The 144,179-nt window shown below is 35.8% G+C and overlaps 2 protein-coding genes, 1 long non-coding RNA gene and 1 pseudogene across 5 annotated transcripts in view; 2 read left to right on the forward strand and 2 right to left on the reverse strand.

The window, feature by feature from the left end:
• The first annotated feature begins 11,564 nt into the window (after positions 1–11,564).
• Positions 11,565–104,181, forward strand: LRPPRC (leucine rich pentatricopeptide repeat containing). 2 transcript variants are annotated; one of them, XM_026683437.2, is made up of 37 exons: positions 11,565–11,746; positions 18,098–18,294; positions 19,996–20,118; positions 21,035–21,156; positions 21,238–21,296; positions 21,740–21,826; positions 22,803–22,929; positions 24,838–24,982; positions 25,258–25,412; positions 26,144–26,249; positions 26,342–26,449; positions 33,293–33,411; positions 35,317–35,410; positions 36,103–36,172; positions 40,525–40,552; positions 44,333–44,381; positions 45,440–45,546; positions 45,757–45,834; positions 46,821–46,931; positions 48,142–48,272; positions 50,747–50,832; positions 52,494–52,701; positions 65,515–65,639; positions 66,047–66,153; positions 74,439–74,507; positions 76,004–76,094; positions 78,933–79,075; positions 79,196–79,310; positions 83,012–83,132; positions 86,522–86,610; positions 91,267–91,471; positions 94,162–94,292; positions 95,801–95,916; positions 99,603–99,677; positions 100,224–100,308; positions 102,426–102,568; positions 104,014–104,181. In XM_026683437.2, exons 1-37 carry the CDS (start codon positions 11,607–11,609, stop codon positions 104,080–104,082), a joined length of 4,134 nt encoding a protein of 1,377 aa, XP_026539222.1. In that variant the 5' UTR covers positions 11,565–11,606; the 3' UTR covers positions 104,083–104,181. The 2 variants fall into 2 exon arrangements, with proteins under 2 accessions (XP_026539222.1, XP_026539240.1); XM_026683455.2 differs by having other exon boundaries at positions 19,996–20,112.
• LOC113420587 (cleavage and polyadenylation specificity factor subunit 5 pseudogene) lies at positions 29,772–30,437 on the reverse strand (annotated as a pseudogene).
• A 3,860-nt stretch (positions 104,182–108,041) lies between the features above and the next one.
• LOC148132769 (uncharacterized) lies at positions 108,042–109,191 on the forward strand. Its single transcript, XR_015749175.1, has 2 exons — positions 108,042–108,176; positions 108,768–109,191. It is a non-coding gene; the product is annotated as an uncharacterized LOC148132769 (long non-coding RNA).
• A 21,605-nt stretch (positions 109,192–130,796) lies between these two features.
• DYNC2LI1 (dynein cytoplasmic 2 light intermediate chain 1) overlaps positions 130,797–144,179 on the reverse strand; it is a 23,012-nt gene continuing 9,629 nt past the window's right edge. Inside the window, exons 7-14 of one of the 2 annotated variants that reach the window (XR_015749187.1) lie at positions 142,734–142,802; positions 142,231–142,308; positions 138,721–138,797; positions 138,205–138,275; positions 136,672–136,769; positions 135,396–135,488; positions 131,315–131,548; positions 130,797–131,084 (exon numbers count right to left, since the gene is read on the reverse strand). Coding sequence is in view for 1 of the 2 variants with exons in the window: in XM_087962914.1 (XP_087819040.1) it covers positions 131,486–131,548; positions 135,396–135,488; positions 136,672–136,769; positions 138,205–138,275; positions 138,721–138,797; positions 142,231–142,308; positions 142,734–142,802 (549 nt within the window). In the remaining variant the exon portion in view is untranslated. Of the gene's footprint in view, positions 131,549–135,395; positions 135,489–136,671; positions 136,770–138,204; positions 138,276–138,720; positions 138,798–142,230; positions 142,309–142,733; positions 142,803–144,179 lie in introns of both variants that reach the window. The other variant, XM_087962914.1, reaches the window with a different exon arrangement.

Below are 144,179 nucleotides of genomic sequence, written 5' to 3' on the forward strand. Positions count from 1 at the left end.
TAACAAAGAAATGGACCTTAGATGACATAGGGCTCTCAGAAATTCTGCCCATTAGTGTAGTATAGTTTAGGGCTATCAAATCTGGATTGAAAACAAAACTAAACTAAACATTAGAGGTTAACAAAGAAATACAAAAAAGTATAAGTCTTTGCTTCCACCTAGTGATCATTGTAGCACTAATTTGTAGGTGAAAGACTGCCGCAGCAAAGTTCTAAATAGGCTTAATATCACATAAAGCAGCAGCCAAACAATACAATGTACCACAGTATGGTTGCAAACTTCCTGAACAGATAGAGATAAAAAAGAAAGCAAGGCAGGAGGCAGAATCCTAATACAGGTAGCAAGCAGTCTTAGGTACCAAATGATAACTCGGTTGGAGTCCAGAACAGATTAACAGAAACACAATGCCATAAATAGAATAGAATAGAATTCTTTATTGGCCAAGTGTGATTGGACACACAGGGAATTTGTCTTGGTGCAAATGCTAATAATAGTCATAGGGTACAATAAGCAATCAAATCATATTAGGAAACAGTCAATATAATTCATAAGGATACAAGTGACAAAGTTACAGTCATACAGTCACAAGTGGGAGGGGATGAGTGATAAGGAGTGATGAGAAGATTAATAGTAATGCAGACTTTGTAAATAGTTGGACAGTGTTGAGGGAATTATTTGTTTAGCAGAGTGATGGCATTTGGGGAAAAACTGTCCTTATGTCTATTTGTTCTGGTGTGCAGTGCTCTATAGCGTCGTTTTGAGGGAAGGAGTTGAAACAGTTTATATCTGGGATGTGAGGGGTCTGTAAATATTTTCACAGCTCTCTTTTTGACTCGTGTAGTATACAGGTCCTCAATTGAAGGCAGGTTAGTAGTAATTGTTTTTTCTGCAGTCCTAATTATCCTCTGAAGTCTGTGTCTGTCCTGTTGCGTTGCAGAACCAAACCATAGAGTGCAGATGATAGACTCAACAATTCCTCTGTAGAACTGTATCAGCAGTTGGGCAGTTTGAGCTTTCTGAGTTGACGCAGAAAGAACATTCTTTGTTGTGCTTTTTTGATAACTATTTTATGTGATATGAAATGAGTAAGGTAACAGTGAAGAAAAAGGAATAAGAACTAAATATAATGTAATGTAAACTAATCAGAAAAGGTAAAAAGAAGGAAGGTTGCTATTTTGTCTTCCAAAATAAACCTGATACAGTACTCAATTTCTTCTGTTCTGATATTTTTCAAGATAAGCTACTCAGAAGAGATTTTGATTTTTTTAAAAATATCACAAATGGTTTCATGTTCCATTATAAAAACAAAGCACAAGGATGATGGGATGGTTTGCATGGAAAAAATGAATGGTGATCAACATATTTCCCAAATGATGATAAGGACCTGCTCTAGATATTTAAGTATTAATCTTCATGAAACAGTCTGGAATGGCTTGCTTATAATATGTAAGCAAGTTTTTATCAATGTTTCTAGTGTTAACATTAAATTACTTTGAAATTACCGTATATACTCGAGTATAAGCCGAGTTTTTCAGCACATTTTTTGTGCTGAAAAAAAACCCCTCGGCTTATACTCGAGTGAGATTCCCCTCTGAAAAAAAAATGGTGTGGAGCTCCGGAGCTGGGCAGCCGCTTCACTGCTTCCGTGTTTCCTTTGCAACTTTTAAGCATGGGGGTAATCGGAAGCAGAAAAGTTCTTGCATGAGGATATATTTTTTCTTTTTTTAACTGTTTTTAGGGGGGGGAAAGACCCACCGTCATGTGAGAATGCTCAGACACGAAATCTATCCGCCCGAAAATAAGTGTGTGTGTGGGGCTGGGAATTTTAACAGAGGGAAGATGTAGGGAGAAGGCAAAAGCGACGGAAGATCCTTCAGGGGAAACTGGGGGGGAGACTCAACCTTGGTCCAGATGAGCCCCCTTCCCCGCCCCTAAGGAAGCAGAGGCAGCCAGCAAGGGCAGGCAAGCCCCACTTCTAGGCTCCCGGGCTCAGAAAACAACGTGAGCCGAGGTGGCTTCGGCTCCGCTCGGCTTTGTTTCCTCAGCCCCAGCTGCTTTCAGTCCGCTCGGGAGGAGGGGAGGAGGTGGTGGCGGCGGCTCGCGTTGTTTTCTGAGTTCTAGGCTCTAGGCTCGCGGGCTCAGAAAACAACGCAAGCTGCCACCACCACCTCCTTCTCCTCCTCCCGAGCAGACTGAAAGCAGCTGGGGCTCAGGAAACGAAGCCAAGCGGAGCCGATGCCACCTCGGCTCGCATTGTTTTCTGAGCCCGCGAGCCTAGAGCTCAGAAAACAATGCGAGCCGCCGCCACCACCTCCTCCCCTCCTCCCGAGCGGACTGAAAGCAGCTGGGGCTGAGGAAACGAAGCCGAGCGGAGCCGAAGCCACCTCGGCTCGCGTTGTTTTCTGAGCCCGGGAGCCTAGAGCCAGGGCGCTTTCATTGCACGGCGGAGCTTCTTGTCTCAGGAAACACCGGGCGTTGTTGCTGCCCCCTGAGGGGAGGGCAATTCTGGGCTGCGCGATTGGGGGACCGTGGCTTTGGGTGGGTGGGTGGGTGGGTGGGAGCGAGGACGTTGACTTTAAGCGCTGCCGACCAAGTGTTTCACAAATACCAGTGGGACCTCCGTCCACCACCACCCCTCCCTCTTTTGCCTCCTTCCTTCTGATCAATCAGGTTTTCCCAGTATTTGCTCACAGCTGCGTTTTCTCTTCTGAGGTGCTAGGCGTTGAACACGGGGATTTCTGATTCCCCTTACACGCGCGTGGATATGCCGTGGGGCGTTTTCTTCCAAACGCCCCACGGGCAGAGAACACTGACTTTCATGATAGTGAGATCATTTCCCAAATTAATTGATTCACTAACCCAAAGAAGAAGATGTTGATGACAGTGGGAGGCAGGAGTCACTCTCTCCTTGCAAGAAAAAAGCAAGAGCCATTCTTATGATCTCTCTCTCTCTCTCTCTCCCCCACAATACAGTCAAGCCCTTTCCAGCACGTGCGATCCTCCCCCGCCGCTTTGCACCTTGCAAATGCAAAAACCCCGGGATTTTGCATTTGCAAAGGTGCAAAGCGGTGGCGGCGGATCAGCGCGTGCTGGAAAGGGCTTGACTGTATTACGGAGAGAGAGAGAGAGAGAGAGATCATAAGAACGGCTCTTGCTTTTTTCTTGCAAGGGAGAGAGTGACTCCTGCCTCCCACTGTCAACAACATCTTCTTTTGGGTTAGTGAATCAATTAAATCTTTCATGATAGTGATATCGTTTCCCAAATTTCCCTTAAATCAGGGAAGAAATCAGAAATCAGGACTGAGAATAAGCCTGTTCCTATGATGCCATTTTTGTTCACTGCAGTGTGAAAAGTGTGAAAAAACACACTTCTTTTTCTTCATCTTCTTGTTCCCTATTTACTGGTCTCTTTCAAAGATGAAATTGTGAACATCAAACTTATTCTCAACTGTCCTAGTGAAAGTTTTTATTGGTATCTATTTTTATTTTTGAAATTTACCAGTAGCTGCTGCATTTCCCACCCTAGGCTTATACTCGAGTCAATAAGTTTTCCCAGTTTTTTGTGGTAAAATTAGGTGCCTCGGCTTATATTCAGGTCGACTTATACTCGAGTATATACGGTACATTTGAATGTATGCAATCCCATTATCTTTTTAATTGTATCAAAGACTGAAATAGATCCTATGAAGTAGTATTAATAATATCTTTATTTGACAATCAGACTTGGGTTCAATACACGGGTAGGGAAACTTGGCTCTTCTATCACATATGGACTTCAACTCCCAGAATTCCTGAGTGAGCCATAAAAGGTTCCCCATCCCTGGCCTATGTCCTACATTTGTATATTAAACAGTCCCATTCAAGTCAAAAATTGATTTCCCCCACAACTGAAAAACCAGTAGGCCAGGGATTTCCCTACCCCTGGTTCAGTAGATACAGTATATGATAAGCTTTTCCCAGCCTGATGCTCTTCAAACTGCATTGAATTCCTACAGTCAGTAGGAATTATGATTTATAGTCTATGTTAGTTACAAGCAGATTTCAAGTCAGCTTTTTGTGCTGGTACAAGCCAGTTTTATAGTCACACAGTTGTAACAAAGCTCAACAAATAGAATGTTAACAACCAATGCAGATGAGTTATCAGAGGATTAAGTAGTTCATAAATATTTATTAAGTATCCACAAGCATTTTGATGCACCATCCCCCCCAAAATAGCATCCATGACTCTTAAAACTAATCTTTAGAGATTGTTCAAGTTTTCTTGGCCGACAAAGATTGGCAAAATTGTGGCATTTTCATCAAGATCTTGTAATATTTCAGCAACGTATGAAAACTTGCATGAAAGCATGTATATTTTCTTGAGATTTTGTGAGACTGAAGATCTCGGAATGAAATTATTGAATCTCAAGGACTGGTAATCTTACAGAGTGGCTAGGATATGAAAAAAATATTAACTACTGGCAGTTGAGTCCTCACTTCAATTTGAGTGTTTGCTTCAATTTGGCCCAAGAGGGTATTATGGAAGGAAAAATAAGACTTTCATGGTGTATTTGTCCCATGGTTACATCAGATAATATCACTAGGTAATACTAACTAAATTATTGAATTGTTATAGAGCACTGCTATTATATTTATAGTTACAAATATTTGGACTTTCCCTTTTTCATCCCCACTTTTGTAAATCTTTATTAAGAATTCCAGAAAACTTACACTCTAGCTTTGGATTGTTATGATTGGTTTGTTATGTGATTGGATTATTCTCATAAACTATCGCTTAAGTGAAGAGACTAAATTAGTGGACCAGCAAAGTGCTGTGGGTATAATTTACCTGAACTTCAATAATGCCAATAATTTGATAAAGTAGACCATAACCTACTACTTGGGATGTGCAGGGGGTTGGTCTTGAAAATCTCCAAGGTATTTTTCAACTCCGTTATTCTGCATTCTGTAAAGTGGAACTAATCAACTAGAAGGAACCAACCTAGAACTAAGGAGATATCAGACTTGAAATTCTAGACCTAGAAAACCTAGAACTACGCCGCCTTCGGTCCGATCTAAGTATAGTATATAAAATCATACATTGCAATGTCCTACCTGTCAATGAATACTTCAGCTATCGTAACAATACAAGAACACACAATAGATACAAACTCAAGGTAAACTGCACCAAACTTGATTGCAGGAAATACGACTTCAGCAACAGAGTGGTCAATGTCTGGAATATTCTACGTGACTCTGTGATTTCTTCCCCAAACCCCAAAAACTTTAACCTTAGACTGCCTACTATTGACCTCACCCCTTTCCTAAGAGGTCTGTAGGGGGCGTGCATAAGCGCACCAACGTGCCTACCATTCCTGTCCTATTGTTTCTTTTTATTTTTCTTATATATATCCATTTCATGTATTCATAATTATGTTTATACTTATACCTGTTATCTAATAATTGTTTGACAAATCAAATCAAATCAATCAATCAATCAATAAATAAATAACCAACCTAGAACTAAGGAGACATTTCTGACAGTTAGAAGAATTAATCAGTGAAACAACTTGCCTTCAGAAGTTGTGGATGATTCAATATGGAGGTTTTAAAGAAGAAATTGGACAACCAATATTGGAAGTTGGATTGTAGCACAATTAAAACCTTCTATCAGACACAATGCTGATGATGACAATATCAGACATGCTATAATTACCTTTTTATGACATTTAAAAATGTTTGTGCGAGAAAGAACAGTATATATACATACATATACATTTGCCTTTTTATATGAAAACATTTTATTTATCTAAAACTGAACATTTCTACTGTCCCCAAATTATTGAAGATAAATGGCACACATTTTATTTGCAGTGTCCACTCCTCCTTTTGTTTTATTGTAAAATGTAATTATGAAGGCTTTTTCTTCAGAATCAGGATTGATATGTCAGGACATAAACTAGACGTAATAATTTTTGTTCCTTTTGGATATACAATAGTGTCTTTACTGAATCCAAAAAGCTTGAGCATTCCCCTCTATCTTTGGTTGCACTGAATATGGGTGGCATCTATATTTTGCTTTTCTTAGGGTACCTCCATAAGACAATTTCTTCTTTAGTTCCTCAATTAAGCCTGTCATTGAAAATAAATTTGCAAATTAAACATTTTAGTATCCACAGTATTCCATACAATTAGATTTGGTACTACCTACTGATGAAATTGACAAACTTCCTTGAAACTCTGTGGGTATTTTATGTAATGTTGTAGGGGTTTTTCCCTATAGAATAGTTCTTTTGGTAGTCGAGTATAAATTGAATGAATACTTCAGATAACAGAAGCAACTTGATCTTCCTTATTTCTGATCATGTCAAACTACAAACAACCCATTAGACATTTAAATCTTTTAATACCCATCACAAGACTGAATTTGTCTACTCTGTCTCTATTTGTCCTCCACAGAATTTACCAATTGATATTTAACAACAATCTCAAGAATATCAGGACTAAATAAACATTTCCAGCAATACATGTAACCATTGGCAAATATCTTAAAAGCTGTTCTTTTTTAAAAGATGGATTACTTTATTAGTTCATAATTTTGTCTTTCCTAGAAAATATTTATTTATGTATTTATTTGATTTGTCAATCGCTAACAAGATACAGGCATAAGAATAAACATAGTTTTGAATACATGAGACAGATACTTATAAGAATAATAAAAAGAAACAACAGGACAGGGACATTAGGCATGTTGGTGCGTTTATGCATGCCCCTTACAGGCCTCTTAGGAAGGGGGTGAGGTAAATAGTAGACAGTCTAAGGTTAAAGTTTTTGGGGTTTGGGGAAGAAGCCACAGAGTCAGGTAGAGTATTCCAAACATTGACCATTCTGTTGCTGAAGTTGTATTTTCTGCAGTCAAGTTTGGTGCGGTTAACCTTGAGTTTGTATCTATTGTATGCTTTTGTATTGTTATGATTGAAGCTGACGTATTCATTTGCAGGTAGGACATTGCAATATACTATATTTAGATCAGAACGGAGGCGGTGAAGTTCTAGTTTTCTAGGTCTAGAGTTTCAAGTCTGGTGGCATAAGGTATTCTGCAATGAGTAGAGGAGCGGAGAACTCTTCTTGTGAAATATTTCTGGACTTTTTCAATTGTGTTTATATCAGATACATGATATGGGTTCCAGACTGATGAGTTGTATTCAAGTATAGGTCTAGCAAATGTTTTGTATGCTCTAGTTAGTAGGTTGATATTACCAGAGAAGAAGCTACGTAGGATTAGATTAACAACTCCTAATGCCTTTTTGGTTATGTAGTTACAGTGGGCTCTAGCACTTAGATCATTAGAGATGAGTACTCCAAGGTCCTTGACAGAGTTTGGATCCTCAACAAGGTCTTGACTATTTAGCTTGTATTTTATTTTCTGATTTTTTTTGTCAATATGTAAGACAGAGCATTTATTTGTCGAGATTTGAAGTTGCCATTTGATTGACCATTCTGATACATAGTCAAGGTCTTTTTGGAGGGTATTGTCTGTGGTGTTGAATAGCTTTACATCATCAGCTAAGAGAACGCAGTTGCTCTTAATATGATCACAGAGGTCATTTATGTAGAGTATGAAGAGTTGGTCCTAAAACACTGCCTTGGGGGACACCACCATTGATAGGTACAGAATTTGATAGGACGCTCCCAATTTTGACCATTTGTTGTCTGTTTGACAGGAATGCTTCTATCCAGTTATGTAGGTGTCCAAAGATACCATAAGATTTTGGTTTTAGTAGTTGTTTGTAATTAGCATTTGCTATTATTTCCTCTTCTTCAGTTTCATGACCTTTTTGTTCTCATTCTCATCACATTCTTGTAAATGATCTTCAGAATCAGTATCAATTTCATCTGGAGGCAGGAATATTAAATATGTTTGCCACCTTGGTTTAGAGAGGGGGGGAAGGTGAGAAGTTTATTAAAAATGCAAAAAAATTCTTTATTAAATTTGATTTTTATGCTACTTTTATTATTTCAATATCTGAGGGAGATTGACAGTTAAGAAATATGAAACATACATACATAAATTTTAATAAATAACGTAAGTTTGAGACCATACTCGAGTCCTAATGCCACAGTGGTTAGAATGCGGTACAGGTAGTCCTTGAGTTAATGACCACAATTAACCCCAAAATTTATGTTGCTAAGTGAAAAATTTATTAAGTTGAGTTTTACCCATTTTACGGTTTTGCCACATTTGTTAAGTGAATCACTGCAGCTGTTAAATTAGTAACACTATTGTTAAGTGAATCTGGCTTTCCCATTGATTTTGCTTGCCAGAAGGTCACAAAAGGTGATCACATATGACTCCCTGGAGTCAAGTATGGTCTCAAACTATTTGAACCAGTTCTCAAGCACCCAATTACATGACCAGAGGGATGCTGCAAAGGTCATAAGTATGAAAAATGGTTGTGTCACTTTTTTTCAGTACCTTTGTAACTTCAGTCACTAAATAAACTGTTGTTGAGGACTACCCGTATTGCAAGCTAACTTTGTCCAGTCTGGAGTTGAATCCTGGCGGGGCTTGAAGTTCACTCAGCCTTCCAGCCTTTCAAGGTTGGTAAAATGAGAAGCTAGATTTTGGGGGGCAATGCTAACATTATAAATAGCTCAGAGCAGAGGTTGCCAACCTCTTGGACCTCAGGGATCACCAAACTTATAATTTTAAATCCCGCGGACCAGAGACCCTGGGAAAATCCCCCAAAAAAGTCTGCAGGAAAATTCCCCACCCTGTTTTCCTACTGATCGATTGTTCTTTACCATCTCCAGCTCCATTCACAGGGAGGGAGAGAGAGACTTTTGGCTTCATGCAAGGAAAGCAGCAGAAGCAGCAGAAGTCTTTCTCTCCCCCAAACTCTGCCAGAAATGAGTCTTTGCCGGCGCACCCTCTTGGAGCAGGATGCTTTGCAGGGTCCCAAAGACTCATTTCTGGTGGGCGGCACAGCCTTGTGTTCCCGTGCAGCCTGGATTAATTGCTTTGAGGGGTGCTTTGGGGGTGACATTTCTCTGCGGACCACCAAAATTTTCTCAAAGACTACCAGTGGTCCCCAGCCCACTGGTTGGTGACCACTGGCTCAGAGTGTGCTGTAAAAGCACAATGGAACAGTATATAAGTCTAAGTACTATTTCTACTGGTATTGCTACAAAATACTCCTTCCTCTTCCTATTTTTCCACAACAATCCTGTGAGGTGAAATGGGCTGAGAGTGTGACTGGTCAAAAGTCACTCAGTTGGCTTTGGTGTCCTAAGGCTGAACTAGAACTCAATGTTTCCTGATTCTAGGCCAGCACCTTAACACCAAACAGGCAAATATAATACAACCAGATGAAATATGGCCAAAGATCAGTAACACCTTTTCTGCCTCTGAGGAAACTTAATCCTGAAAACTTTTATTGTTGTTAAGGTCACCTTATAGAAATAAGGAACCCCCGGGGTGGGGGAGGGGAGAAAGCCCTACTCCTAGCAGGCAAACTAAGGCTGGTCCTGACAGATTGGTTGCACACACTGAAGCAGGTTTTAGTGCACCAGAGTTTATACCACATTGTACATTAAGATCATTTGGCAGATTTGGAGCTGATTCATCAAATGGAGCAGCTTGCCTACAGACTTTGTGGGTGCTTCATCACTGGAGTTTTTTAAGAAGAGGCTGGACCTGTCTGAAATGGTATAGGACAGTGATGTCAAACTCAATTTGAGGTGCTCATCAGGGTTGTGTTTGACCTCAGGGGTGGGCGTGGCTGAGATGGGCATGGCCAGCTCAACATCATTCATGTCGGGGGCACCTGTGTTGGCCCAGGCAGGCAGGCTGGTGGGGGGGATCCAGCAGAGGAAGGTGAGACCAGGGAGTGTGCTAGAGACTTGCCAGAGGAGGTGGCCAAGTGCTAAGGCAGGACTTCCCTTCCTTCCTTCCTTTTCTTCTTTTTCCTTCCCTCTTCCTTCTCCTTTCTTCTTCCTTCCCCTCTTTTTCCTTCCTTGCTCTCTTCCCTTCTTTTTCTTTCTTTCCTCTTCTCCTTTCCTGATGCTCAAAGGGGAAACATTTCTCCTTTTGTTTTGTTTTGAGTTTGTTTTGCTAGCCGTCTCCCAAGCTCCATGTTCGTTGGTGGAGGCACTGCGGGCTGGTCCTTCGCCATTTCCATGGCTGCCCCATGGGCCAGAATCAAGCCTTGGGTTTCACACCCCTGGTATAGGATCTCCTGCTTGAGCCAGGGGGCTGGACTAGAAGGCCTCCAAAGTCCCTTCCTACTTTGCTATTCTGTTCCATGGGAAGGTCCCTTCCAGCTCTGTTCTAAGAGTCTATTCAGAATTAAAGCATGGACAGATACAAAACAAAGCCTTCTCAATGCCATGTATTTCCCGGTAACTTTCTCAAGCAAGAGGGAGCCAACGGTGGCAATAATTGCCGGAGACGTAATTTGAACAAACTCCGAAAGCACTGGGATAGAAAAAAAAGGGAGGTTTATTACCAAACTTGATTGCAGGAAATACAACTTCAGCAACAGAGTGGTCAATGTCTGGAATACTCTACCTGACTCTGTGGTTTCTTCCCCAAACCCCAAACACTTTAACCTTAGACTGTCTAATATTGACCTCACCCCTTTCCTAAGAGGTCTGTAGGGGGCGTGCATAAGCGCACCAATGAGCCTACCGTCCCTATCCTATTGTTTCTTTTATTTTTCCTTATTCGTATCCATTTCATGTATTTATAACCATTTTTATACTTATACCTGTTATCTAATAATTGTTTGAATAAATAAACAAACAAACAAACAAACAAACAAACAAACAAACTGTCGATTGAACTCCCCCTCCGCTAGGGAAGGTTCACTGCGGTTCGGATTTAAACCGCAGCGCGCCTGTATCCCTTAATCCAAACGGGTGAGCCTAGCCTTCCAGTCACCGCCAAGAAACTCGCTGGTTACTTTCTTCCCGCGCTCTAGGAAGTTTTTTTTATATATATATAAATGAGAGCGGGCGTGATTACAGCGCATGCGCAAGTAAGGCAGGTTCACGTGTTTTCCCCGGCAAGAAGCGAAAGTAAGGGAAAGGCCAACCGATAGCTTTCCCGGAGTTGAAGGACTCTTGGAGTCATCGCTTAATCTCGAACACCTCGTTGAATCGGTCCGTCTCCGGGCCGCGCGGTTTTTATTGTTTAAGACAAGTCGGTGCGGTGCCTTTTGAAAACGTAACTCTACCAAGAGCAATAATAAATAACTTGCCGACTGAAACTTCGCGTTCCATTTGGAATGGGCCAAGCCGCTCTTCGTCCTTGCCCTTGAGCTACGTCGGTCCGTTTTGGACTGTTCCATTTTTTTAAAGGGATTTCATAAAACTGTTGGGGTTGAAATGGAAAGGCGAATACGTTTTTAAAACAATCCCGACTCTTCGGGATAAATCACATAATTTCTCCAATATCTGGGTTTGCGGTAGTGTATTCCTCCTTTCGAGCATACCGGATCTTGGCAAAAGCGTCTCCCAAGACACCCCGCCCTCCAGCCTTTCTCGGTGAATGCAACCTCCTGCCGATCACGTGCTCCCCCTTCGGCCGCTGGGTTCTTTCGCTGCACCAGCGTGCGTGAGAAACTATGGCGGGGTTGCTCAGGTCAGCCGTGTGGCTTCGTTCGCGGCTCTTGCTCTGGCGAGGGGGATGCGCCCTTCCGGGACCCGTCCCGTCGCCGTTGCCCTCGGCTGCCCTCCGACGCTTTAACAGCAACCCCAGCAGAGCGTGAGTATCCCCCGAGGAAAGCACGCAGCTTCTCAGCAAACCAGGGGGAGGTCGTGGACGTGCTTGGGGTGGGTGGGTGGGTGGTGGGTTCGTATCCCTTTAATGCTTTATAACGACCGCCCGAATATTTGCAGCCCCAGGCTTGTTTTAGGTTCCTCAACACGAGTGGATTATGGGTCTTGTAATCCAGCCCAGTCGATAGCGGGATGGTAGGCTAAATCAGGCATGCCAATCTGAATTCCGGGTCAGAATTGTTAGCTGGAGGACCAGACCGAAGGCCCATCAAATCCGGTGTCCTGTTTTTTATTAGTTCCCCACTGGGTTACCAGTGGGAAGCTGCAGGGTAAAACACGCCGCAAAGAGCTGTTTTTCAGAGGCAAATTGCCTCTGGGAATGAAAGAGGGGGTGGGTGGGGTATAGGTGGTACTCGAGTTACGACCGCAACCGAGCCAAAAATTTATGTTGCTAAGTGAGACATTGAGGTTTTGCCCCAGTTTACAACTTTTCTTGGCACAGTTATTAAGTGAATCGCTGCAGTTGATAAATTAGTAATCAGGTTGTTAAGTGAATCTGGCTTCCCCATTGACTTTGCTTGTCAAAGGGTCACAAAAGGAGCACTCACATGATCCTGGGACCAGAAAAGGTCACAAATATGAACCAGTTGCCAAGCATCTGAATTTTGATCACATGATCATGGGTATGCTGCAAAGGTGGTAACTGAAAACTGGTCAGAAGTCACATTTTTTTTCAGGGCTGTTGTAACTTTGAATGGGCACTAAATAAATTGTAAGTCAAGGACTGCCTGTACTTGGCTCTTGTTCTTTTTCCTTTAACCAATCTCTGCTTAACCTGGTAGTTGTTGCTACAGATTGAGTCTGTGATTTTCCACCTGTAATGATGTGTTATTCTGAAAAAAAATATCTTTTATTTGGCTTCAATATTTAACGGTTCGAGCATAACTACCATGCTTGGATTCTAATACTACGGAAAAGAAGATGCATTTGCATAACCTACTCCATGAACCACGATTTACTGAATTAATCCAACTATCTCTTTATGCAACAGTCTAAATTAGTGTTTCTGCACCTCAGCAACAATTTGGATTAAACTCAACATTTCTAAAGCTGTTGAGGGTGAGAAATACTGCTCCAAACAATAAATCAATTATTTAGTTAGATTGACACAGCTAGTTACATTTTACTTTAGTGTGGTTGAGGGAATCTGGCTGGAGAATTTTCCCCTCTATCTGTGCTTTCCGTATCTTGCTTAAATTTATAACTAACATTTTGTTCTTTGCTTTTTCTCCATAAAGTTATTTTTTAAAATATTGCAGCCATTACAGGGTTGCTCTGTTCAGCATATTGTTCTGCTTGCCATTTCCTAGAGCTAACTTTACAATATCCTTTCTGAATTACAGAGGCCACGGAACAATACAGGTAGTCCTTGACTTAACAGTGGATTTAGTGACCATTCAAAGTTAGAACAGCGCTGAAAGAGTGACTTCTGACCATTTTTCTCGGTTACAACCTTTGCAGAAATCCCATGTCACATGATCAAAATTCAGATGCTTGGCAACTGGTTAATACTTATGACCATTGCAGTGTCCTGGGGTCATGTGATCACCTTTTGCAACTTCCTGACAAGCAAAGACAATGGGGAAGCCAGATTTACTGAACAACCATGCATAAGCATACAATCGTGCCCACCGTCCCTGTCCTATTGTCCCCATTTATTTGTACCTATTTCCTGTATTCATACATTTATTCTTATATCTAATATCTTGTAAGCGATTGACAAATCAAAATAAATAAAAAACCATCTTACTAACTTATCAATTGCAGTGATTCGCTTAACAAGTGTGGCAAAGAAATGTCATAAAATGGGGCAAAACTCAACAGATGTCTCACTTAACATAAATTTTAGGCTCAGTTGTGGTTGTAAGCTTACTGATGGTAATTGGGACTGCTCTGTTGGTAAGTGACATGTTCATAAGACAGATCACCTGCTGGCTTCCCCATTGCCTTTGTTAAAAGCTGGCAGTGAAGGTTGCAATAACAATTGTATGACCATGGGAGCCTGCAGCACCATAATTGTGAGCTGGTTGCTGAGTGTTGAAATCACGGAACTGCAGGGATGTGATGGCCACAGCTATAAGGGCCAGTTGTAAGTACCCTACATATACCCTTCATTCAGATGAAAAAACTGATGTTAAACAAGCAAGGACTACCTGCACACTATTTAAAATATTTCAACTTGAGTCATCTTTCAGTCACTGAGCCTTTGAGTGCTGCCATGATATTACACTGGTAGTCAGTATTTACTATCAAGATGGAGTGTTTTGTGGGAGCATTTAACTATGCATTCCTCTGTCTATAATTCAGTGGTAGAAAACTGAATTATGTAATTGTTGACTATGATACCTATGAAGGTGTAATCCAACATCATTTTGAAAATCACTAATCCATCTTGGAATAGACCTTGCCACATTTACCACCTGATTTATAACATTCATGTAGTTCCATTTACTTAAATGTGGCTGTTCTTCCTAGCCTTTTGTTAGTATTATGTACCTGTTAGCTGGCTGGGTTTACTATGCAGAGAGGAAACTCTTTGCAGTTCCAGGTATACATTGTGCTTTATGGCATCATATCCTTTTTGACATATAGAGCAAATTCTCTCCAGTATACCTTTCTTATTATTTCTGTAGAGATCATCTGCAGAAATAATTTCATTGGTTATATACCACTCCATTAGACTTCCTCAGTGTCTGTATTTTCTGTGTTTTCTTCTGATGTTAGGTACTCTACTGTTTTGTCTTGGAAGGGCCTGGCATTTATATATAAGGCCCTATGCACAGTCTTACACCTGGAGTTTCTTTGGCATGCACCTTTACCTTTGTGACCTTATGGCTTACTTGATTAACTACATTTATTTCCTATACCACTGCTGCCCCCCTTGGAATGATTATTAAGATGTATGTAATCATCCTCTAGGAATTATTTTTCCCTAAACTTTCATCTTGTTGGCTTTTCTCAGGAATCAAAAGTTGTTTACATTTTTAAAAATATTACTTGCCATCATTCTAGTGTCCTCTTAGTTTAGGCATTGTATACTCTTTTTGTACAGATCTGTCTTGTCCTAAAAGGTACTTTGAAAGTTCTAAATTCCTGAAAGGTACGCTAATACTCTAAATTCTTCTTCCTGGTATTATCACCTCATCCATCCAAGGACTGAGACTGCTCTCATATCCAGTTCTGTGCTTGGAACAGGTAAAGCCACTGAGGCCATGCAAGCAGGCATGTTACCATGTGGTTGACATGCCTCTCATGCATCTAACCTGGTGTATCTGATAGTCAACCACACACATCCAGTTCCTAACAGTCCTTGTGCCCAGAGGGTTATATTTAATGCGAAGTCACCAAGCTGACTTTTGTGGCTAAGGCAGCGCTTGAACTCACAGTCTCCTGTTCTCTAGCCTGGTGTCTTAACCATTAGTCCTGCTCTTTATTAGCCTATTCTATCATTATTGTTCAACGTATTTGTGTTGATAAAGATACTTTGACTCCTCAAGTTCATTGGACTGTGACAGGGTACAGGTAGCCCTCAACTTGTAACCATTTGTTTAATGATGGTTTGAAGTTACAGCAGCACTGAAAAAAGTGACTTATGACCATTTTTCACTCTTACGACCATTGCAGCATCCCTGTGGTCACATGACCAAAATTCGGATTCTTGGCAACATAAACTGTTTTTATGATGGCTGCAATGTCCTGGGGTTAATGTGATCACCTTTTGTGACCTTCTGACAAGCGAAGTCAATGAGGAAGTCAGATTCATTTAACAACCATGTTACTAACTTAACCTGCAGCGATGTACATAATGGTGGCAAGAAAGGTCATAAAGTGGGGCAGATTCCACTTAACAACTGTCTTGCTTAACAACATACATTTTGGGTTTAATTGTGGTTGAGGACTAACTCTCACATCAATCAGTTCAGTAGGTAAGAGCTAGAATCTGGTACTTCTGAGTCTGAGTTTAGTTATTACATAGGATAAATTACTAATGAAGTATAAGTATCTCTTAATTTTTTTCAGAATTGATCTGAACTACCTTTCATCATTTTAAGCTTTGCACTATAGCTTTTGTGATCACTAACTATAGATATGCTAATCGGGACTTAGTGGAGTACAGAATTGGTGGTTTCTGCCATCAATCTTACAAAATATATATACACTTATGTTGTTCAGAACTGAATTGTTGGCTTTTGGTATTCTCTGAAATGATCGTTTTCTTGCAGATGATTCATAGGTGAGGTAGCAACAATTTACAGGAGAATGAAGTTGCCTGGGTTTTTTGTTCTGTTTAATAGTTTGCCTTGTTGGTTGGAGCATGATCTTTTTTCCTTGGTAATTTATTGATTATGATATTGTTTCTTTTCTGATTGGTTTTCTGATACTGTTTATTTGGTGTTGGGTGTTGGTTCAGTACAGAGATGGGATCTGACCGGTATAACTACCGGTTCTGTCGCTCTGCGTCGCGCGAGTGCAATTTACGACCTGCTGAGTTGCCCAGACAACTGAGCAGCGCTGCGTGCAAGTGCACAGCAGTTGGAAAAGCCCTTTTTTCCTGCTTTTTCAACCGTAGCGGTATCGCGCAAAGCAGCTGCGGTTGAAAACACAGGAAATAAGAGCCCAGGCCAGCGGGTGGGCCAAAACAGCAGCAAACATAGAACCGGTTCTATGTTTGCTGCTCTTCAGAGCAACCGGTTCTACAGAAATGGACAGAACCGATAGAATCCCACCCCTGGTTCAGTATGCTCTGGATTGTTGGCTGTTCTTTTGATTATATCTTTGATTATATCTTCTAAATTGCATGTAGAAGGGCTTTATCTCTATGTGTTTATCAGGGAAGTAGGTAAAACAGGAGGAAAGAATGGTTTCTGCAAAGGGCCAGAAGGAGGTGGGCATTTCATGTGTATCGCTGTGGATGAAAAAGTGATTCCAACTCTTGGAAATCTGTCAGGGCTTGTTTCAGTGACTGAGCTGCTTGAGCTGAATTTTACATATCCTTCCCTTCTCTCCATTCCAGCAGAAGAAAAATTGCAAACTACTTTCCAGAAAGCAACTAATGGTCCCTTCAGGCCTCCAGACTGTCTCTTGATCCCAAGATATATAATTAATTATTAGATTTTTTCCCCAGTCATACATGTTATGATTTTATTCTATAAATTTCAAATTAATTGAACATACAGTATTGTCAAGTGCATATACCAGAACCACTGAAGGATAGATCCATATAGATACTGTTGATCATCTGTATTACATGACTATCTGCCTTGCCTTGGAAAACAGCAGATATAGACCTAACAGTTTGACCTCAGACATTTCCTTCCCTAAACAGACCCTAAGCTGGAATGTCTCTTTACTGCCTCTAAAGCCGGTGTGTGTGTTTGTGTGCGTGTGCTTGAGGGGGGTGGGCAAAGCCAATGGTTCTACCACAAGGGTTGAGGCATGTATTTTTATGATAATCCTGGACTTACAACCACAATTGGAACTAGAATTTCCATTGTAAGTCGTTGCAGATTTAAGTTGAGTTGGACCTGATTTTATGACAATTTTTACTGTGGTCGTTAAGTATATCACACAACTGTTAAGTAAATCCAGTTCCCCCAGTGAGATTTTGCCAGAAATCAGCAAAAATGGTTGATGGTTAAATTGTGATTACGTAACTGCAGGATATTTCAACAGTTGCCAACCCCTCCACCCCTCATTTTCATCCTCCGCGGACTTCTGAAGCACTCGCCCGGAAATGTTGCTGCAGGAGGCCATGAAGGGCAAAAATGAGGTGCAGGGGGGGCCATATGGCCATTTTCGCCATCAGGGTGCTGCAGGAGGCATCCATTCTCCTCCATCCTGAGCAGTTGGTTCCAATCATTGGAGCAGTGTGTGTGAATATGAATCAAGACATGTACAGGACCCCATTCTCTACCAGTCTAAGCCTTCCTAAGTCCAAGTGAACTATGTTGTGTGAATCTAGTGAGGCTACCACTTTTGGTTAAGAAAAAGTGGAATTTATTGCAAAGATTTGTTGGTTTTAAAGTCTGGTTAGGGATGAAAGGTGGAAGAATATAGTAGCATATACTGGCATGACACCCTTGATTACATTAATTGGTGAAACTGCCTTAATCTGTGCATAATGTGGAAATATTGTTATGCTGATAATGCCCATTGATTTCATAACTAGCACTGATGTTAACTTTGGGTTCTTTTCTTCTGTTAACATTTTAGATACAAAATTAGTAGCTTGTAATAAAATACTGTGGCACATCATAGATTTTGTTTTGATTTGCAGATTCCTAATGTACCCAACAAGACTCTTTACAATTGCAGTCCAAGAAAACAGAGATGTTCAAGAGCCGTTTCCTATTCAACAAAAGCAGATACAATTTTTCGATTGGGCCTTTAATAAAATGGACACTTCTATCAGGAAAAATGGGTGCATTACTAAATCCCTGTTAGAAGATATATTTCATGACGCCTGCAAAACAGGTAAAGAATTGTCTTCTTAATGTGTGATGACCCAGAGTATACCAGAAATATAACAAAAACCAAAACGTAACTAAAAGTCCTTTAATGCCTTCAACTTGGCTTCACTGTTTAATTGTTCCCAGTAGAGGAGTAAATTATTTTCAAAATAACATTTCAAAGGAAAGAAACAGTTCACATTCAAAGAGCCGATAATGAAGCAAAAACCAAAAACAAACCGAATTGAATAAAGTTCCTCGACAGACCAGGATAGATAATTGCCAACTTCAGGAAGATAACCAGGGACAGTACGTTGGAAGAATGCCAACCAAGATAAATCTTCTTTAGGAATAAAACACTAATTTGTCTCCAGCGTCTGTTAGCATGCAGGTCCAAACTCTTATGCAGATCTTACACCTGCAACCCATGAAGATGATCATGGCCCTCTCCTCCCGAGTAGACCACATTTTATCCTGATCCTCTCCTCCCTGCGTGCCCTAGGATGGATAGGGGATGGGCCTGGGTCCTTCTCTGACTGCTCAGAGTCAGTCTCCACCAGGGGCATGACATAATGTTAGTTCTTATTGAACATCACCAATATAAATGTTATATTAATATATTAATTATTGGCATTGTTTTTTAATAAATGCAACATTTTCATTTTTCTGGACTCTTGCTTTAGAGGGCCTACAATAAGAATTTTCATTCTGTATGTTTGAGCTGTAGATGTGATGTATAAAAATGTTACAAGTGTGATTTTATAGAAGTTAGAAACCCCTTCTGCATATGTCCTCTGCTAAGAGGCTAAAATATCAAAATAAGGAAAACCATTATTGTTTTAGTTATCTAGATATTTTCAACAGAAAATTCAGTTTCCCCTTCCCCCCTTCAACCTGCAAGTCCATACAGTGGTTTTTTTTATAGCTATAAATTACTTTGAATTTCAGAGTCCATTGTATAGTGTTCATACTATACATTTAGGTATTTAAGATCTTATTTAAAATCTTCATTTCCCCTTAAGATGTCGTTTTAAGATTTGGGAAAATGGGCTTTCCTCTGGTCTTGTATGTTTTTACTTTGCAGTGCATTCCTTTTTTCTTCAATAATTGTAATTTTTATTCCCTGCTTTTCCTAATATTCTTTGTTTAGTGTTTTCTTTTTCTTCATGGAACCATTTTGTAAATCAGCTCACTCCATTTTGTGATGGCATCCACATAAGCTCCTCATGATTCCAAAAAATTTGAAGAAGTCTAAATGAAGGTCTTTAATAATAGCTAGATGCATAATACGATATACATAAAAGTGTAGAAAACAATTAAACAAGTAGTCTTCAAGTTATGACCGGTCACTTAGTGACTGTTCAAAGTTATAATTGACCCTTAAAAGAGGGCTTAGGTCTTTGATTTGAAATTTCAACGATTGGGCCTCGATTGGGTTTGCTTAACAATTGCTGTAGAAATTGTTATAAAATCAGGTTGGTCATGTGACCGACCTGTTTTACAACCATCACAACGTAATCGTAATGGGCAGACTCCATTATAATTGTGTGCCAAGGACTACCTGTTCATGTATATCTTTAATTCAGTGTATCTAGTCAAATACTAATGCTTCCTGTCTTTAATGTTGTATCTGTATATTTTCCTTATTCCATAAAGTTTGATTTGTTTTTCATTATTACAAAGAAGACTAGTTGTTGCATTTCTAAATTATTTTGTTCTAATTTAGGATTTCCAAATGGTAATCAGGCCTTGCTGCTGTTAAGAAGCTGTGGCTCACTGTTGCCTGAGCTACCTCCACATGAAAGAACAGCACTTGCTCATACCATGTGGACAAAGCTGAAAGGTGCTGGTATGTTATTTAAGTAAAATAAACCATATAGATTAGCATGCATTTTTAAAATATATGGTTTGATAATATTCTATGTATTATCATTCTTTAATACTGGTTGCTATAACATTTTCCGGTAGTTTCCACATTTGGAGAGCTATGCTGACATCTAGGGGATTGATAGTAAAAGCAAACTGTATTTTATCTTTCTATTTTATTATTTTATCTTTTATCTTTTTAGCTTTGTGGAAACTAAGTTAATTGATCTTGTATTTTGCTTGTCAGATTATTAGATGGAATTCTGTGCAGTTTTCCACCTGGGTTTCTTAACTGAACTACCTGGTAGTAATTCTTAAAGATTTTGAATAACAACTTATGGTGTGCAGCATGAGTTTGGATACTTTAAACTTAGCTCCAATTTGGTGCTACAGAATGGAAAATATGTGCTTGTTCATCTTTTTTCTTCTGCTTCTCCCCTGTCTAAATGACTTAAATTCCCTATGTTACTTTGGTGCTAACAATAAATCATTGTTACTCCAAACTTAAAAAGTGAGAATTGAAAGAAATCAAATGTCCAGAACTAACATGCCCTTTCCCAACTTAATGGAGAAATCTTAGCTGGGATCTGCTACCAACCAGTTAGTTTCTATCATTCATGATAAGTAGTAAACATCAAGGGTTGTATATATTTTTGTGTAATGGTGGAAACCTTTAATTAAGGCATCTTCCATCTACTCTTCCTTTAGAGGTTCTCATTGCATAGGAAAATCGTACCAAAAATGTCCAATTTTAAACTGAAGCTTGGGTGAGCAGCAAGGACTGCCAAAATCTGATGTGTCTTGATTTTTAGTCTATTTTCTGTGCATTACTGTTGTGTCAAACAATTGTATAAACTTTTTATTATACTGATTTTTTTTTTTTACAATTTTTCATTTAGGTGTTGTATTTGATGTAAGCCATTATAACGCTTTGCTAAAAGTTTATCTCCAGAATGAACATGATTTTTCTCCGGAAGTGTTCCTAGCAAAAATGGAAGAGGCAAATGTCCAGCCCAATCGAGTAGGTATTTTATAGATATTTTCATAAATTTACTGTATCATTTGATAAATAGCAATTCTCATATTTAATTCTGTTTTACAGGTCACATATCAGCGACTGATTGCTGCCTATTGCAACAAGGGAGATATTGATGGTTCCAGGTAACAACATAAACTAATAGCTTGAGATAAATTTTGTGGGACAATCTTATATGTGTTTATGTTGAAGTATCTCCCAGTATTACTTATTCCAAATCTTGGGGAATTTTCAAAGAACTCTTTCACAATAGGCCATATTCTAATATATGAGTAGGAAGCCAGCAATCCAACGATGTCTCTCAAAGAATGCCTTAATTTTGCCTATTTCAATTAAAATACCTCCTTTAAGTTAAAATGGTGATTCTTAGGCAGAACGGTAGATACATGAGTTCCTTTTTGCTAATAAAATTTTAGATTATTGTTCCATAAATTCTTTTAACTAAAGCAAATGTCGGTGTAATTCCTCTGCCTGTGTGTGTCTGTCTGTCTGTTTATTATCTATCTCTCTACATACATTTTTCCTATTTTTCAAGGGAAAATTTATCTGATTTTGTTTTCATTTGCAGCAAAATTCTTAATATTATGAAAAGCAAAGACCTCCCAATAACAGAGTTGATTTTCAGCGCCCTTGTCACTGGTCATGCAAAAACTGGGTAATTAATGTTTCTTATTCTCCTTAAATCATTGTCTAAGCTTAATCTTAATTAGCCAATCATAATTTAAATAGTTTGAATGGTTACAATAGAGTATGTTTCATAATGAACTTCCTTGTCTTATTCAGAGACCTCTGCTCATTCTGATATGAATGAGGATTTCCTGAATTGAAGCAGCTCTGCAAATTAATATGAAGCAATATCTTTTTGTATGAGTGTCTGCTAGGATCTGTGAGCTTGCTTGATCTTTGTTCCAAGAAACATCCTAAGAGCCTACACACATGAAATTACATTAAATGCATCTTTTAAAATGGGTTTGGAATTGAAAATAGCTATTGTAGGCAAATTTGAGAAGGAGGGTTTTAATCCCTTTTCTACCATAATGCTGATTTTGAATCAACAGTATTACTACAATATACATAAAGGTGCAATGTCATTTGCATGTCATTAAAAAAATAATATGGCTAGATAAGATTTAAAAACTCTAAACCACATATAAGCCATGTGAAGGGATAATTGACATCTTACATATTAAGAGCTTTTTTCTCCTCATGCTGCCAATAGAGTGGGCTGTTGGAAATGATTTTTCTGATACAGTAGTATTTTTTCAGAGAGCTCTTGAATATTTATTACTGGATCAGTCCAAATCTCAAATTGCTGAAAATATCCACATCTCATATGCACTGATACTTTTTTTGCTGTGACTCTCAATTATTATTTTTTTAGTAGTTTGCTCTCATCTTTTAACATAGTTCTTGAGCACTTTATTTAAAAAATGTAGAATTTTAAAACTTGATGCTTTTTTTCTAATACATGCCACAGCTATTCTTTAATTTTGCATTCATTTCTTTTCACACAACCATTTAATTAAATGTAAATAAATGTTAGATTCTGGACTTCTGGTTTCATTCAAGGACAAATGTCAATCATGAAATTTATGTAATTCTATATGGTATTTTTCTCCATAATATTTCAGAGATATGGACAGTGCAGTCAACATCCTTTCTGTCATGAAAGACACTAAAATTGAACCTGGGTCGGAGACCTATTTGGCGCTATTGAATGCATATGCTGAGAAAGGCAACATAAACCAAATTGAAGAGGTAATGCCCTTTGTTTGTAAAACTACAACTTATATCTAGACTTACGGCACTTTTCAAAAAAAAAAAATCTGACCTTTTTAAATACAGTTCTTCCATACCTGACTATATATTTATCCAGAAAAGAAGATGATCCTGAATTTCAGATGGTATTAAAAAATGAAGATTATACAGGGAATACTGTATGAATACACACATAAAAATAATCCTATATAAAGCCCAACTCCATATCATGTCACTTTAGGATTACCAGAGCCACCTAAAACTAATTCTGTGTATCTTTTTTATCCAAGAAGTTTATGCAGTTGATACTCTTTGCGTATATAAATAAATAAATATTAAGGCAATGCTGCAAATAAGAGGTAGATCTGTTTGGTTAGACCTCGGATAAGAATAGAATGTTCCAAACTAAAATTAATTGTCTATGAAAGTATCCCTTTTTTAAAGGAATATTGATTACGTATGCCTAAACTATTTCCCTTCACATATACAGAGTAGTAGGGAATCATGGGGCTGACAGAAAGAAATAGTATAATAACGTGTTGTGGCCCCGATTCCCGAGCCTATGCTGTCAGAGGAAGAAGACCTGGAAGATGAGGAGGAGGAACTGGGAATGCCTTCCTCCCCAGGACCTTCCTCTCTGGCAATGCCTTCCTCCCTGATAATGCCTCAGGTTTCATCAGACAACCGAGAGGAACAGCCTGAGATTAATCAGGAGGAAGGCATATCGGAGCAGCCCCTGACAGGGAGTAAAGAGGAAGAGTGTTGGCTTGATCCTAAGCAGCGTCGTAGGGAGAAACGTGAGCAGCAGCGTAGGAGGCGTGGGAGGATCAGAGAGTGAGCTGAGTCATTGAGCCACACCCCACGGGATAAAAGTGGGTGTGTTTTCGGCTGGAACTTTGTACAGGACAAAGTTTAATCTTACTTCAGATTTTCTTCATGAATGATTTTTGTGGACTGCCTTGTAATTTTCTGTGAGTAGATTTTTATTTGTTATCAGTTCGGACTTGGCAGGCAGAGGGTGTTGGAATGCCAAGGATATTATCAGTTCCAAAGAATTAACTCTGTGAAGTCCGAGCCAGCTTGCCTGCCTGTGTTTGTGTGAGTTTGTATTCTTTCATCTTTTGGGAAAGAAGAAAAGTGAGACAGAACAATAACGCATAAAGAAAAAAAAGACTACGGAAAGCTCAATAGGAAGCTGTGCTGGCTTAGCATGTATGAAGACTTACTCTATTTTGCAGTTATTATGAAGTTCCATTGTTTTCCAGTCCATGCACATTTGCAAGTGTATCTACAATGAGATAGAAGCCATCATCAAACTTAAAATGCTTCATTAATCTTAAGACACAATTTTTTTAGTAAAAAATTTAGTAAATTTTTTTTTAGTAAAACAATGCCATGTGTTTGAATTCTGCAGTGACAATTTTATGGTAAGGCCTCAAGAAATATTGTCTTAAGGCTTGCTTACATAATTAGCCAATGCAGTATATCAGTTATTGAATCAGTATTTGCTAGGCATGTTATAAACCTGAGAGTTTTTCTATAGATATTGCTCTATGGAAAAGAATGTGTTCTTTTATTTGACTGACACATAATAAGATACCTCTATTGTTGAAAGTAGTACTGGGAAAATTAGCAGCTATTGAAGATAGCTGAATTGAGTTAAATGTTCCTGATTAAATGTTCATGAAATTACATCCTTTAATAGCCAGATCATAAGCCAATAAAATGGTATTTTGCTGCAAAAGAAGCCTACTTTCTTCTATGGTTTTAATTAGAGCTACATTTTTCAAAAGTCTATAATTCATAGCTAGATTCATTTTTGTCTTACCCACAAAACTAAAGAAAAGAACAGCAGTTGTGATATTTACAATAAACACTAACATGACATTTTTCCGTTTGCTGATCTAGGAATTGAAAAATATTGAAAAGACTGAAATTTACCTTTCTGAAAGAGATTTTATGGATATCATTTTTACTCTTGCTAAGGCAGGATATCCTCAGTATGTACAAAATATTCTGGAGAAGATAAAGTTTAGTAAAGAAAGCATACCAGGTAATGTTTTTCTACAAGTATTTCAAGATATAGATTGTTAATTTTGTTCTGTTAATGACAAGTGGGGAATGTAAGGTAAATGAGATTTATTAATGTATCCTATTTATGTAGCAGCCATAGAACCAAAATTGTAGGTAGAGTATATTTCTTGAATACATACTTAAATACACATCAAAGTACCCTTTTACTGAGATTATCAGAAAATGCATGTTTATAAATTCCTGTCAAAATCTTACAACTTACATCTTTCCCTCTTGTTTTTATTCCAAACATAGATGTAAAGAACCTTTGCCTGAGATTAATAACATTTAATTTAGAAGATACAGCTTTTGAAGTTCTGCATTCAGTTTTTGGGGCATTAGGGCTGACCTGTGAAAAACACAATACTCAGTGCAACTTTTTCTTACAACATTGTATAAACATGGAAACGGTATGTGAAGGCTCACAGTGGACAAAACAAGATTAAAAGTGCATTCCTGCTTACATTCAAAATTTCTCAAGCTGATTTTTGTGGGTTGGTTTTAAAAGATGTGTGGAAATTAATAAGTTGGATTCTATGTTGGTTAGGGTCAGGAATAAGCAAGAATTAACTTCCTCAATCCCTCCTTCCCCTGCCAGCCACTAGACCTCTATAAAAATCTTTGGGACCCTTCTAAGTGGAATGGGTTGTGCTATAGAAAGCTGACCAATATCCAATCCTCTTTCATAAATTCATATTTTTAAGTGGCTCTCAGGGATTTATGTAGTGTGAAATTGGCAGAAAGCTTTGCATATTTCTAGCTATTTCTGCTGGCAGATTTTTAAATCTAGCTTATTTAATTTTTTAAACATATTCTGATCTGTTAGGGTTTCCTTATGCACTTATCATCTTCCTCTACAACTAATTCCATAGATTACCAATATAGTTCTTCCCATATTCCAATTTAGAAAGAGGATCCCATTCTCTTAGTCTTTATTTTCTGTATTCTGGACTGCAATCCAAGGAATTCTTCCTTGGTCTTTCACTGCTTGGCTGATAGATGTTAAGCGTAGCATGGGTTTCCCAGTCAAAGTTTAAAAAAATATATGTTTTTCAATATTTGTGCTTTATTGTCATTGTGATTTTTGAATGATTTATTGAATAGTGGTAAGCTTAAAATTCTTAAATCTTATTTCTTGCAGCCTTTGGCCAAGTTGAAATATTTCTGCGATAATCTAAAAGCAAGCAACTTACACCCTTCATCTCTATTGTCAAGTTTATTCTTTGCATTGGAAGCAAAGAAAACTGGTATTTCTTTTTGCCACTTAGCATTGCTGAACATTTTTGTACATATGTTGTTACCATGCACATTAACTTTTCTCTTTCTGGATCTTTTTAAGATTTAGCTATTGGTATAATGAAGATAATAAAAGAAGAAGGCTTATGTCTTAAACCTCACTATTTTTGGCCGTTGCTGGCTCAGCACCAGGAAAATAAAAACACTGAAGGTTAGCACTTCTAATCAGATATTGGTTATCATTAATACTAACACAATCCTATAGCAAGAAACATGTTTGAACACCAGAACAACTCAGCAACATGCACAACTCTATCAAAACATTATTGTCTTTTGATGTAGTAGTGTACTTTATATCAAAACAATTGCATTGAAAGGTTATTATTTCATTCTTACTTTATTTTGTCACTGTTAATAATGTCACATTTGTAACTTTACAAAGAGCAATTATTATTTTAATTTGGTTGTAGCCAAGGTTCAATTTGTCACAATATTCTTGACTGTCTTTTAATATTCTGAACTTGAAAGACAATACTGAAATCTAGAGAAGCTTTTAAAATCAGGTTACTTTGTGCAAATTCTTCCTCTAAATATAAAATAAATAAACCTTTTAGATGAGGTTTTCATGTTTCTTTGCAGTGATAAGTTAAATGTGAACTTAGTTACAATAATAAAAGCATAAAACCTTCATTGTTGAACGAATTCTCATGATCTGACAGCATATTGATTGAAGGACTAAAATGTTCAGTTTTTGGATTCTTAAGTAAGCTTAAGCATTTAGCACACTTTCCCTTGTTAGAGATGGGGGTGTCTATAAGATATGAGTAAAAATTGAACAAATATTAAATTGTAAAGGACAATATCTAATTCTTTGGTTTGCATTACTGGTAATTCAGAAAGAATGGACTGATAAAAAGATGCTTTTAAGAGAAGTACTTTCCCCTTGGGAAAATTAAAAACTTCCTTTTTCATCTTATTTCACAGTATAATGTGTTTTAGAATGAGATGCAGAGTTGTTAGTGTGACATAGATGACAAACAAAATGCAGAAACAACAAAAAAAGAGCTTTTAGCAGGCAGTTCATATTCAATTTTATTTTAAAATATACAGTCATATTCCAACTTAGACTAAATGCTGAAACAAGTATTCCCTAATTGTTTCTGGCAATAAAAGTGTGCTGATCTTTTTTAGAAAATCTTTATAAAACAATGTTCTCTTGTTAACTCTTTACATTCCTGAAAATGTTTAAGTCTGTTGGGGAGAATATCCTAATACAACCTTTGAATTCAAAATGGTTGGCAGTGTATTGCATCTCTTCCAACTATCCCCAAACTATACATACCACAATAAGTTCAGGTTTAGCTGTTTTATTTAATCCTATTTCTTACCAGTTTGACTTACCTCTATCCCAAAACTAATGATGTCTAGCTATATGTAGTTATATTTATCTAGTAAAAAAGCTTCTTGCTGATAAGAATGAAACAGTAAGTGTTGATTTCATAATTTTTGCAATGAGAAGGTGAATAAGCAAGCAGTTGTGAAGTTTGGAATCGTGTTTATAGAAATCCTTCAGCCTCAGAGGCAGCCACTTAATATTGTGAATAAAAATGGCATGACTTTTAGTTGCAAAAAAATAAAAGGTTTTTCTTTATCATAAACGTTGTATAGATTAAAATGTAGAAAAACTTTATGTATATTGTTAAAAATTATGAGGTGCTTCTTCAGCTAATGACTCGTTGGCTATTTTATCAATGTAATTCTAAATGTTGCATTCAGAATTCAATTCACTGTCAGTCTTTCTTGAAACACGGTGTGGCATCTTTTTTCTAGTGGTATAAACTTGAACTAAGGAATTATATGAACTCTTGCCACAAAATAAGAATTGCTCTATGATGACAACATGTTAGATCCCATTATTTCAATAGTAGAGAGAGAGTGTATGTGTTTGTATACACATATAGCTCAGAGTTGAACTGTTGGATTCTCTTCTTGGATGTGTAGACTTAAGATGCACATATTTTCAGAAGTAATTTGTCATTCATTGAAGAAGCTATCCTGTCAACAGGTGGGAAAGCTACTTCTAATTTTAAAAAACGCTTTTGAAAATTACTATTTTTTAATTGGAGTAGGACACTATTTAGCTATCTAATTTGAAGGCTATTCGTTGGATAATTTAAAGAACTAATGTATTCTCATCTGTGCCTTGAAAGAGTTATTAAAATATGTTCAATCCTTAAAGCCATCAGTCTGAAACTTTGCAAGGTTAAGGATCCCTAGAGAACATTGATCCCTGTTTTTGTCATCCTAAAATGAAGCAACTGCAGACTTCTAATGCTTTTCCATTATACCTTATAATCAGCTTTTTTTTTAATCAGGTTGGCTTCAAATGAAATCTCTGTCCCTGCAGACTATTTTGTTATTTGCAGAAAGTTATATGTAAAAGAAAGCAGTAAAAACAGAAATGTTTGTTCTCAAACTAAGACTTTGTGCTCAAACTAGGACTAAATTATATAAACCAGCATATTTTTTATTGTACCTTTGGAATGAAAATTTAAAAGATTATATTTATAAACCTCCCCTTAAATTTTGCCTATAAAGAAATTATGCATTGGGTAAAGAAGTATGATAGTCACCTTGTGAAGTTATTTTTTTTTCTTTGTGTAAAAAAACCTAAGCAATATAATTGAGCTTGGTTCATGGTAATTTTCAGGATATATCTTTGCAGTTTTGAGCATTTAGTCTATTGTAGATAGTTCTGGAGTTATGTGTAAAGATCTTCCATGAAATGGGAATTAGAAATTTGATTCCTCCAGATGTAGTAACATAAAGAAACATAGGGAAAGTGCAAACTTTGGTGGATTAAGTAACTGATGATTAAAAGATAATAAATATATCTGTCAATTTAGTGCTTGGTTATCTTGCTTTTGATTGAAAAATGAACATTTATCAAACTTGGAAACATCAGCATGTAGGTATCTTCTGAGACACTGAATGGGGGATAAGGCAATATATAAAATTTAAAAAAACAGGTTAATTCTGTTTTCATCATACAGAATTGTAATGGAATTTGTGAATGACTTTCAGAAAGAGTTGAAGAGATGGTGCATTTGAAACAATAATAAGAAATGAAAACTTTCAAAAAATGCATCCATATTTATTTTTAGTAGAGTAAAATGTGTTTTCTGTCAGTTAATCAGTGGACTAATCCAATATTTTAAACTGTGAAGTCCCATGTAAATAAAGATTAAAGATAAAGAGTTGAGAGAACTTTTTTCTTTTCACAAGACATCTTATTCAATATAATTTATTAGTCCATTTTTGTTTGAAGTTATTTTTTTAATTAGTTGACAGTCACAACATAGATGATTAAAATATAATTACATCTCTTATTCTATTATCTAAAACCAAATGTCACTTTCCTATTCAAAAAGTAGAAAGTTGGGGAGGGGGAAAAATGAAAAGAGAGAGATAAAAAAAAATCCTTATGTTTTCTACATTTTAAAGCTCTTTCACACAAATATGGCTCAGGAAATTCAGATGTAAATAAAAATGAACCAGCTCAAAAATTGGGGAAGACTGGAAATGATAGGATTACATATAGCCTGGCACATTATCAGAAAGTTCAAATAAAAATCAACTACTAGCTTGAATTTTTTTGCAGACCACAAACAAGGCTTTTGTTTTTTTGAAGCGGAACCAAAAAATGCTTCTTGATCTCTCTTTGGTGATACGAGGGTTCAAAATGTGGCCACCACCAGTATCACCATGCGTGATACGAGGGTTCAAAATGTGGCCACCACCAGTTACCAACGCAATCATCAATGATCCAGACCCAAAATTTTTATCATTAAATTTTTAAGATCTTCTACCTCATCTGGATTGAATTTACCACCTGTCAATTTGAAGAAGGTTCTGCCCAGTTACAACAGCAGCATACGGGGCAGCCTATGTTTGTGCAAAATGAGGACCCCTCATTGGTTTGCCTTATTCCAATCTTGTCAGATTCTTCCCTCATATATTGGAATTGGGTGCTTGCAGAAATATCCTCATAACAGGATTCCTTCGTGCCAAAGGGATAATTGTCAATGAGTACAGGTTAATAGTCCATTCTAGGTGAGGGGCTTGGTTTGCTGAATGTTTCTGTTTCTGAACTGGTGGACCCCATAGGGCCAGCTGATCATGGGTAGCATGATGGACATTCAATATAATTTTAGTGATGAAATGAACCAATCCTGTGTTTAAGAATTAATATCCTATATCAAACTGTTTCTCTCCCCCCCCTTGCATTATTTGTGAAACAAATTAGGAACTCTTTTTTTTTTAATAAGTTGGAGATGATTTATAATTGGAAAGTGGATTATAGTAGGAATATAGAGAAACAATGTTGTGTAATGAGTAAGAAACCAGATTAAAAGCTAGAAGATGCTGGGTTATAGTTCTGCCTTAGGTATAAAGCTAACACAGTAACTTTTGGGTCTCTCTTAACTCTAGCAAAAAGGCATTGGCAAGCAAGTTCTAAAAATCTTGCCAAGAAAAGTGCAGGAACTAATCCAGGCAGTTGCCAAAAGTCAACATTGACTTAATGGTATTAACAAAGGAAAGGAACATTATTAATAATATTGATTAAAGTATTAAAACTAAATAACATTTTAGTATTGCTTAGCACCCAAAGCAAAATACAGTGACAACAATGTCCATTATGTTGCTGCGTATTCAGACAACTTAAAGTAATTAGGTTCTGGGTTTAGATGTGACAGAACATCTACCAGGTTTCCCCTAAATAGGACTCAGCCAAAAAATAAACCCTAGCATGATTTTTCCGGATGCTTGTAATATAAGCCATAACCCCCCCAAAATAAGCCCCAGTTAAGATTGTCAGCCAGATGGATGCATTTCAGTACTGTACCAGAAAGTAAAACCTAACTGGAAAATAAGCCCTAATTCATCGTTTGAAGCAAAAATTAATATAAGACCCAGAAACATGATATGAAGTTCCTTCATGGTCACTGAATACCCTACTTTATGTTTTTCATAAACAGGCTAGTGATAATTTGAATCTTTGCTTTATGATATACTGAACATAATTGATCATTGTGATTGCTTAAAAGTAAATGCACTGCTGTCGTATGTTTAATATTTTTAATTGTGGAAGAAGCAATAATGAATGAAAATTCAGTTAATGGTATTTTTCCATGTCTTATAAACTTACATTTTAGGTGTTATGAGAGCTATTGACAATTACTTTGTAATTAATTATTTCCAAATAAACTTCCAGTTCTGCTGAAATCAAATCACTTTTCTATTTTAAGGCAAACTTCAATGAATGGTATGGCTTTAACTTACTGCGACTTGTTTACATGTACTTTTAAGTGCTCAGCAGAAATTCACATTTAATTATTTGCACTATGGTGCACTACATAAAATATTCATGGAAGTGACAGTTTTCTACAGGTTTCAGACAAGGACTTCAGGAAAGAATTTTTTTTAAAATAACGGATGAGGAAACGTGGACTAATAATGTTTATGCTACTAATTTATATTTATTTACTTATAACCCACCTTTATTTTTACAAATAACTCAAGGTGGCAAACATATCCAATGCACCATTCTCTTCCTATTTTCCCCATAAGAACCTTGTGAAGTGAATTGGGCTGAGAGGGAGTGAATGGCCCAAAATCACTCAGCTGGCTTTCATAACTCACAGTCACAGTCTTCCACTTTCTAAACCTGGTTCCTTAACCACTAGACCAAATAAAAATGCTACTTCCAGTGTGGTTTTTGACATGAGTCTCAAATTAACTCAATATAATGTAATAAAATTCTGTGTATGTGCATTTCAAGAAGACCTGATTTTTGAACACTTTGTGGTAACCTTTTATATAGCAATGTTATTTTATTTTTATTTTATGCCTTTGAGTCAATGTTGATTCCTGGTGACTGCCTGGGCTAGTCCCTACAGTTTTCTTTCTTCCACTCAGCTGGGTTTCTGCCTAAGGCGGTACTAGAACTCACAGTCTCCTAGTTTCTAGCCGGATGCTTTAATCACTATTGTACACCAAACTGGCATTCATTTTAAAATGTACTTGATGTAATGATAAGAATGTAAAATGCGGTTATGTTAATTAGAACATCTAAAGATAGAGAAAGAAGCAGTAGAAAGGAAAGGAATAGTAGTAGAAAGGAAAGAGGAATATCAAAGTATATTAAAATGTCCAATCCTGCTCAGAAATTTAAATTAATGAATTTGGTAGTACTTAGTGAATTTCTTGGTAGAATTAGTGATGAATACAGCAGTGTTATTATTTACTGTGGAAATGCTGTGGAAGAGTCTTTCAAAAGAAAATCTTCCAAAAAGACTAAATTCATAGTGGTGAGAGAATTAAGTATCCCAGCATCTTTAGAACATAGACTTTGCTTATCATGATTCTTCCTGGAAATTCCCGATTCTTAGTGATTGTATCCATGCAGTTTTCTCAGCAGTGTAATAGAAGTGGTTTATCATTGCCTTACAGGATTTTTTTTAAAAAAACTTCTACTACCAAAGCTGACCTGTAGAGCTTCTGTGATCAGCCAAGGTTAGCTAGAGGCTGCGATCTTTAGCATGCTATCAGAAATAAAACCCTTTTCCAACTGTTCAAACTTCTAATTGTCTTCTACTTTTTGTGTGTGAAATCAGACAATCTGCATATAGAAAAAATTCACATCTTAGGATCTGATAATCTATGTTTGAAGAGAATCAAGCAGAATACAGTAAAAGAGAGTACAGAATACAGTAAAACAAAGGCCGATGTAGTCTCTGCTTTCTATGTAATTTTGCCAGCATAAAATAATTAAACTTAAAAAGCAGGGGTGTCAAACTGGCTGGCCATGGGCTGGATGTGTCCTGCACAGACCACATCCACCTCAGGTCTGCAAATGGGAAAACATTGTGAAATGTCACGTGATGGCAATGTGACGCGGCAAGTTTGACACTGTTATAAAGCCTTACGTAATCTTTATTTCATAGACCGAGCCATTAGCAAGCTATTTAACACCTGTGGTCTTTTTCTTCAGGCGTAATTAATGTCCTCAAAGCTATGGATGAATTGGAGGTAAAGCCAAATATTGACACATATTTATTATATGTTTTTACAAATTTGGATAACCCTGACCCTTTTCGCCAGAGGATTCTGGTAAGTTTATCGTTTGTTTTAGCACTTTAGTATTTAATAACACTCATTATTATAGGGTTGTATAGGATTGAGCTTCAGGACTTTGATTCATGATTTGGAAATACCAAGTAGTAGGGCGATATATATTTGATATATCAGATAATGTAATTTTGTTAATTTTAAGATAAAAACCAACAGAATCAGATGATGTATACTTGCTCTATAGTACAGCATGCTAGGATTGGAGAACAGAGTAGAATTGTTTTGATCTATACAAATTTTGTCTTATTGGCCAGATGCATTGGGCTAGCAGTCTGAATATCTGAGGATGCATTTAGGTTGTAAGAGCAGGAAAACAGTGTTAATGGTTTATTTGCCCCATTGAACAAGGTTCTCTTCCTAAACTCAGTTTCTTCCTAACCCTTTTCTCCTGAGACTTTTCATTGTTCCCATTGAAATTACACACACTGGAGAGGTTTAGGATTTCATGTCCTTCATATGGTCACCAGCCTGTCCCAGCTGGTGTCTTGTTCCACACATATGACAGAGTGCATACTAGGTTTGTCTTTCTTTTTTCTTGAAACCAGTGATCTCAAGACAGAAAAGCTTTGCATGGTTGTTCTCATATATAGATCACTCTTTTAGCTATCTCACATGAGGGGGAAGTGCAACTCTCTAAAGAGATGGAAAACTAAAGTGCTTGGTATAACCAACATTTTCCTGAATCTGTCCATGATACTATTGAAGCGTGAATAGTATTGAAATTACACTTAATGGCATGATGAGATACTAGATAATATTTCATAATCATGTATAAATTGAACATAGCAGGAAAGCAAATTGTTTAAATTTCTTACTAAATTCCTTGCAAAGTGAGTTCTCTCTATCATAAAATGATAGGCTATAAACAAAGCATATATTTTAGTCTAGGACAGGGGTGTCAAACTCAATTTCATTGAGGGCTGCATCAGGGTTGTGTTTGACCTCGGGGCTGGGCGTGGCCAGCTTGCTGTCACTTGTCAAGGCTCTGTTTTCAGTCACGATGGCCTCCTGCAGCCTTCTGTCAGCAAAAACGGAACTCAGAGAGGCCACACACGGCTTCCCCTAGCTCCATTTTTGCTGGCAGAGGACTGCAGGAGGGCAGCATAGTCAAAACCAGAGCCCAGGCAAGCTGCATGCAGCCTGCCAGAGCTCTCTTTTCGCTGGCAGAGGGCTGCAGGAGGCTGTCGTGTCTGAAAACAGAGCCCGGGAGGGCCATGCGCAGCCCTCCTGAGCTCCATTTTTGCTGGCAGAGGCACCACGGGCAGGTCCTTTGCTGTTTCCAGGGTGGCCCTTACAGGCCAGATCTAAGCACACTGGGGCCTGATCTGGCCTACAGGCCTTGGGTATGACACCCCTGGTCTAGGTCTAGGACATCCTTCACACTTCCTTCTGAAAAAGCTTATCTTAGTTAGATCTCCTTTTCTACCAAACGTAATATTGCACGCAGCACATTAAAAACATTCAGAGATATAAAGTTAATTTTATAAAGGACTTTGGCTCTTTTGTACAGCAATCAAAACATTTCTCACTATTGTTAATGTGAAAAGCTTGAGAGTTTGCACTGTATTTACAAATCTAATAAATTGAAACAGATACTGTCTTTTAAAATGATTGCTTTGCAAGTCTACTGTGCACATTCTGTCTTTTTAGTCTTTAAATTACAATTTAAAATTATGCTTTGCATAAATAATTTTTTTGAGACCTTTAATAACATCTGTAAGATAAGCCATTGCACACACTGAATTACAGAAGACGGCTTTGGTCAAGGCTGGAAGGCTGTTGGCCAAACCCACACCAGATCTAAAATATGAAGTATTTTAGAGAGCTTGACTATCATGATATACCAGGCTGTATTACCATTACTGTATTACCATCTTTCCATAGGAAAAAGGCTGTCCTTTGGAAACCAGTAAATTCTTAGCAGCAGAAATCAGGCATGAAGCTTCTAATGGAAGACTGAATAAAGTTTATGAGTTATGTAAGTGCTCTTGTTTTATATATTATCTGAGTAGCCTGTTTGGAAAAGTAGTTTGAGGTAATTTTAAGAATGATAAATGTTAATAATTAATATAAAATACTTGTTATTTACGATTATTTGAATTTGTATTTTAAGATGCCTCTGTTTATGATTAGAAGCAAGTATAATAGGTAAATTAGTCTTTTGTTTCATTTTAAAAACCCCATATCCCTTTGATAGAAGAAAGAGATGATACATTACCTACTCTTCTTAAAATATTCTTTAAAATGTTGCAGAAATGAACACTGTGAGGAGTTTTTATAGATATACCTTAATGGTCTATTTGAATCTCACTGTGCTATAAAATTAATGTAAGTTTTAACAATGTTCTTCAAAACTATACTTAAATGAAGTTATATCTAATTTGACTGGAAAATCTGAATTTATAGAACAGATTCCTTTTTTTATTTAGGAATAAAGTTTATTTAAACTTAGTCATGAATGAGGACTGATTACGATACAGGAAGAAAGACAGGATTAATATGACTTTACAGTGAAATATAAAGCAATAGCTCTATCAAGTATGTGTATATAACATTAAATATTTTGTTTTCCTTTATAGCATATTGGGTTTTAAAATAACAATTGTTGAATCAGTGCTGTTTAGAGAAGTACAAATCAATGCATACTGAATAATTTAGTTTAACTTGCAGTATCTCCCCCAAACATCTGGACAACGGATAGGAGTCATATCAGGAACAGTCTAATACTTGGATTTAGAAGGTGAGACTTATGAAATCTTATACTTTGGATATCTTTGGTCCCAAATTCCAACTTTGTTTTTCTGTTATTTAAGGCAATTTTTTAAAAAAGCTCTTTGTAGCTAATAATATCCCACTGTTCTGGCAGGATCTTTTAGGACTCTTTTTATAGCTGGGCTTCAGTGTTGCTGAAGTTTAATATCCTGTTCTATAAGTGGAAAAGTGAAGGTTTTCATTTGGACCTCCATACAGTAAATTGAAAACAGAGTTTATTTAGTCTTTCATTTTTTTAGATCAGGGGTCTTCAAACTTGACAGCTTTAAGACTTGTGGACTTCAACTCCCAGAATTCCTCCTCCAATCATGTTAGCTCAGGAATTCTGGGAGTTGAAGTTCACAAGTCTTAAACTTGCCAAGTTTGAAGACCCTTGTTTTAGATTTATATTCCAGCTTTCCTAGGAGATCATGACACCTTCCAAATATTCCCCTATAATGAGCATCTTTGTGTGGGAGGCTGAACTAAATTATCAAATCCCAAATTTCATAATGAGCTTCTATAGCTGAAACTGCTCTGATAATACATATTGACAAGTAAAACTATTTATATTAAATATTCACAAAATATTTATATACATATTATGCTTCAAATATACTATCACAATAATTCTAGTCACAATTATAGTAGGTTAATCAGTATTATGTCTGTATTCCAGAGCACACAGTATAAGCTTTACCTAATGCCATTTATGCCTAAACTCAGATTTGAACTTAAAAACTTTCTAATCATAGTTAATTGTATTAGAGATTGGAGTATTCAGATCTCATATAATACATACATATAATGATTTTTGTTCAGAACTTTAGTTTTACTGTCTTTTTCTTTTAAATACTAAAAATCTTATATTGATATTAACCCTCACTAAACAATGCATAGGATAGAAATGTTCATGTGGATAAATGCATTTTGTCAGTGGTTGTAATTTTTCTGTTGATCATATATGATACTTGGTGCTATCTACATTTTTTTATTTCTCTTTGGTTGTGCTGCCTTGGTTGCTTAAAGTTTTAGTGAACAAAAGTATTTTTTTCATGCTTATACCCTGCCACAATTTTATACAGTCTTGGTGGCTCACAACATAAAACTACAATGAAAAGAAATCAGACAAGAATGATGGTAATTCAGATTTGTGGCAGTGGAGACAAAAGAAAAATTATTGTTCAACAAAGAAAAATCAACAAGTGACAAAAATGGAGACTAAGTTTTGCTTATGGGAGAGATGTTACAGTTTTGTTATACAGTACTTTTTGCCCTGACTGAAAACTGTGTAGACATAATAGATAGGAAAAAAAAGGAAGGAAATCAGAATTACACTATAGGGACAGAAAACAAAAAAAATAATCAGCATTAAAGTGGAGAGAGCAAGCAAATAAGAAATGGGTGGCAATTGCATGCAAATTGTAGGGAGATGGAGAAAACTAAAATTATTGTATTTGAAAGAAAGATAAAGTGACAAGGAAAACAGTGACAAGTATAGGTGAGACAAAACAGATTGTATTACTTCAATGTGTGTATCACTAAACAAATAATTCCTCCTAGCTCCTGGCAAGGTGTTTCAAAAATCTGAATCACTTTGAAGTAAAAGTGATTAGGATTATATTGTCATTTATCCAGGGAGAAAGGCAACGTAATAAAAATTATTAGGATAGATGAAATCTGTGAAGTATTTTTATGGTATTAAATTGATATGGCAGGATAAGTTCCTTGCCAGTTCAGAGTAGAAATTACCTTGGGAAAATAATCCAGAGTTAGAAGACACATATATTTTATCTCTGGATCAGTGACTGGTTTATTTAAACTAGTTTACTAGAAATGCTGAAAGTGTATGCTGCTTGTGTCATGGAACACAGAAACCATACTATGAACAGTTTTCCATAAGATCCTCATATAGACAGTTCTTGAGTTACAACTATTTGTTTAATATGATCAGGAATTATGATGATCTCATTATAGGTGCGGTACAGCCTGTGAAGCCCTTCTGGCTGTTGCAAAACATTACCACTACCTCTTTGTTATGTGATTGCAATCTAAGTACTTGGCATTTATGATTGGTTGCCAAGTGATCCACAATCATGTAATTATCATTTGCATTCTTCTCTGCCAGCTTCCCCAGAAAGCTGTTGGTGGTAAGCCAGCATGGAAGTTTGCAGGCTGCTGCTGCCGCCGAAAGGACTTCCTCTTGGTTGAAAGAACGGCCAGCTGAGGGGAGCCAAATTTTAAAATCCTGAAGTTTTAGGTTCTGTTCCTGCTCCCTGCTGAGGGAGTTCTCTTCTGTGCACAGAGGGAAGCTGTACTCCTTCAGCAGTCCCAAAGGTGCTTTTTTAAGAGGCAACTGGACTTTCTTACTTTTCTTTGAAGACTTTTGCTTCTCATCCAAGAGGCTTCTTGAATGAGAAGTGAAACGACTTCAAAGAAAAACAACAAAGTTCAGTTACCTCTTGAAAAAGCACCTTTGGGACAACCATGACTTTGATGACTGAGAATCTCCATAGACATTTACTCCCTCAGCAGGATTCAGACAGGTTCCTGCATCTTACCAAAGGAGTTCCCTTCAGTGCACGGAAGGGAGCTACAATCCTTTCACATAGGCAGCTCTTTCAACTAGCTCTCAGAAATGAGAGGGAGCTAAAAAATAAAGCAGAAAATGGAGAGACAGCATGATATGCTAAGGCACCCAGAATGCTTCAAGTGGATGGGGGAAGGCCCTGGGAGGATTGGCACAGGCCATGCACTGGTGTCTCTTTGCTCTGAGGCTAAAAATCCTGCTTGGATTTCAGCAGGGAGGATTTTCAGCTCTGGAGTGGAGAGACATTGCACAGGTCACGTGCATTTCCCCAGGTCAAGAAGGTAAAAATCCTGCTTGGATTTTGGCAAGGTGTATTTTAAGCTCCTGAGTGGGGAAAATCCTGGGAGGGCTTTTCCCCACTCCCCTGAGACCAGAATGGGATAGCTCGCTACAGCCAACTGGCCATGGCCATCTTGCCACAGTCAATTAACCGCAACCAACTCGCCACAAGACAATTCAACAATTCAACAATTCAGTTTATTTAAAACATTTTACTTTTGTCATTCATATTTCATTTTTTCCCTTCTTTGGTATCCTTTCTTTAATGATTCTATTCCACCATTTCTTTGATATTAGTATAACCCTTGTCCTGAATTGAGTTGGCCATGGCGAGCTGGCAGTGGCAAGTTGGTGGCAGCGAGTTGTCCTAGATCCCCCTGAGGTACCCTGCGCTCCTTTCCTGTCTGCTTAATGACCCATGGGATCACTTACGAACCATAAACTACAATGCCGGGATTGCAGTCATTAAGACAAGCATTAATGTGGCAAATACCCGGACTAGTCCCGCAGTTTTCTTGGCAAGGTTTCAGATATGGTTCAGTCTCTGAACAAAAGTGATTTACACAAAGCTGGCTTTGTGCCCAAGACATTACAATTTCTAGGGTAAAGCAGATAAATCCATTGTAAACTTTTAGAAAGCATATCTGAGAAAGAAGAGTATAGATATATTTTACATTATATATTCTAATCCAGCAGTCATCAAATACAAGACTTCTGTTGGAAGACATAGAGGTTCTGTTCATGGATTAAAATAAGCTATATCCCTTTGTGGCATTGCTCAGTATCCTGCAGGCATTCCTGGATATAACTGTATGCATATTTATTTGTCTGACGGCCAGGACCATATTATCAGGGACTTAGATCACAGAGGAGACAACGTGTGCAATTAATTGTACATGAAATGCTTCAGAGATAGGTTTTATTTATTTTAATGATATTATGGGATGAGGCTTGCTCACATGGTGAAGGTTCCAGTTATATAACTTTGAATAGGATTACTATCTTAACTCATTTTAAAAAGCAATCATTGTTCTACAAGAAAATTCCATACTGTATAATAGTTGGTGATACAAAAATAAATAGTGGTGATTAGGCTAGTTGTTTAAAACTGTGAGGTTTGTGGTTTCAAGTCAATTTCATGATGGAATAATATATTAAATACAGACAGTGTAGGTGGTACAGGTAAAAGATTACACAGATGGCATGTATTTTGAAATGCAATGAGAGCATAGATTTGAACATTATCACAAAAACTCCAGTGGTAGTTATTGTCTGTAGATATAGTAAAATCATTTTGTGAAGATAGGCTTATGCTAAAATATATATGTCAATTATTTCTCAAGTTGCTTCACTTAAGCAAATCTGAACTCATGGTGTGACCTGTTCAGTTGTATTGAGCATTCAAAAGAAATAATAGGTAGTTGGTTTGTTTTTTGGATTTTCAATTTATTATCTTCTGCTGCCCTCTGCAGGTGTACTGATGTTGATCTTTGGAAAAAGGTAAGTAAAGACAGCTAAGCTGCAATGGGGAGATATTTTGGGTGCACAGTATTAGAACAATACAATAAATAGAAATATCTCCTATTTCAGATGTAAGTCTAATATTTTACTACACCTACGTGAAGCATGTTAAACTGTCATGATTTATCTAAAGTTAAATATTTTTAACTCCTTTTGATCTCTGTGGGGAAAATTAAGCATGTAATTAATACTTTCTCTTTGTATTTGTTCTTTCAAATGCTTGACTTTGCTTTATAATCTATTCCTCACGTTGTGAATGTGCATTCATATTGTGAAGGTGGCATTTATTATTGCATTTATTAAGTAGGCACTAATTTTATTGTTCATGGTAGGGGATAACGTTTTCTTTTAGGGGCAGCAGTTTTGTCTTTATAAGAGACATCCCAAGTACCAGTTGGAATTATTTGATGGTATAAAAACCCAGCAAGTTTTGGAAAATTTCTTTATCAAGGATTCTACAAAACCAAACTATATAAATATAAAAATGCCTATGCCATTAATATTTTTCCAAAGACCAAAACCATTGTTAAAGTTAAAGCAACTACGTAAGTGTGCTAACACCTTCTCTTTGAAAAAATTTAGCTGTAAACATAGCTGACCTTTTTTTTAATCAACATTCTGTAGCTTCATTTTTAATAATTAGGAAATAAAAATGTTAGAAATAAAAAAATTTGAAAAGCCTTTTCAATACAGGTAGTTCTTGGTTAATGTCAGCATTTGGGGCTGGAATTACCATCACTAAGCAACACAATCATAAAGAACAGGGGTGTCAAACTCAAGGCCCAGGGACCAGATTCGGCCCACAGGGTACTTAGATCTGGCCCCCGGGGCCTCTCTGGAAATAGCAGAGGACCAGCCTGCATTGCTTCTGCCAGCAAATATGGAGCTTGGGAGCCCGTTTTCTCTGGCAGAGCATTCAGGCCACCATAGATGCCCCCCAATACAAGTGGCATTATGGCCATGCCCACTCTGGCCACACAACCCTGCCCGCTGAGTTCAAACAAAACCCTGATGCGGCCCTCAATGAAATCAAGTTTGACACCCCTGATAAAGAACAATGCCATGTAATCTTACTGCTTAGTGATGGAAATTCTGGCACTCCCAGTTGCCATCATTAAGTGAAACATGCCTCTTCATTAAATGCAATATCACATGGATGCCATTTCTGACCTCTTGCCGGCTTCCCCATTGACTTTGATAGGAAGCTGGCAAATGACAATCATAACCGTTAGGACACTGCTAAGGCTGGAAGTTTGAGGACAAGTTGCAAATACCATTCACTATCATGGTAAATATCACTGTATGGGTGGTTATGGTGTGGATTTATTTTGTTTTGTATAAGACTTTGAAACAAAATAAAAAATGATAAATGAACATAAACCAGTTATTTTTAAAAAAAACATGGATTTAATGAGTTATGCCTTCCCCTTTCTATTTAAAATGCACATATTTTGCTTTTTCAAAACATTATCCTTGCTCAGAGGTGGTATTCAGCAGGTTCTGACCAGTTCTGGAGAACCGTTAGTGGAAATTTTTAATAGTTCGGAGAACTGGCAAATACCACCTCTAACTGGCCCCGCCCCCATCTATTCTCTGCCTCCCGAGTCCCAGCTGATTGGCTGGGTTTTCTTTTGTTGCCTTGCACAGGAGAATGGAGCTGGAAAGCAGGTTAGTGGGGTGAGGAGGAAATGGGATTTTGCAATAACCTTCACCCAGGAGTGGAGAGGGAATGGAGATTTTACAGTATCCTTCCCCTGCCATGCCCATCAAGCCACGCCCACAGAACTGGTAGTAAAAAATTTTGAATCCTACCACTGTCCTTGCTGTAGCTCCATCTTACCTGACATATTTGTTTTAATATTTTAGTAACAAGGATAATGAAATATTCATTATAAAATATATTTCTTTTACTGTAGATTCAAACAACATTTTGTGTTTTTAGTATTACCTAAACTCATTGAGGTTTTTACTTGAATAAAATTGTTCGATGTTATTAGACGGCATCCTTGATAAAGACATTTTTCAAACGTTGCTGCTTTGTCTGCAGTAAAATAATTCTAATTGATACTTCCAATGCTTCCTCCTTTTTATTTTTTCCAAAACACTGAAATATTGGTTAAAAAATATGCAAAGGAACTCAGGTCTCCGCCCATCAGTTTTGTCTGCCTTTAAAACCTGAAAGGATTTATCTACCATTAAAACCTGAAAGAATTTGAACCAAATTTGTTATGATGGGATAAATTGGCAAAAGAGATAGCATATCTGAAACTGGACTGGGGCTGTAGAGAAACAATTTCATGAAAAAAATAACCTTGGTGCATCCCAGTGGGAAAGGAAGTTGGGCAGCTATTTAAAATGTTGGCATCTGTTCTATTCTAAGCTCCCTCTCTTCTCCCTCTGTGATGCCTTGAACTTTCCAATTTACCCCATAAACACACACACAGATAAACATGAGGAGGAAATGATACATCACATGCACAAACAGTGCGGATTAAGGCTCACTAGTGCCCTAAGCACTGAGAAATCTTGGTGCCCCCCTCCTTTGTACATACTGTACAAACGAAGCCATATTTTCAAATTTGTGGTGTTCCCTTTGGGCCTGGTGCCCTAAGCATGTGTTTTGTCTGCTTAATGGTTAATACACCATTGCGCCTAAACTCACATTTCACTAAACAGAAGAAAATGCTTATGCTTTCTATGGCCAGTGTTGGTGAAGGGGCTAGAAGGAATTGTAGAAGCTATGCTTCCCCTGACTTTGTTTGGCTTATAGTGCCTACTTTTGTTCTTTTTATCTGTTGTAAAAAGTGTGACACCTTGTAACAAATAGACATTTGGCCAGTCATAATGCCCTCCCATTCTTTTTACATTGGTAGGTGCCCCTAAAAAAGTAAGGGACTGGGAGAAACGGTTACTTGGAAAAGGTTAAAAAGCTCCGTATACAAAAGGACTGGTACTATTATTATTTGTCTGTGTCTGTCAGTGTAATTGTTCTTGTTAATTATGTACAAAGAGATGAGTAGTGAGAAGAAAGCTTTCTCATTTATTAGATTTATGCAGAAAAGCTAAAATAATCCCAATATTTTAACCACTGAACAGTATATAAGTAGTCAAAAAAGGCAAATAAAATATCTCGAAATATCTTTTTTGATCAGAGTTGCCAAAAAATGTGCATTAAAATGGATTTTAATGGAGGTGGAAAATCTTGTTCCCTTGATACTAATTGTGGGGAAGGGTAATCAAGTTTAAGAAAAATCAAGTTAAACAGCTGACCAAATAGCCGTTACCTAGATCCTTTGGTTTCTATCAGCCATCAGATTTTAAGTAATAGTTCTTATGTTTCTCCCCCTCCAAATCTATTTAAAGTAAACTATGCTATTCCTAAATTAAATACTTGACTGAAATAGAGTCTGTTATGCACAGTGCAATTTTGTATTAAAATTAATTAATAAATAATGATAGCAAACTACATAGATCTCCAATTTTAAACTTCTAAACAATAGTGTCTGATTGCTTCAAGAATGGTAAAATGCATGAACTAAATCATGGAGATCATATTTTTGAACTTCAGTATATCTTTGTGCAATGTTTTTTTTTTAAATACTAAAAGCTTTTGTTTTTTAAAAAAAATAAATTGCTATGATGTGGCACAAAATAATGCTAGTAGAGAGCTTCTTTGTTATTTGTTGAATTCAATTTCAGTTATTATTTGCCCTTGCTTGCTTTTCTTGGCTGAAATGTACGATTATTCTGTCTTACCAGATAACAGAACTGTTGTATATGGAAGAAGAGAAGGGTGAACAAGAAACTGGTAGAGTTTCAATTTCTATGATTGTAACTTATCCACAAATCCGTTCTTCTGGGTAATGATAGGTTTGAGGGATTACAACCGTAAACATTGATTATTTCTTTTTGAAAGTGAAATTTGAAAATATGTTGGGTAAAAACTTTACCCAGATGATCACAGTATATTTTGTGGAATCCATGAGATTTTATTAGTGTTTTTCCTTTTTAATGAAAAATGTACTTGAGATGCTTATATAGAAAGTAAAATGAACAGATTACAGGATAATGTAATCAAGCATTTACAGATGGAAGTAAGATTCTTTTTTAGAAGGGTATTAATACAAGTATTTTAAAAAGCTATTAATTTAATAGTTTTTTGTAATGTTTTAATAACAAAAGTTACATTGTGACAAAAATATATTTAATAATAAGAAAATACAGTATACATCACTATGTAGTTCTTTATTGGAACCTCATTTATTCTTCCTGATGCTTCAGTGTTAAAATTAATACTGTTTACCTATACAGCATCTTTTGTTAAACTTAAATTTCATTGGCTAATAAGCAGCTCCCCACAGGATTATTGGAGCTGGTGATTAAATATCATTTAATATTCTTTATTATGTTTACATTCATTCACTAGCTTCAGAAAAATCCTGGAAATAATAAGAAATACATGAGGATGTGCCTATGAAGCTTTAAAAAGCTCTATTCCTTTTTGAATAAATGACAAAATATTTATGGCAACTATTTTGGGGTGGTGGGCAGGAAAGTGGGGGAGAGGCCTTGGGCAGTGCTGCTTTTGTCACACAGCCATGGAAAAATAGATTGAAGAAAGATTTTGTTCTGAAAAGCTGTCATTTGGTTTGAAAATAATTAATATTCCTTTCACTCACCAGTTAGATATGTGCTCCCAAACCACATAATCTCTATGCCTCAGTGATCATTGTTGCCATTTCAGAGCCTCTCATCAGGGTGACATCTCACACCAAAATGATTTCTTATAAATTAATCTTGATAACATGACAGTGTCAGTAATTTTAGTGGAATGCTTTCTCTTGTCTTCCCACCCCCACCCTGCAGAAAATATTGGCCGTTTTCTTTATTCCTTGATTGACAACATGACTGACTCAGAGATACAGGACAAGGAGGAGCAGTTGAGACAATACTTCCATCAGCTGCATAAGATGGTACTATTTCATTTTTTGCTACATAATGCCCATCCTTCCTGACATGTATCTATTAGATTTGAAATTGCAGCTTTTAAGTACAGCCACACCACTTCACAATGGCATGCAAGTGTTGGAGATTTAAATTATGTCTGAAATTTGTGTAACAATTTTTTCCCAGTTTGGTTGTGCTTTTAAAACTCACATGATTTTCTCCACCTCTTCCTACAGAATGTAACGATTCTTCCTACCTATTACAAAGGTATTCGCAAACTGCTGAGTGAAAACAACGTTCCTAATTTAATTAAGGTCTGTAATGGCAAATATTATTTTATATATAATTATATAAAACATACATATATACAAACATATTCATTCCAAGTGTGTAGTTAACTTAAAAATCAATATGCTTGATGTATAAAAATAGTTTTATTTAATCCTTTTCTGAAATGAAGCATATTTTAGGCAGAATGCTAAAGTTTTAAGAGACAAATAAGACAGGGCAACTCTTAAACATGGATAGCAATCTTACAGCAAAACAAACCACACATTATTTGAGTTTTTTTTAATGTATCATAAACATAGTGATGCTTATATTCAAATATATATCAAACCATTAATTATATCTTATGGTGTGATTTTATTGGCTTCTGATGAGCAACTATTGTGTATGTACACAACTATTAAGTATTTAAGCAGCATTAAATTATTTTGATACATAACAAGAATACATGGTTTCCAAGTTTTATTGCACACAAAAAATCCATTTTTTAAAAAAATGAGTTTTGATCCTAGCAATAGTAAAAATATGCATTAGTTGAGGACTTTCTACTTGGTGTTTCTGACTTTTCCATCAATTGATTTGATGTTGCTATGTTGCTGTGACTTAGTTTCCTCTTAAGGATAGAGCTATTTACAGTTAAGAATTTCAGGTCATGTTGATATCATGCTGATGCAGAAGATAATGGAATGTACAAATTAGTCTGTCCTCACTTGCATTGGAATCGCACAGAGAACAAAGAAGAATGGGGGACCTGCTCCCAATGGGAGAAGCCTATTTAAGACCAATATAAATCCTAGAGCAGTACATGACTGATACAACTCAGTGTCATTGCTCACAACTGAGATAACAGAAATACATTTTTCAAAAGTGTAACATTGGGGTTTCCTTTGTACCTTACACATAACCCCTGAAAATATAAAAGTATTCCAGTATATTCAATAATACACATTGTTGCTGGGATATGTTTCATTGTAAAGCATCATTTGAATATCTTTCTATTCTTTTACCTTAGTCCTTGATTAGTTCACATGATGTGGAGGAGAAGCTTCAACAACTTAAAGCTGAAAACAAACCCATTGGAGATATTCTAAAGAACTATATATTGACTCTGTGTTCAGAAAAGGTAATTTTCAGCAATTTGTTTATTGTATGATAAGTAAATTAAATACTTTGAACTATGTATAGTACCATCAGTTTAAGTGACACTTTACAGAGTAACCTAACTAAAATCCAAATCCTAGCCACAGGAGACTTCATATAGGTGGGGAGAGGGGGAGAGACTTAGGGAGAGATTATAAAAGTCATTAGAACTCAAAATGAACGAATACAATTATGTGTTTGTTTCTTGTCAAACTGCAAATGCATGTAGGTGATTAAGGAAAACTAGTGTTTTCTGGATTTCAGTTTTGTTCCTTGCAAATCTAAAGTATTTAAAAAAATTAGTGAAAAAAACCCCTCAATACTGATTTTTACTTACCTTGTGAATGACATGTTTTGAGATTGTGGAAGTCTGTTAATGGTAATCTGCAAAATGAATGATAGTAACAGCTGTGAAAGGTTTATCATACATGCCAAGTGTCCTTTCAAGCCACGGCTCTGGTCTCTTACAACTAGATTGTCAAGCAACTGATACATGGGTAATAATTTGCAAGTCAAATATTAAAAGGTGGTTAATGTGGGGACTGAAATTCCATTTTTTTTCCTTGAAGAAAAGCTTTCTGAGATACAGTGGCTCTTGTCTTCATTAGCAGGCATCCAACTGTAATTCATATTTTTGTATAGAACTTCATTTTGCTCCGAGTTCTTATACATGGGCCCTGAGCTTTGTTTTACACGGCACTGTTGCAGTGTCTGATTTCATAGTGAATTAAACTATATTTTAATTTTAAAAATATATTAATATATCAGAATTTTAAATTTATATCATGTTATGCCAGAAAATTGGATTATGAATAGCTTTGTCTTCTTTTTAATTAACCAATTTAATATGTTCTCTGCTCATTGATATATTTAAGTGATTGCGATATATTAGCTGTAGATATAAAATGTGAAAATGCTTTGTCATGAAGTTCAATGTGATATAATTATGATATGCATACTTCAGAAATCAGTGAAAACAAATATTGCAACATAGAATAAAAGTTTATAATGGACATATTTAAACTATTTACTAATTTATAAAAGATTCATTTGCACATAAATGTAAAACATATGAATTCCTAAGAAGCAGTGCAAAGTGTAAGCATATGTAAATAAATGTAATCCCCTCGTAGAATATAAATGTCATGTTGATTTTCTTTTTCTACATATCTTTTGTTTAATGTTCCTTCTAGAATATGCAGAGAGCTCTTGAAGTAAAAGCCAAATATGAATTCGACATGAATGTTGTGGGCTATGGAGCCTTAATACGCCTTTGCTGTCAAAATGATAATGTAGAGGAAGCAATGAACCTGAAAGAAGAATTGTAAGTACACTGGCACTGAAAGATGTCACAGAGATTTATGCTGATATACAGACCTTATTGAATTAAGTAGGTTGAATATTATCACCCCCCATACATTTTTAATTAGCTTATCCCGCACAAAATATTTTCTGCTGAAATTCAAAATTGATTGTGTAAGCTGTCATGATTACACAATCGCTTTTGTGCCAGCACTTTTGTTAGTGTTTTACGCTCCTATTACTCTGTATTGTATTTTAATCTATTTCTGATGAAGTCTTAGAATCTATCTTGGTATCTAGTTTTAGATTCTGATACATCTACAGTATATATTACTGCAATTCTTGTAAGTGGTATTATTTTAGTAATTATCTTCAGTTATTACACTTTTTGTTTTTCAAAAGGCAAAAACTTGATTGTGAAAATTAGCTCCCAGCTAAAACTTGTAATAACTGAATTGTAAAGAAGCTAAGTGCTTTTCAGCACTTCATTTTCTCTTTAATTTTTTTGAAAATTGTACTCTTGAGATACTGTTTTAAATTAAAACAACTATAATAAACTAAAATAGTTTAAGATTTTCCCCTGGTTATTTTAGCATTAAAAGATTGTGATTCAGCATATGCAACTTTATTAACAACTCAAAGCTGTTATACATCTGAACTTGCTAAAGTAATTTATTTATTTTAAGGTATTTGTTTCTATTCTTGAACCAAAAAAATGCTTTTTGGTGGATTACATATATTCAGTAAAAAAATTCCATATCCACAAACATATTAACTAAAAGTAATTGACCTCAAAAGTACAAGGATTAGGGAAGGGTGAAGAAAAAAAAAGTTGACCTTCAATGGCTAAATAGTAGTCCTTCTGTTATATGCAGTTATAACTATTCATAAAAGGGGTAAGAAAGACTGGTGGAATTGTTTGTTGTCTTCCTCTATTGCTGTCTAGTAAACTTTCTCTTGCTGGCTGACTGCTGAAGAGGAGCCACATGGAATATTTTTGTATCAAATGTTTGTCACTATTTTTATATCAGTATCTCAAGAGAATGCAAAGCCTCATACACATATAAATATTTCTTGTAATGTTTCTTACACTGTGACACATTCATCAAATATATTTGAAACATATCTCTTTAATCATCATGGTAAACAGTGCGTTCTGCAGTTTAGATGATCTATAAAGTGCATTTGCTCAGTCCGTTACCTTTTGCAGAATCTGTGAACAAACGACTTACAGAGTCAGACATTTCATATATACTAATCTATAGAAACCACAGTCACAAACAGTATCAGCCCTTGTATGACATTTCCTGATTTGGCAGTGGTTGTGACTGATTGGAAATTGGGTTTACTGTAAAATCTATATGCCTGAGAAACAATCCTTTGTTAGTAGGATATTATAATAGAGGTAAGTAAAATTCATTAGAGGAAATCCTTGGCTTACGTCCAATTCCTTCAGTGACTATTCAGACTTAACAGTAGTGGTGAAACAAATTGATATTCAACCGATCTTGAAGTTCCAGCTGTTGCTCATAATGTGATCGCTATCTCGGTGGGTGCTTGAGTTGAAATTATGACATTGCAGGAAGCCATGGTCATGTGATCACAATTTGTAAGCTTCCCCTTCCAGTTTCCCCACAAACCAAGAGAATGGAAAGCCAGCAGGGAAGGTTGCAACTCACTTCAGTAAGTCTTTCCCAGCTTTCCAATGCTCATTCACTCTTTAACGCTCTGCATTCCAGTCTTCCTCTGCTCTCATGGTGCTGAAGCACCCCACTTCCTCAGCCTCCCCCAACTAGCATGTAGCCTGCACCAGGCTCCCAATGTTACCCATAATGACTTTTTACCTGGGACTCACACACCTTCCTGCTTAATGACCCATATCTCTTGGGACTACAACACCTAGCACAGCTGGGATGGTCATCACTAAGCAACGCAACCACATGACACCATGTTTTACAACCACATCACTCAGCAGTGACAATCCCAATGACATGTCATTAAATTCAGCATAAGCTTAGTTGTACTTGGGTTCTAATGCAATTATAAATATAATGGACATTTGATGTCAAAGGGATCTTAGTTCATGTTAGTCTTGATATATCGCCCATTAGCAGTGTTGCTTGATAATATACCTCAGGTTTGCCTTCTCTTTTTGTACATATTTTTACATAAGTTTTGCAATATTCAATATTTTATTTCTTTAAAACAGATTAAAAACAAAGGCACTGCCCTTTAGTCCTTTCAATAATTTGTTTCTTTTTACATTCACCTCTCAAGCTCTCCATTAATGCAGCTGGATTTAATTTGATGTTTTCAAACAAATGTGCTTCTGTCAAAATCTTAATGTTTCAGCAATAATATCATTTTATCAAGTTACTGCGACTAGTTTCATTCCATGTACTATTTCTAGGTGAACATGCATCAGCTTGTGCATTGAAATTATTGTATACAAATATGACATAAAAATTTAATTATTTCTTTATATATATATATTAGTTGCCGTAAAGATTCGTCTGATGTTCTTGAATTAAACACTTACATAGAATTGATTAAGACTTTGGTGAAACGTGAAAGACTGGATGGTAAGCAATGCATGCTTCTTTTCAATGTACATTACTGTTATATAATACAGATATCTTTCCACCAGAATAAAAATATTAATGGTATATCATACTCTACAAAGTGCTTGAACATTTTACATCCAAATTTGCATGTGAATTCAACCAGAGATACTTGGACGATGTAGGCCATTAGTTTTAATGGACTGGCAAGCTTGTCATTTACATTAACACAGCTCAGTGCTTTTTGCATTTCTGCAGCTAGTTTTTATTAGCGCTGCTGTTAGGATTGAGTTTGAAGATCATGACTTATGGCACAAATTGTATATGTGCCTTGACTAATGGCCTTGTTTTTCTTTAAGAAGGTGTGAAGCCTGAGTGTAAAGCCTGTAAACATAACCTCTTTGAAAAGTGTCTCAGCATTCTTGGAGAAAAAATGATTTTTAAAGAAATATAGGATTAGGTCTTAAAATTGTGTGTTACAGGACTTGTAAACTGTAAAATTATTGGCATAGTTAATTAGAAGAAAATATTCTGACAGTGACCAGTGAATTTGAATATGAGATTCTGTTAGATGATTTGTATTAAATTTCTTTATTTAAAAGGGTAAAGGATGTGTGTGTGTATATATAATATACACATTTATGGTATTCAGCTTTGTTCGGGTATTTTCCCACGTTATTATAGTTGTGCTTTTAAAGTTGTAGCAACGTTTCGGCAGAATCTCATCTGCCATCATCAGGCTTCTGTATTGTGTTCATCAGAAGCCTGATGATGGCAGATGAGATTCTGCCGAAACATTGCTACAACTTTAAAAGCACAGCTATAATGACGTGGGAAAATACCCGAACAAAGCTGAATACCATACATGTAAGTACCCGTGAAAACTTAAGAAAACAAATATACACATTGTGTATATTTGTATGTGTTTTAGAGTGATTATTTTCATAAAAGGAGTTGATATTTAGATCAGATACCTATACAATTAAAAGGTGCTATTATGTCAAGCTTTCAAAAGCCCGTAACATGCTGCAGGAAATATTTCAGCAGATGCTTTTATGTAAAGTAGTCAAAACATTTTGTGTGTGCAGTAATTAAGAACATTACAAAAATGGTCTTATTCCATATATGAAAATGTTTGTTTCTGCCTTTCTAATGAAGATTAATGAACCTAATGTTTTAACATTCAGTCTCTTAGAAAGCTTTCATTGGCTCTCCTTGGCTAATTAGTATCGACACAGCAAACAGGCCCTATCGGTATCAGACCATTAGTCTGGCTCTATATACAGTGTAAATACATCTTTATTATTTGGCCTCGTGACAAGCCATCTGCTGAAGAAACAATGGTGTGATTTAGCAGATGTTAGCACCAAACGATAAAAGCATCCATTTACTAGGATCCTGTTGCTATAGGGCAGACTCTACGGGGTTATGTGGTGCAGAGTGGGCTCACAGTTCCCACCTGTAATTTGTCGTCAAAGTTGCAGCAAAATGATAAAACCATGCTTTGTGGATTCATAATTGTAGTCTCGTTTGGAAATGCAAGTAGTAATTAACTTGAAATTGGCATTATACACCAGAATTTACATTCCTGCTGGTTTTTGAAAGGCTGTTTTAATAGCAGTTTGTTTTTTTCTGTATATAAAATTACCTAAGGCTTTTTTTTTTGCTGTGGTTTATTGTAGATGCTATTAACATTTTAAAGGAGATGAAAGAGAAGAATGTCTTTATTAAAGATTCAGCTGTCACACAGTGTTTCCGTATCCTTAATAATGTAGCCATCAAAGGTGAAGTTGAAAAGGTGACTCAGCTACATGAGGCTATGGTATGCCTGGTGTTACCACAGTCTTCTGTAAAATTGTGTTCTCCCCTCGTTACTGTTCACTTGCAGAGGTAAGTTGGTTGACACCTGCAGTTAACTAAAGAAGCAAAGATACTTACTTTCATGTTTCCATTTTACACATAATCTTTACATGCTTTCTTTATAGTGCAATTCGAGAAGCCTATACTTAGGGAAACTCATTAAATCCATAATTAACTGCTGTTTCTGTGTTTCCCTGAAAGTAAGACCTAACTTGATTTTTATGTGTGGCCAATATAAGTCCTACCCCAAAAATAAGTCCAAGTTAAGACCCCACCCATTCCATTGCACCTGGTTGCATGAGGTGGGCGAAGCGCATGGGTAAAAATCAAGCTAGGGTGGGGATGAATGGTGTAAGTGGGTGTGGGGCATGTGAGGCAGCTCCACCCCTCCATCCCCACTCTAGCTTGATTTTTATCCATGTGCTTTGCCCCCACCTTGTGCAACCAGGTGCAACAGAATGGATGGCAGCGTCCACACAGGCTCCTGCTAGGTAGGGCTGTCGATGACACCGTCATGAGGTGAAAGAATGGAAGACATCCCCTGAAAATAAGTCCTAATGCCTCTTTTGGTGGGAAAAAAAAATAAGACTGTCTTATTTTCAGGGAAACACTGGGTATTGCTGTAACTGTTGTTATAGCAATAGCACTTAGACTTATATATTGCTTTATAGTGTTTTACAGCCCTCTCAGAGCGATTTTTGGGTCCTCATTTTACCCACCTCGGAAGAATGGAAGGCTGAGTCAACCTTGAGCCTGGTGGGATTCGATCTGCCAAATTGCAGTAGGAGTAGCTTGCAGTACTGAACTCTAACCACTGCGCCATCGAGGCTCATATGTCATCATGACCATCATGCTTTTTTTGTTTGCAGTATTTCTTCCATTTTTTTAACCTAATAATACCAAAGAAACAAAAGATGTCTCAGATCACTGCATTCTCTAAGAATTATTGATATTCCCACCACCCTATGTCCAAAAGCGAGTAAAATTGGGCTTGAGTTGAGTTTACTTCCTGATGACTAACATAGATATATCCATTTAGTTTCCTTGGCTTCACTGTAAAACCAGTGAAACTGTAGAAACTGTAAATTTCTTGCCTTCTTCAAGGCTGCTTTTTTCAGCTTCCCAGAATGGTCTATAGCAGTGAACCTTTGTGACTTGGTGGTCCAACTAGGCTACAGGAGGGGAATTGGGATGTGCAAGTGGCAGGCCAGCACACACACAAAGCTCAGCTTGCTTGAGTACCAGGCCAACACATGAGTGCCCACTGGCCAGCCACATGCTCAAGGGCTGCATGCGTATACCAGCCCACCGCTTGTGTGGTCCAATTCCAAATAAGCCATGACCCGGTAGTGGCTTATTTGAGGACCCCTGGTGTATAGCATGCAACAGAACTGGCCATCTTATTCCTATTTTAAGTAAACAGTTTTTTCTTGGATCTGTTAATAGGATTAGACTAAGGGTAGGACTATAAACCACTCATAGGGGTATTTTAAAAAGTGAAGTAAAGTTTCCTTTTGAATCACTGCACAAGGTGGTGTGACCTGACAGCTTTTTGAACGTAGAGTGCCAATAGTCTGCTTTCCCCTATTAACTAATCAAGCATAAAATGCACTTTAAATACAATGTTCTCCTATCTTCATTTAGCAAACAGATATGCAGAAATCCTTCAGAGTTATTGTTTGGGACAATTATTGGAAGCTGTTCCTATTTGGACATTCCCTCTCTATTCCTTCTCAGAACAGATTTACAGTTTTTGGTCTACCAATAGCTTTCAACAGACACCTTCTCCTGAGCTCATAGATATGTTCTGCTTTCATCAATTCAAACAATGGAATCTATTCCATAAATTCTGGAAAGTTACATTGAAATGGTGGGGCATGTAATGGATCATTTTTTTCTCTTTCAAGAGCAGTGTATCGTAATTTCATTTTAATGTGTGCCATTGTATAAACAGGAAAATGACAATAAAAGTTATTCAGTTCAATTCAATCTAGCATCTTATTGAGAAGATGCTCAATAGGGGAAAAAATCCCCTATGACCAAGCCTTTTGTAAGCCTAAATACAAGTGACACTGACAGTTTGGTCTGATCATAGAGAGGATATAGCTTGGAAATATTCTAGACAGATTTTTTTTTTGTCACCATACAGGGATGCAACCATCACTCTCTTTCATGTCCTGGAGCATAATGATTGCTTTCTATTAGCTTTCTCTCCAATCTCAAAGACTGACATCAACATCTGTTCAGTTATTCTTCGTGCAATGTCAGGATGGTTGATAAACAGCTGCAAAGCAGCTCTGGTGGAATATTCCATTTTTAATTCTTAACAACAAACATTTACTGATTTAAGAGCTTGGCATCATCAGCAAAGTCAGTGCATGACCCTATCGTGGGAGACAATATGGAAGTCTGAGAATCATACTTCGGATTCATTTTTATCTAAAACTTCATCTCTTTGTGTAATTCCCATTTTTATATGGTGCCATTGCACTAGAAACAATATTGGTCAAGCTCTAATAGTTATTTTGTCATTCCTTCAATCTATACAGCTATCCATCATCTCACATGTGTGACTTTGGGCAGCTGGCAGACTTAAAAACAAATAATTAAAATCATAAAATGTAATTCACAGGAGAGTGCAGTCCATACGTTATGAACAGTTAATCATTCAAATACAAGATATTAGTTTGTAAACAATTTTTGTTTTCCATTCCTAGTTGCTAATACATTCCTCCTTTTCTTGACTCACTGGTCAAGAGTATTTTATGATATGTTGAATGCACTTGTATTCTGTTTCTCTTCTCATGTCAACTTTGAGCTTGTTGTTTTAATGTTATTTGTTAGAATTACGTCCTGCCTTTCGTCAAAGCTCAGAGCATCTTGCCTGGGTTCCCTTTTCATTCTCTCCCCTCAACAGCAACCCTGTGAAATGGTTGGGGGTGAGAGACTTAGATATTAAATTCTTTTAAACTAGGAGCTCCATTCTTCAAAACTGTGGTTTTGATTGTCATACCATTGGGAGTATTAAGATGGTTCAGAACCCTAAGCAGTTTTGAATGTTCCAGACATAGGAAATGGTAATAATATTATTGCTATTTCAGGTTGACTGTAATTTGTACAGTCTTTGCTAAATTCATATGTAACTATTTGTTTGTTCTGAATATTTTTTCATATGCAGGTAGGATAGAGAATAAGTGAGATGATAATTATTACTGTTAGATTTTACATATACATATTCAAAAATCATTCACAAGCTTTTCCCAAGCTTTTGAATGTGATAGCTGTGTTTTCATGATGTGTACTGAGGAGTCGATGGAGAGATGATATGGTTTGGATTTCTGTAAATGGAGCTTTTGCATAGTGGGAGGGTGGGATAATGTTCTGAAAAAAATATCATTTTAAAATGCTCACAGGTTATCTTAATTCTTATATATAAAAGTCTAATCATGAAAAAGTCTAATTTTCATATAACTAATAAACAACAAGTAGAAATTATGACTGTACGTTTTGTCTGAAGAATTTTTTCTTCCTGGGTCAGGATGCCAGTAAATGGGACAGCTTCTTAATGGTTCAGGCTACTCTGTGGTAGTGTGTATAATTGTCAGCTTTAAAAGCTAGACCAGATACGAAACTCTACTTTATCATATAGCTATATTAACAGAATCTTGAAAGTCTGAAAGTGCAATTGTTCTGCCGTCTCATTTACAGCCTGAAAAACTAGGGTCAATCCCTTGTGAGCCTCTTGCCCTACCCATTTTACAGTTCCAGCTATGCTGTTTGTTACCTGATCATTTCTAAGGCAGCATCATACCCCACCTCCCCTCCCATAGCATTGCAATAATTTTGTTTATCACAGAGACATAGCGAAAAATTTAAAATGTAAATGAATATGCATTATTCAAGCTTAACACAAGCTTATTAGATCACCTTCTGACCAGATTTTTTTAAAGTCCTACTTTCTGTTCCTATATTTTTTGGAATAAGATTGATGATATCACAACAGGTTTGTGGCAGTGCTGAGAAAGCTCCCTTTTAGCAAAAGTGGGGTGAATGGGTTTGGAGCCAGGAATAATATTTTTATTCAATCAGGATGTCTGACATTCTCAGCATTATTTTGCCATTTAAATATACTTCTAAATTGTCATTTCCCCAGTAAAATTCTTAAATGGCAAATAAAAAGTATATATATATATATTTATATAAAATGTTGAAGAGCTGTCTTCATATAGTGGACTGAGAGGCAGTACAACTGCAAATATATGAAACCCTTTATAATGGTTGAGCAAATAATCAGATGTCCAAACTCATTAGATCTCAAACATAAGGAAGGACTTCTCGATATGTTCATGGCCAGTTTCATCCTGCTGAAGATATTGTGGTGAGGGCTTCCATTGAAAATATTAGTGCACGGGAAGGCTACTTCATGTACTGCAGCATGGCTTACCTCAATTTTGAAATGACTATAATTTTGTAAGATCTTGCAGAAATTTCATGTATTGATTTTTTTCCTTATATAATATTTCATAAGCTTTTGGCCTTGTAATTTTTTTAAATAATCTTTTACAAATGATAGATAACATTTTAATTTTATTTGGCATTCTTGACATTGTGAAATTTCTTGCTGCTCCTTCCCCCTTTGACTGGATGTATTTGTAGTATTTTTTCTGAGCTCTTACAAGAATTGTTATGAAAGCTGAGAAGCCAATAAGGTTTCTTGACATGATGACGCTACTTAGGGAACATACAGGTAGTCTACCTATGACCACTCATTCAGTGACTGTTGTGAAGTTATAGGAGCACTGAATGAAGGGACTTACAACCCATGCCCCAAATTACTTCCTTTGCAGTGCCCCCACAGTAATGTGATCAGAATTTGGTCGCCGTCACATGAATGACCACTTCAATTCCCCCATATGTCTCTCTGTCTTTTTGACCTTCTGCCGTTGTGTGTTCTGCCACCCGAGAGGATCTACCACCTTGGCTATTTTATACTCGCCCTCCCCCCCTTTTCTTTTTTCTTTTTGCAGTACAAATCCAATCCCAGCTCTGTCCAGGAACTCTTTGCAAAGGGTTGCTTTGATGTGCTGCAGTTTAGGGCTCTGCTTTAGTCATCCCTGTGTCCCCCCCCCCCCATGCAAAGTCGGACCCAGCACAGCCAAAGAGCACAACACAAAGGGGTGCTTTGGTACACTGCTGCTGGACTGTAAAAAGTAGCCCCTAGCCATAGTGCAACACAAAGCCCAGTCCTGCCCCACCAGCTAGGCTGGGTGTGTGCCTCATCAGTATTGCCAGCAAGAAGATGGCAAAGATGGACTGGGGCGCCAGAAACCAGAACGGCAGGGTTCTCAGAATACAGGGTGCTCAATGAGTTAGGGTGGCTGCTACTTCCTGGAGAATGGCAAGAAGCCTGGAGCCACAGGCAGGGTACAAGGCCTTCAAAAGGATAGAGAGGGAGAAAGGGGAAATAGGCAGATAGGAGAAGTTGGAGGCACCTTACCTTACCGAGAGAAGATTGGTAGGGACCATTCTGGAATGTCTAGGATTGGCTAACAGCTGGTAAAATTTGCTTAATGATGGCAAATGGGGCTTAATGATTGCTGGAATTGGGGTTGCTAAGTGATGCAGTCACATGACATTTCACTTTACAGCTATATTTTTTAGCCACCAAAAGTTTTATCCCGGTTGTGGTTGTAACTCAAAGACTACATGTAAAGCCAATCTGAAAGTAAAATTCTATTTCCCGGATCCATCATGAGAGTGATCCCAACCAGTCAGTGATATTTTGAATAAGATGTCATTGTGATGCTAAATAGCCAGTCAGATCTGGCTACATGACAGTAACACTGAAGGCAAATGAAACCAATTGAGAGAGAAGGCAGTATAAATGCATCAATGAACTGCTACGTAGACATTGACGAAATGGTATGGGTATATGTATTTCAGTAGAGAAAATAATCTTGAAATGACATTTCTAATTTCAGTTCAGCTTTTCTTATGGAACATTTTCTATGACGGAGACTACAGCTGTCTCCCAGTCATAGTTAAATTCTTTTGGCCACTCCAGTAAGTTATGGAATAATTTATCCTATGGTTCTTGGACAATGCTTGTAACAATTTCTTTTTTAAACAGATTTGAACTGAGAGTAAGAAATTGATCAATAATCCTGGCCTAAACTTTCTCGTCTTATTTTTAAAGTAATTCCTCTACCCTTGCAAACTGCCGATTTTCCTAACGCTATGGAGAAATCTATACATACACCACCCTTATTAGCTTATGTTCTGTTTATTTCAAACATCTACATTATTTATGGATTGTTTTCTTCTCACCAACACAATTTTTAAAAAGTGAAGGAAAGGTTTGTCTCTCTTACTCCATTATTGCAATTAAGAATTTTACATCCTTAGTGCCAAAGGACAAAAGTGGTTCATTTGTCCTAGGAGAACAGAACAGTGATAAGATGATTTTTTGTCAAGGATCATTGGGTCGTAATTAAGTTACATTCATTGCTATTACTTTTTGAAGGCTGATTGGTAAATGACAGACTTCATGCATTTAGTACGGACAGTGTTCACTGGGTTTTTTTCCCCCCTCCCTCTGTCAGAAAATCCTGTTGAGCCTGATAATGTAAATGTGGCATTTTATTCTGAACAAAAGAGTAGGGAAATGAGCTATCTTGTCTAATCATTCAGTTGTTTAACACTGACTTCCAGTTTAGACTCAATTGGCTGGAAAGCACTTGACATGTGAAGTTAGTGCTGTTCGGAATTCATGTTTGAGTAAATTTTAAAGTAAGTGACAGCTAAATTGTACCTAGGGAAATTACAAAGCCTTCAACACAGTTAATTTTTTGGGGAGGATTAGTTGTAATTGCAACATGAGTCTCCTTGAAGATTCCTCCTTAAAGCTGATGAACGAGGGGGAGGGGGACATTTAGCTCTTTTAAGAGCCCTGTTCTCTTTACAGAATATTTTTTTTAAGCTGATTGTACCTTTTGAATTGATTTCCTTCCATGCTAACTTCTGCTTTAGATTTACAGAGGGGTTTGTTGTTCTGTTTTTTCCCCAAAAACTCCTTCCTCCCCCCTTTTCCCTTCCTTTCTAGTGATTTCTGGTTTGAGAGCATTCCAATTAGTAAAACCCTTAAGTAAATTGCCACTTCACTAATATGCTATGCAGAACATTAAAACACTTTATTCCAATTAAAATCAATATTTAGCTTTTTACTTTACTTTTTTTTTTAATCAAGCAAGCTCCTTGGTTTATATAGGTTTTTATATGCTGACTAAAAAGCTGAAAGAGTGACATTTTTAGAATTAATATTTGTTATAAATTAAAACTAGAAGAGGTTAAAAAAAAGAATTATGCATTTAGCTGTAATTCACAAATAGATAGTTTCTAATTTGTATAGATAATTTTTAATGTTGCTATTTTTGAAAATGTTTACAATTAATGAAATGAATTTATTTCATAATTACATTATTTCCTGTTAAGATTCAGTCAGGTGAATTGCAAAATAACATTTGTTTAATCACAAATTAATTCAATTTTCAATTAAATGTATGAATGAGAAATTAATTCCTAATCAAACAGACTATCTAGACTGCATGTTTATCTAGCGCGTGAAAGTGGGGGGGGGGGGGGGGGGGGGTGGGGGGGGGGGGGGGGTAAATGGCCCCGGGCGGTGAAAGCCGGGGGGGGGGTTTCGGGGGGGGGGGGGGGGGGGGGGGGGGGGGGGGGGGGGGCAGAAGCCCTATATCATATTGTAGAAAAGAGCGCTCAAAACAATTATGACACTGTACTGCTGGGACTGAAATATATAAACTGGCAGGTATGCAAGTAACAATGAAACAGCTTTGTTTGAAAAAATGTAGCAGTGTATCTGAATAGCAAAATGTTCCAACTTTTGTATAACCAATATTACGAACAGTTGTAAGATTATGCTCGTGGAACAAAATGTTCAAGTAATTTGATCTGTATTAAAATTTCACCATTGGAAAATACAATTATCTATGGTGCTAGGAAAAGCCATGCTAGATCAGATCTACAATTGTCTAATCTGGCATTCTCTTTTGAGAAAGGTTAGCCTCATATAAGTGGAGATCCCATACTTAAGAAGAACAATAAAAGTTCAGTAACATCCTCCCATTTAAGTTACCTAGCAGTTAGTATAAAAAAAGTTGTCAAACCTAGTAATGGCTCAAGAAATAAAATTTAGTGAAGATTACAGAAAAATAGAAACTAATAACGAATGACCTATTGCAACAAGGGAATTTGTGAAGCCATAAAATAGGCTAAAAGAGGGGAAGTACCTGGACCAGATGGATTTCCAGCTTCTTTCAGGAATAATTTGTACAATTTTATTTTTATTTTTTGGCAAAAATGAACTCAATTTTATAGAGTGGAAAGATATGAGGCAGCTGGATCAAAACAGACTAATATAGTGTTACAGTAGTCCTCACTTAACAGCCATAATTGAGATCAGAATCTCAGTTACTGAGGCAGTTAAGTGAGACATCATATGACTGCTTTGTTCAACAACTGCAATCGTTACCCTTTCAAGTCGTTAAGCAGTCTTGCAAATCAAGTCCCTGGTAAGGAGCGTGAGGTGGTTCAATTTTTACTAAAGAGTCAGTTGAGAGATAATAGAAATATATTGAACATTTTGGAATACCTAGAACAGCATAAGGAAAAAACAAGATTCGCTGATCTTTCTAAATGAAGAAAAGGTCTCTGCCAATTTGAACTAGACTTTCTTGTTTAAAATTTTGGAAGATATGGACTTTGATGAGAATTTTATTTAATGGACAAAATCAACTTACACTTCACAGAAGGCAGATAAATGTAAACTGAGAATTGACATACATTTGTGAAATACAGATGAGGACACTCCTTAATGCCGTTGTTATTCATATTAGCTCTGGAAATATTGAATAGAACCGTAAGACAAGGCAAAAAAATTGCTAGAGTAAGGATTAAAAAAGAAAAGTATAAATTATGGGCAATAATTGGTGAAAATCTAGAAAGTTCTTTGGAAGAAATAGAAAAAATAATTTAAAAATTAAAAGATTTTAGTGTGCTATCTGGATATAAAATTAATGAGAAATTGAAGATGTTAATAAAACATGGAAGAGCAAAAACTATGTAAATGATTTTAAGACTGAGAGAAAAGTGAAATATTTGGGTGACTGATATGAATTCGTATTTTCAGAACAATTAAGATATGAAATGAAGTTATGGATGTGCTAAGATTGGAGAAAAGTACAATTGACATTGTTAGGTAGAATTTTTATGATTAAAATAGTGCTGGGGTTTGTTTTTTTAAACAGTAGCTATTTTTATAAATAAAATGTACCATGTTAACAATGGCAGAAAGATGTGTGTTATGTGTGGCAGGAGTTAAATATAAGAGAGTAATTGTAGCTCAGGATTGAACAGTGGGGCCCTTGGTGGTCTCTGACCCTGGTTGTTTTCTTGCAGACATTTCATTGATCTCTCAGAACAAACCCCACTTCCTTTTCGCACTGATGAGGGTACCTAGTTGGGTAATGGAATGTCTCGAAACAACCAAGCTGGGAGAGCACCAAGGATTCTAAAGATTAAATAAAAAAAAATTCAAGATTTTGCAACCTGCAGCTTGGTTTGGTTGAATAAGTGAATGCTGCTAAGAAATAAGAGAATCTTAGAACTAGAAGTGCATGACCTATAGTACATTTAAAGTTAAAGTTAATATAGGTTTTAAAAATAATTATATTAAAAGTGCCAAATTGAGCATATGGAATAGATATAAACCCAAATTGTACCTAAAATATATGTGTGGATCTCAGCACAAGAAGAATTTTAAAGAAAATAAACAGCAGGCTAAGAGAAATGATTAACATATAAAGAGCTGTACATGAGTCTGGAGAACATAAGGTGAAATCAAGAGAATTTGACTGCAGAGGGATTTAGTTTTCAGTAGTTTTCATATGCAGAATTAAAAGAAATATTTTAAATAGATAACAGGATATTTGGAATTGAACAGCACAAGATATAATTTGAAATTGAACTATATAAAATCATGAACATATAATTGCTAAAATGTATAGACTGGTGAAATTTGAAATGGAAAAAGAACAAATGAAAGTTATGATAAAGTAGGCTAAGAACATAATATATTGCTTGAACAATGGGAAAACAATGGTTGAAAGGATTGAAATTTATAGTATGCTATTATTTAAAAGAGGGATTTTATAAAATGATAAACCAGAAAAATTGTCTAGAATGTATAAAGGTACTTCAAATTTAAACATGGCAAAATATGAAGGGTCATTTTATCATGCCCGGTGAATTTGCAAAAAATCCAGAAAATTTTTGGTTCAAATACAATGATACAAAGAGTTTTAAAGATGAATATTCAATTGAAACCATAACTTTTCTTGTTTGGAGTATTGGATAGACAATTAGAAAAGAGTTATGGTAGATCATGTTTCTATATAACTATTGCACAATTATTATATGCACAAAAATGGAAAGACTGTGAAATACTCACAATGGAGGAATAGATTGTAAAGATGACAATTAGCAGATGTGTCAAAATTGACTTGCATAATTAGAAAAGGACAATAACTACATTTATCAGTCATTATTGATGAACTTGTGATTTATGCATTTGATCTTTAGAACGGAAAGAAGGAAATTATGTTGTAATTTTGGAAAAAGGGCAAAATATATTTATAATCACTTAAGAATATCAGAAGCCTTTTTTCTTTTCTTTGTTTCCTTATGCTCTTTTCACTTGTTACTTTTTGTTTACCTCCCTTTTTCTATCAAAATTTGTATTTTTTTTCTTTTGAAAATTTCTTTGATAAAAATTATATATAAAAAAGAAGCTCAGAAGGGTGTTAATTTGACAAGTCTGTTTTTGAAATGTGTTCTTCAAAAAGGCAGTTGCATAACAGTAGAGCACGACTTTGGTTGAGGGTGGGTTCTTATAGTTCCATTTAATTTTTGCAATGGCTTATTAAAAATCCTGGCTTGGGCTCAGAGTGACTCAGTGAATATACCTCATTGTGAATAACTGATTGCTGCTGCTATTTTTTAAAAGAACTAAATTACCAGTTTCCTCACACTGAGAAGTTTCTGATGTTGCATCAGGTTCTGTAAGGGTATTTTCTCTGCAGCTCTTGCTTAGGAAAATCTGGACATTGGTGGGTAAGAAAGTTTCTTAGCATGCATAGCACTTTAATTCCAGAGCTTTCTGCTGTAGGTGTGATTAATTTTGTAAATGTGGTTGGAGAACTCTAATTTGGCAATCTTGAAACTAAATATTAAGATGTCATTCTAGTACCCTCCAGATGTTGAGTCAAGATGACAGTTTAGAAATGTAACCTTTATAAGTGCGTACATTCCCTTTACTCTTAAGTATTACTTTTAACCCTTTTAACTTTCACTCATTTCTTAGTTTACAAACACAGGCTAGATTTTTCAGAACTCTATATTTGAATACCGTGTACACTAGTAATGTCTCTTAGTTGGCATTCCAATTACTCATTTATTGATAGCTTTGATATAAACAATGAATTTAATACTGCGGGAAAGCAGCTGAGATGAATACTGTTGCTCTTTCCAGAGTCACTGTCAGAAACAGAAATAAATAGAGAAAACTTGAACATACAAAATTGTACCCTAAAGAAAATTGTGAGGGAAGAGTTTCCAAGCTTTTCTATGTGTGTTAACTGAACTTTTATCCAGAGCAGAAGAAAACACTGGTTATATTAAGCTTTATATCCATGTGTGGTAGCTACCATAGCATTTCTTTTGTCTGACAGTAATCTAGTTTGTATCATCCTCTTGCAGTTTTCAAATTAACCTGTAATTTAGTCTTCACCCCAAATGACAATAATTCAAATGACTCTGTGGGGTGCCAGAAGATGTTCTGTAAACAGGGCTCAGTAAAAGGGGATAAGGTAAAGATCCAACAAGCCAGGCTATTTACGATTTCATCTGGGATGCAGTAATATCATTATGTGCCTACATTTGTAATTATTAATTAAATTTGCATCAATCTTTACAAAATTTTATTAACCTTTTAAAAACAATAATTCATGAGAAAGTTTAAATGAATAATTTTCTTTCAAAAATTTTGTTTTTGAAGTTATGTAACAGTCTTGTTTCATAAATATGCTGAATTTTCAATTGTTCTCAACATTTTCTTTATAATTATCTAATACAACAAATATCAGTAATTAACTGCTAGAAGTTAGTTTTGAAGATGTCTCTAACATATATTAATTTTCACTAAAATTTTTGAATTAAAATGGCAAATATATAACCACACTACCACTATCATATACTTGTTAACTAATGCAATACTAAATTAGACCAATGATGTTTTTGTTCTGGGCACATATATATTATTTGGATTTATAGTTAATAACTAGGAAAAGAAAGAAATAAAGGAAAATACGTTTGTATATGTCAGCTCATTATATTATGCTGCTTAGTTAAAATTCATATTCATAGTTACCAACTAAATGTTAATATTTTGTATGGTAGAACTACCAAATTATATTTCTTTAATGTATTAATTGGTTAAAGTGCCTGAGTTATCTTTTAAATTTATAATTTGTAAATGAATGAATCAAATTTAGGTTGTAATTAGTTAACTAAAGTATATGAATGACCAGAACTATAAAATAGGTGGATTAACAGGAGATAAAATGAGAAAAAAAGAATTTTTTTTAGTATGTTTGCATTTTTAAAAGAACTATTACTCTATGAATTACATTGTGATATTCAAATTACTGTTTTAAGGTGTGTTGTTTTTTTCTTCCTGCTAAAATCTTTTGCTGGATTTTCTTTAAGGGATGACTTATTAACAGCCGTGGAAGTGTTATTTGATTGCTATAGGAAGTACGGTGGGCTGCCTAGGCTTCATGAAATCTTATGTGGATTAATAGAGAAGGGAGACACTGAAACAGTGAAGAAAGGTTAGTCACTTCTATTAAGCATTTCTGCTTTCCCCTGTTGTTTCAGAGTGCAGTTTTTTTATCAAATAAACTGTTGGAAAAGTTTGTTCAAATGAGGAGGCTCAAATAATATTCTATAATAATACGACACATTGTATTTTTAAATAAGTTCTCATAGCTGCTCTAATATCTACATGTTACATAGCTTTTCTTTGTTATAAAATAATTGATACATGTAATTTTTAATTGGTTGGGGGCCATTTAGCCATAGCTTAATTTTGTGATTTTCTAGCAGTGATTGTTTTATTTCACCAATATCTGTACATCGACATTGAATAAAAAATTACAAGTGACCATATAACTTACTCTATCTTTTTAATGTTCCTTGTTAACGTTAGCCTAATGAGTCTTTTAAATAAATCTTACAGTTTTCGACTTTCTCACTGAAGAGAAAAAACAGATGGGAATGATGTTTGATCTCTTCTTTGCCTTTCTGGTAACTGGCAAATACAAAGAAGCCAAAAAGATCATTGAGGTGAGAGCATATCTAAAGTACCCTAATCTCTTACAGCTATTTAGTGTTAATTGGAATATATTTAAACTTTTTAGCCATTAATTAGTGTTGTTGTAATTAACAGTAAATAGAGCTCAAATCTAATCACATATGAGTGGTAGGAAGCCAAGGGAGACCTTGGGCAGCTTTTTAAAATATGTATAATTATGTTTAGAAATGAAATAATCTCCTGTATATTCAAATTGTTTTTTTAATTTGTCGAATTCCCTATTAAATATCCACATAATATTTGCATATAAATCTTACATTGTGAAACAAATTAAACCCGCATTCCTGGGTGTAAAGTTGCTAATCCTCTTTTCTAACAAATTCTTTGTTCTTTAAAGCACTGGAATTTAATTTGCTGCAGACTATACTTAGATTTATTTGTAATGCTTGTCTAAGAGTTAATCAGCCAAACAGCAGTGTCTGCTGTAGCCTGATCTTTCATTTAGCACTTCTTTTTCTCCTACTATAGTAAGCAGCTTATAGAGAGTGGAAGGTGTGAGGGAATGAATTTGGTTTGCTGTCTCTGCACTTGGGAAAAGTAGGCTAAACAAGGCAGAAACATTTCCCACTTCCCTCATGTCTTCACTCACAACTTTATCCAGAAGCATCCAAGCCGATATGGCAGATCCCTTTGATAATTGAGCCAATCCTGGCATTTTCAAGGACATTCCAGTGTCCAGAGGCAGCCTCATCCCACCTGGGCCCTTAGCTTAAAAAAAGCAAATACTGAGCATGAGAAAAGAACATGATAAGCAGAGGCAATTGTTCAACTTTGGCAACTTTAAGCCTTGTGGACTTCAACTCCCAGAATTCCCTAGCCAGCATGCTCTAGTTTTAAAGTTGCCGAGGTTGAACACCCCTGAGCAAAGACATACAGGCAAAGGTGACATCTGGATACTGGCTGCTATGACAGGCAGGTAAAAGGACTATCATTCTACTTCCAGGACCACAAGCTATAATGAAGAGCATGTCCCTTTTCTGCTTGGAACTTTTCTCCAACCATGGTAGCAACCAAAAAAGGAGCAATCACACTGAAACAGCACCTCATCCCAATTAGCACACAAACTTTTGGGGAAAATAGTTTTATGCTACTTTATAGACTTTGAGGCTTTTATTTGAATTGAATATTTAAAAGACTGAGAATATAAGAGTCTGAATATGAAAGACATTTAGGTGTCGACAACCTATTGCAAGTTTTAGAAGGATGGAGGTGACCCAGAGCAATATCCTGTTGGGGAACGTATATATTGAAGTAAAGCATTGGGTACAGTTTTGCTGTGCTGTAATAATATATCCAGTTCTTATAGAACAAACAACCCTCACAATAGCTGACATGATCTACGTAAGACTAGTATATTTATCTAGTTTTGATTGAAATTTTGCTTATTGAAATGGGCCAGATCAATTGCATTTCTCCTTGCCTCCAACTCAATATTCATTTATTACTTGCACATTAGCGAGAACAAAGGTGAGACATTAATCTTTGGAAAATGTGAAATTAATTTTGTTTCAAATAGGTGGAAAAACCTCCAAGGAATGTTTTTAATTATAATGTGGTTTGTAAATAATTGCACAGAAAGAACACATGAATTTATCTAAATTAATTTTAATTTTACTCAGCTACACTATCTGATTGACAAGTTTAGTTTTGAATTGTCAAAAAAGTTATAAATTAAAGGATTGATGAAAATTTAATCTACATTTTAAGATAGGTAAGGGGATTATTTCCCTCCTTTCAATTTATGATAGGGACAAAATGAAAGATTATTTTTCCTGGGTTTTCAATTTTCCCCCAAAATGTACTTCTCTAACCTTGATGGTTATACAGTATATTATCTTGATTAACAGTTGCTAAGAAGCAGCGATGAAAACATACTTACTCATATCCTATTTGACTTGGAAGCTTTCTGAATGAATCTGACTGACCACAATGTCATACTGAGTCCTAGAATTGAGAGACCTATTGCTTCTCAGAGAAGACCGTTTCTTCCTGCTGTTTGATAAATGATTATTGGTACCATTACCACTCAAGATGCCTTGCTCTTCATATGTCTAAATCTGATATATATATCTGTTTTGTGGCCTGTACAAGAAGTGCATGCCCTTAGTGTATTTATGCTTTTCCCCCTTCCTTCTAATATACATTGTAGTGTTTTATTTATTTTCTTTCAATTTTATTCCATCTTCTGGGCATAATTCATTTACTTTATATACGCACACAGCATCTTCTCAAGCTTAGCTTATTTATGCTAACTAGAATGCATTCAGGTAGTCATCACTTAATGACTGCTGGTTATGAAAGTGCTGAACAAGGAGACATATGATCAGTCCTTATAGCTGTGATCATGACAGGGTTCTGCAGTCATGTGATCATGAATTGGGGTCTTGGCTACCAGGTCACAATTATGAGGGTTGCAGCATCCTGCAGTCACACTTGCAATCTACACTGCTGGCTTCTGAAAGCAATGTCAGTGGGGAAACTGGCAGAAGTTGCAGATGGTGATCCCATAATGTTGAATGTAACAACTGAGCAGAATTTACTTAACTGCGAATTGCCATTATATGGTGAAGTCACGTGATGATGTGCTTTACAGCCACATTGCTTAGCAATAGAGTTACTAGTCCCAGTTATCATCCTTAAGCACAGTCTACCTGTATTTTAAGTAAACCTTACTGTTTACTTAAAAAGTTCTGCATTGGCATTATTTAAGAATTAAATTAAAAAGTGCCAATCAGCATCTTGGCTGGATGTGAGAAAGGAGGACATAAACCTGTTGCTTTCTCACTTGAGTTCAGCTATTAGTGGTAGTTCACTATGAATTATTGTTTTCATTCTATAAATAACATGGTTATTTTTTGTTTCAATTATTGTATACCAAACTAGCTAATTCCAGATTTTTGGAATAAACATTCATCACATATTTCTCAGTTTGATCACCAACATCACAACCCCCAGGTGTTATGAATGTTACACAAATGATTTAATGGAGTGTTGTCTTTGTTGTTTCTTAGATTGTCTGGTAGTTACATTTCAAAATGTTGATTTTAAAAAAAGTTATAAAAATGCTGACTTCAGATTTTGTGTTTCTATTTTAATTTGAACTAGATACCTCCATGCCAATCTGTGAATTGTCATGGAAACACAAAAAATGTCCAGATACCACCACCCCACACACCCAATGTTGATAAGTAGAAAAGGTAGAATAGATCAATAACTGTTATTAAGTCTGCAGGGTTGTGTGGCAGATGCTTGTATGCTTGAATTCTACAGCCTCGGAACACTTCAGTTTCTTGTAGTTCAATTCCCTGCTTAGACAGGAAACACTACCCACTTCAAACAAATGGTTATGTTCTTTAATGTTAGATGTTAACTTGGATTCTAGTAACATATTTTCTTACAGGAGAGAGAAGATCTTTGTTAGAAGAAGTGATTGGTTGATAAACCTGAATCTAGACAGTATGTGTGTTGTTGAAGATTTCTTGATTTAGTATCATAAAATGGATTTAATAATAGATCTACATTAGAAATATTAATTTAAATGGAACTTTTAAGTCTCTTGAAGCACCACAGGACACGTGCCAGAGAAGTGTGCTGAAGAACAGTGGGGCATTGAGAATCTATCTGCCACAAAGACTATTTAAGGAATTGGAAAAATGAGATTAGAAAGACTCAAGTTTTAGAGCAAGAGATTTGAGACCAGGCCAACCTGATAGAGAAGGCCAGATTTACCTTTGCTCTGAGCAGCGAGCTAGACAGATGTAGTCTTAAGTGCATACATGTTAAACTGACATTATTGAGTATATTCATGTGCTTTAGAGCAGTGGTCCCCAACCTTTTTATGCCGCGGCCCGGTACCAGCATCAGCTGGGCGCCGCCATCTTGTTTGATGAAAAAGTGCTTCCGGTGAGCTTTCTACCGGAAAAGCTCACCGAAGCACTTTTCATCAAAACAAGATGGCGGCGCCCAGCAAACCAGCGACCCGGTGGGATTTGTTCCACGGACGGTGCCGGTCCGCGGACCGGTGTTGGGACCCCTGCGTTTAAGTTACATAATAACTTTTTATAAAGCTCATGGCATTATTTATGCAAGCATATCAAAATATTTATTGATTCATGTTTTTCATCCCATTCTCTTATACGTTTTGGGGAGTTCTTAAGGATTTGATCAAAAATATAAAAGACTTCTTGAGATCTATTTCTCACTTATTTATTACGATACACATGGCTTACTTTCAGTATTCCTTTGCAAGATTATTTATTGCCAGATAAACCAATTCTGGCTTACTTTTTACTGATAACCAGGAAGAAGGAAGTCTAGGCTTGGGATTTAAAGTGCATTGCAGAGGGAACTTTTTCCACATACTATGACTTAATTTCTTTTTTAAACTATTTATTGTCTTTAAAGTTGTACGCTACCCAACCTCTAAATACACAAATAGATGTTACTTTATTTGTAAAATAAAGAAGTTCAAAAGAAATTTCACTTCTAACATTATTGACGTGGATGGATAAATATATGCAAATGGCAGCATGGTTGTACAGGGAGAAGTAGAAATATATTTTTCGTATATCTGCATATACAAGTTGTCCTTGACTTACGACCACAGCTGAGCCCAAAATTTCAGCTGTTAAGCAAGACATTTGTTAAATGAGTTTTGCCCCATTTTACAACCTTTCTTTTCTTCAGTTGTTAACTGAATCACTGCAATCGGTAAGTTAGTAACAAAGCTGTTCAATGAATCTGGTTCCCCATTGACAAGGTTATAAAAGGTGATCACATTACCCTGGGACATTGGAACTGTCAGAAGTATGAACCAGTTGCCAAGCATTTGAATTTTGATCACATGACCATGGGAATGGTGCAACAATCATAAATGTGAAATAAGGTCATAAGTCACTTTTTTCAGTGCCTTTGTAACTTTGAACAGTCACTAAACAAACTGTTGAAAGTTGAGGACTACCTGTATATTAAACCATGAAGACATTAAAATGACATGTAGTTAAAGCTTTGTTCAGGGTAAGGGTTTGGTAATCATTTATCAATCATGAGGAAATACTTCTGTATTTTGATCCTTGCAAGGGCTGAACTTCAGCAAAGAATGAATTATCTGGTTCATGCAGTTGAGGATCTAAAATAACAGAGTTTTATGGCACTTTAAAAAGTCATAAATCTATTTACATAATTTAATCAAGCCCATTTTGTCAGATACATAGACTGTTACCACTCTCTCCAAAAATATAACTAAACCTTCAGATCTTTTGACCTCCTTCCCTGGAAGAGTCCTCAGAATCATATTGGTTTGCCAACACATTTTTTTTTATAACAGGATGATCAGAAGGTGCTTCTGTTAGCACAGGGATTTCTGTTTACTTGGAAAAAGAAGGCTTCAGTTCCATTCCTCTCAAGTTATACAGTGTTGTTACTTTTTTCTATAATGGGCAGGCATATAAATACAATGAATAAATAAATAAATAAAATAATGAAATGCCAGTGAATATGTTGCTCTTTCAATAAAATAATTAAAATGCTGATTTTTATCTCAGTTTCTCTTAATATACAAAATATACAACAACAATAAAGCAGATGCTCCCTTAATTATAAAAGCATCTATAGGTAGGTTGGGAGAGAGAGATTAACTCAATAGCAGAGATGTAAATGTGACATAATAGAGAAAAATATACTTTTGACTCATTAGAAAGTAAATATGTGTGAAAATTGCAATAAATGATTAAAAAGTGAAACTACAGGTCAGAAGGGAAAGCTATAAAATTATATTTAGCTTTATAATTTCTATTGCGGTGATTAACAACTTTAAAAACACAAAATTTATTAAAATGCAATACATAATTATAACCCATAATAAAGTATAGATAAATGTTATAATTGAAATGTTAAACTCCTTTTTGAAAATGCAGCAGAATGGTTAGAGATAAACTGCCAATATAGACTACTGTAGCAGTTCAAGAGATTTAGTTAATCTGACCTAGATGTTCTTTTAATAATTGAGAACACAGTATATGTAAAAACACTTCTCCATTTCAAAATGAAATGCAAGAACATCCATAGTATAATTCAGTGATCCTTGCAGTGATTGCTGCAAAATAATTTCTTAAGAGAAAAGGATTTGCTACATACACTTTTTCAGATTTTAAAGCTGTTTAGATAATTGGCATTTGGAACATAAGTAATATTGAAAGTTGGAGGTGAAAGGTGAATCTGATTTTTGCCATGTCACAAAGGGGATTATCTGCAATTTCAAATGAAATACTTCTGTACAATGTCAATGGGCATAATGTGTAAAATGTTAATTTTACAGTTGTTGCTTGGTTATTTTGTCTTGTATATTCTCATCAAATTGATTCAGAATGAAATATAAGTGATAATTGAATGAGCTCTTTTTCTTGTACCTACTTGCAAATATAAAGTGAACTGTAAAATAATATGCAAAGATATTTTATTGATCCTATTTGTCTCATAATCATACTTTATTCTCTTTTGAATATGTATGTGAGAAGGAAATTAAATGCTCCGATCTTTCCAAAATTTTACTACTTATTCTCCTGGGTAGTATCATTAGTGTATGATATGTAACATCCAATAGGTAAAAAAATTGAAGTGTGAGTAGCCAAACTTATAAAACAATGACAGTTACTATGGCATTGTTTTATAAGTTTGGCTACTCACACTTCAATTTTTTAACCTATTGGATGTTACATATCATACACTAATGATACTACCCAGGAGAATAGGAATTTAGCAGTAATATAGATGGGTTTACAGAATAAACTGAAGCAGAATATTTATGCAGAATATTCCTCATGCTTACTGGAAAAGTAATAACATGGACTACTGGCTAGTAGAGTAGTAAAAGAAATATGTTTTTGAAAAATATATATTCTGTTATAGTAAGAATAGAATGGGTCAACACTCACTTTATAATTGTCTTGCTTAGCAACAGAATTTTTGGGCTGAATTGTGGTCATAGGTTGAGGACTACTTGTATAGGCAAAGTGGGCTGAAACATTTTTTTAAGCCTTGGGAAGCAAGATAATAGTTGGAAATGGCTCAGGCAGACACCTCTCTGATTCACTGAATATAAGAAGGGGATTTGGGTCTAGGGAGTATATAATAAATCAGGGATATAAATAAATAAAATAAAAATATTGTATTTTGATAATGAAACTCAGGCATCCAGAATTCTCCAATACAACTCCACACTTTTTTTTCTGCACAAATGCCTTCCTGACAGTCACTTCACAATAATCACTCACAATGAAAAGATATATAACGTTTAGTAACCATTTTAAGACCTTTCATGCCACAGTTGTTAAGTGAATCATTGCAATTGTAAGTAACGCAGTTGTTAAGTGAATCTGGTTTTCCCATTGACTTTGCTTCTGAGAAGGTTGTAAAAGCTGATCATATGGGACACTGCAACCATCATAAATATGAGTCATTTGCCAAGTGTCTGAAATTTGATCCTGTGACCATGGGGATGCTGCAATGGTCATAAGTGTGAAAAATGGCTATAAATCACTCCTTTAAGTGCTGTAACTTTGAATGATCACTAAACAAACTGTTGTAAGAGGACTACCTGTACTTCGATCAAGGATATTTTCCTTACTCTCTATAGAGTGGGGGGTGAGCCCTTACACATTTTTTCTCTAGCGTTTGCTCTTCAGGATGTACATTGTTTTCTTCTTTCTGTATTTTCAAAGTTGTATGCTGCTCAGAGTCTTTGACTACCTTTTAAATTTGACAAATAAGTTTAAAATGCCAAATATTTTGTTATAGTTTTGTGCATGGAAAACAATTTCAAATTGAGCTATTTGTGTTCTAACAAATTACCTTATTTTAAGTGAATCTTACCCATAAATAGGTATATACAAAATTGAAGCCTTTAACAGCAATTAAAGTAGGCAGCATTAGCAGACTAATCTATGACATAAACAAAAATATCTGTTTATTCTTCAGGACAGAATGTCTCAAGGAATAAGCACTTGAAAGTATAGTATTTATATATATATTCTATCTTGGAATGTTAATTTAAAAGCACAATTCTATTGGTACCATAAACTAATTATAAAAAATAAATTTTGTTTTTGCTATTTTAGGAAAAGTAAGAATTTTTCACTATAAAGCCCAGTGGGGGCTCAATTGCCTTTCAGGAAGCCAAATTATAAATTCAGGTTAATAATTTGTTTTGAAGAAATTATCCTTAGAAAACAAATACTTATTTTGAATTCTTTTTTTACAGACACCCGGCTTAAGAGCAAAACCAGAAAGATTGGAATGGTTTGCAAACAGATGTATTACAAATAATAATGTATGTATACTATTAATTTTGATTTGTGTATATTATTGATTCAGTAGAATTCTATCACATTACTATCAAATCATTCATATCCAAGGACAAATAGATTACTTTCTGCAGTGATCATTGAATAGTATTTAATCCAGTTTCCAGATGGCAGCATTGTAATCACTCTCCTCTCTTTCTATTTTTGCAAAATCTTGATAGTTCATACTGTTAATGACCTATTACTACCCGTGCTGCAAAACCCCAGTCAAAGAGGAGCACACTATCTCCCTTTATCCTTTTGGAAAGTTTACATGATTATTGTCATGCCCTTGGTGGAGACTGACTCTGAGGGAGAGGAGGTTGGAAGAGGCTGGGGAAGGGTAGAGGCCGGCTGAGCAGTCAGAGGAGGACCCAGGCCCATCCCCTCTCCATCCTAGGGCACGCAGGGAGGAGAGGGCCTTGATCCTCTTCATGGGCTGCGGCTGTGACAATTGAATAAGAGGTCAAACATGCATACGGGCAAATGCTGGAAACAAAGCGTGGAAATAGCTCTAGTTTATGGTTCCTCTCTGACTTTGGCATCCTTCCCAGTGTGTGTTATCTGTGGACGTTCTCAGCCCTTATCTTGCCTGGTTTGTGTTGCTTTTTTCCTTCTTGTAACTGTTTGTGTGGGAGTTTTTTGTCTTCCATCAAGAATATTTGGAGCTTGGAAGCAAAGTGAAGGAATAAAAGGGGCTTCACTTGTTTTCTGTGACTGTGTTTATTTTGCATCCCACCCTGGGTTATCACAATTAGGTTTTTGGGAAGCAAGATGCTTCTCCTTTCTTCTTTCAAATTCTTTGCCTCTGTTTGTGATAGGTGTCATATGATGCCTCTTATATCTTTCAAAAAAGCCCATCGAAGTGCTTTTTTCTTACTTGTAATGTCTGATACCTCACAATGTGTAGTAGTGAGGAAAAAATGGGCACTACAGGCTGTTTGAACTATAGCACCAGTAAGATTAAGAACTGAAGTAAACTGTCAGGACTCCGACATGTCTTATGCTATACATATTTTTTAAAAGTGCTATCAACCACTCTCCAACAAAGCAAATAGCTTTCCAGATAAACCTACATATGTATTTAGACATTAAAGCAGCTGCTGGGATGTTAAACCAAAAGGCAAATGAAAGTGGTTTCATACTAAAAGAGAATATTTGATGGACAAATGTATGAATATTATTAATGCAAATATATGAATATTGCTGTGTTAGATTTATGTAATGTTGTTTGAAATATCTGTGCATGTTTTGAATATTTTTATAGTTCTTTTTGTTAATCTAAGAATTCATAGATTATGAAAATTATTACTAAATCATTGGTCCGTGTTTTGAAAACATGTGATTCGTTCAATGTTATTTTCCTATTAATCAGGCCTTCACACCTTTGTCAACATAGATTGTATGGAAAGTTGTATAATTTCCCAATGTAAACAGAAAAAAATGAATATTACAATATACATGTTCTGTTTTTATTTTAAAGGGTGAGGGCCTGGAAGCCATGGTAACACTGACTCAAAACCTCTTTGATTGTGATAGAGATAAGATGTATTATTCTCTGTTGTTATTATGCCGTAAGTAAAATGACCAGTTTTATTTTATGTTTCATAGGCTAGACTTATCTATCATAAGAATATAATTACTAAGCATCTTCCCAAAGGCTAATGCAACTGTAACATGAAAGAATAGATATGTATCCTTACAAGCCTTACAATTAAAAATAAAATGTAGAAACCACCAAGGAGGTTAGATGCACAGAACTTCCATATACCAAACAAGAGTAAATATTATTATCATCCAGTATTGCCTGTTCTGAAAGGTTACAAATCTCCAGAATAGGCATTTCCTACCAGTTCTTAACTGGAAAAGACCAAAGGTCATCCTGAGGCCTTCAGTATGTAAAACTTATGAGATAGGCCTCTCTTCCGTATTGCTCAAATAAAAATAGGATTCTGTGTCTAGTTTAGCTTCATCACAAGGAAAAGGACCAAAACAGGTATCTTGCTTATCTTCCCTCCTTACACATTGTTTTAAAAGAGATTTAGAAAACTTAAGAAAGCTGAGATCTGAACTACTGTCCTCTAGATATTATCTAAATGGGCTGGTAAATGGGCATGGTGGTGAATTCTGTTTAGCCACAAGCATAAAGGTCTGCATTTATTCTTGTTCACATTTGTAACCATTTCCCTGCAACTGAAGGCCTTTATTGGGCCCTCAGTTTCCTCCCCACCTCCCACTCCCCCTTTACGGGTTCTGTGCAGCTTCTGATTTAAAGATATTGGCATAACCCTATTTTTCCTTCATTTTGACCAGTGCTCATATATTCTATTTAAAGAAAAATTAGGTGGCATTTTTGCATTCATTTCAGCAACTTGTCCATGGGTGAAATATTCAGTGTGTTTGGGCTACATTCCAATTTACCAGTTGGTTTCTTTCTTTCAGTTCTAAAGTATTAACTTGAATAAGGAAACATTCTACAGTTGGCTTACTTTGGTTGAATGATAATTGAAGGTTTTTGTAAACCACCTATTTTCTTCTGCATAGGTGGCATTTATCTCTTGAGGAGTTTCTTTAAAGAAAGTTGCCATTTCCCATCATTCTGTAGTACTAAACCATGTTTCAGAAATTCAAGAAGTGTCTGTGTAATTTCTCCCTTTACTTTGAACTGTCTTGTTTTGCTGTCTGCAAAAGAATTTGAAAAAATGTTCCTCTTTGCTATGTACATAATTGCTTTCAATAGAAGATAGCCAAGTACACTTGCATTCTTCCAATCCTTTCATAATCTTACCATTACATAGGCAACTTGTTAAGCTTTAGAGGAAAATGCTATAAAATTGAGAGCCTCATAGCACAGGGTGATTGCACATTCAATTCGGGGAGATTTAAATTTGGCAGGCATGTTAAATAGCTGAAATTATTATTTGGAAAAAAAATCAGAAGTTCATATGTATTTGTACTGTCAAACAGCTTTACAGCTTTTATGTATATATGTTTTAAAGAATGTGTCTGTTACTGTTCAAAGTTGGACCAATATAGCCTCACATTGCTAATTCTATCAAAACTAGGGGTGATTTTTTTTGAGTAGCCTGCATTTTGGATCACAAAATTGACTGGGGAACTCAGAAATTGACTAGAGGCCATGGTGTCTGCTAATTGGCTCCCAGCCTAAGTCACAGAAAAAATGGCCCAGAAAAGATTTATAATTTATTTTTTAAAAACAATTTTCCAAAGTAAATTATGGAATAGCGAAGGATGGAAAAAGTTTGAACCTTTGGGTGTCTGCTGTTGTACTGATCCAGATTGATACCTTTATGCATTACTTTAATGTCAGATGGGAAAAGCTTCTTAGTAGAACTTAAATATGAATGCTGAAAGGTTTCCTTTCATTGCCTGGTCTCTCTTCTGTTTGCATAGACCAGTTATCCTTGTAAACCCACACAAAATGGAAGGAAGCATTATGAAGCTATGTTTAGAATGCAAAGGACTATCTGCTTTTTTTGCTGAAGCAGATTAACCCACTTCTTCCTCCACAGCTCTGCTTTAGATGGTTTACTATTGGCTTACTATTCAGCAGAAAATAAGCAAAAAAGGGGTCAGAATTTCAATTTAAATAAAGAAACATAGCATTGGGCTTCAAAGCATATTTTGTCCCCAGTTAGAGATTATTCTCTCCTTCCCAATAGGCATTTCCTCCATTATACTGATAATATGCCTATGAGGGAGAAATATAAGAAAGTAAATTTTATGAAAAATTTCTCCAGTCAGGAAAAATAAAAGGCACAACCAATTCCTTTATTCAAATTAAAAGAACAGCTTTTTTCTTATAAGATAAAATAGTGTGTTCCTTAGTGCTTTATATTTGGTAATTAATTATAATCCTTCATCATAGAAATGAAAGAAAATAGACCCAAGAGCATCCTTGTCTGCAAACTGTATCTAGGATTTATGCTGGTATTTTAAGAAGGGTATTTTATATACTTAGTGTTGTATGAATAAAAATATGAGCAAAAGAACCACATTTCTTTTGTGATCCTAGGGGAGCAGCACATCCCTTTGCCAGAATGAGTACATAAAAGTACAAACAAACTTGTAAATTATGACACTTTGTCAAACTTTGCTTAAGCACTTACGCAACCTCAACAACAGCTATTTTATTTCCAAAATGAATATAGAGTTGAAACAAGTTATTGAAATAAAATCTTCCTTCTCTTGGTAAACAGTGGTGTTCCCATGATTGTTTCATAAAATGTGAAGCAGAAAGAACAAAGTACTTTTTATTTTAGCTTATTAGTTTTAGTGGAGGTTTTTGCTAAAATATTTGAAATTTGAAATCTTTGTTTTTTGTGGTAACATGTTAAAATACATTTATCAACGGTGCATAGGTGTCATTGTTTTCTCTTTTCTTCTTTCAGAGAAAAATAATGATTTGGAAAAGGCTGAATCTGTTTGGACTAAAATGCAGGAAGAAAACATTGTTCCTCGTTCAAGAACTTTGCATTTGCTAGGACATATTTTTAAAGCTAATAATCAGAAAATTCCATTTACTGTACCTGAGGTAAATTAGATTCAGCGTTTTTATAATGAAATACCTACATTAGAATAATTCTTTTTAATTAGATAATAAGTTTCATAAATTATGTATTTAGAAAAATAAAGACATTTGTTTCTTTTTAAGAATTGGTATGAAAGCGATGATGATTCTGCAGCAATTGGCTTGTCATCACTTCCTCAGCAATCATATCAAGTTAATGAAAAAATAAGTGAATTTTGCAGAAATGATAAACACAGAGGTAAATCAGTTTTGGCTTCTTAAATCTTTGTTGAATATATTATTAACTTTTTCTGTACAGTTTTTTTCTATGAACACACAATATAACTGCAACTGAAAACTTTAGTGCCAGGATATTTACATATATATGTTACCTGAATCTACTGTACCACAGTTTAATAAGACTTGGTTACTGTTCTAATTTTGTTTGTTTTGATATCTGACAAGATACAGTATCTTGTTATACTGGAATGATAATATATTAAGATGGGGTAAATGCCACCCCAGAACAAGAGCACAGCAGGATAGAAATACTCTAAAATAGAGATTGTGAGGCTATAGCTTCTCTTGCTATATCTGCCTTTTCTGGAGCCTGTTTCCTTTAGACAAAACAGTTAATTCATTGCCCCCAAGCATAAGGAATTTGGAGTTTACTGGCCATGGTGGCTCTTTTCTGGGCAGAAACTACACAAAATAGCCTAGAATTTTGAGCTAGATGAATGCCACCGGAGGGCAGTTATGGCTGAAGAACTGATACAGAGATTCTGTCTGCTTCAGTGCTCTTATTGGGCCCATTCAAGGATGGAAAATTGTTTGGAGAAGCCCTAGAGATTTAAGAAAGAAAAGCTGTATCCCTATCAAACAAAATTTATGAAAGTAAGGGTAGTAGGACTCCAAGTTATTTCTGTTATTCCTTTAGTTCTTACAATTCTAGTTCCTACTATTCAAAACATGCTGGGAGAAGAGAGACTTCCAAACAAGCTCCAGCAAGAGTGAACATTGTTTTTCCCCACCCAGCAAAGAGGAGGACCAAAAATGGGTGCCTTAGCCTCAGTTACCTGAATTTGAAAGGTCTTTAGGATCATATGACAACCTTTCCCATTCTTTATAATGGGAAAGAATCCATTCCTTCTCTCCCCAACGGATATTCTTCCCTTTCCAGGTAGATGAAATCTTGTATGAAATGAGCATGTGAGCTATTTATCAGGTTGTCACTTAATCATGAGCTTTATTAAATACTACCAACTTAACCGATCCAAAGAGACATTCAGTAAAAGTGTGCTGCAGAAAGTAATTCCTATACAATTGAGCTCCTTTAATAAAAGCTAAGCACTCACAGTTTGTTTGTTCCACTATCAAATGTTATTATGACTGTGTTGTAGGAAAGCAATGTGTTAGACTTATCATGAAAGATCATTTTCTGCAATGGAGAAAGAACAGCCAACTTACCCTTCAGCTATCTTCGTTGGGTATCAAGAGGGAGAGAAATGTCTCAGTACCTATCTATACCTGCAGCCAGTTTAATATAGTTTAATATTTATTCCTAATTTCTAAAGTGTTCCATCTTTGGAAGGAGGGATGCTTGGAGTGGAATTGGCATATTAGCCTCACTTCCCCTTATTCAGTATAATTGACTAGGCTTTCTTTTAATACTAGAATAATTATTTTGTTGCTAATGAAATATTAAGGCCACACGTGGAATACTGCATCCGGTTTTGGTCACTACATTACAAAAAAGATGTTGAGACTTGGGAAAAAGTGCAAAGAAGAGCAACTAAGATGATTAAAGGCCTGGAGACTAAAACATATGCAGGATTTGGGTGTGGCTAGTCTAGAGAAAAGGTCTCGGGGTGGGGGGTGGAGGGGAGAGACATGATAGCAGTATTCCAGTGTTTGAGAGTCTATGGAGATTCTCAGTCACCGAGGTCATGGTTGCCCCAAGGGTGCTATTTATCAAGAGACAACTAGACTTTCTGGTTTTTCTTTGAAAACGTTTTGCTTCTCATCCAAGTTTTTTCTTTGAAGACATCTGCTTCTCATCCAAGAAGCTGAAACTTCTTCAGCTCTGACTGGGTAGTGTGGAATGGAAGGATTTATACTCCTTGCAGACAGTGGTCATTTGCATTCTTTTAGCAAATAGTTAAGCACAGCCTTTAAAAAAAATTTTTTTTAATGCAAATTACCAGCTGTCTGCAAGGAGTATAAGTCCTTCCATTCCCTACCATTCAGACAGAGCTGAAGAAGCTTTTTGAATGAGAAGCAAAATGTCTTCAAAGAAAAAACAGAAAGTTCAGTTGCCTCTTGGGGGAAAAAAAGTACCTTTGAGACAGTATTTGAGAAGTTGCCACAAACAGGAGGGGGTGAACTTATTTTCCAAAGCACCAGAGGTTAGGACAAGAAACAATAGATGGAAATTAATCAAGGAGAGAAGCAACCTGCAATTAAGGAGAAACTTCCTAACAGTGAGGATAATTAACCAGTGGAACAGCTTCCCTTCAGAAGTAATGAGTACTTCATCACTGGAGGTTTTTAAGAAGAGACTGGACAGTCAGTTGTCTGAAATGGTATCGGGTCTCCTACTTGAGCAGGGGATTTTAACTAGAAGACTCCAAGGTTCCTTCCAGCAGTATTTTGATTTATTAATAACTTCAGAAAACATGCCAACTAGCCTGCAACAGATATTCTTCAACTTGTTGTCTTCATGTTTTTTCTTTAATCTTGACTCCCAATGATCAAATACTATTTTCTTAAGTAAAGCTATCGAGACTTACCTTGTACTACTGTCCTACAACTGTATATTGTGTGTGTGTATATGTGTTTCATTTCATTGAATGCAGTAACCTAGCATTAACATATAATACTTGGTACTTTAGCTACAGTAATCTAGATGCTAAAATACTGTAATTACAAACATAATAAAGAACAAAAAGTAATGAATATTGACCTAAAGCTGTGTGTAAATTGTTTCACATACTTGTTTCAATGCAAAATCTTATGAACATATTCATGATCACTGCAACATTCACCAAATTTCATGATACCTTTAAGAATAACATAATAAAAGATTTGCATCTATTTAGCCAGTACATGCAGTCTACTTTTTCAAATTCTGTCTCACCTATTCTTCATTCAGTTTTTTTTATCTATTTTCTGATATTCAAGGCATATGTAAGCTTATGTGTAATATTTCATTATAATGATTGAAATGACTTTCTAAAGTAAACTGTTGAACAGTGGGGAGGGAGTTTCAGATATGTAACATTTATTTTTAGAGCAGATTAATGTTTTGGTGGGACATTCACATCTGCTTAATCTTGTTCAGAAAAGTAAATGATTAAAAGAATACTTCTGTTTTCCTCCTTGGCTCCCTCTTCTTGTAATGTCTTTTGACTGTCAGTTATTGTGAATGTGTGAAATAAAACCATTAATCAGTCAGATAAATGCTGTTGTAGTATATTTATAAATGGTATGTTTCTGTGTAAACCTAGTTGTAAGCAAATAATTTCATCTCTCAAAAGTAGAAATACTGCTAACGTTTCCGAAAAATTTCTGGGATAAATATTAACCATTGTACCTATCACAAGAATCAGGAATTATCTTAAAATTGAATGTAGAATATTCTTAAATGAGTAGCATTGCAGTGATTTGACAGTGATTTTGAAAAGGGCTGTTTTGTGACTGGCTAAGACATAACTTATTTCTCACTGGTGGCGGTAATCCTCTTCCTTCCCTTTTAATATGAAGACAAATTTAAGTTGCTAAAAGTTCAATAGAAATCAGATTTTTATTGGACACTAAAACAGCTCTTAAATATAGCTTTGAGCTCAGAAAGAAGCAGTGAAACAGGTTTGTTTCACATGCTGTTATAAAGAAAAGATGGGAGTTTTATTGTGCCATTTCAATAAACTGACACATGTATTGCATTTTTAAATTCTTTTGCAGAGGCATACAGACTTTTTCTAATGGCGAAGGACTTTGTACTTAATGTCGGTTGTTACAACAATCTTATCAAAGTATTGCTCAGCCATGGTTCTCTTGAAGAAGCAATGGAAGTTAAAAAAATGTAAGTCATTTTATGTATGCATCTGTTTTTTTAGCAGGTATGGGTAATTTTGCATTTACATTATTTCATATCTTGCCTGTTGTTTAAGGACAACGTCAGTGTAATGTACTAGACTTTCCACCATTGAATCAAAAAAGTTGACATTCTCAAATCATCTTTGTCACTAGCCCATCATGACTGAGTCACACACTTGGTACACTTAACAATTTAACAAATGCGTACATTATAAATACACCAAACAATTCTTATGTGTAGGTAGTCCTGGGATCTGAAGACCAGAGAACAAATATTGCAAATGTTCTCTTGACAAAATCATATGAATAGGAATACATGTTGTTCAGTGCATCAGACAGCTGTGCTTCATGCATAAAATCCCCAGTGTGGAGTAGAGATCTGAATATGCAGCTATGCCACACATTTCTTCAATAGCTTGAATCTCTTAAAAGAACTTACTTGAAATAAACTTGTTAGCGTGTGGACTAATTTTATATCAATAGTGAGAAAGACAGATTACATACAGAAGATTGTCTCTGTGGCCAGCATATCCAACTGTAATCTAATCCATCATACTGTAGAAATAGCAGTGGTGGGTATCAGCTGTAAATATTGAGACTGTTAGAGGAATGAATTATCTTTACAGTTAGCTTACATTGTAACCAAGAATGAGAGAAAAGTTTGAAATCAGAAGATTGTTGAAAGGGACAGTATTAGATTAAATTTATATAACAAAAACAACAATAATAGAATTAAATAGCTACTAGAACATAATTTGAAATTTTTGTATGTTCAAAAAAATAGAGATTTATATTAAGTAATTAACATACAGAAACACAAAATGACCAACAAGTTGACTAACTTTCAAAAAATAATCTGCTAGAAATAAAGATTAACATGAACAGAAAACAAAGCACGATTTAAATTGTGAACTAATTAAAATTATACTGAAATTATTTAAAATAAGATGATAAAGTAAAATTTAACTTCAGTATTTAAACTCTAAAATCTTACCTGTATTTCACTATGTTTGGACATGTTCCACAGCTACGAGTTAAATGGTTACTAGTAAATAACAGAAGGTTCATGTGAATTAGCTTCAGCTCTACAGTCCTTTCCAGTTGTCCTTCCAAATACATGAAACCTTGCTGTTGTACTTTAACTAATTCTGCTTTAACATAATTTAGCATGGCGTCTCAGATCCAACAAAACTATGTTTAGCCTTTGTTATTATTATCTTTATTCATTTATTTATATCCTGCCTTTATTGTTTGTAAAAATAACCCAGGATGGCGAACATACCTAATATTCTTTCCTCTTCCTATTATTTTAAATAAGCAAGTAAAAACAAAAAAAGCATGGGTTTTGTAAAATAACAAAATAAAAACCATCCATGTTTTCTTCACTGATATTCAAGAGAGAGTGAGAGGCAGTATACTTCATTTACATATCTAATGCTCAGCTAAATCATGCTTTACCATTGCCTCCAAAATGGATTGCAATATAGATACTAATCCAGAAAATAAAGAACAGAGAAACACAAATATTCTCTTAACCAAATGGCAGCCTTATGTAAAAAAGAGGGTCTTCTATAAAACCTGCTCATTTTGCTACATTTTACATTAATTTTGATAGGATACACATACGTTAGGTGTCAAAACAAAGAATTTTCAGGATTGCTCGGTAAGTTGCAAACACATCGCTAGGACTGTTGAATATTTAATAAATTATAGAGAAATAGCTTTTTATCATATTGGCAAAGGTTAACACTTGGTAAAAATTTAAGCAGGGCAATATATCAGAACACAATACATTTTACATAGTCTATTACCAGCAGACACAAATAATAATAAAATTATAATAATGTGGTAATCCAAGTGAAATACAGTAAGATTGTATATTGGGAAAGGAGAATTCCAAAATCGGGTTATTTTGGAGGGGAGTTCTGCCTAGCTTACAGTAAGGAAGAAATAATAAGTCATTATTTTCTTTTTCCTACCTGTATGGGTAAATATTTATTTTTTAAAAAAATCAATAATTGGAAATACTGAATATTAGTGACTTTATAGAAACATGTTTTTTATTATTATTATCACCCCAAAGATATCGATGAAATTTAACTATAGTTCTAAAATAGAAATGTAAAAGTTTTGAAATAAGGGATTAGATCTGTAATAACAGCAACACTTATGTAATTGCACTGAAGATTGGAAGATTGGAGAAAGTAAATCCTTTGTAATATGTCATTTACAGTTCTATGCATGAGTTTTTGACTTACAGGTTTTGACAGATGGGGCAAAAGGAAAAAAAAGAGCAATGAAGGCTTAGGCAGAGATTAAGCGGATTGGTTTGGAAGAGTAAGGAAATCCTGAGGGCCCAGAAGCTGAAAGTGACTGAGAGGAAGGTCATATTATGAATTTAGCGGAGGATTTTCTTGAGATTGGGGAGAATAATTTAGCAATGACTCTATTTCCTAATCCGCTCAGTTCATAAATTCAGAAAGTTGGGCTCTTCTGTTGTTTCTCACAAGATGATCCCTGTGATTTATCCTGATTGTTGATACAGCAAATGGCCAGCCATGTATTTACTCCTCTCAGGGGGAATTTTAAGAGTAAAGTCTATATTTAATTATGTGGGGACCATTTAAAGCCATGGACATGAAAATAGAAAAAGGTTTTCTGATCAGCGTGTTCAAGGGCTGTTTTTCAAAAGGACTTAAATATTAGTAAAGCTAATTTCTCCTTGCAGTTTCTGGTAAGAGAAGTTGTTCATTTTTGTTTTGTTTTTGTCTTTTAAATTACAGAATTAATGAATGATGCAATTTAGTTATAGGACAGCAGAGTAATACATAAAGTTTTTTTTTTAATTCTGCACATGTCTAGATGACAAAAAAATGAAAATTAAATCAACCAAATTATACAGAACTGGTTCATAATATCCCTTTGATTTGTATTTAAAATATACTGTGCTGAAAATAAATGTTTCATTTTTTATTGCAGGAAGAATGGTTTTACATTTTATAATTATGGTGACTGTTTTAAAAAGAAGAACAAAGTATCCCGCTTAGGATACAGCAGAACAATAGTGGGCATGCAGTTATTTTCGTCATGTAATATGTCAGCATTCAAGAATCTGAACCGATTGTTTAAAAAAATCTTGTACTTTGTTTCTTTTGTTGCTCATTTCCAACTTTGTCATCTGTCAGAATGCACAAAAAAATTATCCTTCTATAACCATTGACAGGATAACACAAAAGCTGTCTCCAGGTCGATATTTTGCAGCAATATTTTTAACATACGAACAGTAGTTTTTATAATTTCACCTTGGTGCTCAACCATTTATTATCGTATCAGAAGCATGTCAGTAATTCCTTTCTAAATGTCTGCTTCTTTTAGCGCTAAGAACCACATCAAGGGCTTCGTGCTGAACGATGCTGCCAGCAGCCTCCTCATCTTAACGCAAGTTAGGCGGGATTATTTGAAAGGTATGTCACAATGCTTGACCTTTACGTCACATTAATGCCTCTGCAGATTTTTCTTGTAACGCCCTTCGAATACTTGGATAAAGGAGTCCATTTAGCAAATTACCTGCTTATCAAGCGCCTTTTGTGGTAGCTGAGAGACGTAAATTACTGTACATGCATTTATAATACAGCTTGAATATGAATGTACTTGTCATTTGACCACTTAGTCCAGTTTCCGTTCCATTTAACACAAGATGGGTTTTCTTAAGATGAATCACAGCTCTTCAGACATGCAAAATTTGTGTTCCAGAACGAGAAAAAGTACAGGCTTTCAAATGTGTTAAAATTCACAGCACAATTCATTTTGCTTTGGAAATTAACATACCTTAGAGCATCTGAAACAATTCCCAGCAGTTTCTTCCTGAACAATGTGTTGGTAGCACCAGATATCAAGTGAGTTAAATTGAGTGTTAAATGTGCGTGGCTGTGCACTAAATGTTTATAATACTGATTTTTTTAAAACTTCATCGAATACTTTTAATAGTTCTCAATGCCAGCAGTAATAAAACAGACATTGTCCTTTCGTGCTCTTTGTAAACTTATTTTGCCTGGTAACAGCAGTATTGGCTAAACAGTGTAAATGCTGTGAATGCAGTAGTGGACAATTTTACTATTCTATATTCATTGATTTGAGTCCAGTTTAGATTCATCTTGAACATCTGCCTTCAGAATCTACTGTTTTTCACATAATAGCAAGAAGGCCAGTCAGGTTTAGGATGACTGAACTTGCACAAATAACAATTTTATAGCACAGTTGCTATGGATTGCTGATGAAAATGTCTCTTGTGTTTTCATCATATGCTTAAACGCATCTTTTCCATTTTTTATTTCATTTTTAAACCTAGTTTAGCAAATGACCTTCTTTAAGGTAGGACTGTTGCTAAATCATTTAGTTTCATGAATTCTCTGAAAAATATAACTTACTTTAAATACATTGGAGTTGGATAATTTGTAGCCAATAACATTATATAGTTCTTGGCTTAATTAAACAGCTCTTTAAGTTGTAAAAGTTCAGATCTCTGATAAGAAGTGCCTGTCCTTTAGCGATCTATGGTGTGGGAAGAAGTGAAGGTATCTGAAACACCATAGAAACAAAGATTACCAGGATATGAAAAAATATAGGAAAAACTGTGGGTGGCCTGTCCATATTTTGCTTTGGCCCTACTTACGTTCTACTTAAGCTCCACGTGGTTCCTAAGTGATTATCCCCAGGGAATCCTTTCAACAGAACTAATTGCCCCTCAATCAGCTGCCATGACCCTATAATGCCAGACATGATATCCTGAATCTCAAAGTCACTGGGAGAATAGCTTCTCATCTCTATCTTCCCTTGAGACCAGTACTTAAGCAAAATTTCTACAGCATAGCAAGACCTCTTGCTGTTCTCCTATAATTTGCTTTTTTGGCTCCCTCTTGGACAGCAGGGTGGAGTAAAGGAGCAAAGGATGCAGTAAAATATTGCAGATAGATTGGCAGGGACTTCCTGCTTCAAACCATTGAATTTGAACTTCTTTGCTTTTATTTGACCTCTGATTTCTACAAATGTGTCTGCTTCCCTTTAGTTTTCCCCTTCTCTTGTTGGATACCTCCTGGCTTTCCCCCCAAAATGGCTAATGAAACACTTGCAAGTCTTGAGATCATTTTCTCAGTACTGAGTGCGTTAATCCTGTTTCTCTGTGCTGTGCTTTATTTATCTAGCCAATTTTTGATTCTTTAGAGCAGAGCAGGGAAGCTAGGATAAAAACTGTACAACTGAAATTGGATGGATTCTGTATTTTAAAAATACTTGATACTATGTGCTGATATGATCTACCCAGACCAAAGATGCTCCAATGAAGGAAATTCATGCCTTGATCATTCAGAGTTGGCCTACTACAATGTGGGGCTCCACATTGTAGTAGCCTCAATCGGCACAAAACTGGATGGATTATTTGTGTCGGGCAAAAAGAACACTAATTGTGCAGTCACTGCAGTGGTTTCAAAATTGACTTCTAGGCCCAAATCAAAGTGCTAGTTACTATTTCTAAATCTCTTTACAGTGCAGTATGAGAATATGTCAGGCAACACCTCGCCAAAACTGAGTCTGACCACTCCATTCCCCTAAAAGAAAACCTGTTGCTGGTCCCCATCCTCAGATGATTTACTGGCATGGATCCAGCAACAGGTCTCCATTTTATGGAACACTCTTCTGGAGATACAGATGGCCTCTAATTTATAGACCTTTCAAAACCTATCCAGAGTAATGCTGTCCCAGCAGGTGTTTGGCTTTAAGTTAATTTCATACAGTAGTGGTGCAATATGTTCATTTTGTATTGATTGTTTTTATTACTTCCATGGGATATTAATAAATCATAAACTAAGTTCAACAAAAGGCATATAGTATTCTGTACTATAAGACAAAAGCAGAATGCAACATATCTCCTTTGCTTAAGTTGCTTAAAAACGAGATATTACACTAGAGCTGCCTGGTAGAACTGGTTAGAATGTGTTGTTGTTTATATGAAAATAGTGTATTTTACTGGCTTTGGGGGTGGTGAATAATGGGATATATATGCATTTGTTGCACTTACTGAGTGCATCAGAATTTTTAACATGAAAATTAATACATAGCTATTGTGATTAAAAATAGGAAGAATTATGATCTTGGTCAGTTATACGTACAAATCAGATGTGGATAAATTATAGTCAATTTTCATTAAGAAAATAGTCACATTTTTATAGTGAAATTTTGATTTTCCATTGAGTGCACTTCAGAAGCAACCTTTTTTTAAAGATTTCATCTCCAATTATTTATCTGAAGCAGTCTAAATAATTTTTACATCCTTTATCTAATTATCTAATTTATATTTTTACAAAATGATACAAGTTAGCATAAAATATCAGTTATATAATGATACATTACTTCAGTTTGATTTAATAGACATTGATTTAAATGGGGACTTCCTCCTTATCCTAACTCCAATGGTCCATTAAATCAAAGATTTATTGGAAAAATGTTAGTGTTGAGATTCTGCAGATACATATATACAAATTGAATTGAAATGGAAAAGGGCTAGTCGCATAGCAAGAAGAACTGATGGCAGGTGGACCAAGGCAATCATAGAATGAATTCCACTTGATAAAAAGCATTTACAAAAGAGGCTTAAATAAGATGGATTGACGACACCAGCAAGTATTGCAGACCCCATTGGCAAAAGAAAGCTCAGAACTATATTGGTTGGAAACATGCGGAAGAGGCCTTCATTCTTCAGTGGATACAAAATGGCTAAAATGATGATACGTATATGTGTGTACATACACATATATATATGAAAATAAAATAAATACATGTTGCTCTTCATCTAATTAGTATTGATGAAAACTGCATGTGTGTGCATGTGTGTATTTTAATATTACCTTTTCATTCTTGGTATCCATATGTGTGTCTGTGTGTATACATACATATACACATACACGAACCAATTCCTTTTAGCTATGTCAATGTGGCTTGTAAGGGAAGGAGCATCAGAAGTTTAATTTTAATTTTTAATTATTTACGGTAGGTAAGTAAATGTGGTCAGTGAGAACATTTGGTATTTTGAAAAAATGTTCTGAGTGCTCTAATAAAATAGCTGCTGCATCTATTACCTATTACATTGATTAGGATGGAGGCACGGCCAAGCACCAAACATCCATTCACCTGAAGTCAAACTGTTGTGATTACTTCCCACCCTTTTCCTTTACCATATGATGCTCTCTATCACCATAGAATATTTCTGTTTTCCTGTTTAGATATCACACTAAATTTTCTATGTCTATTATTGTAAGATAAGTACACAGCTTTTGATTAGCTATAAATGTGTTCCATACACCTTTTCCCAAAGAATTTTGGAAGGAATGTTTTAACTTTTCTATTGTTACTGTTAGCTATGGGACCTGCACTTGAGAATTAAGCAAAAGAGATTAGGGTGTTTTGATACATGGTGGAGATTTTCATCATCAAAATTCAGTAGGATACATAATAAAGTGATGATTTTCTTTTTCATGTTACCATTTTCAATAGCTAATATCAAAAGTTGGACTGAAAGTTACCATAGGTGAGCATTATTGATTGTGGACCAACTGCATAGTTAACTGTTGAACCACTCCAAGATGGTAGTGCAGGTTCTAAAGATATCTTAGTGGTTAAAAAAACATTAAAATTACCTGTTAGACCATGGGTCAGCTTAACAAATCTAGAAAAATGACGCTTGAGGAGGTAGTAGTATAGAAACAGTGTATTTTCCTATCTAATATGCATGATGGCCTACTATTTAGTATAGAATAGAATAGAATAGAATAGAATAGAATAGAATAGAATAGAATAGAATAGAATAGAATAGAATACTTTATTGGCCAAGTGTGATTGGACACACATAGTGATAAGGAAGTACCCTTGGAAATGTGGACTTCAAAATCTTACATGCAAGATATACATAGCAACATATAATTGCTTTCAGTAAACAGTCTAAAAGGCAATGGTAGGTTGAACAAAAGAATTGGTAAGATTTTTCCTTCTCTCATTAGATTTATAAATATGCAATGTAATATCAAGATCTACTGTTTTGAATAAAGTCTCTCTTTTAATCTGTTCAACAGAAGCAATGTCTTCCCTCCATACACTTCTTAAAAATGGTAAGATACCCAGTCAACTAGCAACTACTCGGCTTGTTCAGGCATTCGCTCAGAAGGGAGATGAAGAGAGTATAAGGGAAATTGAGAAATTAATGGAACCCCTTCATGGGATTCTTAAGTTACCAAGAATGCTTTTCATCAACAACACTGCATTGGCTCGCATCAAAAAGTAAGTAACTTGATAATTGGTACCACTTCTTTGTACTAGTATGAAAGCAGGGTTATGGTGAACTTGTTGTCTTATCAGTAATCTTTTCTTCATAATAGTTAAATACTTGAATTGGCTGCCATTGAAGATTCTTATCCTAGAAAGAATGAATATTGGAGTCTATTTAATGAAATGCAAAAACTGCAGATTATTGGATAAGTGAACTTTTGCAATTGGCTAATGATATCAAACTCTCCCCCCTGCCTTTCAATTGTGTCCAACTCTTGTAAGACTTCCTGGACAAGTCTTTGCAGTTTTCTTGGCAAGTTTTTTTTTAGAAGTGGTTTGTCATTGAATCCTTCCTAGGACTAAGTGAAAGTAATTGGCCCAAGGTCACCCAACTGTCTTCATGCCTAAGGCAGGACTAGAACTCATGGTCTCCCAGGTTCTAGCCTGACAACTTAACCACTACACTAAACTGACTCTCATATCAAACATTCGTGTTTATGAAATGTTGTCTACCTGAATGAAACGTTGCTATAAATAAGCTAACTCTTGCTAATACTGTAATTCACAGCATAGTGCACAACTGTTTATAGCAGTAAGTTTTACACCTGTGTTAAAATTGTTTTGAACTCTTGTTATAATGCAGAATAATAAAAGATTAGCCTTAAAGATTGTGAGTTCCTTAAAATAAATAATTACATTTGTCTGATGGAATGTTTGAAAATTCTTTTCAGATAATAGAAGGCTAGGGAACATATTACATTCCAATTATACTGTCTCTCTTCTCTTTACAGTATTAGTACATAAATATCAACTGTATCTTTTCTGATGTATACTGGCTTTATTGAATGGTTTCATAGTATTTATTTAATATGGAGTGTTGGCTTATATCCATAAAATCTTGTCTCTGCTTCTGTATGCATTGAAGAAATTTTAAATATACCAGTTAGCTGAATCCTGTCTTATTTATTTCACTCTTACGCCAGCCTCTCAAATAAATTTGGTTGTTTTCTCATAGTCGGTAGTTTGATAGAATATGTTACAGATATGTATACCCCAGGCATATATTGATGATAGTCCTAATGAAGACTGATGAAGTATTTGAAAAGATAAAGAAGTTTGGTAGAAAGATCGAAGAAACATTTTAACAGATTCGTGTTTATGTTCTCTGTTTCTGGACATGGATTAGCATTCTTCTAAGGAGAAAAAGGTGGCTCAATGGCTAAGACGCTGAGCTTGTCAATCAGAAGGTCGGCAGTTCGAATCACTAGCACTGTCTAACGGAGTGGGCTCCCATTACTTGTTCCAGCTTCTGCCAACATAGCAGTTCGAAAGCATGTAAAAAATGCAAGTAGAAAAATAGGGACCACTTTGGCGGGAAGGTAACAGTGCTCTGTGTGCCTTTGGCATTTAGTCATGCTGGCCACTGAGCACGGTGATGTCTTCAGACAGCACTGGCTCTTCGTCTTAGAAACGGAGGTGAGCGCTGCCCCCTAGAGCCAGAAATGACTAGCATGCATATGCGGGGGATCTTTTACCTTACTAAGGAGAAAGAAGCTTTAAAAATTCTTAATACCAAAATCCTTCATTAAAAACAGTTTAAAAAACTAGACTTTTGGAAATGCTTGAAGGATCAATCTTCTCTTTTAAACATCAGTTTAACATCAAGAAAAGTCCAAAGTACACCTATACAGTTGTGTCAGGTAGAAGAACATGGTAACAAGCAAACTTTTTTGCCATTTTATAGCCCAGTTGTCTATTTATTTGCCATAGTCCATTTTTATAAATCAGTTCAGACATGATGTCAGCTGTCTCCAGGGAAAAAATATTGCTGCATTTAGAATCAGGTACCTTTCTAAATTAGCAGTTAAATATGAACTTTCAGATGTCTTCTGGTATCTTAGGCATGTTATTTGCCTAAGTGTATCCACATATTGTTGCAGCCAGACTCTGAAGAGCTGTAATCTGCAACTCTTTAAAATCCAAGGCACAATAAGTTGTGTTTATTTCTTATGGCTACAGTACTTTCATCATATGTTGCCATTTCTATTACACTAGAAAGTAAAAATATGTGAACAAACCATTAAACCTGTCCATGAGTAAGCTTAGAGGGACACGAAGGTGCAAATTTCACATATTATGATGCAGATGATGAGGTCAACATACTTGTCAGATATTGTGACATGAATTCTATCCTTTCTGCAGTGATATCATGACACACATATCTTCATTTTGACACCACCCTGGTTGGTACAGACACTGGTGAACATACCACATTTAATAGAGTTGTGTCTATATCCAAAAAAGTAACTATGGAAAATTCAATAAAGTATTTAATATTATAAACATGCTGTTTTTTTTCTTGTAACTTTTGTTTTAATGGGAATATTTTTATTTTTTACTTCCCCATATTTCAAAATAACCCACGTGTTGTTTTGTTCTGTTACCAAAAAGGTAATGTTATTCAATAGTAGAAAAAGGTTATAGTTCATTTTTGAAGGAAATGGCATTAGTGCTTATGTTATGCTTAAGTTTCACTTTGTGTTATAACAGCATCTGCATGAGTGGAGTGATAAGTACTTTTAACATTGCTATTCTGTGTAATATTAATGTAGTAATAGAATAAAACATTCATGGTCTTGCTTTATTGGCATATGAACGCTAACATTAGCAACTTAGCTAATGTAGCTTTTTACTTTCACCAGCAATAACTGCGATGCTGCCATAGAATACATTGAGGAGAAATTCATTTCTAGACAACTGACTGAAGAGGCAAACATATCCTTTGTATTCAGAAAATTGATAGAAGACAAAGAGGAAACAGCTTTGGAAAAACGTAAGTTAGTGTAACAAAAAAGTCCACTGATATCACTGGCATATAAAAAACTTCAGTAGCTGCTTCTGTAAATTTTTCCTACTTGGTCAGTTCTTGAAGCAAGCAGTGTTTTTAAGCCTTATATAACTCACTTCATGTTAATTTCAAAAGTAGCATCACTTATAATGGTATCTTAACTGCAACAAACAGCCTACAGGAATATATTTCGAACTTGACAACTTTAAGATGTTTGGATTTCTGGGCTAGGAAGTACATGCATCTTAGAGTTGCCAAGTTTGAAAAACATTGAGCTAGGTGATCACCTTTAGTAAATGTTGGGCTGCATGTTTCTCAGGGCAGGGTCGGACAGCAAGAGGAGTTTTGACATTGGAGGAGAAGCATCTCAAGTGATTTCTAGATAGCTGGGAAATAGAATTCTGAGATGAGATCGCCTCTCTGCCTACAAAGGAGGCAGAATTAAATATATAATCCTACCAAGAATACTGTAGGATTGCTGTGCTGGTAGTTTTAATTCTTTATTTATATAAATAAGATATTCATTACTTCTGGTTTTGTCTCAAAAACTTTTCCACCTGAAGAGTACTATCAAGACAGCCAACAGACAAAAATAAAAAAAAATCAAATGGAACTATTTGAATAGAAAAAGTTTTTAAAAGCACAGTTAAACTGATCATCAGTTCAAGTTGAATGGTGAAATCACCACTTTTTGATTTGTGGCATATTTTTTACAGTGTAGTTTATATCATAAAAAGTTTAAAGCAATAAAATATGTTATGAATTAAAAAGTAGCAAAAACTGATATACTGCCATTAAAAATATTAAAATTACAAGCCTGTACCCTGTTTATATATTCTTTTTAAGCTTGTTTTCTTACTTTTTAATGTTTAATTTTAATGTTTTAATGTTCTAATTGTTTTATTGCTGTTTTATGGTATAAGCCACCCAGAGTTGCCCAACAGTGAAATGTGAAATATAAATTAAATTAAGATGGCTGAAACACCAAAATTTGGAGGACCTGGGGTGTTTTTTTTTAATGCTTATAAATAACCTTGTTAGCCTCTTACAAATGTAATCAGAAAAGCAATCTCAACATACAGTTTCATTTATTGGGGTTAATATTAGAAAATTAGGGGTTAGGATACAGAATCTTGAAGACTAGATAAACAAACAGCCTATGTCCATTCTTAATTACCATGGAATTTATTAAGATGATGTGTCTCTGAATTATTTGAACCACTTTGAATAACTTCCTTTTTACATTTTTTATATGATAAAAAGTCAGGTTGGAGGCCATGATGGTCCAATCAAAGTTTTCTCTAATATGTGATGCAGATGTTGACATTTTTACCATTCCCTATGGGTTACCCCTGCATTGCGACATCTATCTGCAGTTTGCTAGTAATTTTGAAATATTCCCTTTTCTTTTCCAGCTTTAATAATTTCTCTTACAAAGCCTTATTTTATTTTCCCCATATTTATACATATTTATTTATGCCTTTGTTTTACAGTGAGTGCCATGGTTGAAAGATTGGCAAATCAGTTTGGAATTTATAAGCCTGTTACACACCTTTTCCTTCAGTACATAGACCAAGAAAAAGTGAACGATGCTGAGCTTCTTTTACAGGTAAGAGAATGTCAGAATCAAACATGAATCCAAAGATGTGTGTGTGCATAATACAACATTCCATGGACAAGATATACTACAGGCTTTATTATACACTATCTAGGTATTAAGAATTTTCAGGTAAATATTTGTTTTTTATTAATTTTTTATATTTCTGGAGGCAGATGAAATGATTCTGACTTTCTGGAACAAAGGAACAAGTGCTTTTCAGAGTAATATAATCTCAGGTTTTTCCTAAAATATGTCACCTTTAGAAGTAGGTCCTGGATGTAGCATATTTTGCTTCTTAAAGACTTGCTGTAAATGTCTGAATCCCTGCCTGAAAAATTAAAAAGACTGCTTTGCTACAGAGCAGGTGGAAAAGGGACAGCCAAGGCTGTATTTTTTGATAAAAAGGATTTTCTGTCTATGCTTAATGGAAAATTAAAATTAAAAACTCAAGACAGTGAACATGGTTTACCATTATCCAACTACTTTCAAGCAAAATTGGGTTTTATTTTTCAAACATTGGTTTCCTTAGCTTTACAATTGCTAAAATGTTGAAAGGGTGTTTTTTTTTTTTAAGCAATTAATCTGGCATGTTAACTGACAAATGCAGTAAACCACATTTTCTCCCTTTTAGAATTGGCAGTCTTTGGGGAATGGGATGACCATGTTTGCGTTACTTTAACAGGGCTAAATATAGAGCTGAGAAAAATGCAGAACAAACTGAGTGATAAGAGCTGGCACTGGGAATGTACACAAACAGGCTTCAGCAGGCTGACTTTCCCAGCAGGTGGCAGTCAGACAACCACAATGATCCAGCAAATTGTGGGCTTCGTATAAGCTCTCTCTGTCAAACAGAAACCTGCTTCCAGTATCTGATTTAAAAAACACTGCTTTATATGCTTGTTCTTGCTTAGCTGCTAAATACTTTCAAGGGGAAATGGAAAGAAAAACACCTCTCTCCTAATTAGAATATTTTGTGGTATCTGGGGAGATTAGGTAATAGGACTGTGTGGTAAAAAAAAGGCTTTTGTTTGTTGCTTATAAAATTAAAAGAACTTTAGTGCTTGGTCATCATCTGGTCATTGAAGAGTTCTGTTGGCTTTCAGTGATGTCATCATTATGAATAGCTTATCTAGAATGTTAAATTTTGTTTAATTTCTGCTCAAAGAAATGATTTGGATCTGTACATGGAAAATCAGTGAGCAGATTTGAAGAGGTGTTCTTAAAAGATGACTGGATAGTTAGTTATATATACTTTGTATCATTGATAGGTTTTAGAAGACACATTTTTATGTCATAAAATTAGGACTGGGTTTTTTTGTTTTGGATTGTATAAATATACATGTAAAATATTTTGTTTCATTTAAAATTAATACAGTAGTTCAGTGTGTTACATTATCATACTGGTACTGAGGACCTGCCTAATGGCTCTTTGTATATACAACTTTGTGCATTATTGTAGTAGACTGAATCTCTGGTTTACCATTCTTAGATTGTCAGGGGACCTCTTTACTGTGTTGAGATGGAAAGGAAGGAAGAAATGCTAAGACTGAGGCATCATTTATTAGTTTTTTTCTTTGTCCTCTTTTTGTTCTTCAGAAATATATTGTTCATGTTATGGTTGGCTACAAGTTAAATGTCATGGAAACTAGTTAATAAGTGGGTTTATTTTTGGTTCCCTTTGCTCTAACCCAGTCCTTTAGTTCATATTCTTAAAGGATGAAGTGTGAATCCTTTGAAGACAGCAATATTGTCCAAATTAGTGAAAAACACACTAAGAGATGGTATTATTATAGATCTTCTGTAACTAATTCTATATGAGAGTTTTGAAGAAGTTTCTCATCTCTTAGCACTGACAGTTATACTTTTCATGATTTTTTAAAATGTTTTGCAATATGCCTCTGTCATTAACTTTGCTTTCAGGTTAAAAATATCATTTGCTAACTCTTACCATAAAGACTACATATTTTTATCTCTCAGTTGGTGCTCAGATCATAATTCTATTGTGGTGATCCAGAATCATGTACACATACTATTAAGGGTGATACAAATAAACACAAGGATTTAGGATTTTGTGACTATCTCTCAAGGAAGGTGACCCATTTATTTCAATACACAATGCACTATTTAATTAAGGCATGGAATTTGAATCGGAAATAGCATTTTGCTGTTGCATGCTATTTATTTTAAGATGTCTTTCATGAAATAGTTTCGTATGCTAAGTTGTGATAATAAATCTGTGAATGAATGGTACAGAAGAGGGATAGCAATCCATGAATCGAAGAGCACATACCACTTCTAACACTACTGCTAAATCACGGTAACAAAATACATCAAAACTCAAAAACATATTTTCTGTGTTAGGTCTCTGACCATTGGAGGTTTGGAGCCAAAAAAAAAAATGTTTTCCTGTTTTAATGTTTACCACAACATTCTTTCAGTTCATGCAACAGCCTATCAGGACAGCTCTGCTGCTAATAGTTTGTTGAACTGATATGTTTTCAAAGAAATCTGTAGCAGGCGGATCACCCAGTGATAAGATGCATATCCCAGCTCCATTTTGTGTCTACTGAAGCCCACTCAAATTATGCTGATTAAATTCAGCAGTAAATAAACATGTTTGCAGTTTTTTTTTTAAATTTAAATGAACTATAAAAAGATTTGTGAACTATCTTTATAAGCACGTCTGCTTTGAGTCATTTCTCTCTTAAACATACACAACCCAGACCAGAAAGAAAGCTAAAGGGTTCTTCAACACCATGTTGCCCTGTTTCCTCAAAGACTTTTAAAAAAACCCTTTTTTTTTTAATCAACCCGGCTGCTAAAAGATTGCCTACCCCGATCTATAGGACTTGCTTATATTTCTACTTCTAAACAAAGGGGAATAGAGGTTTTAACATTGACGGGTTGACGGGAGGAGAAGTCTGTATATTTTTCAAGTTTTCAAGAAACAGGAGAGAAATTTAAAAAGCAGCAAATCAGACAATGTTTTCATGTTATTGTCTGCTTTACTGTTTTTCTTTTCTCTCCCTCCTTAATAGAATTTCTGAGATGGGACAGACACTTGATTTTTCGGGTCTGTCAAAAAAACTTTGAGTTTAACTTTTGTCTCTTGAGCAGTGGCTGTCTGTTGCAGAGAAAGCCTTTTATAAAATAGAGAGATTGAAATCAGTCCTTTTGTATGTGTAAGTGTAGGTAATTATACTTTAAAGGGAACTTGCTTTGTACATTTTAATTTTTATAAAGAAACGAGCAGTTATCTCTCTGACACCTTATTAAATGTATAATTAACCTTATGATCCCTGCCTCACTTGTGAATGCTTGGCAGAATAATTGGAGAAGAATAGTCTTCCCGCTTTTCTTTCTTTTGCAGTCCTAAATCTCTTTTCTGTGGGTTGTTAAGCCATTTCTTCATTTTCTTCTCCGTTTGCAGCAAACTTAATGTTTATAATGCCAAGAATAGCATTTGCTAGAAAAGGAAGAAAAAAATAGGCCTTAGAATCCCATGTATGTTTCATTCTCCGGATTTTTAATAACTGGTTGACCGTTAAGGCCTTTAGTAATAATATATTATTGGCTATTGTGAACTTTTCTAATTGAAAGTTTTCACCTTAGGTGTGTTTTATTTATCAAGATATTACAGTTACTTTGCTCATTTAATTTTCTTCCTTTTCTCCCCCCCCCCCCTTTCTTTCCAGAGAAACAAAGCAATAAGCGAACAAAGGAGTTATATCATAGGTTTTATTATACAGAAATCCAAGATCAAAGGACAGGTATATAAACTTTTTTTTTAAAGATTTGAATGTAATTAGCATATTCTTTCTAGCATCTTTACTTAATTATGTTCTGATGTCAACATTTGCAAGTTGAACATGCTCACAGGGATGTTAAGATTGTACTTTCTCAATACAAGAAGAGAAAAGAAAAAGGGAAATATTCCAATTTTATATAAACAGTGAACGTCTTACCTTCTTTTGATTCTAAAGTGACTAAACATGCGCGACTTACAACTTGTAAACTTATAGCTTAGGGATAAAGCACATAATTTGTATGCAGAGTGCCCCAGATTAAATCCCTAGCAGATAGATTTTGGAAATATCTGTGGGAAACCCTGGAGAACTGCTTATAATAAACTATAATAGTGGTACAAGGTAGTTTCCTGTATTTTTTCCCCCTTGGTTTCTCTAATAAGCTGTCCACATTGTGCTTTTTCTGCTGAAAGCATCTCAGGATTCAAACTGTAGCACTTCTGTTCTTCTTTAGCCCTAAATCTTTATGAAAGATGTCTCACTAATATTCTGTGCCTGTAATTTTTCTAGAGCAAAAAGATCAGGATTTTACAGGACCTGATACCTGATTTTAAAGATCAAGACCAGCTGCTCCACTACCTCCTGAAAAGCTATTGTAAGATTTAGTGTTTAGTTTTTTTATATTTTGTGTACATATCTGCATTTTAATGGTATGCAAATACTATCAGCAATTCGATAAATGTTTAAATGGCTGTAATAAAACCATAAAGCTTAAAGTTGGAAGCACTTTTGGAAAACTTTCAGAAGCTGAATTCTCTTTAAGATTATTCCAGCTACTCTACTGGAAGGAAAGAAACCACCATGAAGGTAACAGATATGTATCACAAGTTGGAAGAGCCACATTGAACTCTGGCTGTTATAATGCCAGAGGTTCACAAAGTTGTGTCTTGCATCATGTATTTCTATCTTGCCTATTGCACATACCTGTTTCATATATTGTAATTAAAATATTTAGCCATATTTTGACAATGATCTTGTTTTTCACTGTAAAGCATTAGAATTCTCTGCTATCTTGGATATTATTAATATTCCATTTCTAATAACACATATGGGATGACATGCTTTCAGAAATATTGGATGTTAATTCTACGGAGAATCTCAGTCATCCAGATCATGTTTTTCCCAAAGGTGCTTTTTCAAGAGGCAACTGGACTTTTTGGTTGTTGCTGTTTTGAAGACGTTTTGCTTGTTGTTCTTCAAAGAGCTGAAGAAGCTGCTTGGATGAGAAACGAAATGTCTTCAAAGAAAAAAAAACAGAAAGCCCAGTTGCCTCTTGAAAAAGCACCTTTGGGATTGGATGTTATGATATTATGGCGTTTTAAAAAAAATGTAGCACCTCCTCATGAAACAGAAATGTGAATGGAAGTTACAGGAGCTGAAACCCGCTGCATTTGGAGGTAGATCAGGGTTGCTGAAACTCCCCAGAGAGTGGGTTGTACAAATCAGACCTCCAGCTAAGACAGCAAACCAATAGTCATTCTGTTTTTTCATCAAGACTAATTCTCTACAATCCTTTTTCTTGATGCATATGTGTAGGTGGGCGGTGAGGTAGGAGAAGCTCTTTATATTGTTATTCTTCCAAGAATAAAGAATTACTAAGAAAATGCCTCAGTTATGCGGTCCATTAAACATAATCTCACTATTCTTTCATACAATAGATACTTCCATTTTAAAGGAATGGGAAGTTAACAATTTCTATTATACCTTTATTAAACCATCACTTTCTGCAGATTCTGAAGCCTCCCACAGTTAGAAAGCAACTCTTCTACTCGCAGCTGTGAGTGGGGAGTTTCTTCCTGGCAAATGGAGGGATCTGAGGCATACACCTCCATGGAATAGAAGCTTTTTAGTTAAATAACTCCCTGTTGGAAAAGCAGATACCACAAGTTAAATGAAAATCAAATCAGTTCAGCATAATTTCCCAAAACACTGTTTAGTGTTTCTGTCACTCATTGCATGAAGAAGCAGAGAAACAACAGTAAATGTTTTACCACACAAACTCTACAGGAAAACATTGGAGTGAGCAGTGTTATGTTGGAAGTCAGAGTTGCAACTTCTGTATAGCCTATGTATGGTAAGGGCTCAGTTGCTTGAGGATGAAAGCTTCAGGGTAAAAGCAACCTCTGCTGTTTATGATCAAAGCAGAAAACCTTCTTTAGGAATTTTATTACTTTTTGAATGGGAATTTACGACTAGGGTTGTAAATGTCTTCATCTCCTAGCGGACTCCGATCTTATCACTATTTAAAAGAATGCAGTAGCACTCAGTGTCACTTGACACTGTTCTGATTGGCTTGTTTCATGTTCTTAGAAACAGACCCATAGAAACTTTACTGCAGCTGAGATTAATAAGGGTAAGAACAAGGGACTTGATTTACCTATTCGCAGTTCCATACCAAAAATAGAGATTTTGCTAAATCAGCTTTAGCAATTCATCAAGAAGCAAATTTAATCTGCTGTCTCAGAGCTTTGTTTAATCACACCAATTAATTGATTCTCACTTGTAGACACACTTCAGATTTATGAAATCCAGTATTCTTTCACTGGGATGAGTGGATTTACCGTAGAGCAACAAATGGAGTCTCTTGGATACTTTCAAACCACCTCTTGGCTTTTCTGAAGTGTGCAGTTAGATATTTCTGAACACAAAGCATGCTGACAGACAGATAGACAGTTTTAAATACATTTGTTTTGTTTTATTTTTATTTTTCAGACTTGGAAAAGGACGTAGTTTCATGTAAAGCTGTATATGAAGAAATGAAAGCAAAAAATATACACTTAAATGACCTGTCTTTGAAACGCTTGGCAGTCCTTCTGAAAGAATATGGACAACCTGTTCCTTTCACTGAACCTTCTGTAAGTGCTTACTGATTTTTTTTTTTGGGGGGAATCTATGTGCTTGTAAATTTTAATAAAACATGTTTAATTTTGCTCAGATTAAAGTTTCTCAAAGAATACTCATTGTTTTACTCCAGTGAGAGAACAGAAACTTTGGGGAACTGCATTTTTAAGCCAAAGATTAAGCTCAATTGTGGGTTTACCATGTATCTGCAGAACATTTTATCTTTAAATGATTACTGCATGCTTTAGTGTAGAATAAGTTCTAATGTATATTGTAACTGATTACTACATACAGTCTTCAGTTAACAAACATTCATTAAGTTACTTACAACCACTACTCGAAATTCCCACCATTCCAAAGTCACATAATTGTGATCCAGGCACATCCAGGGTATGACCAATGTCACGCCTAGAGTGGTTGCAGTATCACATGGTCACCAGTTGTAACCACCTCTGCTGGCTTCCCCAAAAGCAGTGTGAGTGAGGAAAGTGGCAGGTTGTTCCCACTTCTTCCACTTTTTATTCTGAGGAGTCTGGCTATGAAATACAGAATCCCAGTGACCCACACCACAGCAGCCACCTATGCATCCTGGCCTGGTGACACTTGCACCATGTGGCAACTGTCACCAGGAAATCCTCTGGTATCTGGCTGGAGAGCCACTCCTGGCTAGCTACACTCATGCCACAACAGCCACTTATTCCCCCACTGGCCTGCATGTGAGCCATCCAGGACTTGCGACTGTCTGCAAACTTTCCAATAGACTATGTTTTTGAAATTCAGCAGGAGGTTGCAAAGAGGTCCTCACTTAATGACAGCAGTGGAGACTAACAGGCTTGCTATGACTAAGCTAGGCAGTAAGTGTGATGTCACACTTGCTGCCACATCACTTTGCAGTGGAAATTCTGGTCCCAGTTATCATTGTTAAGCAAGGACTGCTTGTACTTTATATAAATCTTTTTCATGAGCTTTTGTATGACCTTTTTGCCATAGTTAAGTGAATCACTGCAGTTGCTAAGTGAATCACAGTAGTCATTAAGCAAATCCAGTTTCCCCCATTGACCTCGCTTATTAAGAAGCCAGCTAGGAAGGTCACAAATGGTGATCATATGACCCTGGGACAATTGTAAGTACATGCCAATTTCCAAGCACCCAGATTTTGATCACATGACCATAGGATGCTATGACAGTCATAAGCTGGTCCTAAGTCACTTTTTTCAGTGTCATTGTAACTTTGAATATTGCTAAAGAAATGGTTGCAATTTATAACAAAATACCAATACTCCCCATTAAAAATAACCTTATATTTTAATATCATTGCCGTCAGAATAGACATATCAAATATTCCATTACAGAGGAAATCTGGGGATTTGATACGGAATTTCCTTGTATACATGTTAAAATGCATCTTATTTGCATTCTTACTATCTTGCTTGCTTTTTGTTTCTTTTTCTTATTGTAGGAAAGCTTCACATTCTACGCAGAGAAGTTAAGGAATGAAAAGGAGTCACATTCATCAGATGACGATTAACTTGTTTATATATTAGCTTCTGTTAGAATTACTGTGATCATTGTAAAAGGGCGTTTTAAATTCTGTGTTATTGTCAGAAAATAAAGGTGAAAAATAGGACTTTTTGTGTAATGTAACTGGCTTCTATACCATTACAGATTTACAACAGTTTTTCCTGAAAGTTGCTTTTGCTGCTAACAAAAATTACAAATAGAAGAGTAATAATATCTGAACTGTATATATCACTGTTTCTTCATTTCTTCTGGTCTGCATTCATTTTGCTACCTACCTTCAGGACATCTAAAATTCTGGCTTCAAAGAATAAAGTTGTGCATGTATGCATGATTTTTTTAAAAGAGTGGTTGGATTATACTTTAAGTATGGGGAAACCAGCACAAAAAACTATGACAGTAATCATAAGGGGTGACAAACAGCTATAGTCAGTTAACAGAAAAAGTTGTGAATTTTCCAAAATCTTTCTGATTCCTAAAAACTCTTCATTTTTTCTAAATGTTTTTGATCAAGTTTGCAATCTTTTCTCACATGTAAGTGGGATAAAATAAGGATACTTCTGATACCAGATTCAACTGCAGCAATTAGATTTCAGATTTCTGTTGCTCTTTTAAAGTTCAGAATTCACTCAGACTCTAAACCATAAATAATCCTCATCCTCACTAGTATTATATTGTATATATTTCCTTGAAAATGTTAGTTTCTTTTTAGAAAATCTGCAAACTTCATTAATGGTCATTGTACTAATGCAAAGCTCTGTAATTATTTTTACTTTATGGGTACAGCATAACAATTAGAAAATTGTGAGATAGGTAGTTATACAAATCAAATAAATAATCAGAAATAATTTAGCCAATGTTTCTATTGTCTGTCAAAGTTTGGACAAATTACTGCTTTATCTAAGAAATTTGGATGTGGTACATTTTTCATTAGTGGTACCAGTGCCATAGATTTCCATTGTTAACTTTTTTGTACTCACAACCTGGAGTATTTTTCTGTACTGTTTTGTTTCATTACAGTTTGTTATTAGAGGGCACATTAATGGCACATTGCCCTGAGTATGCTGAAAATGTTGAAAGTATTTATCATATAGAGACTTTGAGACATTTTTAACCAATCTGCCCTTGAAGTGCAGCCAAGAACTTTCTTCATACTTTGTGGAGAATATGTGAAAGCTCCTGATTGGTGGAGAGATGATACATTTGGTTCCTATTTTGTTGTCCTCAGTATCTTTCTTCCCCAGCAGTAGCGTGTGTGTGTGTGTGTGTGTGTGTGTGTGTGTGACTCAGAATCACCAATGTGCCAAATAGAGCATTATAATGCAAGCCCCATTCTATTTCTGTTTTCATCAATGTTGCATGCTCATTCAAAGGGGCTGAGGCTTGCAGTATAATGCCTCAATTATCATCTTGGTTTTTTTCATGCACATACAGTGTTGGGAAAGACATGAGAGGCAATAAGGCAGAAACAAAAGGTATGCACACATACCTTGTTGTTCCCATCTCAATTTCAGACCCAGATCAAAGAGCCACCTGGATGGATCAAGGTAATCTATTCCAGCAGTCTGATCATTCAGAAGATCCAGGAAAATAACAGTGTCTTTCTTAAATAAGTAGAAAAGTCTAGTTTCTTGACTTACTGAATTTTGTAGTAATAGCATTGAATGATACATTATAAATCTAAGCAACATGATCTATAGCAACTTTCTAGGGTTTCATTTCTGTTTTTCCAAAAAGCAACTTGTATAAACTTCGACACATAACCAAGAAATACAAATTCCTTCATTTTTGCAACACATTACCTTTGGAAGTAGAATTGTATAGAAGATCTTGGGCCAGGAATTTATGAGAATAAATGAAAGTTCACCTGATTTTTCCACTGGGACATTGCTTCCTGAAACCATAGTTTGTTTACATAATTGTTAACACTCCACAGGGTACACTTTTCTCTACTATAAATATCAGAGTTCCTCCCTCATTCTTCATAGGGTGTTCAAATCTCATCAGTACTGATAATAGAATTATTTTTTCTTCCTAGTATATTTCTTGCAAGTGCAGCATCTAGTGTTTTTTTTTTCCAGATCAGCCAAGTGTTGATCCACTGGTTGCAACAGGAATTGAGTATCTGGGTTGTCGCACAAGCCTGACATTGTGGGCTGAGAGAGTGACTGGCCTAAAGTCACGCAGCCAGATTTCATGCCAAAGGTGGCACTAGAACTCAGTCTTTTAGTTTTTAGCTCAAATTGGCTCTCCACACTGATAATAGAATGATGTGATTAAATTACTCCCATTTCTGTGCTTAAATTTTCAGACAAGAAAGAGCTGTATAATAAAGCACAACAGGTTTTGCCAATTAGCACTATAATTATTTTTCTCTAGTGCTTATATATATTAAGATAGTAACACGTGGCTTCACGTTTGAGTGTTTTGTTTTGCAGAGAAGTTGATTGAAGTATTTAATGTTATTTTGTAATAAAAGGCATTTCTCCTTTTTGTGGGGGCGGGGATCTACTCCAGAAAAATCCTTTCTGCAATCTGTTCGGTAGACCATAACTCTTACCCCTAGATGTCCTTTAGAAGATCTGTTCTATTCACAGAGAAGCAAAGTGTGTTACAGAAACCAAAGTATATTAAACTATGAAAATAGAGAACTTGAGAATGTTTTAAATAACAAAGGCAAAAACGTGAAGGGTCTGCATTCCACCTTGAACAGCTAAAAATCAAGATGACAAATGTCTGTAAAAGCAAAATGCAGTTATCAATAGTTTTTTGGTCTGTTTTGCTATCACACAGAGTTGATCTGTCAACAAGAATGTCTTTCAGTAACAAATAATAAAGTAAATGAAGAGGTCATTTGGCCAATGTTGAAAAATCAAATTATTTTATCCATGAACAGCTCACAGAGTTAAAGAATTACATTGTGTCCTAATCATTCTTTCTCCATATTAATATGCTCGGTTCTATCCATTTTCCTAAGACTTGATTTCCTTGGGCTTTACATCAACATGGATGTTGTAATACTAAAATTAAAGTCCCAAAAGTGCTTTTCAAAAGACAACTGGACTTTCTTGGATTTTTTTCATTGAAAACATTTCACTTCTCATCCAAGAAGTTTCTTCAGTTCTAACTGGTGGGGAATGGAACAATTTATATTCTTTGCAGAATTCCTTCCATTCCCTAACAGTCAGTCAGAACTGATGAGAAAACGTCTTGTCAAAGGAAAAAAAATCAAAGCAAGTCCAGTTGTTTTTTGAAAAGCACCTTTGGGTCACATGGATGATTAATAATAATACAACAACAACAATAATAATAATAATATATTAAATTATTAAATAATAATATAATAATACTAGAATAAAAGATAAACCAGCATTTATTCACTAGCAGTAGATTCCAGTTTGTAAACAAAATACTACCAACCAATACTTGGTTTCATTATATCACTTAGTATCCTTGAAATAGAATTGGTTGTAAAAAAAATTGTTTCTGAGCACACATAAATACTGAAAGCATTTTAAAAGTTCCTTACCGAATTGCTTTACGGTTTGCTTAATTTTAATACATGTATTTATATTTATTATAATAAATACATCTCCCCAGCAAAAAGGATGGAAATAACAAGTGATGGCCAGTATTCAGCAAATTTGTAATGCACCAGAAATTAGTTCATCCTAACTTTTTGACTTTTTGAATATAAACAGAAAACTATATCCAATTTCAGTTGATTTTGAGATTTGCAGTCACACAGTATAATAGTTGTTTAATAGGACAGTAAATGTGATTGAATTATGTCCAGGCATCATAACTAAAAGTTCAATAATGTTTTGTCTAATATATATAAACTCATAAATTTCCAAATCAACTGTTTCTAAAGGGGACATTTTTCAATGAAATCAAAAAAGTCAAGTTGGCAGCAGTGATCGTGTAATTGTGACAACTACTTTTGACTTTTCTATTTCCCTAATCCATCCTACTTAATGCACCAATACTTTATTTTTCAGACCAGCAGCCCAAACCATTCAAGGCTGAGAACTGAACCAACAATGTGGATTTGAAATGAACCAGTAGTCTTGTATGCCAATGAAGTATTTCATGTAAAAATAGGTGTTAGGGTTTGGGGATTAACCCCTAGCAGAGTATTGCAGCAGTAGTCAAGCCAGGAAGGGCCCCAGAGTATACACACACTGAACACAAACACTGTTTGTAGTTTAAATAGTTTTTAATCCATTTAGATTTTAAAGCATTGTCATTCAGTCCATTAAGTCATTCACAGTATTTCCATCCAGTAAGACTCACTAGTATAGTCCAAGTTAAGAGTCCTTTCAATATCTTTATCAGCCGATAAAGATATCTTCTCCTCCTCCAGTGCCTCTCTCCAGAGGAACAAACGCTGGATATTCAGCAAGAAGTTCAAACAGTAGAACAGTAGAATTACGCAGTAAATCAGCAAACAGTAGCAAACAAGAACAGTTCAGTCACAGGCACTCACAATTAGTCGCAGTAAGACACAGTTAGTCGCAGTAAGCTTTCCAGCTTCTAATGCTTCCTTATATTGTAACTTCTAACCGCACCCTTAATCGGCTAATTGCCTGCAGCATTGTGCTTAAAGTGATAAGCACTTAAACCATGATATCTAAGTTTTATATATTTATTCACCCAAACCATATTTGGTATCAATGTTATACCTAACAATAGGCATGTGTTTTTTCAAGAAATCCACATATATGGTTTTCTGGATGAAAAAAAGGCCTGCAGAAGATAGATAAAATTTAATGGGTTAATAGTGAATAATTTCTCACATTGGCAAAGACCTTCCATATTCCCCTGTTCAAAGGAGGAAAACGGGTAATTGTACCGTACAACAGGATTTCAAATCAAGAAGAGGTAATAAAGAATAAATTACAGACTGAACAGAGACTTTTATTGATTAATTTGATATGCACTAGCCTTGACAGTAGTTGATTAGCCATTGGTTTGGTCCAAAAAACCCCAAAGTTTTAACTCATTTTTTTTAATTACGAGGGGCATGTATTTTGTATGCGATCCACTCACATAATTTATGTTGAATATCATGAATACATAAGTAAAATAATAAAATAAAATTTACTTGGCATTTAAAGATAGAGTTCTTGTTTTCTTTTTTCGATATAAACTTCAAGGGCCAGCCATACCTTAAGTAAAACACTATCTTGCATGTCCAAGAATGGTGTGTGTGTGTGTGTGTGTGTTGTATTTGTATGAATAATTTTTCTAAGCCATGCTAATAACATTATGAATTTATCTAAATGGAACAAGTGAAAAATACTTTGGAAAAGTATGTTGTACCATTAACTGCAGGAGAGGCAGAAAATTGTGGTAATTTATGGCTTTATTATTATTTATACACATGAATGTGTTCAGTATCCAGCTTCTGAGTTTGAATATATTATAAAGCAGCTATAATGTACTTTTTTATTATGTGGAATACTGATGTTCTTCATAAAATACACAAGCTAAATAGTCAAATCCTCCTCTTTATTCTTTTTGAAAAGGAACGAATCAGTGATAAATTCCAAACAGTTGAATGTATTAAGACCCACTGCAACCAGGAGATGAAAAAGAAAGAAAATTGCTTTTCTGAATAAAGATAATACTTAGCCACTGTAAACAATTACTAGCAGTAATTTGTTATTATTATTTAGAATGTAGGAAAACAGAGTTTTAAAATGGTGGTCAAGGCAGTCAAAATGAAATTAATGGCATCCCAAGTGTTAGGTTTTACTCTTACAAAGCGCTGTTGTAGGTCAAGTACAGCAACAAGATACTTTCTGGGATTGTGCTTTTAGGAATCCAAAAAACAAAAATAGCAATTTTGCATTGTTCCGATCACACAAATGGTTGCAGCAGCTTTAGGTTTATAGTGCCGAAGTATTATTTGGTGAGAAACATAGTTCTGCCTTAGGGTTCTGGCATCAGGCTGCTGTGATGATTATTGTTGCTTTATATTCAGTTTAATATAATGAAATAGGACAGCTTTTTCTAGTTCCTCAAAAGTTTTAAAGGAATTCACTTTATATATTACACTGCCTACAGAGAAAACGTGGCTCACGGAAGAGAAGAGAGAAAAAGTGATAAAAAATATTAAGAGGATGGATACCAAATCTCTCCTCTTTTACTGTATGTCATGACTAATGAAGTTCAAAGCAATTCCTGATGCTCTTTTTGAAAATGGTGGGTATATTTTCAAGATCATATGCTAGAAATTGGTTGTCTTCTTTCTTCCAGATTAGCTGAACTTGGAACTTGTCATCTGTTCCACAGTAAGTCACATCTTCATTGTTAAAACTGAGCTGAGCTCTTCCACCCTTCTACAAATAATACAATCAATTTGACTTCTGTGCACTCCATCTGATGATGTCAACGTGTTAGCAATGAAGAAATAATCAGGCTGACAGAGATTGAACTGTACTTCCCCTCCTTCAGTTCAGTTTCCTAGGCCATGCTGTCAACTGTAGTTCCTTCATATTTCCAACTTTGGCATTCCAGTCTCCAATCACATCTTGGTTGCATTTTGTTTTAAATTCAGCTTGAACATGGGCTCTCCTCTGTATTGATGCAATGAATATAAAATTGCTATATAATTCCTAATTAGGAAAACAGCACCAGTCCTTTAATTTTCATGTCCTGAATAATAAATGTCCAATTAAGTGGCCTCTGATGAAGAATCCAGTTGTGGTCCATCTCAATTTGCTGATTCCTAAGATGTTAGTTTGTAGTTGATTCATTTGATCTTTCATTGTGATGTTTTTTTTCCATATTCATGCTTCTTGCAACCTATGCTTCCACTGTAAGGCTATCTCTGCAATTTCAGATTTTATTTTCCTGCTTGGCCATGTCAGTAACTAGATATCCTAAAAGATCCATAACACTGCCTTGGTGGCATATTGAGTGTCATCCAACTTGAAGGACCATCATCTGGCACTGTATTTCAATCATTTTGCATTTACTACCTTTGTTTCTTGGTACAATACAGGGATGGCTTACCACTGCCTTTATCAGCACAATACAAAAGGATGCCTTTGCCATTGTCCCTAGAGTGATAATCTGCCTTCAGCATCTTCCTATATTGCTACTACCTAAAATAGGAGCCTGCTTGCTTTAGTTGGGCATCTAGAATAACCTTTGTGCCTTCAGTGACCCTGATGGGAATATATATTCTTGGCGTATACCTGCAAGGTTCTTCATTCATCCTTCCTAGGATGACATCCTCTCCCCTGTCACAATGAAACAATACAGCAGGACACTGTTGTGACACATTATTTAGCATGACATTTTAAAAGGGTGGGAATTCAATCTCATGGGCATGATTATTTTGACTCCTCCTCCCTACAGTCACTCTGGTCCTTCTGCAATCTCTGGCAACCCCCAAACAACATGGGTGAATGCTGAAGAATTATAGTTTAATAATAACTGAAGGATTCAATGTTATATCTAATATCTGTATTTGTTTTTGAAAGTTTCTGCGGCTATAGTTCCACAGGTTGTGTAAATATTTTATCTTAGAGCAGGACTGTCAAACTCCTGGCCCATGGGCCGGATGCGTCACGTGCTGGCCACACCCGGGAAAAAAGTCCCGATACATCACGTGATGACATGTTTGACACCCCTGTCTTAGAATCACTTAAGCCAGCCTTTCATTCACCTGAGCGTGGAGTCAACCCTAAGCTCTCCCTGGCTATGGTTTCATCTATTTTTTATTTTTGCTGCCATTGGTTGTATAATATTGTCTTGGAATACTTTTCCAACCTTCCAGTTCCTTGCCATATTTGCGAATGCAAAACAAATTTGCATTGATCTTGGAAAATGAATAGATTCTTGTTAACTAACTGAGCTCATCTTTCATGTAAGGGTATTTGTTCTTCCATTGGAGACAGCTTCCCGTATGCCTTGTCTCAAATTCTACTTACCATTATACTGAACTTTGTTTCATGTTGCCACAAACCTTGTTATTTGAACAGCAATAGCAACTACACTGCTGAAAAAAATAAAGGGAACACAAAAATAAGACATCCTAGATCTGAATGAATGAAATATTCTTATTAAATACTTTGGTCATTACATAGTTGAATGTGCTAACAACAAAATCACACAAAAATTATCAATGGAAATCAAATTTAGCAACCCATGGAGGTCTGGATTTGGAGTTACACTCAAAATTAAAGTGGAAAAAAACACTACAGGCTGATCCAACTTTGATGTAATGTCCTTAAAACAAGTCAAAATGAGGCTCAGTAGTGTGTGTGGCCTCCACGTGCCTCTATGACCTCCCTACAATGCCTGGGCATGCTCCTGATGAGGTGGCAGATGGTCTCCTGAGGGATCTCCTCCCACACCTGGACTAAAGCATCCCCCAACTCCTGGACAGTCTGTGGTGCAACGTGGCGTTGATGGATGGAACAAGACATGATGTCCCAGATGTGCTCAATTGGATTCAGGTCTGGGGAACGGGCGGGCCAGTCCATAGCATCAATGCCTTCAACTTGCAGGAACTGCTGACACACTCCAGCCACATGAGGTCTAGCATTGTCGTGCATTAGGAGGAACCCAGTGCCAACCGCACCAGCATATGGTCTCACAAGGGGTCTGAGGATCTCATCTCGGTATCTAATGGCAGTCAGGCTACCTCTGGCAAGCACATGGAGGGCTGTGCGGCCCCCTAAAGAAATGCCACCCCCCACCATTACTGACCCACTGCCAAACCGGTCATGCTGGAGGATGTTGCAGGCAGCAGAACGTTCTCCACGGCATCTCCAGACCCTGTCATGTCTGTCACATGTGCTCAGTGTGAACCTGCTTTCATCTGTGAACAGCACAGGGTGCCAGTGGCGAATTTGCCAATCTTGGTGTTCTCTGGCAAATGCCAAACGTCCTGCACAGTGTTAGGCTGTAAGCACAACCCCCCCCCCTGTGGACGTCAGGCCCTCATACCACCCTCATGGAGTCTGTTTCTGACCGTTTGAGCAGCCACATGCACATTTGTGGCCTGCTGGAGGTCATTTTGCAGGGCTCTGGCAGTGCTCCTCCTGTCCCTCCTTGCACAAAGGTGGAGGTAGCAGTCCTGATGTTGGGTTGTTGCCCTCCTATTGGCCTCCTCTACGTCTCCTGATGTACTGGCCTGTCTCCTGGTAGTGCCTCCATGCTCTGGACACTATGCTGACAGACACAGCAAACCTTTTTGCCACAGCTCGCATTGATGTGCCATCCTGGATGAGCTGTACTACCTGAGCCACTTGTGTGGGTTGTAGACTCCATCTCATGCTACCACTAGAGTGAAAGCACTGCCAGCATTCAAAAGTGACCCAACCATCAGCCAGAAAGCATAGGAACTGAGAAGTGGTCTGTGGTCACCACCTGCAGAACCACTCCTTTATTGGGGATGTCTTGCTAACCGCCTCTGCTTTCCACCTGTTGTCTATTCCATTTGCACAACAGCATGTGAAATTGATTGTCAATCAGTGTTGCTATCTAAGTGGACAGTTTGATTTCACCGAAGTGTGATTGACTTGGAGTTACATTGTGTTGTTTAAGTGTTCCCTTTATTTTTTTGAGCAGTGTATGTTGCAATGCTATCTTACAGAACTTGTTTCCATGTCCTCCTCACAGGACCTTCCTACCTTCATAATATACCTCAGGCATGGTATCTGAAAACTTTTAATTGCAGTAGCAGAACTTGTAGAAATAGCTAAATTGAATTGCTTAATCAGGAAAGAAGCAATACTTATTTGTATAAACTATTTGGAAACCCTTTATGGGCTTTCTGCTGAAAATGAACAAAAACTAACTGATGAACTCTAGATATGGTGATTACAAAGGGCTGTGTATGGGAAGAAAGGAACTAGGTTATGTAATTTGGGAAGATGAAAGCAGCATTAACTTTGTAACTGCTGCAAATAAGACCAGAAGTCACTTTTTTAAATATTTCATTTTTTTCCTTTTCTTGCTATATACTGTTCACATTTTCTTCTGTCTTTCCTGTTTTTCTTTTTATCTCCCTTTTTTCTATATTCTTGTTTATTTTTCTGTAGCTTTAAATTTTATAAATAATCTTTCTTCATACACACACACACACTTGCTTTTAATTGGCTGACATTCTCTACACTGTACACTTTGCTGTGAACTAGTTCAGATGGACAAATTGCAAGAAACAATTACTTGAAAGTGTTTTCTGTATGCTCCAGGCTCACAAGCATGTAGGCCACATCATGCTGAAAGCTTTTGAGAAAAATGTGGAGCAATGGTAGAGTGTTTCTGAACTGCATCATGAATGATTGGCAAGTCTATTAACTATGTCAGTTGTCACTACACTCTGTTCTGGAAATCTGGGATGGGGAAGGGTTTCCACACAGGTTCCTTCCATTTATCCCCTTTTCAGTAAGGCTGTGAGCAGAAAGTTCATATTTATGCCTGTTTTCCACATTCAGGTCCTGACAAAGTTCCTGTCTAAGAATGTAATAGGGAAAATATTCCGCTTTCTGTTCCCCTCCATCTGGTGATCTCTTATCAAGTTCAGGCAACAATGGTGGACACCGCCTTATTAACATCTACTTTTTGTAATGCTGAGAAATAGAAATGTTTCATGCAATCTATGAACCAAATTACTTGAAATTCAGCTGTACCTTGTTGCGAATTTTGACTTCGCAAGAAAAAAAATCAGCCTAAATGAACAGCTTTTCCTTGTTGTCACAAACCCTCTGTGTTCAAATGTCAAGCCAAGCTGCCATTTCAAAGTAACCCCTACCCAAATGGCTGTATTTAATGGCTCTATAACAAGAGCATACTTCTTTTCCTCAGTTGGTTTTGAAAGCATGGTCTGGAAAGGGTTAAATGGCTTTTTAAAAATATCTCAACCTTCCATTTAAATGTTGCCTCCTTAATTAATAGTTGTTAACACTCTGTGAACTGTTGTTGTTCATTTTTGGTTCACAGGTTTTTTTTTTTTCCAATCCACATGTCAGAGGAATTCAGGCACAATTGTTGCTTATCACCCACCCTGGAATTTAAAAAAGTACTTTCTCAAAGTCAAATAAATTATTCCCTCTAGATTAAGAGACAAGAATTCCTGATATTTTTTTTCCTTGTTGTATCAGCCAAATAAACTACGAAATCCTTTTTTTTAACCACCTATTGAAGACTTCTTTCCTTCCTTCCCTGGCTGATATACTATGATATTCTCACCAACAAATAGAATATCCTCTTCTAACAGCAAAAGCCCTGCTGAGATCACTTCTGGCTCTTTTAAAAATCTTTGTTGAAGGTACCAAGGACAGCCTGCATCAAAACAAGCAGATGTTATGTGTGTAATTTTAACAATAGGTACTAAAATTTAGTCCCAAATGGGTAGAAATCTTGATCCTAACACATACCTCACCTTAGAGGTGTTGTGGCAATATAGAATTATTTCATAGGGTGGAACTGATCCAATTAATGAGACCCTTATAGATGATATAACTACCACATGATTTATGACAGAAGCCATTCTTCATTTATTTCCTATTAAGCAAAGAGCAAATTCAGCCTTAGGCTTTCCTCAAATTTAATCAACTCTATTGGTCTGAATCTCAGATGACAGTGTTCCAACTCACAATAATGACCCTGAAATCATCAGCTATCTCTCACCCACATCAATGGGTCCTTTCGAAAGCACCGGATTCTTCTTCCCTGACATGGTGCTTTCAGACATGTGGGATTACAATATCCATCATGTGTTCAGGAAATTATGTAAGTTGAAGTCCCTACATGTCTAAAGAACAAATTAGAGAAGACTGATCTGACTAAAGATCAAATCATATTGGACTAGAAAATATAAAATATGATTTACATAACATTACACTACTTTCTCACATAAAAATAATCCATTTACTTAAATCTGCCTGCATGCTTTAATTTCATATATGTCTGTGTAAAACTAAACTTAGATTCTTTAAGCATTAATTTAAAATAAATACTTTCTGGATTTCATATTTTCTACATCAAATTGTAAATAATTTTCTTTCTTAAGCTTATCTTTTTGAATCTCTTTTGATTACTAATGTTTTTTTTTTTTTTGCTCCTTCCTCTTCTAATCCAAATTATGATTCTTCCTTTTAATATAGCCTTCTTTTCTTCAGCTGTGCCTTTTCCCTCGGTTATTCTTGTTCTTTCTTTAGACTTCTGTTTTATTTTTCTCAGGTTCTTTTTGGCCTGGTTCCCATTCCTTGAAATTATGGCTATCTCATGAGACATGAGTTTACTGATACTTTCTGTGGTCAATACCTACATCTGAATGACTGCTTAAGAACCATATTTTCTTTGAAGGAGTCTCTTTTTAAAGTCTAATTTCCAGAAGAGAGTCAGAAATAGTTCTATGTCCCTGAGGTTGCTTTTCTAGATAGTAGAAACCATTTTTACCCAATCTCAGACTTCTCCACTATAGTGAGAAGTACATTCCATCTTCACAACACTGGAAGTCACCATTTAAGCTTGAGTCTCACACCTACCTGATTCAGAATTTTAATCCAAGTTCAAGCATCCTGTCCAGATCATTGACCAGCTCAACTTCCTCTTGGTCACATCCAATGAAGGAAAACAAATTAGTTCCCTGTAGAATTATTCCCACAATAAAAGTTTCTTTCAGCTGGAAATTTTCTGATAAGCAGAAATCTGTTATTTTCTGAAATGGTACAGGACAAAAGGGATACTGCTGTTCACCCATTATGTGGTATCCTTAGACACCTGAGTTTAGCCTTCTTTTAAAAGATCACGGACTATTCTCAAATGTGGGTTTAACATTCTTCTGGAAGTCTTCTGGACAGATTTATTTGAACTGAGGAAGGAAAAACATATATGCTCCCAAATGAGCATATTCATTTCCCACAGTTTGTATTGATAAATTGTTGTTGTTTTGTTTCATCAGACTTTTTTTCTGTTAGGCATTGCCAGTCATCCCATTCATGGAAGGAGCCTCTTCTACACACTTTGGTTTACTTTTTGGAATTATAAGTTTATTATTTTGCATGTCAAATTATAGATCACATTGTGACCAACTGTAAGCTTAGAGTATATACTGGCTTCTGATTTTTTAAAAATAAACAATGCTGCGTTTCAATAGTTAGATGGCCTAGACATTGATATTTGAACACAGATCTTTTTGACATTTATATTTTATTGAGTTCTATTAATCTACCGTAGTCCAAAGGTTAATTTATATTGCTAGTCCATGTATGATATGCCGTACGCTAAGTCAATAAATACATCTTTTTCATTTGTTCCAATCAATGTAATCAGCTAAAGTATGATTCCAAGAGTCTTTTCAGTATTTTCCCAAATGCTCTTTTTAAAAACTCTTTGATTACAGAAGACTGAGAGAAAGGGAGCTACACCATAAGAAACATTGAGGAAAAAAAGGCAGCTGCTAACCTGCTATGTTTGTAATATATTCAGACAGTATTGTTAAAGATTAACTTGTATGAGAATTCTGGACATTGTAGTTAGGGGCATTGTAGTTAGGTTGGCATGTATCAAAAAAGTGAAAATGGTAACTGCAACCACTTGATTAGTTAAAACCCCCTTTTAACATGCACGTGTGTGCTTGCATTGCGTGAAAAAGAGGAAGACTATGCCCAGCTGCAACAGGCATCTTGACCTTTTTCACCCCTCCCCCTGTGGATATCCCAGGATGCAATTCAATGTACAGGAACATTAAATGAACATGTAGCTGGTGAATGTAGCTGCACATCCCTAATTCTTGACTGATAAAAGAGATTCTGTGTGTCTTTTGTGCACATCAGGATGGGCTGGGAGATAAAGTAAGATCTGACAGATGTTCTTTAACTCGACAGCAAGTGCACACATGCTTTCTGCAAGGCTTTTCGGCTTTCAAATGCCAAAATAGCTGTTGTAGCCTTGCTCTTCCCAAATTCTATTGTATGGGTATCTCCACTTGTCATAACACCACTTCTGAGCACTCATCCTGCTTAGTCCCTTTAGCAGAACACTTAGAGGGTGGAATTTTAAAATATTAAAAACCTTGTTTAAGCAATGTCAAGTCTTGATTCACTTCACAAAAGGAAGGAAAAACGAAAGGGGGAGATAAAGGAGGCATTTTTACATCTTTCGTCCTCTGAATTCAGAATTTTCCATGTGGTGTGAGATTTGCCCAATTATCTCTCTTCCTTTCTATTTGCTCCCCCTTTTTTCTAAAAAAAAGGGGAGAAAAGAACCCCATCACCGTGCATTCACAACAGACAGTCAGCCTAGAATTTAATCCTTAAAAATAGAGGGTTTTTTAAAAAAGGAAAAGAAGAACTGACTTGCCAATATAATCTGGAAACTAGCAAATTAGAAAAGAGATCCTAATCATAACAGAACATTATGCAAAAGAAAAAAAAATCTTTTTTTTTTAAAGAAAAGTCTTAAATACAATAAAACGGAATAATGAAGAATCAGATAGAGGCCACCATCTAGACAGTTTAATGATGCCATGTGAGAATGAAAATGTCTAGGTCTATCTTTTTTAATTTTCATCTTTTTAAAGAGAAAGTTGGGTAATTTAAAAATTATTGAAATACTAGTTCACTTTTTAACATCTTTGTCTATAGCTCTGTTACCTTTATATTAAATATAAATATAGTTACTGTTCTAACTATACAGTAAGTCGATATCTACAGGGGGGGATTTGCTTTTGTTCCATAGGAGGCAAGCTTTTCATGCTGGGAATTTCTAAAGCGTCTTGGGGGACAAGGTGGCTAAGGAGAAAACACCAATTTACTGTAAAACAACTCTGGTGAAGTTGCTTTCTGCACATGTACAGATACACGCACATAGAGCAACACCTCAGAAATTTTCTGCCACTTCCTCTTATTTTTACTTTTTTCCCCAGTCAGGTGGAAACACTGTAAAAACAAAACAAAACCCTGGGCTGACAGCAGCCCATCCTTTCAGTTGTTTAAACCAGGGGTCACCAACCTTTTGGACCTCAGGTACCACCAAACTCATAATTTTAAATCCCGCCGGACTAGAGACCCTGGGAAAATTCCCCAAAAAGTCTGCAGGAAAATTCCCCACCCCGTTTTCCTAATGATCGATCATTCTTTATTTGGGATCACAGGATACCATTTCCAGCTCCATTCTCAGTGGGAGGGGGGAGGGGGAGAGGGAAGGAGGGAGGAGAGAGAGAGACTTTTGGCTTCATGCAAGGAAAACAACAGAAGCAGCAGAAATCTTTCTCTCCCCCAAACTCTGCTAGAAATGAGTCTTTGTGAGACTTGTCATGCTGGCGCAGCCTCTTGGAGCAGGATGCCTTGCAGGGTCCAAAGACTCTTTTCTGGCGGAGTTTGGGGGAGAGAAAGAAAGACTTTTGCTGCTTTCCTTGAGTGCAGGCAAAAGTAGAAGAAGAAAGAAGTGGAAAGAAGCAACCCAGTGGCCAGGCAAGGTGCGTGGGGTGCATGAGGCAAGTTCTCTCACTATGCCCTTTCCCCCCTCCCCTCACTACCTCGTATTGTTCGCAATGCAAGCGACACAAGCCTTGTGATCCCGTAGGCCATGTGGGTGGTGCAATCTTGTATTCCTGGGCAGCCTGGATTAATTGCTTTGGGGGGTGCTTTGTGGGTGACATTTCTCTGCGGACCACCAACATTTTCTCACAGACCGCCAGTGGTCCCTGGCCCACTGGGTGGCAACCACTGGTTTAGACTATGCTAAAGAGCATTGGGAGACTTTCTTGGAAATGAAAATTATGCTAGACATATCAGCTTCCTGTTTATTTTTTAGTAGAACAACTGTAAAATAAATTAGAATCTGTTTTAACTGCTTGATATCAAAGGTGACCTCTAAGGACACATTGTTGCTTTTAGGCATGACATTATTTAATGTAAGTTGTCTATGATTGTACTCTGCTTTCTTAGAAGCCAATAAAAAATGAAAATACTTCTGCTGCTGCAGCCATAACTACTGTTTCTGATTGTCCCTACAGCATTCCAAACAAATTCAGTTTTCTGTTTGCAGGAATAATGTCTTCTGGGTAAGCAATGTTCTTTCCATGCCTTGTGTCCCATTGCCAATCTGGATGTCTATACATCACCAACATAATATGGACCTTCCTCTCTGTATGTTTCAATTCCATCCTGGGATTCCCTTTAATAGTGTTAAGAAAATGACAAGCGGTGCCAATTGGTTGATTGATTTAATTTCGGCTTAGTGTATTGTGTGTGCACCTATCTTTACAATTCATAAGCACTAGCTTAGTGTGTTGTTCAAATCCAGCCAGATGCAATTTCTATAAAATAGACATGCTTTGGCTTGTTTTATGAACTAAGCCTATGTTTATGTAGGAATAACACAGTCAAATCAAATTAATGGGATGGGGTCAGATGGGAAGATGATCAGAAATTAGATTGTACTCACAATAACTTTTAAGAAAGTAAATAAAAAGAAGACAAAATGTGGACAGAACAAAGAACATATGAAACTACACCTTAGAACTTTAATTTTACAAACATCTATTTAGCATTCATGTTTTAATTTACTTTAAACACTATTTCACATCCAGATGATTCTAGTTTTAAGCTTACAGGGATGACCATCTAATACATTGTACTTGATTTTCCTTTGCAATAGCATAATTCATAAATTTTTATAATCATGCTTGAGAAAAAAGGAATGTGCTATAACAGAGAAATATTCTCAAGATTATTAGCATGCAATGCCTTGACTAGTAAATGGTAAGACGTTTGTATGATGGAATCATGGAACATATGACTTGGAAGAGACCTTATACATAATTTAGATCAACCCTTTCCTCACTGAAAATTCACCAAAGCATCACTAAGTGGCCATCCAACTTGCACCTGAAAATATTCAGAAACCGTCCCCCCATCCACCCCGGCTATCTTTAACTCCAGCATGACAATATTGCTCTCTCCTAAATGCCTGACATTTTCAGTCCATCAAACAGTTCTTGTTGGGTGTTCAAAGTTAGATCCAGAATACTTGATATCCTTATTTCTTCTTCTTCCTTCTGAAAACTGTAGCTATTAGCAAAAGATAATAATTAACAATCAATATTCTTCCAAACTCAATTATATTTACAAATCTAAGATCCATGATGGTTTTCATATGTGAGTAGGATATCATCTGTCACAACCAACAGGGACATTGTGAGTCCAGTACTACTAGGACCATGAGGCAACTTGTGGTTGTGTATGCTTTGGGGAGATGTAAGCCAAGAACTGAAAATGTGTTCTTTCTTTGATCTTTCTAGTTGTCTATATCCTGCTCTATTGACTTTTGGTAGAATAGTGTTGCTCAGCTTAGATCAGCTCCTTAACTTATATCACTGGTGTTTGATTTCTTCAATATGTTATATTCTGATATGCAAATAGAACATTTGAAAGCTTATGATTATGATATTTTCTCCAGATATTGCTCTCAAAGCACTCTTGAAAACTTAAAAAAAGAACTTTCATCCATTCCATTTGCTGATGTAATGTACTACTGATTCCATAGTGCTAATGCAATATATCTGATACATACATGATTCCATTCTGAAACTTCAGCTTCAAAACATTATCTATGCATTATCTATCACTGATAGTTGTGGAAAACTTGCTCACAAGAACTTATCAATACATCTATGGTTTATGTGGTTGTTATTTCTGTCAACTCTGAACATATGTCCAAATTCTATATTAATTTTTTGCCACAGAAAAACATGCTATTTCCATAAGTGAAGTGGATTTCTGTCACAACTCATTGCAAGATGTTCAATTCATTGGTCTATTCATGAGTTATTTATTACTTTTATCTTTAGTACCCACATAAATCTACGTTCTCAGCTTTAATAATATGGCCTCCGACGTTTACATAATATAAGCAATGCCTGAACAGTAAGAAGCAAACCTATATGCAGATAGAAAGTTGTTGGAATTGGGCATTCTTTGACCTTGCAATTCAGCTTAAAGTGGCCTTGAAGGAAAGCAAATAACAGTCATCTTATCAAAAGAGTAAAAGGAATGTCTATCTTTTGGATTAAGAAATGTCTGAGTTGATAATAGTAAGACTATGGCAAAAGTCTCAAGGCTTAGGTCTAGTTGGTTACTTTATTGCCAATACAGACTTGGGTTTTTCCCTATCCATGTGATTTATTTAATTCTCCATGATCGTTGCTGCACCCCTTTTATCTCTGATATAAATTTTGGTCAGTCTATTGTTAGGAATTACTGGCTCTGTTGACTGTGAGCCAGGGAGCCTCTTGTAGGGTACATGAATTAAAAAAAAGGATGGTAGAGGACAGGAAGGCCTGGATGAACATTGTCCATGGGGTTGCGATGGATCAGACACGACTTCGCAACCAGCAACAAAAAAGTAACCAGTAATAAAACTGGTTTCTTTCATCAAGTACCAGTGAGAGTATGTCAAATGCAGGAATATGGCTTTCTACCAGTGGTGGTTTGCTGCCATCTAGTGGTTGATTCAAATCATGCAAGCAATGAATGTGATATTTATCTTTGTTAAAGGTAGACTCTCTTGACACTTGATAACTCCATAGACCGATTTGGCAACAGTATGGAAGCGGCTTGCCCTTGTGTTTTCCCAGAGAGTTTTTCTGACTTCCCTGTCTGGTTTAGAATTTATGGATGAACCAGATCCAAACCTGTAGCTTTGTTGAGATCTGCCATAGCTAACAAGGTGATGTCGTCTGCCATTACATGTCTTACTTTGTTACATTTTCAGAAACAGTGATCAGAGTTTTTAAAAACATTTTAAATATTTTTTTATGGTGAGGAATAAAGCTGATTTTTAATCTGTCAATGCACAAGCTTGTCTTTTCAACTTCATGGGATACCGGTTGTGAACATTCCATATGTTACATTACCTGGCATTCATAAGATTGACAGCTGCTTCTCAGAGAGGAATGATCTCATCTCCCTGTTTCAAGAAAGAGCTGTTTGAGGAAAAATGCCCACATCCCTCCCTCCCTGTCTAAGTATAAAGTTTTTAGGTAGAAGGTAAGTTGGGGTTAGGGAGAAAAAAGGCCTTAATATTCTAACCTCAGGCCAAACTTTACAAGAAGGATTTTCTTCTTAACAAAACTTGCTTCTGGGTCTTATGATTCTTGACTCTCGACGAATGTATATTTTCCTTTATGTATATTGAGGGTATTTGCACCAAGACAAATTCCTTGTATGTCCAATCACATTTGGCCAATAAAGAATTCTATTCTATTCTATTCTATTCTATTCTATTCTATTCTATTCTATTCTATTCTATTCTATTCTATTCTATTCTATTCTATTCTATTCTATTCTACTCTACTCTACTCTACTCTACTCTACTCTACTCTACTCTACTCTATTCTATTCTGCAAGAATTTGGTGAAAGAGGTAATGTTCTTACCAACCCTCTGTTGCACTGAAACAGCCTGGGAATGGAAAGAATACTGACAGTGAATGACTGGCAGATTTGTTACCTTGGGCCATCTTAGAAATTATGTATTGGGTAGATGTTTGTCCTGCCTTTGCTTCCTGAAGTCAATTATCTCACTGAAGCTTCGGGGAATGAGTTGCATGTCACAAAGGTTGGAAAAAGGGCTTAGCCAAAGCATGGCAATGTTGATCAAAAGAGCTCTGATATGAATCCTGGATGCAGGATAAGACACCATCTTGACATAGACACCCCTGATTCATAGTCAGATTCATACAGAGGTTAGAGCACCATCAGACCACCTGCAACCAGCCCTTGCCAAGCTCTTTGCCTCAACTGCAGTTATTCTTTTCAAAATGTTCTACTTAAAAAGAATCTGATACTTTGCAAGAAAAAGTGCCAAATTTTAATATTCTTTCCAAGAAAGCAATCATTCTTAGTGCTTTCTTAAACACTGTGCTTTGAAGAACAAATTATGTAAGTTGAGTTGGGTGAGATGTATCTTGCAAAGGGATGGTGCTTGGTGAGAAACGTTGCAGTAAACTTTGGAGTTGCAGTGCTTTCCAAAAGTTGATTTGGACAAATGTGTTTATGAATGTCTTATGGAATCTCGGTGTATATCTATACTTATAGAGTTAGAGTATATTGGAGAGAGGAAGTGTTATTACTAAAGTTGATTGCTTTTTTATAGGCTATAAAATACAAAATCACATCCAGACCAATTCTGCCTCTTGTTACAAACTTCTATTTTTCTGACAAGGACCTATATTTACATCTAGGCCATCTATGAGACAGAAAGGAAAAAGGCACCAGAGCATCCTGTATTTGCTGGCCATCAGTAAAGGCAGCCATTAAGAGCTTATAGCCTATGATTTAGTTTCCATGACAACATGTCACCTGTAATTTATCTAACAATAGATTGTGCATTGACAGTAGGATTTAAGCCCATTAAACATTTTTAGAATGTCTGAGTTAGAAGAGTTCCCAAATGTCATTTAGTCCAGCTCCAAATCTTATAATATTATGTTATTAAACTTTATTCATAAAGTAGTTTAACAGTGCTTAAAAAGACATTTATTTGGAAGTAAATCTTGCTGATTGCCCTAGGTAAGAGTTGTATAGGAATGCAGTATCAGCTGCAGATACAGTAGGTTGTATAAAATGTGTCACCATGTTTCTTAAGTGTACAACTTATAATTTAGCTAAGAAATGTGGGGAAGGGACAAGAAGAGGCAAATATATAATGGTGTTATCCTGCTGTGGTTGCAGCTTGCCTAATTGTCTCAGAGAAATACCTGAACATGGCACTTATGTGCTGATGCCATTACAGGTATATAGTTATTGTCATGGTATCACAGTTTATTATAAATGCCATGTGAAGGTGTGGCTTCATATGTTGTCAAGGGATTGCCAGATGCTCTAAATCTGGGATAATCGTTCAAACCGCAGTTGAATTAGAAATCCACAGTGGAACAAGATAGACAAAACTAGACAAAGCATATAAACTATAAACTTTAGGACAGAGATGTCTACTTTCAGTGCAATATTGAAGAACCTCTCAAGTGACTGCAGAAAAACATGACTACCAAGAATATCATGAGCCAAATCAAGGCTGGGAAATACTTGCTTATGCAAGAACTAATGAAATGGCAGAATGATAAGAGCACAGGTTCTTCTTAAATGTATTCTAATGTACTGTAGCTGAATCAAATAAGAATGTTCTTCAGAGATAATATTAATCTGATTTATAAAACCAAGGAAACCCTAATTACTTGCTGACAGGGAGATGCAGTTATGTTGGCAACATCCATCCTCTGGTCTCCATCCATATCTACAGTTTTATGGACTTATTTTCTGGAACAGAACTTAACTGGGGGCATGGCATTCATGTCCTAGAAACCCTGAAGAGTTAACTATAAATGTGCCCCCTTTAAAAGAAAGGATTTTTCATTGAAAATGTAGGCCTTTCAACTAAGAGGGCTTACGATATTTACAATTAAAAATGATAAAAGAATCTTGGTCATAGAAGGACGTTGTTGGATAACATAGTGCCCCATTCAACACAATGTGGAAACATTATTTTAAAGATGGGGAGCCTTGGAGTATACTGGATCTTCTGATTTATATGTAGAGGTACAAACTTAGAAATTGTTATGTTCAGTTAACAAAGGCAACCAAGCATACTGAATATTGGACTAACAATGTTTAAAATATTGGATAACTTCAGACAGAAGACTATTGATTTTATGGATGGGAAACTGTCCAAACATTTAAATAGTGAGCATCTATAGCTGGGATTAGTTATCGTTATGCTGACAAATCCTATGATTATGCTTAATTGTGCAAATCACTTCTCAGATATTATTGATATAAAAACCTCTGAAAGTCAGATTACATTTGTAGGTGGAAAGCCAAGGAAGAAGGATTCATTTGAATATTTATTGTAGTGAATTTATAGCCGAAGTGAACTGCACCTTCATCATTCCAGAAAACCAAAGGATCTGATAATGACAATACAATTTAGTAATTTACTGAGTGATGTATTGTATTCAGTGATGAACTAAGTGTACATTGAAAAATGTCTAAACAGCAAGCTGCTTTATTTTGAAATTAACAAAACTTGTACGTTTCTAGGCCTCCTTCTCCTCTCCAGTACATAGCAACTGGGCAAGCAGACTTTACTAAGGGTTGAGACTCAACCATGTAACTGAAGTGAAATTGGACTCTGTATTTGAGAGGGATTTCTGATGTGAAGAGATGCTGTGCTTTCAATCACAACATATATTACAAGATCTGGGGGACTAGAGTGACTAGCTTTTCAGCACAAAGTAAACACTCTGTCCTTTTTTATTAGACTGCCACCTGGTACACATACCTACCACCTACCTCTAGCCAACATTTTTCAATCATACTTTTCATCTGTTGCAGAGGTGCAATCTAACAAGCTTCATTAACTTCAAGAGGAGCTCAACATGCCCTCCCCCAAAGCCGCATTGGAGCTCGGCTTGGGTTTGATGGGATTTGAGATTACAGCCTCCCCGTCCCCCACCCCACTCCAGTTGGGTTTAGGCATCACTTTAAAAAGCCCATATCTCTACATAGCATGGGACCCTGGTACTGAATATAAGAAACTGCTTTACAGCTCAGTGAGAGTGGGTTCAAACTGATAGATCAGAGAAATGGATTGAAAATGGCCGAAGGGAATTTAACAGAGAATTATGAAAGTTCTTCACTTACAAAACAAAAAACACCGCCCCCCCCACAAGTATAGAGAAAGGAAGTATCTGTTCTGGCCATATGTACTAACGAAAAGGATGCCCAAATGAACTTTCCCCTACCAAGCTAGAGTGTTTAAGAGTGCCTTAGTGGGTTGCATGACACATAGCATGCACAGATGAGGGTGCTGATGTTTCGGTTGTTCCTCCCAAACATGAACCACTACAGAGGAACTTCATCAATGCCTTGGCTCTGGTTCTGCGGATGCCACTAAGATACATATCTTCCCAACAGCATATTCAACATCCAGCATGTCCAGCATGCAATCAGCAGGCTTCACTAGCCCCTAGAGTAGATTTCAAAGAATAAGAAAGCAAAGGAATTCATCAGGAATTACAAAATACCAGATATTTTAATTATTAAAAAAAAAAAAAAACCTTGCTCGGATGAAGCTTTTAAAGAGGCTATGTCTGGAAAAAAAATGATGCATAGTAACCTCATTTTAATGTCCAGACAGAAGTGGGATTTTTGTAGTATTCCTTCTGCTTGAAGTTCACTTAGCTTTAACTTTTAGTTCTCAGCTTAAGATGAAGAAATGTTCCAGTGTTCACATTTTATTTACTTGATGTTAATGACTGGATCCAACTTATTTAAAATATACACGTTACTTTTTTTTCCTTGTGTGTTAAAATGTGTGGTCTTTTAAAAAAAAAAAACTTGTTAGCTCCGACTGCTATTTAAGTAAAAAGAAAAAGTGGGATGAAGATATTTTAAATAAATACATTTAAATAAAGTTTCAGTCTGTAACCCAAGCTCTACAAAAAAAGATTGAAGAACCGGTTTAACTTGTGAAAAGAAGATTGGGGATATATGTTAGCACTTTTAAAATAGCTGAAGGGGCCCACTTTCTTTTGGCAAAGTGAAGAAAGTAAATTCCAGTTGAATGGATGGGTGGGGGGCAGCAGCCATGATTAGAACAGTTTGCCTTTTTATTTTATTTATTTATTTGATTTGTCAATTGTTTACAAGATAATAAGTACAAGTGTATACATAGTTGTGAATATATGAAATGGGTACATATAAGAAAAATAAAAGAATAAGAGAAACAATAGGACAGGGACGGTAGGCACGTTGGTGTGCTTATGCACGCCCCTACAGACCTCTTAGGAAAGGGGTGAGGTCAATAGTAGACAGTCTAAGGTTAAAGTTTTTGGGTTTGGGGAAGAGACTACAGAGTCGGGTAGAGTATTCCAGACATTGACCACTCTATTGCTGAAGTCGTATTTCCTGCAATCAAGTTTGGTGCGGTTTACTTTGAGTTTGTATCTGTTGTGTGCTCTTGTGTTGTTATGGTTAAAGCTGAAGTATTCATTGACAGGTAGGACATTGCAATGTATGATTTTATATACCATGCTTAAGTCGGACCGAAGACGGCGTAATTCGAGGTTTTCTAGTTTTAGAATTTCGAGTCTGGTGGCATAAGGTATTCTACAACGGGTAGAAGAGTGGAGAACTCTTCTTGTGAAATACTTCTGGACTTTAAACCAACCTTTCCTCAGTTTAATATACTTGAGATGTTTGGGGAATGTGACACCCAGAATTCCCTAGTTTATCAATCTGCTGCATATCTGGACAACAAAACAGCTGTTCAGATTTATTGCTGATTCCAGAACTTGTTCATAAGAACAATGTAAGGATTTTTACAGTTCATCAGCTGCTATTAGAACTTTTAAAAGTTTAAGAATACCAAACTTTGGTCTTGAGATTGTTATGTTTGCCTTCTGGGACACATTTTTATAGTGCACCAGCTCAAAGTCAATGAATACCACCCCACTCAGCAATTAACATTTAGCTGAGAAGGACGTGCTTTATCTATATATAACTTTCTCAGCAGCACGTTAATTGTAAGGCATGAAAGTCACCCAGCTAAAGCAAGCAGGAGCCTATATCACACTGCAGTGCTTTGGAAGATGCTGAATGAGAACAGCAAGGCATCAATTCACACTGTGGGGGAGAAGGCAATGGTTAACCAGTCTTGCATTTTACTAAAGTAAGCACATGGTTAGACAAGATAAAGTGATGATTTTGTGTTAGGAGATGTGTTCTTCAGGTCAGATGGCACTTAATATGCAAGGGAGGAAAAGTTGAAAATCTTTTGGAGTATTAAAGTTATTTATACTGTGGCTAAATTAACTCATTTAGATGTCAACTCATAAAATATTAAAATATGGTCTTTTTAGCCAACAGAAAGGGAGAGGGGAGCAGTGCAGCAGCTTGCAAAACCGAAAATGCATTCCATAAATGTTTTCAAAGATAGTAACTAGGTGACTGAAGTTTTTGCCGGGCAAAATTCTAACTGGAGAGCATGATCGATGACTCTTGGCTATGGATGTGTCCCATTGGAGAATATGAATTATGATACACCCAGGGGGTGGGGGGAAAACCAGGGTCAAGGGTGACGATGAATTATGTGTCTCAGAGTTGGCTACACCCAGGCAGTGCCAGCATGTTAACTCCCAATAAATCCTTTTTAAGTTTGGGAAGTTTGGCTCAAAACTTATGATTTAAATGGGGGTAACTGCCGGAATTCTGACATTAGGACATTTAGTCGCTGATGATGCCAGGCAAGAAAAACTTAACAAAGGCAGCAGTTAGAACAGAAAGATGCAGCATTACAATGTCTGTAAAGGTTATTTATGATGAAACTTGCTCCAAAAACAAGATTTCCCCCCTCCAAAAGATCACAGGAGATTCCAACCTCAAACGTACTAGAAGGTGAAGCTTGATCGGTGGTCTGGTCGTTACCAAATCTCAAGGTTATGAAAACTGAATATCTAAAGAACTATGGGATGTAACAAAAGAAGAATCTGTAAAGAATCTCTAAACTATGCCAGTCAATCAAGGAAACAACACAGAGGAAACAGATTGGAAAAGGTCAGTCTACATACAATAGCAAAGAATGGACACTTAACAGAGTGCAGACACCTACATTATATCCTTAAGTTACATGCTAGCAAAATAATGTTTAGGATCACTCAATACAGTTTAGATCCCTAAATGGAAAGAGAGATGCCAGATATTGAAGCTGAATTTTCAGAATAGGTTGAAAAGTAACAAAGCTTTTTTGATGTAGACTGGATAATTGAGAAAAACTAAAAAATACAATATGGGCTCCACAGATATAGCAAGGCCTTTAATTTTGTCAATCATAATAAGCTGTAGAACGCCCTTCAGAAAATGGAAATAGAAAAACCTACTGTATATACAGGATAAGATGCAATCCAAGATGGAACATGGCAAAATAAATTGGTTCCAAGTCAGGAAAGGAATAAGACAAGTCTTTATATTTTCTCCTTATTTGTTCAACCTAAGAAAGGTTTTACTGGAGTTAATATGTTCTGGTAATTACATATTTATTTGAATTTGAAACAAAGTTTAATATTTTAGATGCACACATACTTTTGAACAACATGCCTTCAGCCTGGAAATTGCAGCTGAACAATAGAAACAGATTCCCCATGCTTTTATTATTATCCTTATTATTACTAAGAGATTGGTTCTTCAGTAGTCAGGACTTGGTTAACAATGGTACTTAGGATTGGGAACTCTCTTCTAAACAATGTAGTTGTGAGCACGCTCACTTATAACAACAGTTCCAGTTGAGGTCATTAAGAAAATCCTGTGTGGTCATTAGGTGTGATGTCATGTGATTGCTATTTGTGACCTCCTGCTGGCTTTCTCAGTGGCTTTGCTTGTTGAAAGCTTTCAGGGAAGGTCACAAATAGTTATCATGTGACTGCAAGATGCTGTGACCATCATAATTGTGAGCTAGTTGCCAAGTGCCTGAATTGTGATCATGTGACCATGGGGATGCTTCAAAAGATGACTGCAATTTCGAGGACAAGCTGTACGTCTCTTCCTTCAGCACTGTCATAACTTCAAATAGTAGCTGAACAAATAGTCACTAACCGAGGACTACTTGTATTGAAAAGACGAAGTGGATTGCTGTAATTAATGTTAGTTGTATCTTACAAACCAGTTAGCAATAAGATTAGGCATGGACAACTGAAATGAATTGGAGTTATTTTTTATTGAAATTGTTACATAAAAATGTCATATATATGTACTTATATATGCATGAAAAATCCTTATATGTACAACTTATCTTGTACTGAAAACTTTATTTAAAATGTAAACACTTTTCAATGCAGTTTAAACTGGCCTAAACTACTGCTGTGTGAAAACATAAATATGAATTTCTGTATTTTCAAGTATACTTTCACTAAGATCAATAAAATTTATGCATTCCTCAATTTAAACAAAAACAGCCTGCAAGTAACAGAACTTAATGTGTTAGTTCTGGACTACTGCATTGTCCAATAGTTTAAAATGTATAATTTATTGCATGTTCTGATGCGTGGAAAAGTTATGGATGCTTATGGCTGAGCTGATAAACAACAAACCACAATGTTATACAACTACAGGAATTATTTACTCAAACTTTTGCTTCAAAGTACCCAACAGATAATATATATATATATATATATATATATATGCAAGGTTTCAATATAATGGCTGGCTATGATAGCCATCTGGGCAGTAGGACATCAATTTGCCGTTGGTTTACCTTTTCAATTCTTCTGGAGACAACTGATCTGATGTCATATATTAAAAAGCTCTTAAAACTTTACTTGAATCCATTTAAACATTTGAAATATAGGTTTCAATTGAAAACTGGATGAAAAGTAAATAATTCTCAGTCAAGAATCAAATTCTATTTCTTTCCAGGTTTTAGCAGCATTTCTTTTGTACTGTTCTAATTCCTGAAAGGGAAATGGATAGATTGAAACACTAAATTGCAAGATCTCAACAACTGCATTGCATTTTTCAGCTTGTGAATATTATGAATCCAATGATGCATCTCATTTTATATTCTGCTGCAAACATTGAATCAGACCCATCCTTTCTCTTTGTATTCTACAAATATCTACATACTGCTAACATTCTTGTGTCTGATTGTTTATAACCTTCACTGGGCAAATTGGTGCTTCAGTTTAATGCAACAGTTTCATCTTTGAAACTACAAGTGGTTCATAAAATAAGTCATGGTTAAATAAGTTTTCAGGTACATTTTTTTACATTAAGCAATTTTTTTTAATTTCATAATGTTTCTGTATGCCATTCCAATTCCAAGGTTTGCTAGAAAATTACTGAAGTATATTACTGTAAGAGCACTCATACCAACTACTTGCAGTTTTAAAGAGCCCTTCTACAGGGCTATACTGAGGCATGGAAATAGCTTTGTATTTAGTAACTGTGATTTGATTTTGAATTTTCAAAATGGAAAAAGTATAAATGTGGACTAGACTATTTATCATCATAATACAATGAAAACATTTGTCATAATTATGGGCATTTCATACATTATTTTAGTTTGTCACATATCTTTTTGTAAATTTTGCAAAATTGTTAATTAACTTCTCAAATTGAGTGCATACATTTTCAGACCCTTCTTGTCCTCCAGATGCTTATTTACTTATTTGATCAGGACAAGCAGAAAGTGACTTGAATACTAACAACTGTGCAAACAACTTGAAAAATATCAACAATTGCATTAAGTACTAAACAAATGAGCTATAATTGGTTTTTAAAGTAGCCAGAAATTAAATCTAGTGTCATCCATTTCAGGACTAAGAATAGTTTGAATTCTTTTTCAAATGGAAAAGGATTATGTTGCAGTTATGATCTCCACTGATCAAATAACCCTTAATTCTGAGTTAACTGATTGTAAACCGTTCTGGGGAGTTAGGATTAGGAATGGGGAATTGCCTTATTTTAAGTAAAGGTTACCAAAATTACTTTCTAGTATCATAGTCTGATAATGATATAAATAAACAACATTAATTATTACACACTATCTCTGAAGTGCGTAACATTGACAATATAGGTTTATTCTATCAAATTATTTGTATTAAAAAAATCTGAAGTAAACAGAATCTCAAATCCTGTAATTTTAAGTATCTTCTTATAGCAGAGCCTCTTCATCGTCACTACAACCAAATTTCATTGAAATTCAATTCCAGCCCTATTATCATCAAGAACTGTGGGGAAAATCATCTGTGCTGAATGAAAAAGTCATAAGAAAAAAGTAAACTGCTATACATGGACATGTGTTGTATGCTAGAATAATGGCAGGCTTTTTGCATGGCAGTTGAGCATCAGTGCAAAAAAAAAAAAAAAAGTCCAAACAGTTTCATTCTAGGACAGATTTTTATTTGACTTTGAGAAAGATTTGGTTAGAAATAGAGATCCCTGGTACTGCTTCCAATTCGTGGTTCCTAATGTCATCAGCAATATGAGAAGCATATAAAACCCTATAGATAGGCATTCTGAGTCCAAAGAGCGACATGAAATGATCAGAGAAAAATGCACAAACTAAAATGCTACCATGCACGAATACCTCCAAGAAACAGAATACAAAGCATTATATCTGACAGTATACCTTTAGCATAAATGCTCTTCTCTCTATAAATGCTTTATCTTTAAAAGAATGTATGGAACAAAGAACTACAAAAAGAGGGGGGAAAGATTAGCTTTCTGAAGCATTTAATACTTATTCTTAAGATAACAGCCATTTCACTCTCAATTTTCATATAATTATGGGAAATCCTAATGCATTTAAAAACTGAATGGAACTAGGGAATTGTTTCCTTACAGATGTATTCAGGGTTATCTGGCAGCTTCTAAAATCAAATGAAATATAAAAATCCCAAAATGTTTTCATAAAAGCCAGTTCAAATGTTACAATAATCTTATAATAACTGAACTTCAAATGGAAATTTTAGGGAAATAACTGCAGATAATTTTCTTTTGACAGAAACTTGTCTATTACCATTTTTTTTCCTGCAATAGTACCAGCAACAAAAGCTGTAGCAACATTCAATGGCATCAATAACGATAACAATCTTTCTAAAAGAAAAGAATGCTACAACTAAGAAATTCCTGGAAAAAGATTAAATCATATTGAAAATTAATCTTACTGCTACCCTATTTTTCCTATTTTGTTAATAAAAGCAGCACCCAATCACATTTTGAATGAATGAAAAGCAAGAATGTACATGACAAGCAATTAAACTGAATGCTCTATTCTAAGTGACAAAATAAATTCAGTAACAAAACTGAGCTCTATGAAAGTCAGAATCCAGTGGAATGTACACATATTCATACACAAACCAGGATCACAATTAATGACCTAAATCTGTCATTCCAAATTTATTTGTCATCTACTGGAAGTATCCTAGAATATGTATTTAATTGCAGATGATTTCAGTTCTACAAATAAACATTATATCAGTTATGATAATAATTTCATTCACTACTAATGATGTGATCCCTAGGATGCATTTATGTTAAGCTAGGTCTTTAAATGTAGTGTGGAAATTCAGAATTCAGAAAGTTTTATAGAAAATATGCAGTTGTTTAAGATTTTAACAAATGTTATACGGACCTATTTTTACAAAATTAGTTTTTATTTAATGCTAATACAGTCCAGGATATTGATCTAGAAACAGTCAAATCAAGGCTAGGAGACTATATAATAAATAGTCCCTCTGTAAAAACTGAAATCAAATCTGACATTTATTCATACAAATAGATTCTCATACAGACATTGTTATTTCATATAAATAAGAAGAAACCCTTAAAACAATTGTTAATTGTAGAGCCTCCTTAAAAAGATTGATGAAACATATACTGTATACATTGGTGAAAATGTTAAAGAGAAAACTTAGGTGTTGATTGTTTGACAGAAGATGGAAAGCAATTTGTGAATTGGCTAACTGCCATTAGTTTTACTGCTAAAAAAGGCGAATCTATTCAATAATTATTATTTCCCAATTCGGAAACATATCATACTTGATATTTCTAAATAGAAGAAATAAAATTTGTCTTGGTTAGGAAGAAGTACAGCAGTTAAAATGAACACTTTACCAAGATTAAAAATTTTATTTCAAATTATTTTAATCCCTATTGAGAATAAGATACTGAATGAATGGCATAGACAAATAATGGCAGGCTATCAGGACATCAAGAAACAAATTCAAGAATTTGCAAGATTTGGAAGAAAGGTATGGCCTAGCAATTCTAAATGTCAGACTGTACTATCATACTAGTTACCCAATGTGGATTTCAGAATGGAGTATTCTTGTTTATGGTTCTGTTGCCTTAATGGAAGAGACAGACTTTTCACAGGGATTACAATTACATAGATGTATTTGGGTTAATATGCATATAAATAAACATTTTTCTAGAAACTAATATTAAGCTATCCAATGATAAATATATCTCAGAGAGATTTCATGGGACCGGTCTCCTTGTTAGTCCTTCAGTTGTGAAATTTTTGCTGTTTCTTTGGAGACATGCTAGCTCACAATTCCTCACCCAGAAATCTTTGTTTTATTTCTATAGTAACTCAAATTGTTGTGGGTTATATTAGGAGATTATTATTCACAGTGATTTGGGGAAAAATCTTTGTGATTAAAAGAGGATCTCTGACCAGAAAAGCTCAACTTTACTGGTTTTGGAAATATTTATAGCAGTTGAGGAACACCAGATAAATTATCCAGGATTTATAATAGAAAATATGGCCACAATAGTAGCATAACAACATACCTCATTTTTTTGACTTCGCATGGCATCAACTTCATATTCAGCATATTGTGGATCCTGAGCTGGGTCCCTAGCTTCTTTGAAAATGTCAACTTTCTGAAAATATAAAGTAAAAAGTACCAGAAGTAATTCTATTTACTTGCTTAACTTAAATGTGCTTTGAAATGTCCCTTAAACAAGTGTAGAGAAACATTTTCGGCCCAAGTATCCCTTTTTTCTCTGCTAATTATTTGTTGTGGACTTTTTAGTTGAAAGACTCTTTTTTGATATTATGATTAATTATAATGTGTTATTGTTTTCATTATTATTATATTACCAATCTATTTGCTATCCTAATAGAACTATCTAATGCTATGAAGGAAGGTACCATTTTTTGCTGCTAAAATAATCAAATTAGAGCCTGCTCCCCTTTCCTTCTACCTCTGAATACAGATTTGTCCATCAAGGACACCAGAATTTTAACATCTCTGGGTTGTTTCAGGCAACTCTTATTAATAGAGCTAGAAGGTGGCTCAAGTGCACCACATGTGAGTTATGCAGTAATAGGCAGAAAAGCAGCTTTGTCTCTGAAATATTTCAAGAAAAATGCAAGAAGGCATTCAGTCAACAGTGAAGTTACTCCTATATGAGTATCTGTTTTTTTTCCTTTGCAGCTCATTCATATATAGGGCAATTTATGATGAAGGCCCTAGGCTATGATGGTTGTAGCAACTAGGCAGTGCTGATTGCTAATAGAACATCAGCTAAAAGGCTGGGTCTCCATAGGGATTCTTAAGTTCCTTTTTTCTTAAAGGGATTCATATATTTCATTGGTCCAAGCTGTGACGAACATAACTAACAATTTGGGTTAATTACAAGTAATTTAAAAGGGACGCGGTGGCTCAGTGGCTAAGACGCTGAGCTTGTCAATCAGAAAGGTCAGCAGTTCAAATCCCTAGCACCACATAACGGAGTGAGCTCCCGTTACTTGTCCCAGCTTCTGCCAACCTAGCAGTCCGAAAGCATGTAAAACTGCAAGTAGAAAAATAGAGACCACTTTGGTGGGAAGGTAACAGCGTTCCGTGCACCTTTGGTGTTTAGTCATACTGGCCACATGACCACGGAGATGTCTTCGGACAGTGCTGGCTCTTCGGCTTTGTAACGAAGATGAGCACCACCCTCCAGAGCTGGAAACTACTAGCACATATGTATGAGGGAAACCGTTACCTTTTTACAGGTAATTTAATATATCATTAATAATTAATAATAATTCTAATATATAAATTAGAAATAAACATACCTTTGGGGGAAATATCTTTCCAAAAACTTTTTTCCATAAATCCAAAGGTGTTTGTGCATTCAACTTTCCAATGTCACTATCAGTAGCAGGAGGAGGTCCTAACAATTATTAAAAATATCTGTAATAATATTCACTCAACAGTTTAAAACAGAAGTAAGCCAACCTGCCATCTGCTCCCTCTTCCTGTTTTCTCCTGCCATCTGAATGTTCACTGGATGATTTGAATCAGTTACTTTCTCTCAGCTCAGGCTACTGTGCTTCCCACAAAATAACACCCAATCAGAAAATAAGCCCTAGCATGATTTTTCAGGATGCTCATAATATAAGCCCTACCCAAAAAATAAGCTCCAGTTAAGATTGTCAGTTACACAGACACATTTAGTACCGTATTTCCCCCAAAATAAGATCTAACCAGAAAATAAACCTTTTGGAGCAAAAATTAATATAATACCCGGTCTTATTTTCGGGGAAACACAGTAAGCTGGGCTGAGAGACAGTAACTGATTCAAATCATCCAGTGAACATGCAGATGGCTCAGGCAACTTGGAACATTAAAATTGCTGTACCACAGCTAACACCTGTTATACATCTGACTGAGCATAATTCTTACTGAACCCAATACGACAGACTAGATATCTGTAGGATTACCAGTGGTGGTGTTCAGCAAGGATTTGGTGAGAGTCGCCAAACCAGTAGTAACTTCTGGCTGGCCACCCCTGACCCGGTTGCTGTCCTCCCTTCCCAATCAGTCTTTATCGCGCATGTGCAACATCGCGCGCATGCCCGACATCGCTGACTGCGTTCTTCCCTGCCCAGTCACTCCTTAAAGTATTTCTTTTTTCCCTCTCCCGACAATCAGCTGTTCCTATGATCAGCTGTGCTGGGATTCCTCTCGCTGTCTTACTGCTTCAACCAGGAGGCTTCTCTGAGGCCCAGGAAGGCAAAAAATGGAGGAAGGTCGCAGCAACCCCCACCCCATTTTTTGCCTTCTTGAGCCCCAGGGAAGCTTCCTGGGAGCAAAAACGCGCCCCCAGGAGACTTCCCTGAGGCCCAGAAGGCCCCAAAACGGAGCGTAGGGGGGGGGGTGCGTTCCCCCCCATGCTTAGTTTTTTTCCTTCCTGAGCCCCAGGGATGCCTTCTTGGAGCAAAAACATCCCCCCCCCAGGAGGCTTGCCTGAGGCCCAGAAGGCCCCAAAAATGAGGGGGGGGGGTTGCTGCTGCAAAAATGGGCCATGCCCACCCAGTCACATGGCCATGCCCACCTAGCCACGTCCACAGAACCAGTACTAAAAAAATTTGAATCCTACCACTGAGGATTACATTGTAATTTATATTATTAGAATAGTACTGTAGGAGATTTTTGAATCTTTCAAAAACGTTGCAATCTACTTCAATGATATACATAAATGCATTCTTTGATGTTTCGGAACCACTTTTCTTTTGTCTGTTCCATCCCTGTACTCTCTACATTCTTAAATCTGCCTGGGCAATAACTAAACTATAGTCACCCAAATTATAAAAAGCACTACCCACCTATTTGACTAAGGGAGTCCATTCCTGCTGGAATAAAAAGTGGTTTACTTGGATCCACTGACATGGATTTGCTTTAAAAATGGGAATAGAATAAATTAGTTATAAACATTGTTCAAGAGTTTAATTTGAAACATGTATGAACAGGACTAGGCAATTCTTCATCTTTAGTTCCAAAAAGCACTCTGAAATATGTGAAGGCATAAATGAAATTCCTGCTACAACTCTTTAAAAAAACTATGGTTTTCCTGGGATTGCATAGTGCTACTTTTTCACCAAATGCCCACTTGATACAAATGCTTTGCTCATTTAAAGCACAAAAATATTCTCTAGACAAAAGCTAAATTAAAAACCTTTTCAGCACTTGCAACTTCGCTTATTTGTTACATTTAATTGGGTGGTTAATTTCTGAGAGCAAGAATCCTTGATCATATGGAAGAGTTGCCTTAAAATCTGTTTGCATTTACTTACTGAATATTTTGGACAGGATTGTCATTTGTATAAAATGATATAACTTACCTTCTATCAAAACCAAAGGCCAAATGGTTAATAAGCGCACGTGTTTTCAACCACAGAGCTTCTGATTTGCTAGTAAACTGAGAGAAGAACAAAACAATTTGGATTATATTCTTCACATAATAAAATACCCACTCAAAACTTGCCCCTCTTTTAACATGTGAACATACACCGATTTCTATGACCTGTACAGGTAATCCGCAACTTACAACAGTTCATTTAGTGACTGTTCAAAGTTACAATGACACTGAAAAAAGTGAGTTATGACCGTTTTTCACACTTATGTCCGTTGTAACAAGCCTATGGTCATGTGATTTATATTCAGATGCTTGGCAACTTACTCATATTTATGACCGTTGCAGAGTCCTGGGGTCATGTGATCACCTTTTGTGACCTTCTGGCAAGCAAAGTCAACGGGGAAGCCAGATTCACTTAACAATAGTGTTACTAATTTAACAACTGCAGTAATTCACTTAAATATGGCAAGAAAAGTTGCAAAATGGGAAAAATTCACTTAACAAATTTCTTACTTAGCAAGATTATTCTGGGGCTAAATTGTGGTTGTAAATCGAAGAATACCTGCATTTTGATAAGAACTCATTTATTCTTAACATAAATAAGATTTAAAGACTGGTTCACCTCTATCTCCTTTAAAAAGTTAAATATTATCCCTTTTAAAATACATACTAATTGTTTAAAATCATTATCCTAATGTTAATATATTAAAATAATATAGCATATGTGACAGGTTCCCTTGAAAATCACAGAAAATGTATGGAAAGAGGATTTGAGATGTGAATTCTATAAATGTGCTTGCATTTCTTTATAGCATAAACCTGCCATCGATTTATTTTGGAGAATTGATCATAAAAATCATTTATGATGGTATGTTTGTACTTTGCAATGGCTAAAAAAAACAACACGGTGGTAAAATATTTTGAAGAACAATTGTAGCTTGCTTTGATGAAATCTATTTTCCATTTTTAACTATATTTTCCAATATACCTAAAAATGTGTTTGAATTTCTTCATTTATATAAAATCATTTGGAGTAGACAGCTGGGCATGGAAGAGTTCCAATTTGAATATTTTAAATCAAAAACTAGGGCACATTATAACCATTTTAAATGAATATATTTATAATCTTTGTACTTCCTATGCTACCACCTCTTACAATACCAGACAACACCGTATCAACAGTAGAGACCTTCAAATTTCTAGGTTCTACTATATCACATGACGTAAAATGGACACCTAACATCAAAAACATCATCAAAAAAGCACAACAAATAATGTTCTTTCTGCGCCAACTCAGAAAGCTCAAACTGCCCAAGGAGCTGCTGATACAGTTCTACGGAGGAATCATTGAGTCTATCATCTGCACCTCTATAATTGTCTGGTTTGGTTCTGCAACCCAACTGGACAGACACAGACTTCAGAGAGTAATTAGGACTGCAGAAAAAACAATTACTACCAACCTGCCTTCAATTGAGGACCTGTATACTGCACAAGTCAAAAAGATGGCTGTGAAAATATTTACAGACCCCTCACATCCCGGACATAAACTGTTTCAACTCCTTCCCTCAAAACGATGCTATAGAGCACTGCACACCAGAACAACTAGACACAAGAACCGTTTTTGCCCGAAAGCCATCACTCTGCTAAACAAATATTTCCCTCAACCCTGTTCAACTATTACAAAGTCTGCACTACTATTACTGTTAATCTTATCATCACTCCTTATCACCCATCCCCTCCCACTTGTGATTGTATGACTGTAACTTTGTCGCTTGTATACTTGCGATTTATATTGTCTGTTTCCTAGTATGATTTGATTGCTTTAGTTTAGTTTAGTTTACTTGTCATTGCACCTCGTACAATGAAATCAAACACCATCTTCAGTGCACATCATGATCATGACCATGAAAATAAACACAAATACACATCCTCCACCCTTCGCACATTGAACTGGAAAGCTCCGACACCACACCAACACTGCATTATACAGCAGAATTCAAAAGAGCTACTGTCCTGGGATAGAAGCTGTTTGTTGAGGTAATTCCCGTTAGGAGAATGAGCGCATACAGGGAGATGTATTTGAGAGAAGTGTTTGAATAATACACACACAGCACACAGATACACTGTACAGTAAATGTAGTTTTTTACTTCCAGAAAGGTTTAAGCAAAGTTCAAACACAGTCCAAAGTCATTCACAGGTAAGTCAGTCAGTTTTCAATTCAGGGATAATCCAATAACAAAGTCCAGTGTCAAAAAACAGTTCAGTATCAGACTTACATCAAATCCAAGAATAGCAGTCAATCGAAGTAATGGTGAGACTAAGACTAAGACAATCCAGGTTTCTGGCTCCATCTTATGGCCATTTGAAAAACCACACCCAACTACAGTTTTTGCATTTTCTTAAAGATACAGTATTAAAATGTCTATCCTGGTTTATATATTTCCAACCCAAATAGCTGTTAGGTGACTTACATTCCTAACATTGTTTTTCAGCCTAATTGTACCCTATGACTACCAAGTGTCGTACCTTATGATTCTCGACTCTTGAATACTGAGAGTATTTACATTAAGACAAATTCCTTGTGTGTCCAATCACATTTGGCCAATAAAGTATTCTATCTATCTATTCTTAATATTATGTGATCATTTATTTACATACAAATACACAATTGTATCAACATTGCCAAATGTATACATTTGTTGTTTCTTTTTATTTATTTTTCCTTTTCTACTCTTGTAGTTTTATATTTCTGTATTAATATGTGACTGTTTCAACAGTAACTTTTAAAAGGCCTGGCCATGAAGGGACCTCTGAAATACACTTAAAGGTGACATCAGAGAGAAGAGAATCTTACTTATTGGTTCTGAAGCATGTTGTAAATAAAGTATCTATGCCAACAGATTCATACAGTTCACCAAGATTCGTTGGTCAATTAAATATCTATTAGATCCAAATACAATAATATAATAACTACAATATAGTAATTTAATTCAAAAGCTATCAAGTGTTCACACACAAAAAACTAATTCATTGCAACATAAAAATGATTTTTTAAAAATACATTAGAATTTTCTTTACTGAAGAATACTTAAAATAACCATAACCTTTCTATATTTTAGATTTAGACCTACACTATCCATAGTGTCACAAACTTATTTTCATGTCTCCTTTGATTGTCTTATATTTTGTAAATAAAATGTGCCAATTTTTTCCATCCGGCAAATAATTGAACTTTTCATTCATTTAAGTTCCCTTACAACATGTCTTTTTCAAGCCAGGCAGGCTTAATATTAAGTAGCATTGTATATGTAATTGTATCTGACATTTATATACATATATTTTATAGGACTGTTTTAAAATATATATTTTGTAAGGTGAAATTTACTTTTTTCATTCCTGCTACACAGTAAGTTTTATATTTTCGATGAAACAAATAGATGCAAAAAAGGATTATATATCAACTGGATTGTACTTCTGAAATATAATCATACATACCGCTAAAGATGCACCATAATAATGAGCAACAAATCGAAGTGTCTTGTATATTATTTTTTTCATCTCAGAATCAAATTCCTAAGAAAAATAAATAGCATCCCAGGTATTTTACAGTATATAATAGTGTTACATTACATATTTCTAAACTGAGATAACTATTTAAATTAGGTCAAATATTACTTTCACCTCAGTATCAGAAAAAGCATATTATTATTTCTCTAAAAGGTGGCAAGTAACCAGGGTGTTGTTATTAAATTATCAGCATATCTGAAAGCAGAATTATAGGGATGGATTATTTGTATCAACTTTTGGTATAATAAATTGAAAATGATCCTAAACATACATGGACATGTTTAAATTTATTATTATTGCTAGAAACAAATTAACCTAACAAATATTCCAATGTATATGGTGAACTTTTCCAATAATGGCCAACTGTTCAAACTACTAAAGCTAAATAATAGTGACACCAAACTGTACATAGTTAAATGAGCATTACTTACATGAAATAGATCATATTTGCTTCCAATTATAACTAGTGGAATTGGAAATGGGTCAATTAGCTCACGATCCTAATAATAAACAACAGTACTGTATTATCAATTGTAAATGTAATGACGTGCTGAAAAAATAAAGCTCCATGTTATATAGACAACTGTCATTTCTCAATATAAGCTTTGAATAAGCAAAATTTAAGACTGCATAGCAATTAATCTGCAGTGATCAGATGGGCATGCCAGTAACTCACTAGTGGCTTGTGCTACTGTTTTGAAACATGTGAAAGAAGTTGTACAATAGCAGAAGCTAAACTGGAAGAAACTGAATAGGTACTGAGATTGGTGGGAAGAGTTTCCTCTTGCCCAGGACACCTTACCTTTGCACTTACAGTATGTGTGTAATTTCTATAATAGACAAAATGGGAAGGTGCTGAGCCTCTTCCCATTCCAGAGTGTTGGTGAATTGGAATCAATGTAATAAATGAAGCAAGACAGAAATATATTTGTCATAAGAACTTATATAGTACTATGATGGATCAGATCTTTAGTTCATCTAGTCAAGCACTGTCCACACAGTGGCCAGCCAGTTCCTCAAGGAAGCCTAATAGTCTCACAGCAGATCATATCATACTTCCGTCAAGCTAACAGCCACTGATCTCCATCACTTTCATGAACTGGTCCATACCTTATTTTTGAATAAAGCCAAACTTATAATCAGCACTATATCTCATGATAGCAAATTCCAGTGTTCAGTTATTTGTGTAATTTTTATTTTATTTTGCCTGTCTCAAATCTTTCAAAATTGAATACCCTCTGATTCTAGTAATTCGGGAATAGGAATATAGCTTCTTCTTGTCTACTTTATTCACACCATGCATATTTTGTATACCTCAAAATATTTCCTCTCATTTGTCTCCTTTCAGCCCTAAAAGTCCTAAATGTCATAATCTTCCCCAACAGGGAAGTTGCCCTGTCCCTTGATCATCTTAACTGCCCTCTTCTGAAGCTTCTGTATATATTTTTTGAGATGCAGTTATCAGGACTATTTCAGATGTGGCTGCACTATTGATTTATACGTGCATTATAACACTGACATCTCTATTTTCAGTGCTAGTCAAAACTAGACACACACATTCTCTAGGCACTGAGAAAACACTTTGACAACATTACATAAATGGCCTGGGGCAAAGATCTACAATTGAGTATCATCAGCATAGTGATGATACTTAATCCCACACTGAGAAATGACCTCACTCAGCATATAGAATATGCAAAACTTCTATACAAGACAAAAGCACCAGGTATATTTTCAATGACAGCTATTTTACTTTCTTCAAGAGAGCAAATTACCAACTGAGTGTCAAGGGCTGGTATTAACGTCCCTAAAAATTCATATTTAATTAGTTGTCATGTTATCAAAAGACACTGACTTTGTGATAGACACTTGAATAA

The sequence above is a fragment of the Notechis scutatus genome, chromosome 1, assembly GCF_049901735.1.
Source record: "Notechis scutatus isolate UNSWTSFEM ecotype Mainland chromosome 1, rNotScu1.2, whole genome shotgun sequence".
Lineage (NCBI taxonomy): Eukaryota > Metazoa > Chordata > Lepidosauria > Squamata > Elapidae > Notechis > Notechis scutatus.

Bases quoted from the DNA above. Each gene is read 5' to 3' on its own strand.
- LRPPRC (XM_026683437.2), top strand. From the start codon at position 11,607: ATGGCGGGGTTGCTCAGGTCAGCCGTGTGGCTTCGTTCGCGGCTCTTG. The intron at 45,547-45,756 runs GTACTATTTCAT...CTCTTCCTACAG, and splicing joins TCCATCAGCTGCATAAGATG to AATGTAACGATTCTTCCTAC. The intron at 94,293-95,800 runs GTAAGTTAGTGT...TTTGTTTTACAG, and splicing joins GGAAACAGCTTTGGAAAAAC to TGAGTGCCATGGTTGAAAGA.